At 44.7% G+C, this 111,152-nt stretch overlaps 4 protein-coding genes across 10 annotated transcripts; 1 reads left to right on the plus strand and 3 right to left on the minus strand.

Annotated features, from left to right (window-relative positions):
* Positions 1-4,852: 4,852 nt before the first annotated feature.
* Positions 4,853-13,579, minus strand: TOPORS (TOP1 binding arginine/serine rich protein, E3 ubiquitin ligase). Of its 3 annotated transcripts, none has more exons than XM_045021009.1 (2): positions 13,302-13,579; positions 4,853-8,583 (listed from the first exon to the last, which is right to left on the minus strand). In XM_045021009.1, exons 1-2 carry the CDS (start codon positions 13,485-13,487, stop codon positions 5,548-5,550), a joined length of 3,222 nt encoding a protein of 1,073 aa, XP_044876944.1. In that variant the 5' UTR covers positions 13,488-13,579; the 3' UTR covers positions 4,853-5,547. The 3 variants fall into 3 exon arrangements, with proteins under 3 accessions (XP_044876944.1, XP_044876947.1, XP_044876946.1); XM_045021012.1 differs by lacking the exon at positions 13,302-13,579 and adding an exon at positions 12,974-13,028 and having other exon boundaries at positions 4,855-8,583; XM_045021011.1 differs by lacking the exon at positions 13,302-13,579 and adding an exon at positions 12,659-12,929 and having other exon boundaries at positions 4,857-8,583.
* On the plus strand, positions 13,383-16,267 carry SMIM27 (small integral membrane protein 27). The gene is made up of 2 exons (XM_045021014.1): positions 13,383-13,908; positions 14,529-16,267. Exons 1-2 carry the CDS (start codon positions 13,774-13,776, stop codon positions 14,637-14,639), a joined length of 246 nt encoding a protein of 81 aa, XP_044876949.1. The 5' UTR covers positions 13,383-13,773; the 3' UTR covers positions 14,640-16,267.
* NDUFB6 (NADH:ubiquinone oxidoreductase subunit B6) lies at positions 16,084-18,911 on the minus strand. The gene is made up of 4 exons (XM_045021013.1): positions 18,644-18,911; positions 18,387-18,479; positions 16,641-16,685; positions 16,084-16,239 (listed from the first exon to the last, which is right to left on the minus strand). The coding sequence occupies exons 1-4, from the start codon at positions 18,821-18,823 to the stop codon at positions 16,171-16,173; spliced, it is 387 nt and encodes a 128-aa protein (XP_044876948.1). The 5' UTR covers positions 18,824-18,911; the 3' UTR covers positions 16,084-16,170.
* Positions 18,912-43,239: 24,328 nt separating this feature from the next.
* LOC123372227 (SUN domain-containing protein 3-like) lies at positions 43,240-57,068 on the minus strand. Of its 5 annotated transcripts, none has more exons than XM_045020228.1 (13): positions 56,719-57,068; positions 55,580-55,686; positions 54,487-54,582; positions 53,425-53,509; positions 52,592-52,662; positions 51,512-51,573; positions 51,105-51,145; positions 50,478-50,637; positions 48,791-48,875; positions 48,087-48,202; positions 45,445-45,612; positions 44,386-44,475; positions 43,240-43,480 (listed from the first exon to the last, which is right to left on the minus strand). In XM_045020228.1, exons 2-13 carry the CDS (start codon positions 55,665-55,667, stop codon positions 43,361-43,363), a joined length of 1,182 nt encoding a protein of 393 aa, XP_044876163.1. In that variant the 5' UTR covers positions 55,668-55,686; positions 56,719-57,068; the 3' UTR covers positions 43,240-43,360. The 5 variants fall into 5 exon arrangements, with proteins under 5 accessions (XP_044876163.1, XP_044876162.1, XP_044876161.1 ...); XM_045020227.1 differs by lacking the exon at positions 56,719-57,068 and adding an exon at positions 56,475-56,685 and having other exon boundaries at positions 51,512-51,570; XM_045020226.1 differs by lacking the exon at positions 56,719-57,068 and adding an exon at positions 56,475-56,681.
* Between the last annotated feature and the right edge of the window lie 54,084 nt (positions 57,069-111,152).

Below are 111,152 nucleotides of genomic sequence, written 5' to 3' on the forward strand. Positions count from 1 at the left end.
ACTTATACAATTATAATTTTCCTAAACTCTCTGCTATTGGAAACTATTAAGGAGACTGAAGGCATACTGAAGATACAAATGCCGACTTTCAGTAAGGGGCAGTCAGCCTCTTTTTCGGAATACGACCTACACAAAAGGTAGTATTGAGCTGTAAAGAATCAATTTGCAAAAAATTAAACACATTCCATAAATTATACCCTAGGTTGAATTTTCAAGGGGCCTCTGAAAATGCACCTAGACTTGTCACCTTTAACTTTCTAGTTCTCATGCACAGGCAAAATGGTGGAATATCTGAAACCTAAACAGGCAACTGAAATACACCGCTACCTCGATATAACGCCACCCGATATAACACAAATTTGGATATAACGCTGTTTAGCAGTGCTCCGGGGGGGGGGGGCTGTGCACTTTGGTGGATTAAAGCAAGTTCAATATAACATGGTTTCACCTATAACACAATACGATTTTTTGGCTCCCAAGGACGTTGTTATATCGAGGTAGAAGTGTATTTAAATCCAATCAACTGTTCTCACTGAGCTTCTCTTTGAAAAACCATTAAAAAGTTTCTATTACTGTTTTGCCATTTTCCTTATAAACATGCCCTACCTGAATTTTGGAGCTTAACTATCTGAAAGTAGTCTTTTAAATACCATGTGTTAAAAGAAAAGTTGTCTTATCCTTGTTTTTATTCATCTTGAAGCACGGCTTCTGTGACATCCTATAAATAGAGCATCCATAATTTGTTCTGATAATTCAGAATGACTGCTTGTCTCTCTCACTAACAGAAGATGGTCCACTAAGAGACATTCCCTCACCTGAAGTAAGCCACAAGATCACTAATACCACCAGGTAACCCAAAAAGTGCATTTCTAAGAGGGTGTGCATTTCCCGAGCTGTAAATGCACGATTTCAGTCTTAACTAAAAAAAAAATCTGATATCTGTGTTATGTTAATTTGGAAAGTTCATAAGCAAAGATATTTTCAATTCATTTGCCCATCACAACTGAATATTAAAGAAATGAATAGGGTTCACATGTTCCAGTTTATGCAGTTGATTTGTTTTCCATACATGGATAGCAGTCAATAAGATCTCTTAATAAAACTCAAAACTTATAGCACTGACAGGGTTTAAATAGTTTCCTCTTAGAAAATAAGCATCCCCCCTGCATCTCAGCACTTGTGCATCAGACGACAGTTACTCTTGGCTACACTTGCAGCTGTAGAGCGCTTTAAGTTAAACCCGCCTTCGGAGAGTGCACTAGGGAAAGCACTGCAGTCTGTCCACACTGAGAGCTGTAAGCGCACTGGTGTGGCCACATTTGCAGCTGCATTGGGAGCGGTGCATTATGGGCAGCTATCCCAGTGTTCAAGTGGCTGCAACACGCTTTTCAAATGCGGGGGGGGGTATGTGGAGTGTGACAGGGAGTGTGGGGGGGACAGAGTGTTTGTTTTGGGGTGCTGAGTGTGTCAGCAGGCTGTCTTGTAAGTTCAGACCCCCCTTTCTCCTGTCTCTCTCTCACACACTCAAAGCAAACATTAGCTGTTGGTTTTTTTCTCAGACCAGATAAACAGCTGGCACTCCAGAACAGGAGCTTTGAAAGGGCACTTCCCTTGAGTTCACAGCAAAGACAAGAGAGGCCACTTCAGTTAAGGGGATTACTTCTCGTTTACACTGGGACTGAAGTGTCCCACCCAATACAACCGCTGTTAATCCTCTGATGGAGGTGGAGTAGCAGGAGCACTCCAGCCAAGGAGTCAGAGCACTCTAGGGGTCTTGCCAGTGTGGACAGGGAGTAAGGTAGAGCGCTCTGAGAAGTTTTATTGCAGTATAACGTGCAAGTGTAGCCAAGGCCTCTATGTTTCAGTCTGCTTCTGACTCCGAATCTCTACTGAAATGCCATTGCTGCAGACATCTCATTCCTTCCCGCTTCCTTCTTGCCCTCTTCATTCGCCTCATTCTCCTACTGCATCCAACTCCAGCCCTTCATCTTCACAAAAACCAGACCTCATCCTCACCTACATCTCTGTACTTATTTCTTGCTCCCCTTCTCTTACTCTCCTACTCTTGGCTGAGTTTACTGCCCTTATCTTTGGAAACGTTTAGCTCTTGCTCTCTATCATACGCTCCTTTGGCTCCTCCTGTCAGTTTTTCTTCCAGGAAACTTCACCATTTAAAAAAAAAAAAAAAAAGTAACCCGACTTCTCAAAATCCTCCCTTACTACTACTACTACTGTTGTTTCTTGCTTTTTACTATCCTAAACTCCATTTTCTGAGGAATGCATCTTACTCCCTATTAAATCCCTATGTGACTTATGGCAGTAAGTAAATCTATCATTTAATTTAATCAGATTTATAAAATACATATAGGCACTCCCCTCCTAAGCTCTGGGCACCTTCTCCATAGGTCAATGAGAGGTGTGTATTTTAAATGATTAATGAGATCACCGGAACCAGTGTCAGTGCAAAAGGCAGTTCACTTGCTTAATACAGCTGGTGAAGGTCAGCCGCACTCATTAATTTTTTAGCATACACAGTGCACCTAGGAGCCATGATAGGACAAATTATTAGCTAAAAACCTTCACTGCTACAATCACAAGCAGTTAAAACCATTTTTAATCAGAGGTACTGACAAATCAGAGTGGATTATTCTATCACTTTAGATCTAAAAGTCATTAAGACTACTGTCACTTTTAAAAAAGATGCAGAAGGGTAATCAGAATATGAATTTATAGTAAGACTGCATTATAGTTTGACTTTTTGTAAGTGTTAATCACATTTACATCTGAAATGTTTGTACCTCTTGTTATAAGCAGCACCTAAATTACTATAACTAAAAGAAAAAGCTGTTTACTTTGTGTATTTGCTGGCACTTTGCATACTGTCAGTCAATCCCTCACATTTATGTGGGTGTTTCACAAAGCAACAAGGGAGAAATACAATAATTAGGAAAAACAGGTTAAAAATTAAAAAACCTCATGAATGGAGCAATTTCACTACAATGAAATTGGTTCATTTTTCCATGAAAAACACAAAAAAGTCTAACCTACAGGAATTTACAGAGAACTTTCATACACAGATTGTTTCAAACATTGAAAAGCAATTTCTGGATAACAGAATTTAGAAACTCATCAGCTGGGGGAGATAAATTTACAAGTCTACTTCCCTTACTGTTTTTGGTTTTTTTCCCCTCTCGGCTACAGCTTAGTGTAGCAGTTTTTTTCTTTTGTGAAGGCAGAATAATGGACTTTTAAAAATAAAACAATTGTTCTTCCACAGACACAGTGCCAGCTACTGGGCTTTAGACTTTCAACATTTATCAGTGAAAAAGGGAAAGATCCCTGCTATCTGAAATACATATATATTTCTGAGTCTGGGGGTTCTCAAACAGGGTCACGAGATTATTACGAGGGGGTTGCAAGCTGTCAGCCCCCATGCATGGCAGGGCTGCGGGCTCTCAGTCCCAGCCGGAAGGGCTCTGGGTATCAGGGCCCGACACTGACAGCCAGTGCAAGCACTCCTGGTGAGGACGCACATCACTGACAGAAGGAGCTAGTGTGGCCATACAAAACTGATTTAGTTACTGCAGTGGCTGCACATCAACATAACTTAAGTCAATTTTGTTTTGCAATATAAACATGCCCTCAGTCTGCTGTGAAAAGTGATACTGACAAAGTTTCTTTGTGCCACCCTCCCAGTATTAAACAGTAACTATTTAAAAAATAACTTTTCTGGTTATAACAATAATTTGCTAAAAATGCATTTTAGTTAATTTAAAAGCAGTGAGAAAAGGTAAATTTTAAAATAGTGTTAAATACAAAAATGTTTTTTAATTGATAAGGGGGGGGAGAAATCACTCGGAGGTTTGCTGTGTGAAAGGGATTGTCAATATAAAATGTTTGAGAACCACTGTTATAAGTAATTAAACTGCCTAAAGTGTGGCTTCTATTTCTCATTATACCTCAGTCATGTCAGAAACCCATTTAAACAATGGCAGGGTCTACAGAGAAAAAAAAATCTGATTAAGCTTGAAGTCAAGCAGCTGTCTTCAATTATATACCCAGACTGTCTTTTGATCATCTTAGAAAGGTGATGATACAGTTAAATAATAGCCCTCTAGCATTCTGCAGTTTAGGTACAGAGGAAGCAGGAGAAAAAAAACCAAAATGAACAACTAGAAAGACATTATTGGATTTGCTCTTACACACTTAAGGTATGTGCCTACACCGCAATAAAAGATCTGCGGGCACCAGGTCTCAGAGGCCAAGTCAATTGACTTGGTCTTGCAGGGCCCAGGCTGCAGGGCTAAAAACTGCAAGCATAGGTATTCAGGCTTGGGCTGGAGCCCAAGTGCTGAAACCTGGTGAGGAGGGAAGGTCTCAGAGCCCAGGCTCCAGCCTGAGCCCCAATGTCTACACTGCTATTTTTAGCCCCACAGACTGAGCACAAGTCTGCTGAGGGTATGTCTACACTACCTGCCGGATCGGTGGGCAGTGATCAATCCAGCGGGGATCAATTTATCACGTCTAGTTTAGACGCGATAAATCGATCCTTGAGCGCTCTCCCGTCGACTCCATCGCCGCGAGAGGCGCAGGCAGAGTCGATAGGGGAGCAGTAGCAGTGGACTTACCGCAGTGAAGACACATGGTAAGTCGATCTAAGTATGTTGACTTCAGCTACGTTATTCACATAGCTGAAGTTGCATAACTTAGATTGATCCTCCCCCTCCCCCTCCCCGTGTAGACCAGGGCTTAGACTCTGTGCTGGGTGTTTTTCTTTGCAGTGCATACCCTACAAGATTGAAGACGTGGAAAAAGACATGTGGAAAAAAATATGGTGATGCACAGGCATGTGGTCTGCTAAACTTGCCATTTTACATGAACAGCTCAGATCCAGATTTCTTCCTAATGGTTTTCCACGTGCAGTTTTAAGTTATATCAGACTTAAAGACAAATGATATGCTTGGAAAGTACATATTACATTGTGTTCAAAATCTGATCTAAAAATGTCTTATTGCTTTATTGGGACTCTCAAAGAATTTATGTTTACTTCAATGGCAGTCTGGTTCAACATTTGTACAGAAGGCATTGACACCTTTTTGGCAGAGGTCAAGCTAAACCATGCAGATTAAAATGATGGCAGAATTAAACATGAATTTGTTTTGTGAATTATACAATTTTTCTTTTATAAAATAAAAAGAGCAACCATCAGAAAATAGATTTTCTGACTTCAGGTGCTTTTTCTTTTCTTTTTCTTTTTTTTTTAAAAAAACAACTTAGAAAGATTCCATGGATATATTTTACACAATGTGAATACAGTATGGCTCTATGAAATTACAACTTCTAAAGGTTTATACATTTATTCTGGAAAAAAAAATTAACTTAAACTACTAGCAACATTCTGTTTTCTTGGACTTAAAAGTGCATAAATTCAAGGATTTTACACATTTCTCAGACACTTTTTTTAAAAACAGTCTTACACACACAAACCACACCAGGTGTTTTCTTTTCAGGATTTCATCGTTTTAAAACAGTTCAGTGTAAAACTTGTTACATCTTTTTTTCTGGTGAGTCAAGCCAATAGGATCTGTCAATAAGTCTCTTTGGCAGTCTTAATATCAAAGGTGGTCTCTCTGAACTCCCTACAAATGATGCTCTCGAAGAAGGCAACTGACTGGTTGATTCAGTTTGTATAGTTTCAACATTGCTCGGTAGAGTTCCCATGTCAGATGCACTACTATCATCTGCCACTGCAAGAGCCTGCTCATTTGATGTTTCCTGAAATTGGCGATCTACCTTTCCAGGGTCATCACCTAAGTCTCCCCTAGTGGTAGTAATACTGGAATCCTTGTCCAACAGTCCACTTTCATCATCTACTGTGTACTCATCCTTACAATCACTTGTTCCCAGGACAGGGGATGGAGTCTCATTTTCTCTCTCATTTAACTGGGTTGTGGTTGTCCAAGAGATACTACTGTCACACTCAGTATTTTCTTGTATTCCAGTCTCCTTATCACTATCACTGTCAATTGTAATCACAACTGGAGAAGAATGTGATGAGTTACCTGAGTGATGTCTCCTGTGTTTCTTCTTGTGCTTTTTCTTTTTCTTTTTGTGATGTCTGGTTGTGTCACTAGCTTTTCCTTCATAAATAATCTCTACACTTGGACTTCTTGTCTTTTTTTTCCTCTTTTTATGTCTAGTCCCAATGCTTGCTTGGTTGTCTAAAAGGCTGTCCTGATTTTTGTAGCAACCACTGTATTTTGACAAAGACTTCTGCAGGTCACTTCCTTTCCCTTCACAAGGGTTTGTTGCAGTCTCCTTGTGTGCATTCTCCAAGTGGCGAGTTTTGTATTTCCTTTTTCCACCAGGCTTTTCACATCTCATTCTATCAGAAGCAGTCCGAGATCTATTACTGGATCGACTCCTTGATCTGCGTCTTTCATAGTAGTAATATCTGCTTTCATTGTGACCTCTTGGATTTCGAGTATTTGTCCTTTCAGAAAAGGACTGTATTCTGTACTCTGGACTAGCTGACTGCCTTGAATAATGAGCTCTGGCCTGAGTTCTCCTCCTGTATGAGGATTCATAGCCATCTCTGTCCATGTTTCTACTGTAAAAAGTGTACTCCCACTGGTATCTACTTTGGTAATTATCTCTTACATAATAATGATCACTGTCTCTGCTCCTTGATCTTCTTCTGCTATGATCATTACTCCGGGATCTTGACCTGCTTACATCTCTAGATATAGTGCTCTCACTACTTAGAGACACTGTCTGGCTTTTTCTAGATAAACTTATGTCTCGAGGTCTTGACCTCCTTTTGTCTCTTTTGCTCCTATGTCTGCTACTATCTCTGCTTCTTGATAGTCTACTTTTTAACCTCTCTTTGCTGTGATGTTTCCTCCTGGCTCTCTGGCCATGGCTGTCTCTGTTGCGAGAGTGCTGTGAATATGATTCTGAACTCCTTGATCTCCTCCTCCTGGATAATCTGTGGCTGCACGGAGAGCACACCCTATCCCTTCTTGTAGAGGAAGAAGAGTCCTTTATAGACAAATCTTCTATTTTAGTTGTATCTTTCTCATTCTTTTTTGACTTCATCTCCTTATGTGAGGGTGAGGTGCTGCTTTTATGGCTATATTTACCATCCTTAGATATAGGAGAGCATGGCGATGAGCACCCACTAGCATCGCTGACACTAAAAACGTGAAACTGGATAGACTCTGGTTTCTTCACATCCTCGCTTTTCCCATCATCAACCGACTCCTCAGAGTCCGAGGACAGCTCAACAAGCTCTGGTGTTCTTTCAGCTAATGGCTTAACATACCCAACAATGACGCAGTTGTCTGAAGAAGAATCAGTGTCACCACCTGGGGCTGCATTATCTTTTAACTGCCCTTGCAGTTCAGTTCCATTTCTACTAGGTTCTTCATCAGAAGTTTCCGAAGTATCCAAAGGAGAAGCCACGGCAACATGAACCTGCTCTGAGCTGGAATATGATGGCCCTGGAGTTTCATCATCCCAAGGTGCCCGATCAACACCAGTTGTGGATGCATTATGATCTGGTTCTTGCGAATCTGTCTCATCTGGAGATATTGTGATAACTGATGATTCTGACTGGCTTCCTTCTTCATATGAAGGAGCAGGACAATCATAATTGGCATGCTGGTCGTATGCCTCTATGTTAAAAGGACATCGGGCAAAGCTGATGAATTCATGTAAAAAGTGGTTAGTACGATGGAGCAAAAAAGGCTTTAAGTCATCAGAAAAGGCCTGACTCTCCAAATCATATCTAGTCACATTACTCATGATGATATGCTGTACAATATTGACTAGAGATCCATGGGCACCAAACAGGACTGTTAGCTCACGCTTCAGCCATGGAACTAATCTGTGAAGACAAGCGGGGTTCCGGCGGAAAAACTCAGCTGAAATATCTCTATAACGACCACCATCTTGAATATTTCTAACACGCACACCAGAACGATACAGAGCTCTTCGGAAATTAATTATATCTTGTTCTTGAATTTGCCGCAGTGATCTACCCTCTGCACTAGCTTGTCTCCTTGATGCAAGCCGTCTAATCATCTGATGAATTCCTCCATCTCTTTGCCCTACTGGTTGACCGGATAATCCTTCAAATAATATCCCATTATCTGGAGGTGACAGTGTTCTTCGAGAAGAGGAACTCCTTCGAGGATAAGCTGATGTATGACGTTCCCTTGTTAACGTAGTACGGTAACGAAATCTCCGCCCATCAGGGCTAGCAAAAGAGCCATTCTGCAAAGGCCTGAGTACGTACTCCTTGAAATCATCTTCAGCTCTTACAGTATGGAAGATCGAATGGAAAGGCTGTTTGCAGAGTGGACATTCAGCTTTGTTTTTTGACCACTCCTGTACACAACGAAAGCAGAACCTATGCAAGCAACGATCTAAATAGGCCACATTGTCAAATCTGTCCAAGCAGATTGGACATTTAGAGTCTGGAGATGTATCTGTTGGCATTGTCTGATGCAGCTTGCTTGTGCCAGCTTTAGGTGAAAAGCTGCTATCCACCGTAAACTCCTCAGTTGTTGATGTTATGTTCTACAAAAGAAAAATGAGGCAAAGATCAATAAAAGCTTTGCTAAACTTTTCCTGATGAAAAAAAGTGATATGAAGGTGAACCAAATAAACAACTAAGCTTGTAACAGTTTTTTCTGAGAGTCGAAAATAAGGAACAAACAGCAGCAAACACTACTAACCCATTAGACCAGAAGAAATTGACATGTAACTGCTTAAGTTATTAAACTCCCCCTGCAGTCTCTCCCCCCAGAAATTTAGGAAATATTAGTGATTAAATAACATCCTAATGCAAACAGAGCAAAGGAATAACCTAAAGATACATGGGACCAGATGCTCATGTTATGTAAATTTGAGATTCTTCGTTGAAGTGGAACTACCCTGATTTACACCATCTGAGAATCTGGCCTATTAGGCAGAGAATTGCCCCAAAGTCTTTATTTTTAAGTGTAGCTCCACATCTGTGTCCCAAAACATTTTAGATCAGTACACAAGAGCAGGATGGTTTACTATCCTATAGTTTGTTCAGTGGATTTCCAAAATATACATTTTGGTTATTCATTTCTAAGCTTTGATGAGCCACAATTCCCAATAACTGGAAAAAATGAAAATCACTAATGTTAGAGTTACTCCCATTCTTTCTGACTTTCAACTTCTCCTGTCTTCATTTTAGTGTTTGTTCTTCCCATCTTAAAAAGGGCCTACTATTTTTTATTTTCCTTATCCTTTTCCAGGAGCCTCTGCAAGGTCAGCAGCCAGTTTCCCTCTGCAGTCCTTCCATGTATAAAGCAACTTCAGGGATTGATGCAGAAAAAATCTGACCGATTAGTCAATTTTATTTTGCCTAATGCTGCTATGGGAAATTGACTGGGATTGAATTATCCCCTAGTCAGTTTTACTCACAGCCAGTATTTGCATTGCTCAAGCACTACTTTGTTAGCCATTTGTTCACAGGCCACGGTGCATCTGAATGAGTGGGACAAGCGGTGGGAAAGTATGGAGAAGCATTTATGTTTGTGATTGGCCACAAATAATTTTAAGATGCCTCAAATTCTTCTATGGATAGTCAGAGGCGATCACTGTTTCAGCAACACTTCTGCACTTGATTTTTACATCATGATACACATTACGGCAGATAATGACTTCTGTTGACATCAACATATATTTATTTTGGGCAAATACTTTTAAATAAGTACATTAAATAGGTTGTGACTTACCAACTACTGCATGTACACATAGCAAATTTGTTTAAAGTAACAAAGAACTTAAGAGCTTTTGCCTTTAAAAAAGCCCCGTTTTGGTGTTGGTTTTTTTTTGTTTGTTTGTTTTTTAATACCAGTTTAAGGGTTGCAGGCTTCATAGAACAACCTTCACTAACATTCTGACATCACCAGCCAAGCAGACAACTTCATACGTAAGCTCTAGGAATTCTAAGACGCTGCCATCCTCCCAAGCTTCCTGTTTTGGGTGCAGGCTTTTATTTTTCAAATTATTATAACATTTTAGTGCAAAGGGTAAATAATTATAGTGGTTGATCTTTTCTACACTAGGGAGGGTATCATCACTTGGCTATTTCCACAAAAGATCAAGATGTTTATCATAGTTGTTAGACTTCATATAACAGTGTATTTTTTCCCCAAAAGGTGGTTAATTCTCTAGTGTCTGATCAAGCTGATCATCCTATTAATTCTACTATTATTTTTGGTCTCTATACTACTACCAGTAATCATGACCTAAGAAAGTGTATTACTGATGTAGCTAATACTATACACACAAAAACTATAGTACAATAATATTAAGGTTGCAAAGTGAAGCATTCAAAAGTTAGGAAATGCCAGAATTAATTCAGCCCCTTTGTGCATATGCATTTTGATATAGTCTTTAATTACCAGTCCAAATTCCCGATCCCCTCCAACTAACTTCCGGATCCTCATCTGATCTTAGTCTAAATTGCCCTCTCTCACAGCTCCTTGTTCCAATTTCCTTACCTAGTTTGTTTCAGTCTAACCCCTAGCTGCTTGCCCAGAAAGTTCCCATCCACCCCCACCCCTTATCCTATCTCAGTTGCCACCCTTCCCCAAACAGTCTGCTTGCCCAAATAGTGCCAGCCTCCCACTCACCACACCCCTAGGCTCCTTAACCCAACTTATACCTTCTCCCTAGGGTTGCCAACTGTCTAATCACACAAACCCAAACACCTCTGCCCCACCCCCTGCCCCTTCCGCAAGGCCACGCCCCATCCTACCCCTTCTCCAAGGCCCCACTCCAGTCCCCCCCTCTCACTCATTTTCACCAGGATGAGGCAGGAGATTGGGGTGCGGGCTATGGGCAGGAACGTAGGGCCAAGGGGTTTGGCATGTGGGAGGGGGCTCTGGGCTGAGCCTGGGGATTGGGGTGCGGACTCTAGGAAGGAGTTTGGGTGCAGGAGGGGGCTGGAGCAGGCATTTGGGGTGCGGAAGGGGGTGAGAGCTCCAGGCAGGCAGCGTTTACCTCGGGTGGCTCCTGGAAGCAGCAGCATGTCCAGCAGCGGCTCCTAGGCTCAGAGGCGTCCAGGCGGCTCTGCACACTGCCCCTGCCTGAAGGAACCACCCCCCGCAGCTCCTAGTGGCCATGGCTCCCAGTTCCCGGCCAATGGGAGTTGCAGAGTCGGCGATCAGGGTGGGGGCAGCACGCTGAGACCCCCTGGCCACAGCTCTGCCTAGAAGCCACAACATGCCAGCTGTTTCCAGGAGTGGCGCAGAGCCAGGGCAAATAGGGCACCTGCCATAGCCCCACTGCACCACCGGACTTTCAATGGTCTAAAATCTCCCGAATTGGCTTCAGAAGCCTCCGGGAGATCGAGCCCAATTCCAGGAGACTCCTGGCCAAACCTACTTCTCTCTGCCCACTCAGGACTGGTTCTTCAAACCCACCACATTTGAGTCAGGCTGCTCTTCCTCCAAATTCCTAGACACAAGCAGGGGGAGCCCTGATAGCACAGGAGTTACAATCTCCTTGCTCTCAGTCCCTGGTGTTCCAACAGCCTGCAGCAGCAATTGCAAGTGAAGTCCTACTCAGCCCCCGAGGCCCTGACTGCAGCATGCGTCTTCCAAACAATCTTCAGTTTCAGTATTTAGTTGCTAAACTCTTAAGTCTCTACTGAGCATATGTGAACAGAGACTTTTCAAAAGCTTATAACTTGTCCATATTTGAGCCTTCCCCTTCTTCGCCCAGAAACAGCAGCAGGCCCACCCATAACACCAGGGTAATCCCTTGCCAAAATTTCAAAGCATGGAAGCCCTACAGCTTCTCAACAAAAAAAAATATTTTTTATTAATGTGGGCAAAATAAGTCTTCCCTAATCTTGTTCTTAGAAACAGCTGAACCATTTTTGCTGAAATTATTTCAGCCCAATTAATCGACATTTTGCAATGTGAAAGCGGGGGGAGGGGAGGGATGATGTGTCAGGCACCCATAATTATAGATGGTTCTACCAGCTAGACCTATAATATAACTGGACAAGAACTCAGATAACAACTCAATTGATACAGGAGCCAACATATAATCCAAGTTATTTATCCACAGCTGTACAGACACAGCAATGCTCAGAGAAGTAAATTGTACTCAGAGAAGTAAATTGTACTCTGTGTCAGTAATTCAGCTGTAACAACTCTAACAGTTGGTTTTCTGACCATAAACATAACTTTAATATGTTATGCATAACAATTTGTATACAGTTCAACTGTTGCAAAAATGTGAACAGATGTACTATAAAAACAGTAAGAATTGATTTTTTTTTAACAAGACAAGCGGAGAATCAAAGTGTATACAAAGCTGTGTGCATCAACTTCATTTTTGAACACTGAAGTATCTCTCCCAGACTGAGAATTTCTAATTTGTCTATCATTGTTATATTAAGGACTGGAATGTGGCCTGCTAAGTTTTCAGGCTTTAAGTAAATGAGAAATATGAAATCTTGGACAACTGACTTGATAAGTCTCACTGTGGTCATGTACAGTTGGGCTCAGTGTTTCTATTCAGAACAGTTATTTGACCCGTTTTGAAAACAGAAGCTATGTCCAAGTGATGGGAACTCTATTACTCCGTATAGGAAGCCTACCTGGAGACAGCTGGTAACTAACAAACACTGCACATTGCTGTCAAACTCTCCCTATAGCCCATTCACCCAGTTCAACTAATCCGTCGTAGCGGCTCAGCCTAACATGAAGGTAACGAGCGGCAGGAGGCTGCAAAGTGTCTGTAAGTTCAGGCTCTCTCTACACACAGATCTACCACGAGTCGGGCAGAATCCGGCCGCACCAGGAGCGCTGGGCAGGGTGGCCGGGGTCCTCTCGGCTCAGTCTCCCCAGCTCCTGCTGAGCCGAACTCCTGTCCCTGCAAGAGCTCAGCAGGGGAGGGGCTACTGACAACTCACCTGTTGAATCACAAAGCACCCGGCGCTCAGATCCGGGCTTGTCACCGGTACCTCGCAGGAAGGTGCAAGATCTGACCCCGATGAGCTCGGGGGGGGGGAGGGGGGAGGGGGGAAGGGGAAGACACATTTCCTGAACCAGCCTAACAGATTCCTGACAGGCCCAGGCCCCCTCCCGCCTCACAGACCCGACCGCCCCAGGAGCGCCGCACGGACCCGCTGCTCTCAGTCCCCTCCGCCATTTCCCCCTGCCCGGAACGGAGACCTCCCCCGCCAAGGGCGCGGCCGCTCCCGAGTCCCGCCCGCCCGCGCGCCCGCCCGGCTCACTCACAGCGGCGCCGCTGTCCGGTGCGGGCGGTTCGCCCTCCGCGCGGGGCTGCCCCGGGTCCGCCGCTTTGAGTCTCTGACGGCGGCAGCGGGCGGGGCCCGGGCCGGGGCCCGCGCGCGGCTCTTCGCCCCCGTGACGAAGGCGGCGGCGGCGCCCCCGCTCTGTGAGGTAATTCAGCGGGTCACCCATTGAAGCCGCCTGCCCGCGGCCGGGCCCGGAGAGCGACCCGTGACCACCCGCCCGCTACACGACGAGATGGCCGGGCCCCGGGCAAGACAGTGGCCCCGCAAGGGCTGCTGGGACCGGAAAAGACGTGTTCGGAACTCCACGACTTGCGCAGCCGCCAAGCGGGCCGAACAGCGACCACGTGACCTGGACGCCATCTTGACTCCGGGCGGCATCGCCCACAGATACTTCACTACCCGCTCATACAGCTCGCTTTGCGCAGGGCAGGCGCTTCCGGGCCCAACCAAAGATGGTGGCTCGGAGCGCGCGCCCGCCTAGCTGTCTCCATGGTGATCTCCCCTTGCCGCGCCCCACCCACGCGCCGCTCCCAGCCTGCACCATGGCGCCGCTGGGCCGCCGCGCCCGGGACTGGCTTTACTCGCTGGTAGGTGCCCCCGCCGTGCCTCGGGGAGGGGCGCGCCTACACCCCCCCTCCCCGGCGCTGAGCGGGGGCGGCTGCTGTCTGCTCCCGGCGAGCCCGGCCCGGCCCGTCAGAGGCGTGCAGCAAAGCCTCCGCTCTCGGGTCCCGGCCCTGCCTCGCCGGGGGAACGGGCCGCAGCCCTGCTGGGGCAGCAGGTACCGCCCGGATGGTTCTTCCCTCTCACCCGCCTCCGCACCGCGCAAACCTAGGAGGGGTTAGGAAGCCACAGATCCAGTCTTCCTGTGAAGCACTGAAGGCCATGGCTCAGAGCCAGAAAATACCATGCTAACGCGGGCAGGGACTATGCCAATCCTGTCCCCACCATTACCCTATGTAATCAGTATTTCATTAGTGTCTGAGTTGGACACCTAAACTTTTAGGCGAGGGCTGGTAAATGATGACCATTTGCAAATAGTTTAAATATGAGACCAATATTCAATAGAGGTAAACATTTATAGTGGTAAAAAGAACAGCAGTACGCCTGTTCTTTTTGTGGATACAGACTAACAGGCTGCTACTCTGAAATTTATATTGGTAATGCACAATACCTACCTTTCCAAACATTATATATTTTCTTCTAACAGATTCTTCTCACCATTGTATTACTTTCATGGGGATATGTTATTTATGCAACACGAATAGCAGCTCGGTGGCAACTTGAGAAGGACTACCCTGATCAAATGCTGAATTTTTAAAGGAACCATTACAGATGGACAGCATCTGGATTTTCACACCTGAATACACTTAAAACCAAATTTGAGGACAGAAAAGATTATTTCCAGACTAATGGTTTGAGAAGTTATGACCTGACCACATAATTTAAGTTTAACAGTGGCAGAAGGCTTCAAGAAAAAAAAAAATCAACCTTCCTGCGCAATTAAAAGGAGCAACAGAAATACAGGCAATGCATGTTGTGTGACACTGAGTTTTCTTAATAAACAAATACAGAAAATGAGCACCAGACTAAGAAGCAGCCAAGGAAGAAATGTACACCAAGTGTATGTTCAGTTGGTTTGCTGAATGTCTTCTCTTTTACAGCCCTCTTTGCTAAATGCTACATTTTGTAATGTTTAAAACATGATACACATGTTTAAGTCCAATGATATAGCAGTAAGTAACATTATTTAAAGATGATTCAACATTTTCCTTCAGTTCACGTTAATATTATTTGGCCCTCAAATAGTTTAACTCAGCAACAACTTATCCATATCAACTCTTTCCTATTAAAATTGATTATGGTAAAGTTTTTCATTGATGGATTAAGCAAGTGTAACTACAGCAGCCTCAACTGAGTTGTGTTTAGAGGTCTGCAGATGTGTCTGGCATCTTGGCTATGCCTAGCAAAGTGCTAGTCACAAATGTTACAGTGACATAGATCACACTATCTTCTAGTGATATGGTGTGCTGACCTTCAGGAATAGTCAGGTCCAGGGTGGCTGAGGAATTCTGGAATACTGCTAGTCAATGAAGTGGACCAAGTATTTGAAATAGGGTTAGTTCCTGAAAGGAACAAGTATTCATAGAAATGTGAGTACAAATCACTATTTGTCACAGTTTGTTTCTATTTACTCATCTTATTTTGCTGTTGATTCATACAATTAAAGCTATCATGTTTTACCAAACCCTTCTCATACAGGTCATTTTGCAAAAAAGAATTGTAAGATTTTGTAGTTTATAAACTTTACAATATTGCTTGAGTGTTCAGAGTTCTGGTAGGACTTCCACAATAAATGAAACAAAGAGGATATGTATTTCTCAATAATATCTGACTTAAAAGTGGGACAGTTACTTTTCCAAAAATGCTTTCTAAATTTTACTGCACTTGTGCATTACCTGCTGTGCTGATTTTTTTTTTCTGTATCTTCCTGTTTGGTTAAATATAAATACATGACTAGAGATATATAATTGGTTGCTAAAATGGATAAAATGCAGATAATCTGATAAATGCCTGTTAAGACAAGAAGATTGTATTACTACTAGTACATTGGCCTGAAAGCCTACTACCATTTCATACAGTCAATCATGAACATTTTGTTACTATGTGAGTAACTTCCTTAACTTGCCTTGCACTAAAGAAAAGTCTGGAAATGGTCTTTGCTATTCCTGCTATACTTAGAAGGAAATAAGATAACATGAGAGTCTCCTGAAAGAAACTTTATTGTTTTATATACATATCTGGAAATATTTAACACATTTTTATAGGAACAAAGCTGGAGTTTATAACCTTCAGTTATGATTAGTAGGCTCTTCTTCCATTGGTAGGATTACTTCTCCTGTCTCTAGAATTGTGTCACCCTAATGAAATAAAAAATATTATGGTGAATATTTTGTCATGGGTCATACTACTGTCTAAAATATATAATATGCAAGTGCATAAAAGTACTGTTATTTTTATGAGACAATATGGGTGAGGCAATATCTTTTAATTGAACCAACTTCTGTTGGCGAAACAAGCTTTCAAGGGAATATTATCCATTCTGAATAAAATACTGATGCTTCTAAAGGTCTATATCACATTGTTTCCCTTAGTCAGCATTTAACATTTTTGTACCAATTGCCCAAAGTACTGAATAGTTACTTTAATTTTATTTCCTGTACCACTGCTGCCCTCACACACCAACCACTCCCTTCCCATTTGTTTTCTTTATCCATGAGGCTGACATGTTACGAGAAAATATTAAGTTTAATTAACTCACTGGGAATACTTTGCGCTTCACTTCAATAATACCATGTGGCATTTTCTGCAATAAAAAACAGATTAGTCAGGATAAGCTTTCTGAAAGATGGCTGATTAGAAAAAGCTGTTTTCCATATTGCCATACAGGTAAAGCATTGAATACAATTAATAGTAAGCAGCCCCAGCTTCTCTCCACTAGGTTACTCTTAGTTTAAAACCAGAAGTATACAGAATAAAAACACCTCAAACAGGACAAGTCTTCAAAATACTTTATAAATGAAAAGACTCTCCCTGGCTAAAGATCCACAGGCAATGGCCTAGTAAGAGTGTTCACTGAATCGTGGTGCAATGATCATGTTATTACTTCTTCAGGAGAGCAGTGAGTTTTATTCTGTCAGTGACTAGTAGAGAAGCAGGAGTGAGCAAGACCAGGGTACAAGTCAGCTACAAACAAAACACAAATCAACCTCTTAATCATCAAGGCTTATGCAGTTTGAACTAACCTTCTCTGACCAAACATATAGATGAAGCAACATAAAATTGTCCAAACAAAAGGGCGCTACTCTGCAAACATTCATTACAACATGTGGCTCTCCCTATGTGGGTTGTGGAAAAACTTGGTTTTCCCCAGAATAAACTAAATGCAACTTCATGGATTTTTCCATTCTCAATGGTCACTTTGAAATATTTAAGTAAGTATTTCCAAGTTTTCTGATGCTAAAAACGTTAGCTTTCCGAGACTGAAAATCAAGCCTAACTATTCTAGAAAAGTTAAATGGGAAATGAATAACCTTGATAGTCTCATTAAACCTAAGAGGACATATGTTACAGAACTGTCTAGAAGCCTAAAGTGAAGGATACTGAATGGAGTCATTGGTGACTAGAGAGAGGCACAGGTACTCAGTAAAATCACCCCTCACTGGATGTTGACAGAGGGAACATAAGTTATAAACTGACAGGAGCCAGAATGTTGCAGCTGAGTAGAGGATATTGCAGGTTGTGGCCTATAGGGCTATAGTGAACATGTATGTCAGGGCTACTGGCATGTGTGTTGAGGATAGGGAATGGTGGTTGGAGTGTATGTGGGATGTGAGGAGCATTCAGAGGTCTGTGTGGGGTGGGATATATATATGGGTGAGGGAGGTTTGCTGGCTAATTTACTGCAGGTGGAGGGGGGGAATTTCCTAAGTATACAGGGCCCCAAAATTCTTTAATCCAAGCCTATTCATAAGGCATTTTTTCTTATTTTAACTGTAGAATCAATACTGTAGGCAGGTGATTAACGTTCAGTGCTTAATCCCAGTGCATATATTTGCTCAGTGGGCCTATAAATAAAAAGTTTGTTTTTTTTTAAAGAAAAAATGTAAGCCTGATCAATAGTTATTAAGCAGCAAGAAACAAAACAGTTGTGTTCATCTCAAGAAGTACAGAAATTTGTTTCTTTGCATAGTGTGCCAACAAATGACACTTGTCTATTGAAGTGGAAAACCAGAAGCTCTGAAGAGTTTTCTAGTCCTGCAAGTGAAACATTTTCAACACCACTAAAGTGTACCCAGACAAAAATAAAGCAAAAGAATTCTCAGGTGCAATCACCCTTAACTTTTTACTTCATGGCAGATCACAGGGGTGTGTTTTTTGTAGTATGGGGTTTTTTTTTTAAGGAGAAAAAGTGGAAGCATTTCCAGCAAAGGGAAGTAAATAGTATTTGTATGGTGCAGCATATACCTTCTGCACCCAAATGCAACATGCAGGTTTCTATACTTACCATTACATGGTATTTGACATAGTAGTGAACAACCCAGGCAGGAATAAGTATCCTAGTTAAAGTAAATGCACAACCTCTGTACAGCTTAAAAGTCTGGAAATAAAGGTAAATGAGATTCAATGTTATTTTTCCTTACATTTTAGTATATACACCCCTCCCCCTTCAACCTTGGGGGCTAGGGGATCCCTCTGGCCAAGGCTGCCCCGGGGTGGGAAGGCCTTAGCAGGGCAGGGCAGGGGCACCCGGGCCTCGCTGACCTGCAGCCGCCAGAAGGAGCCCGGCTGCAGGAAGCGCTCCCAGAAGCTCTCCACTGGCCCGAGTTTGGTCAGGGGCAGGACGGGCTCGCGCGGACTCAGCTCCTGGTCCTTGAGCCAGCGGCGCCGCAGGACGCGCAGCTGCTGCAGCCGCAGCTTCTCGTCGGGGGTGTAGCCAGACATCGCGAGCCCCGAGCCGGCCGCGCGCCGCTTCCCAAGGGCAGGACACAGCGCACGCTCCCCACGGCTCCGGGAGAGGCGCCGTCTACGCGCTTCTCCCACGCCGGAAGCGGAGGCTCGGTGCTTCCGGTAACTGGCGTTGTCAATCACAGACGCGCCTCTGTGGGGATAGATGCGTTCCGCCCCCTGCTGCTGGGAGGCCGAATCCACAAAGGCCCGTCGGCGCCACTGCGCGCGCATGCGTAGAGCTGAAGGGGGCTGAAGACTGGTGCCTAGGTGTTGCCAACTCTCTATTTGCGGCAAACTGAACACCTAGGCCACGCCCCCTCGCCCATCACTCACTCTCCCCCTCCCTCACTCACTGTCACCCCTTGGCAGGGCTGGATTAGCAGAGGGGCTCTAGGGGCTGCACGTAAGGTGACCAGACAGCAAATGTGAAAAGTCAGGATGGGGGTGGTGGGTAATAGGAGCCTATATAAGAAAAAGACCCCAAAATTGGGGCTGTCCCTATAAAATGAGGACAGCTGGTCACCCTAGTTGCAGCCCAGAGCCTCGGGCTAAGCGGGGCCCCCCCCCACAAAAATAAATCCATAATTAAATACAATACAATGGTACCAACCTGTCACTCGCGATCAACTGGTTAGCCAGTCTATATCCAAAGATGCTCTTCCCTTTCCTCAATAGATGGATCCCATCTCTGCTGAGCAGTCCTTCTTCCCGAAACAGCATCCCGTGGGCAAGGAAGCCAAAGCCCTCCTGGCGACACCATCCTGGCAGCCAGGCTGCATCTGTCTCTGCCTGGTCCCTTACCCTTGACTGGAAGGATCAAAGAGAACACCACTTGTGCCCCCAGTTCCTTCACCCTTATTCCCAGAGCCTTGTAGTCACTTCTGATCTGCTCAGGTTCACACCTCACAGTATCATTAGTGCCACATGGATGAGCAGCCTGGGGAGTAGTTAGAGGCCTGAATGATCTTCAGCAGTCCCTCCACAGTATCTTGGATATGGGCCCTTGGCAGGCAGCATATCTCTTGGGATGTCAGAAGAGAGTCACCAACCACAACTAACCTATGTCTCTTTCTGGGAGTGGTGGCTGCGATCCCCCCAGCCTGGGAGGTACATGGCTTCTCCTCCTCCACCTTCTGGGACAATTCCTCATCGCTCATTGACAGGGCAGCATAACTGTTCTTTATCATGATGGTCAGTGGGTTGGGAGCAGGGGTGGAGCACTGCCTGCTGCCAGAAGTAACCAGGGAGCCAGTGTCCTCCCTGTGACGGAACCATATCCTCCTTTCCTGGTGGTGAGACAGAATTCCTCTCTAGCTGGATAGCTTCCTCAGCCTTGGAGGTCTCCGTATGAATACTCTCAATGAATTCCTAATGTGCATGGATGCTCCTCAGCCTAGCCACCTCCTCCTGTAGTTCTCCTACCTGCTTCCTAAGAGATTCCATCAGCAGACACCTTTCACATTGGATGGTCCCCCCAGCCTGGCTTTCTGTGGAACAATTTAATGAGGAACAATTAGCAAGTTCATGCAATAAGTGGTGGACAACTGGATTCTGACAGGAAGCCTATTCCTGTTGGGACCAGGCAGGCATCACTGGGAGTTGAGGGGGACAGTATACTCTCACACGGAAAAGTTTATCTGTGTCTGGCCTAAGGCTGTCCCACAGGTATAGTCATACTGTCTCTCTGCCCTTACACTACATTAAAATATTCTTAGACTATATTCCCCTTTTCCATAGAGGTCATACAACAGGTTACTCTTTCATAGAGTCATAGAAATGTAGGGGTTGGAAGGGACCATGAGAAGTCATCAAGTCCAGCCCCCTGTACTGAGGCAGGGCCAAGTAAACTAAGACCATCCCTGACAGCTGTTCGTCTAAGCTGTTCGTAAAAACCTCCAGTGAAGAGGATTCCATAACCTCCCTTTGCAGCTTATTCCAGAGCCTCACCAGCCTTATAGTTAGAAAGTTTTCCTAATAATTAACCTAAATCTCTCTTGCAGCAGATAAGCCCATTATTTCTTATCCTACCTTCAGTGGACATGGAGAACAATTGACTAACTCATCTTTATGACAGCCCTTAACACCTCTGAAGACTTATCAGGTCCCCCCTCAGTCTTTTTTTCTTTATTGCCTCCTGTGGGAGGAAAGGGATACGACTTCAGCCATGGATCTCTAGGCAGGAAATGCCCCAATTCCCCTTTTGTCCTTCCATTCCTAGATGATAATGTGGAAAAAACCTCTCAAATTTCAATCCTAATACAATCATGTTGCTTATTACTCTTTATTTTCATTACTGTAACCATGCTTACCTACACACACAAAGTCCACAGGGACCAGCTAACAGAACCGTTTTGCATCTCTTGTTGGCTTCAGGTCAAAGCGCACATAGACAAGATCCTGGAGATCTTTGTGAACTGCCTGTATGAGGCATAAGACTCCATGACCTTCCTAATGGCACTGACAAGCCTAGCAAAGCTTCTGCAGCAGCTGAAGATAATCAAGATATCTGCCTCCATGCAGATAATCCTGCTAGCCTGAACCTTCTTTGATGCAAATACAGAATGGGGCAGGAGCCTGGGGATTTCACCAATATGCTTAGGTCTCTCACTAGTATAAACTGCCCATTATAAGTCCATGTTACTATTATATTAAGAAGACAGTCAACTTCTCCAGCAGAGGAGGTGAAATCCCTGCAGTGGGGATGGGAGAGATGGTACAGCCCTGAGGCTGTCTGGCTTTATCTAAGAGGGTGTGCACAGAATAAAACACTGTTTTGGTTGCTATCACTGTTAATGGTGGCAACTGTAAAATTCAAAGGCAAATAGTAGCCATATAGCACTTTGATGTCAGCATCCCATAATGACTTACAGTAAACTGTAGGGCTAATGCTATAAAAATGGTCACTCTCCCCCAAAGAAACCCTATCTGATTCCAGCCCTGTTCCAAACATCCAGGGAATGGGTTAGATGAATCTCTGAAAATGAAGAATTCCAAATTCAGAGTGTGGCAGATAAAAGCCTATTCACACACTGTTAAACAGTTCCAGCAATGGGGAGGAATTAGTCTGTAAATGCAAAGGACTCGCAGTCTTTCAGGTCTCATCCAGATCCGTTCCCTTCAGGAAGACAGCAGTATAAGAATGGCTTCCTTGGAGCACTTTGGGAACTGGCTTGGATTTAAGAAGCAAAAGGCCTAGGGGACACTGATCCACCTCCAGCTGGCAAAGGTAAAAACACCTGAGTGCTCATGCTCCTGCTTTCCATGTGATGCCACCAACAGGGAGGCTGGGAGTTAGGTGGCAACCAACTGCATTTACATTATGAACATTTGATAGGAGTCAGTGCTGGGGGAAACAATTTTAGCTCTGTCCATGCATCACACACTCCCCCCTGCTCTTGGGGAAGTTCAGTCTCCTGGTATTGAAGGTCTGGGATGGTTTTGCTATTAGCATTGTAATTGATTATTTGTATTGTTGTAGCATCTAGGAGCTCTGCTCACGAACCAGGACCCCATTGTGCTGGGTGCTGTACAAACACCCGAAAGTTTCTTCCTGACCCAAAGAGCTTATAATTATTTTGTGAGATTTCTTGCAACCTGTCTCACTTTCACTGAATTAGCCCCACCTACTTTTCTTGTCGTACTTACCCTGCAGTGCAGTGTGTGTTGTATTTAGCCACAGAGTGTAAAATCTGCTCTCTCTCGAGCCCTAGAAGAGTTACCATGGTGATCATTTGAGCCTCACCTGTGTCCTTTTCTCTGGAAAGTCACAATTTGTTGCAGTGCTATCTTCAATGTCATTTCTGAACCGGATACAAGACACTGGGTGATGCAATTGTGAGAGCGATATGGAAGTCTCCAGAAATTAGAGCAAGCTGATATGGACACAGGATGAGAGCTATGTTCTCTTAGCGAAAGCCTTTTCTTGAGATAACCATCCTGCATCAGAATGAGTGGCAAATACGACATATGGTCCCAGGTTCACTAGTCTGTAATGGCAGACTTAGCACTGTGGGCCCCCATTCCAGTCCTTGCAGCAGGCTCAGTGGTTCAGGAAGCCCACCTTTTCCTCCCATTAAACTTAAGAGTTCGGCTTCACTGGGCTTTTTCGTTCTTAAATGTTTCTGAAACTAAAAAAGGGGAGATGAGCTGGATGAGCCTGATTTTCCATCACTTTGCACCTCTTTTACACCTGAGCACCGAGTGGGTGTGGGGAAATGCCAGGGCCGCCCAGAGGATTCCGGGGGCCTGGGGTCTTCGGCAGCGGGGGCCCCTTCCATTCCAGGACCCGCCGCCGAAGTGCCCCGAAGACCCGTGGCAGGGGCCCCCCCGCCGCTGAATTACCGCCGAAGCGGGACCCGCCGCCGAAGTTCAGCTCGGTCTTCGGCGGTAATTCGGCGGGGGGGGGCCCCAACCGCGGGTCTTCGGGGCACTTCGCCGGCGGGTCCCGGAATGGAAGGGCCCCCCGCCGCCGAATTACCGCCGAAGACCGGGCTGCACATCGGCGGCGGGTCCCGCTTCGGCGGTAATTTGCCAGTGGGGGGTCCTTCCGCCCTGGAGCTGAAGGACCCCCCGCCGGCGAAGACTGGGAGCGGAAGAAACTCTTGGGCCCGGCTCCGCAAGAGTTTTCCGGGCCCCCCGGAGCGAGTGAAGGACCCCACTCCAGGGGCCCCGAAAAACTCTCGTGGGGGCCCCTGTGGGGCCCGGGACCTGGGGCAAATTGCCCCTCTTGCCCCTCCCTCTGGGCGGCCCTGGGAAATGCTGCCACAACAGGATGGAGAATCAGGGCCCTTATTGCAGTGAGAAGGTACTGGGAAATACGGAAGCCATTTTAGCATTTGCAGAACTAATAAAATGGGGTTTTAACATTGGCTAAAGGAAAAATACTGAGAAAGTTGAAAGACAATGCTGTGAATAATGTTCCACTGGATATTTAAAGCTGTAGACAACACAATGGTTTCTATTTTATGAGGCAGTGGCTTCTGATGCAAAACGGATATGATCACTTACCAAATAGGCGGCTTATGAAAGATTAATTTATTGCATAACAAGTTATTAAAGATCCATCCTGTGAATTATGGGAAGCAGCACGGTCTAGCACAGGCCTTGTGAGTCATGATAATAAAGTTTTAGTCCTGATTCTGCCCCAGACTCACTGTACCTGTAGATAAAATATTTAATCTCTCTGCCTCAATGTCGTCATCGGTCAAATGGTTTTGAGACCTAGCTTCTTCAGAGGATTGCTGTGAAGCTTAGTTCTATAATGTTTGCAGAACGCTTTGAGATCTTAAGAGAGAGGTCATGTCCAGATGATCTTCAGATGGCGATACAAGGGCAACATTCTGTAATGTGCCCAAATTGATAATAATACAGCTCAATGAACAAATCCAAAACCAATTCCATTGTAAGATGACCAATATTTGATTTAGTCTTAAGTGGAGCACAGGATCTGGTCCAAGAGGTAATATAGCTGGACTGCTTGGTAATAGTCACCATAATATAATTAAATTTAACATCCATGTGGTGGGGAAAACACAGCAGCCCAACATGGTAGCATTTAATTTCAGAAAGGGAACTACACAAAATGAGGGGGTTAGTTAAACAGAAATTAAAAGGTACAGTGCCAAAAGTGAAATCCCTGCAAGCTTCATGGAAACTTTGTAAAGATACTATAATAGAGACTCAACTTAAATGTATACCCCAAATTAAAAAACGCAGTAAGAGAACCAAAAAGTGCCACCTTGACTAAACAACAAAGTGAAAGAAGCAGTGAGAGATAAAAAAAAATCCTTTAAAAAGTGGAAGTTAAATCCTAGTGAGGAAAATAGAAAGGAGCATAAACTCTGGCAAAAGAAGTGTAAAACTATAATTAGGAAGGCCAAAAAACAATTTGAAGAACAGCTAGCCAAAGAGTAAAAAAGTAATAGCAATATGTTAAAGTACATCAGAAGTTGGAAGCCTGCTAAAAAACCCATGGGGACAGTGGACGATTGAGATGCTAAAGGAGCATTCAAGGACGATAAGGCCATTGTGGAAAAACTAAATGAATTCTTTGCATCACTTTTCACGGCTGAGGATGTGAGGGAAATTTCCAAACCCGAACCATTCTTTTTAGGTGACAAATCTGAGGAACTGTCCCAGATTGAGGTGTCATTAGAGGAGGTTTTGGAACAAACTGAAAAAGTAAACAGTAATAAGTTACCAAGACCAGATGGTATTCACCCAAAAGTTCTGAAGGAACTCAAATGTGAAATTGCAGAACTACTAACTGTAGTCTGTAACCTATCATTTAAATCAGCTTCTTTACCATATGACTGGAAGATAGCTAACATTTTATAAAAGGCTCCAGAGGTAATCCTGGTAGTTACAGGCCAGTAAGCCTGACTTCAGTATCAGACAAACTGGTTGAAACTATAGTAAAGAACAAAATTGTAAGACACATAGATGAACATAATTTGTTGGGGAAGAGTCAACATGGTTTTTGTAAAGGGAAATCATGCCTCACCAATCTACTAGAATTCTTTGAGGAGGTCAACAAGCATGTGGACAAGGGGGATCCTGTGGATATAGTGTACTTAGATTTTCAGAAAGCCTTTGCCAAGGTACTTCACCAAAGGCTCTTAAGCAAAATAACCTGTCATGGGATAAGAGGGAAGGTCCTCTCTTGGGTTGATAACTGGTTAAAAGATAGGAAACAAAGGGTAGGAATAAATGGTCAGTTTTCAGAATGGAGAGAAGTAAGTAGTGGTGTCCCCCAGGGGTCTGTACTGGGACCAGTGCTATTCAACATACTCGTAAATGATCTGGAAAAGGGGATAAACGGTGAGGTGGCAAAATTTGCAGATGATACAAAACTACACAAGATAGTTAAGTCCCAGGCAGACTGTGAAGAGCTACAAAAGGATCTCACAAAACTGGGTGACTGGGCAATAAAATGGCAAATGAAATTCAATGTTGATAAATGCAAAGTAACACACATTGGAAAACATAATCCCAATTATACATATAAAATGATGAGGTCTAAATTAGCTGTTACCACTCAAGAAAGAGATCTTGGCGTCATTGTGGATAGTTCTCTGAAACCATCCACTCAATGTGCAGCAGCAGCAGTCAAAAAAGCTAACAGAATGTGGGGAATCATTGAGAAAGGGATAGATAATGAGACAGAAAATATCATATTGCTTCTATATAAATCCAAGGTATGCCCACATCTTGAATACTGTATGCAGATGTGGTCACCTCATCTCAAAAAAGTTATATTGGAATTGGAAAAGGGCAACAAAAATAATTAGGGGTCTGGAACAGCTTTCATATGAGGAGGGATTAATAAAACTGGGAGTATTCAGCTTGGAAAAGAGATGAATAAGGGGGATTATGATACAATCATGACTGGTGTGGAGAAAGTAAATAAGGAAGTGTTATTTACTCTTTCCAATAACACAAGAACTAGGGGTCACCAAATGAAATTAATAGGCAGTAGGTTTAAAAGAAACAAAAGGAAGTATTTTTTTCACACAACATACAGTCAACCTGTGGAACTCATTGCCAGAGGATGTTGTGAAAGCCAGGACTAAAACAGGGTTCAAAAAAGAACTCGATAAGTTCATGGAGGATAGATCCATCAATGACTATTAGCCAAGATGGGCAGTGATGGTGTCCCTAGCCTCTGTTTGCCAGAAACAGGGAATGGGTGACAGGGGATGGATCACTTGATGATCACCTGTTCTGTTCATTCCCTCTGGGGCACCTTGTATTGGCTACCATCAGAAGACAGGATACTGGGCTAGATGGACCTTTGGTCTGACACCGTATGGCCGTTCTTATATAATGTTGCATTTTTGGCAATGTAAACCATATTTACTTTGAAGGACTTTGGGTTCCAGTAGAAAGTGGATGTCTGGCAAATGAAACCATGGCAACACCTGCAATATTCTGGAGCATTAGGATAGTTGGTAGAATGGGGAGACTGCAGAGAGCTGCTGGTTCTTAAGCTGGAGTGTAGGTTTTTCAGTTGGAGAAGCTGGGCTTCAGTTTCTACTCGCTGTCATCAGTTTTTGTTTCAACCAATGAGGCTGGATTTGGGGCTCAGCTCAAAGACGCTGGTGCTGAAGCCCAAAAGTGAAACCAAACTCAAGATGTGTAAATATTAGTGAACTGAAACTAGTGCATTCTGCAAATCCACAGTGAGGCTCACTGAAGAGTCACTATCTGCTCATCTTCCTTGGTGCACAGATCAAACAGATGACACCACCACATTGCTTACCTCAGAAAAATTGCCCCCACTGCAATGGGGATCTTATAAAATAGGAGAAGGGTTGAATAGGCATTGAGAGGAAAGTAAAATGCTACAAACTTGCTAGGTCTTAAGCCAGGGGACTTGAGTGACCCATTTCAAAACTTAAAACAGTGAAGTCAAATGATTCTTAACTTAACACACAGACTAGATTGCCATTTGTGCCGTCATAATATTGGTCAAATATCTTTGTATAATATATACATTTGAGAGGAAGACTCGTTTATAGGTGATTCGTGAAGCCAAAATAGCTCAGCATTCACTGAGGTTTGCCTTCAACAAATAAAGTTTGACCAGCTCTAAGATCTGAGTATCTCAAGTGCACCCAGAATGATTTTATCTATAAACTGCCATAAGATGGCAAGTTGTTTCTAACCACCACACCTACGTCTCACTGTCAGCATTTGGGGTCAGCAACAGTATTGCTGTAGTTCAACAGTACTGATGAGTCAATGGGTTTGCCTCCTCCTTAGATTGGACAACTCTTACAGATTTAGCCGGGGGTCTAGGTGTATTTTTCCTCGCAGCCCTAAAAGATTGATCCACAAAATCAATGACATTTGATGAAATACCAAACAAACCCACACCTGACAGAGGCTGGCCTGCAAAGGGCAAGCGTCAGACGTGTAATCATTCTGTCTTTCCAGCACACTTTTCTGATCTGATTTGATGGCAGTTGCTCTGGTGACATCATAACAGACTTAACAGGGTGACTATTGCTGGCAGTTGGCCGTTGCTGGCTGCTGGCTTAGAGTTAGCGGAGCAGTGTGACAGTGAGTAACCCTCTTGGTTTCACAAAGGGGCGGCAGATGAATAGACCCACGTTAGATGTTATCTGGGAAAGAGACTTTACCGGCAAGGCCACGTGATACACTTAAAGCTGTGTGACCACTTTCAAAGGGGCATCAGCCAAGGGCTGACCAGCCCACCTCAAGAGTCAGGCCCTTGATTAATTCTTGGGTCAGCTAAAAATGACTTCCATCATATTAGATCCAAGAAGCAACATTTGACCAACAGTCACCCATGTAGGCCTGCAGAGGGGTGGAGCTGAGGGGCTGCAGAAATGAAGTGACTGAATCTTATATGAGGTCTGGTAGGAATAGGGTGACCAGATGTCTCGATTTTATAGGGACAGTCCCAATTTTGGGGTCTTTTTCTTATATAGGCTCCTATTACTCCCCACCCCATCCCAATTTTTCACACTTGCTGTCTGGTCACCCGAGGTAGGAAGCACCCTAACAAGTAACAGGGAGATAAGCCGCTTTTGGGAAAACTTGGGGGCCAGTGAGCTGACTGTGTCCAGAAGAGGGGGTCAGAGGCCAGGTGGTACCAGGAGGATAACGAGAGGATGTGTTGGGAGCTGCCCCAGAGTAAAAAGGACTGAGAGTACAGCCTGCAGGAGCAACCCCAGAGGCTGCACTAACAGGGAGCTGGAATGAAAGAAGCAATCCCCTAGCTGCTATGGAAATAAAATGGGATACTGGCAGCCTAAGGGGCTTTAGGGTACTGTGGGTTTTAGCCACTCCTAAAGGGGCTACATCCAGGGAGGCTGGCTAGCCCTTAAAGAGAGAGGGGCTTAGAATTAGGTTCAGGTGAGGTGAGACGCAACCTTCAGCACAAATGGGAAGTTACAGGCAAGTAGCCAACCAGTGGGTTGGTCAACACCGGGAAGTATCACAGCAGAAGCTATCACACCTGGGTGACAATGCCTGGGTGTGGGATATCAAAGGGGGCCACACCTACATACTGTCACCACAGCAAGACACCATCCAGCAGGGGGTCGAGTGTGGCTAGACATGGTGAAAGGTCTCCTAAAAGGCCTTACTTACCAGACGGAACAGCTTCTGGCTAGCAATTAAATAATCCAGTCTAGTGCACAGGTTCCCACAAGAGGGCAGCAGCTGCTTATTCCTTGAACACTTCCTTAGGTGCATTGGAAAATCATTGCAACTGTATTGTGCGACCCGTCTTTGAGACACTGCTTTTAAAAATGTCTCTGTGAGATAGGGTGACCAGACAGCAAGTGTGAAAAATCGGGACAGGGGGTGGGGGGTAATAGGAGCCAGCCTATATAAGAAAAAGAACCAAAAATCAGGACTGTCCCTATAAAAATGGGACATCTAGTCACCCTACTGTGAGATCTAATGTTTAGGTATTGCTTGTGCTCAATTATTGCTCACATGCAAAAAAAATTCTCCTTTCTTTCCCTTTGATGTATATGGTACTTGCCACAAAATGGACTGTCTGGGTGGTGGGTGCTGGGAAGTGTTGCCTGGCTGCTGGCTGAGGAGGGTTGGTGTGTGGTATGTGCGTTAGGGAGTTATCCAGCTGCTGGGTGAAAAGGAAGATGGGGTGGGGATTAGGATGCCTGGGGGATGTTGGGTGGGTAGGTTGCATGGGTGGGGGTGGGTGCGTGGGGGACAGTGGTAGAGTGGGTTGCCTGAATGCTGGGGACTTGAGCCATCAAGGTGATTGGTGGTGTAGGTGCTGGGGAGGTGCTTGACTGGAGAATGGAGGACCTTGAGAAGGAAAGGCTCCTGGATGGGATGGATTGTTTGGGGTTGATGAATGGGGAGCGTGCTGAGGGATGTTGCCTGGGAGTGTTTTGAAAATTTCACCCATAACTGCTTTGTAGGTAGTATTCTCATTCACAGGTAGGGAAGATACTTCCCTTCTACACAGGGGAATTTTTAGGTTTACTTTCATTAATATTTTAAGTGCTCTGAGATCCTCAGCTGGAATGCACCACAGAAGTTACTTAATGACAGAATTGAATAGCATATGATACAAAGCAGCTTGTGTGATTATGAAGAGAATTTATAGATCTTATTAGTGGAGTTTCCCTTTGGAGGAAGGGTATATCTGTATAATAATTTTTAGAAATGAATGAGTTTATCCTGGTAAATAGATTGCCTAGGGTCATGGGTGAGTTCAGGCCCAGTCACTAGATGCTGTAAGTTATAAAACATTTTTTTCTATAAGATGACTGTTTTGAATGCATTCTCATTTCTCTGAACCATGATTGATCCTTGATGTCTTAAGAAAAGTTCATTAATTTTTTCCAATGGTTACTGTGGGTAAAATGAATTTTGTTTTAAAGTGAAACCTGTAAACTTTATTAAGGGCTATAGAAATCAGTTAGACTGCTGATAATAAAACTACAGAAGTAAACCATTTTATTAATTCATTCACAAGTGCTATTGTGGTTCCTGTTTTCTGCTCTGGAAATTCCTCTTTATTTCCTTGCTGCTTTTCTCTTTTATTCTTTGTTCTCCATACAGCTGCTTTGAAAGGTGCGCTGGCTCATGTGGTATATTAATGTATCAGTAATGAGATGAGTGATAGGAGTTTTTGAAAAGCCCGTGTGTTCTCTTTTCTGTGATTATGAATTTGATTTGCATTAGGATGCACAGGCTCTGATGATAAAGCCCTGTAACTGACACTCAAGCTTTTCTATCCCTGTCATACGTACATCTCTGCCCCCTAACTAAACACCATCATTACTGCTATCACTACTGGTGCTCTAAAATCTCTTTCATTTAAAAGATAATGTAAGTATCTAGCTCTTGCGTACAAAAACAACTTTCAGAATGAAAGCTCAGTGTAAGATGGCAGATGAAATTCAATGTTGATAAATGCAAAGTAATGCACATTGGAAAACATAATCCCAACTATACATATAAAATGATGGGGTCTAAATTAACTGTTCCCACTCTAGAAAGAGATCTTGGAGTCATTGTGGATAATTCTCTGAAAACATCCACTCAATGTGCAGTTAAAAAAGCCAACAGACTCTTGGAAATCATTAGGAAAGGGATAGATAATAAGACAGAAAATATCATATTGCCTCTATCTAAGTTCCATGGTATGCCCACATCTTGAATATTTGGTGCAGATCTGGTCACCCCATCTCAAAAAAGATATATTGGAATTGGAAAAGGTACAGAAAGGGGCAAAAAAAATAATTAGGGGTATGGAACAACTTCCATATGAGGAGAGATTAATAAGAATAGGATTTTTCAGCTTGGAAAAGAGACAACTAAGGGGGGGATATGATAGAGGTCTATACAATCATGACTGGTATGGAGAAAGTAAATAAGGAAGTGTTATTTACTCCTTCTCATAACATAAGAACTAGGGGTCTCCAAATGAAAATAGGCAATAGGTTTAAAACAAACAAAAGGAAATATTTTTTTCACAAAATGAAAAGTCAACCTGTGGAACTCTTTGCCAGGGGATGTTGTGAAGGCCAAGACTATAACAGGGTTCAAAAAAGAACTAGATAAGTTCATGGAGGATATGTCCATCAAGGCTATTAGCTAGGATGGGCAGGGATGGTGACCCTAGCCTTTGTTTGCCAGAAGTTGGAAATGGGTGACAGGATGGATCACTTGATGATCACCTGTTCTGTTCATTCCCTCTGGGGCACCTGGCACTGGCCACCGTCGGAAGACAGAATAGTGGGCTAGATGTACCTTTTGTCTGACCCAGTACGGCCGTTCTTATGTTAACCGCTGCAATGATGGCTGCCTGAAGACTCAGGCAGCCTGGAAGAGTAACTGACAGGAATGACCTGACCCTTCATCCATGAAACATAAAGATGGCAGTTTAAATGTCAACAATATGTAAGTTTAGTGCTCTTGTGGCCAAGATGGAGTCTGTTCTGCGAGCAGCTCTGGCCAAGAGAAGGTGCACGCAGGAATGAAGCAGGGAAAGTCCCTTACCCTCCAGGCACCTGTTTCAAACCCCCGCAGAGTGAACACACACACCAGAAGAGTACAATGAATATAGGAAAGGGAAATATTTATTTACTCAGGCATGAAAGGAGAAAAACAAAAAGGGGAGAGCTAGGCGGAGCCGTAAAAGAGGGTTGCATTCAACACAAGGCCCCACAGGCCCAGTGGTACCACAGTTTGAAAGGGCAGACACTGAGCAATGTGTCTGCACAAAGAGTTTAGAAGTCATGGTCAAAGTTCCATCTGGCAGTGAGTCTTGGGTGCTCCTAGTCCTCTTCGCCGCCAGCAAACTTTCAGCATTGCTGGTGAGTTGCCTTCACCTTAGATGGGGAGACTCACAGATTTAGCCCTGGGTTTTGGGGTACCTGTTCTGGCAGTGCCAAAAGATTGACAATTACTCAAAAAACTATATTCCCCGGAGCACGGAGACAGGGTCCATGCCTGCTAACATTGGAAAAAACTGAAAAGCCGAAGGGTTTCCTTTCAGCTGAATTCACCCATCATCCCTACTTCTGTTTCTTCTATACTATTTGGAAAAAAAAATTACGCATACATATACACAGCCTAGCATACACACAGGAAAATATTGTGTCACCTATTTAGGTAAATCCCATGGTTTTTTGGGGGGGCATCTTTTTGGGCAGCATAGCCACTCTGCCCCCTTTTCTATTTAAGGTCATGTTATAGTATCAATGGCCATGATGCTCACAGGCATGGCCCCAGCATGAAGACCTGATTTTTTTGAGGCAATGTTGAGGGTCTGTGAAATACCCTCAAACCCTCAGGTTGTGCAGCTGCAACGATGGCAGGATGGTGACAATAGCAGATCTGGCTTTATCTGAAAGCTAAAAAAAGAGTGTTGAAAGTGGATTCAAAGCCCCAACAGATGAGGACTCATTGACTATCAGGTTTAATTGATAAGATGGAGCAGAGGGCATCTGTCTTAACAGCTACCACTTTTGACCCTCTATTTCCTGCCTAGTGAGTTTATGGCAGAGCAGAAAGTGTTGGTTATGACCAAAGCATTGAAAACTGCCAAATAAACGCCCCTGGTCCTGGATTTTGTTCCTGAAATGAGAACAAAACAGACATGCCAATTAGCCACATGAGAACTTCCAAAGGTTCAGAGTTCAGATTCACTCTGGATAATCACTACACCAGTTCTGGATAAAATAAGAAACCCTGTCTCTGAATCTCTGCCTAGAATTCACCTTTGATTAATTCCATGGAAGACAAGGCTACTCAGCAACTCCCAGGATTAAGCTCCCAAAGCCCCCAAATCATTTAAGATGTAGGTTACAAGTATTTATTAAATGAACCAGTCTACAGAAATAAGCGCCTGAGAGACACTATACACGCTCAGAGTATCATTATTTGTATGCATTTTTGCTGTCAGTTGTCTCCTTTCTGAAGAAGCTGAGCTGTCTCTCTCTGAACTGATGGAGCAGCACATTTGTCTTTTGAAGCGAGACTAATCTTTATGTTACTTCTAGAGATTAGTTTCATCGGCTGACTGCAACAAGGCTTGAGATTTTCCATTAACACTCAAAAGACTATATTTTAAATGAATGGTAAAGGAGTGAGCTGCACACAGGGATTTAGCCATATGCCTTCCATTAATGGAAATGCGGATTGAGCAGCTAAATCCCTGTGAACTGCACTGAAAGTTTACCCCTGAGAGTGTGGCACAAAAGCAGTAAAACTCAGTGGATTATTTAATCAAGCTCCTTTGCTCCACATTACAGAAATTAAATAAATGTTTTCCATGGGAAGCAATGTATTAACCATTGCTTCAGTATTCCAGTTGGTAGGGGTTGTACCAAGTAGGGTGACCAGATGTCCCAATTTTATAGAGATAATACCTATTTTTGGGTCTTTTTCTTATATAGGTTCCTATTACCCCCAACCCACTGTCCCGATTTTTCACATATGCTGTCTGGAGAGGGGTAACTAGTGGTGTTCCCCAAGGGTCAGTCCTAGGACCAATCCTATTCAATTTATTCATAAATGATCTGGAGAAAGGGGTAAACAGTGAGATGGCAAAGTTTGCAGATGACACTAAACTACTCAAGATAGTTAAGACCAAAGCAGATTGTGAAGAACTTCAAAAAGATCACAAAACTAAGTGATTGGGCAACAAAATGGCAAATGAAATTTAATGTGGATAAATGTAAAGTAATGCACATTGGAAAAAATAACCCCAACTATACATACAATATGATGGGGGCTAATTTAGCTACAACGAGTCAGGAAAAAGATCTTGGAGTCATTGTGGATAGTTCTCTGAAGATGTCCACGCAGTGTGCAGAGGCAGTCAAAAAAGCAAACAGGATGTTAGGAATCATTAAAAAGGGGATAGAGAATAAAACTGAGAATATATTATTGCCCTTATATAAATCCATGGTACGCCCACAGCTCGAATACAGATGTGGTCTCCTCACCTCAAAAAAGATATTCCAGCACTAGAAAAGGTTCAGAAAAGGGCAACTAAAATGATTAGGGGTTTGGAGAGGGTCCCATATGAAGAAAGATTAAAGAGGCTAGGACTCTTCAGCTTGGAAAAGAGGAGACTAAGGGGGGATATGATAGAGGTCTATAAAATCATGAGTGATGTTGAGAAAGTGGATATGGAAAAGTTATTTACTTATTCCTTATAGACTAACAGACGTTTTGCAGCATGAGCTTTCGTGGGTGAATACCCACTTCTTCGGATGCAAGAAGTGCATCCGAAGAAGTGGGTATTCACCCACGAAAGCTCATGCTGCAAAACGTCTGTTAGTCTATAAGGTGCCACAGGATTCTTTGCTGCTTCTACAGAACCAGACTAACACGGCTACCCCTCTGATACTTACTTATTCCTATAATACAAGAACTAGGGGTCACCAAATGAAATTAATAGGCAGCAGGTTTAAAACAAAAAAAAAGGAAGTTCTTTTTCACTCAGCGCACAGTCAATCTGTGGAACTCCTTACCTGAGGAGGTTGTGAAGGCTAGGACTATAACAATGTTTAAAAGGGAACTGGATAAATTCATGGTGGCTAAGTCCATTAATGGCTATTAGCCAGGATGGGTAAAGAATGATGTCCCTAGCCTCTGTTTGTCAGAGGGTGGAGATGGATGGCAGGAGAGAGATCACTTGATCATTGCCTGTTAGGTTCACTCCCTCTGGGGCACCTGGCATTGGCCACTGTCGGTAGACAGATACTGGGCTGGATGGACCTTTGGTCTGACCTGGTACGGCCGTTCTTATGTTCTTATGTTCTGGTCACCCTATTAGTACCAAGGTACAACTGGTTGTATTCTGATTTGCAGTTTGAGGTCTAGATCCCCATGGCCCTATATCCTGAAAATGTCTTGAATATTCATTAATTCCTCAAATGAAATAGGGAAGGTGTACTCTGAGGTTGACTGAATGCTGTAGTGGAAGGAGCTTGAGTGAGATTTTCAGGACTGGTATCTTGCCAGCTAGGAATCCAATAAATGAAGCGGATCCAGCACATAATTCTGTGGCTCTGTCTGTCTCCAATTGCCCTTGCTCATGACGACATTTTGGACTTAGACATGGCTTAGACATCACTTGATCTCTGATAGGCTCTTAGTCTTGACACCTTCTAAAATAATAAACACTTTTCACACGGGCATGCTTTAAAGAACATTTCCTAGGCACCTGTGGAAATAATTCACAGGCACACGGTTAGTATTTGAATCACCCTGCAAGTAAGGTTGATGTTGTATTTCTATTCAAGTTTCTTTAGTGCAAATGCCCACATCACAAAAACATCCCCACAGCTAGCACTGAGTGGCATCCTTGTTGGGAGAGGCCAAGGACTGATTGACTTGAAGATAGAACTCACTCTCCCCAGGGTCAGGACTCAAGCACATTAGCTAAGTAGATTGGGGGAAGCTGACAAAAGCCATGCAAAACTGATTTCTTGAAAAAATATAGGACTTCAGTCACTGGCCTGTGAATCTGGAGTCTTTCACTAAATTCAATTTAAACACATTAAAGAAGTTATATAACTAGGCAAAAAAACTCTTACATGGAGTGAAAACCATAAGACTCTATCACATCTGCCAAAAAACTCAGAGAATGTCTCCGTTTTCTCAAAAACACAAACATTGAGAAGCCTGGAAATTAAACAATGGACACCACAAAAATGCAGGTAATGGGATTCAAACAACCTTAACTCTTCCCTGTGTTGCCACCCAAAGAAAAAAAGAGTAGCACTCTTATCCCTCTGTCACATAGGTTCATCTCATCAGTGACCACAGAAGTGTTAATACCTTACTCCGAAACATCCAGGGGTCATGCACATCTAGCCTTCTTCATGACTAAGCACAGTTCACAGAAAAAGTGCCATCTTCTAACAATTTCAGACTGTACAGACTGCTACTAAGGGTGAAGATTTTCTCTGTTCACAAAACCCCCTATACTGACAATTATACAGGTGTCTTTTGAGCACTTTTTTGTATCTACCTATTTAGTTAGACATGAAATTATAGCATATGGAGAAAGCTAAGGTCATGTGGCATGCATAGTGTCAGAGGTTGTATACTCAAAGCAGGGAATCAACCACTTGTCACATATGAAGACTACGGCATATCCTCTCCAATATTACAGTATTTACACTTTGAATACAGAATTAATTTTCTGAGACATTGCAAATAAATCAGTTGATTAGTTTAGCACCTTGTGTAAGTCTATGTTTTTGTCCCACATTGTCTTTATAATAGAATAATTCAGAATCTTCAAGCTTATCATATAGTTATAACTCACTGTAATCTCATGCACTGGCTACATTTGAAGTCTTTTTTAGGATTTATGAGTCTTTTTTTACCATGAGTCTTCATAAATGAAAGCCTCTTCAGCAGGGGCTGACAAATAATATTCTTCTGCAGAGAATTGCCGAAAGAAATGCCCCTTTTCAAAATGGCTGACATATTAGTCTCGCTGGAATTGAAGCCATAGGTTTCCTAGTTAAGAGGCCTTCTTTCAAAATGTCCATTGTCTTCCATTGCTCCCAAATGGGAATGATGCCGTTCTGCTCTCGTGGAAGATTGTGGCCTATGACAGCACAGGGTGCAGCATTAGGACACTGAGTCCTTTGGAAAATCGCAGCCTAAGTCAATAGGAGCAGCTGGGTGATCAGCACTATTGAAGATCAGGACACTTATTTAGATGCCTAAGTCATGCTGTCTGGAGTGGCTCACATCTGAGTGTGCCAATCTCAGGACAGACTGTCAAAGCAGGGCTGGTGTCCCAAAGTGGTGATATGTTCTAGAATTAGATTTCTCCAACTCAGTGATAAGTGTGGTCTCCTACAGCACTGTAATAGTCTTACCATGGAGCCACAGACAGTTCTTTTGGGCTCTCCAGTCTATCTTGCCACTCAGGCAAGCTGGACTTAGTGACAAATAGTCACTTACACCAAAGATCACAAAATATTCTGGGTGCTTCCAGTCCCAAGAGACCAGGCACTTACCCCAGGTCAATTTGTACCTCAGATCTCACCCCAAAGACTACTCCTATAGCCAATCCTGTAATAATATAACTAAAGGTTTATTAACTAGGAAAACTAAATACGAGAGTTATTTGCAGGTTAAAGCAAGCACGTATATATTCACCAATGAGTTTCAGTCTGTGATTCAAAAGGTGATAGACATAGGAATCTGTCAGCATTGAATGTCTTTTCAGGGTTTAATCCAGGTCTTTGCTTTTTCGTTTCTTAGCTCCAGCCCTTGTAAGAGATAAAAATAGCTAGCATGAAGATTTTATTCATTTCCCTCTTCCATTGTTCAAACCAATTGGATGAGGCCTTCTGCATGTACTTCTCCATGCTGGATGAGGCAACCAACAAAGCTCTTGTCCTACAAGGGCCCATTTAATTTTTGATAGTCCTCCTAGATGGATAGGAGGGCCACTCTTCCCATCTGAGTTCACCAGTTCAGAGCAGGCATTTTTACTACTATAAAACAAAATTCTGTTTCACCTTCTACCAGGGAATACAGACATTACAAGTGAGATTAATGCATGGAGCAACTTACAAGCATTTCATGGATTTGAAACACTAAATACATTCTTATAAGACTAATGCAGGGATGGGCAAACTATGGCCCGCGGGCCGGATCCGGCCCTTCAGGGCTTTGGATCCGGCCCTTCAGGGCTTTGGATCCGGCCCGCGGGATTACCCCTGGTGGTGCTGCGGGCCCGGCGCTGCTCTCAGAAGCAGCCCCCGGGCTGGGAGGCAAAGGGCTCCATGTGCGCACGCAGAGCCCTCTGCCCCTCTCCCCCCCCAGGGGCCGCAGCACTTCCTGGAGTGGTGTGGGGACAGAGCAGGCATGCAGGGAGCCTGCCCTGGCCCTGGTGTGCGCCACTGCCACCCCGGAGCCACTTTAGGTAAGCGGCACCGGGCTGGAGCTCAAACCCCTCCTGCCCCCCGCCCCCCAACTTCCTGCCCTAAGCCCTCTGCCTGTACCTCGCACCCCTCCTGCACCCAACTCCCTGCCCTGAGCCCCTTTCTGCACTCCTGTGCATTCCAACCACCTGCCCTGAGCTCCCTGCTGCACCCTGCACCCCGTGCACCCCAACTCCCTGCCCTGAGCTCCATCCTGCACTCCGCACCCCTCCTGTACCCCAGCCCCCTTCCCTGAGCCCCCTCTTACACTCTGCACCCCTTCTCTGCCCCAATCCCTTGTCCTGAGCCCCTTCCTCCACATCCCGCACTCCACCCCCCCTGCCCTGGCCCTGCATACAATTTCCTCACCCAGATGTGGCCCTCGCCCCAAAAAGTTTGCCCACCCCTGGACTAATGCCTACTTTGAACAAAACTAACATACAGGTGAGCTAGTTTGGTTTCCAGCTATGAATTTATCAGTTTTTAGCTAACACCTACGGCCTTGGCCAGAGCTGGCTCTTGGTTTACCAGCATCACAACCTAAGTATGGAATTCAAAGCCTAACTTCAAGCATCCATTTTCACCAATCCTGGCCATAGTCTTCTCATTTTAGTGCGCACCCTCTGCTCCCGCTTCCTTTGCTAGGATTATACATGCTCCTTGCCTGAGTTACCTATGTGCGTGTGTTTAAGTGAAATTCCCAAAATACAACAGCATGATTCTCCATCCATTTTCAGAGGGGAAAAGCAAAGTGGGCCTACATTTGGTGCTACGTTGCAGCCTTTGGATTTCTTCTCCAATCACTGTAACAGGGCTAATGAATTACTTAGGTAAGTCTCACATACATCAAGGGAAGAACAGATAACCAACAGTTTAGCTGTAGCTCTCTCTCACATTAAAATCTGTATTGCAAATAAAAATTGTGTTCAGCCAGCACGAGCCTTCAGACAAAATCACCAGAGATGTCTGTTTTGCCATCCATTATGCTGATGAACTCCCGTCCCATTTTTTGTAATAATACAGTGCACCCTATTTCATATAGTATGGTTTATTTGTTCTGAAGTGTATTTTTTTTAAATGATTCTCAACTTGCTTCTGATTAGCACAGCTAAGATTTTAATGAAATGATTAATTGATTCAGCAGGGTACGCAGACACACAAACAGCTGCTTCAACAGATACAAAAGAATCTCCCTCAAATATAATCACTAACAGGAGGCAGTCCCCATGGATACGGGTTAATTATAAGGTTGATTAAAATATGAAAGGATGGCTGATTCCACAGTGCAGTAGTTGACAAAGTATTTTGTTTTAAATACAAAATTGTTAGCCAAACATAAACTATGAGCCAAATCCTGAGCTGGTATAAATCAGCAAAGATTTATTTAAGTCAATGGATTTATCTTGATTTACACCACCTGGGGATCTGGTCCCTAGTTTTCTAATTATACAGAACATCCAAAAAATTGGAACAGAATTAAAAGTAATGGAATGACACTGATTCTAAATGGCTGTTACTACTCACTGATGCCCTTGTGTCTGTTCACTTGATAAACATGAAACATATGGCTTAATATCCTATCTATTGTCTGTGCAATGCCATGTGCAAGTGACTTGTTCAGAAGAGCTGCAGAATTACAGCTCTTAAAAAATTACTGGCTTGATCATGCTATGGGGAAGAACTAGGAAGCAGAAGCTACAAGTTAGGTGGGAAAGGAGGAAAGAAGTATATTTGGTATCACATGGAGAAACAGGAGAATAAGGAAGTGAGAGGAACATAGCAAAACGAAAGATGCCATGAAGACCTAGAATTGGATAAAGGGACCAAGGGCTTTGCATCTCAGAAAGAGAGTTGCACTGTGATTACATTAAAATGGTCTTGTGGTTAAGGGAGTAGATGTGATTCAGGAGATCTGGCTTTGATGCCTGGTTTTGTCCCAGCCTCCAGGTGTGATTTAGGGCAAGCCACTCAATTTCTCTGTTTCTAATTTGTTATCTGTAAAATGGGGATGATCATGTTTCCTTCATCTAACCCTCAGTCTATCTTACCTGTTTTGCTTGTAAGCTTTCTGAAACGAGGACCGTCTTTCGTTTCTTGTACATACAGTATCTAGAACAATGGGGCCTTGGTGTCAGGGCTCCCAGACGTTACTCTCACGCTACTGTTAAGAGTAATGTATATGAATGGATAAAAGCTGTGATGCCTTGATCACAGCCCTTCAGATCATCTACACGTCCGTCTTTAACACCATAGCATGAGCCTCTGGCTCTGAGACTAGCTGCTGCAGAGTTTTTTCCCCCCAGTGTAGACATACCCACAGTGCTTTAGAAAGGAGGTAACATAATTATTTACAGATGGGGAAGCTGAATCACAGAAAGAGGGAGTGACTTTCCCAAAGTCATGTGACAAGCCAAGAATAAAACCCAGGAGTCTTGTGAATCCCAATCTCTATCCATGGAGCCCCAGTACCCTGTCCATGAGGCTACAGTGCCCCTCCAAAAAATGTTAATAATTCAAAGTGTTTCTTTTTATAAAGAATGCTTTCTGTGGCGGCTTTCAGTAAAGAGAATTTGCAAAGAGATAAAGGCCAGACAGGAAAACTTTTTCATCCACGGCAGGTGGGTAATAGATCAGTAAAATAACTGGAAAAATCTAGGGTCCCTTTGGCAGAAGATGGAGGAGATCATTATTGTGAATAACACTTTATGAGCCAGAGGACTCAGATCCCAGGAGAAGTGTACCATGATCAGTGGAACTGGCATCAGAGGGCCCATGTTCTCTGGATGGACTGTTATTGAGGGGAAGCCAGGTAAAGAGGGAATACGGGGAGTTAGGCAGATGGGCTTGCCTTCCAGCACTGGTCATGGATCTGTGCCTCAGTTTCCCCACCCTGATGATGTTCCACACAAGGCTGAGCCACTGAGGTGCTTGTGGCCCTCCAGTCAAAAGCCAGAAGTCCACGTCCCCTTCCAGGCTTAACACAAAAGTCCAACGGAAACCAAAACACATAGTCTTTCAGCCCTCGCGGAACTCAATTCTTTGTCCCTGTGGTTGCAGGGTGCTTCCTCCCTGTGCTAAACAATATCTTCCCCCTATGGCCTCTAGCTCTTTTTTAGCATCTCTTCAGGCTCCAGTGTCCATTCAGCTCTTCTGTCTCAGCAATCATTGACCCCACTGATGTAGAGCCTGAGAAGGAGAACTTTCGCCCTTACCACATGTTGCAGCCTGGGCCTCTAATTAAGTGCAATCAGCAATGCCAAGCCTCTTCCTTCTCTCAGCTCTGGGTGATTCTCTGTTCTGCCTCTATGCCCTTTCCAGGATAACCATAGCCATCTTCCTGGCAGCCCTCAGCCTTCTGCCTGCATCTCCGGCTAGACCAAAGCTAGGCCTGACTTGCACAAAGCAGCCTCCTCTAGCCTGAGGCACCAGCTTGACCTATACAGCCCCAGTCCGGTTGCATGATTTCCCCCTAGGACCATCCCTTTCAGATCCTTCCACGTGGCCATATTTACCACATTCCCTCTGCCTTAAAGGCCCAACACACCCAATGATGCCCAGGCTTGTGGCATCTGTTCTTCATTACTAGTGGTACAAGCTGTAAACCCTGCAGCCAGGCCTGCTTCCCTTGCTGCCAGTGTGTGAAGTGTGACTAACAAACGGCTCCCCACATTCACAGGGAAGCAGTTGCCCTCAGACAGCCCCAGGCATGGTAAGTGAAAATGAGGAGCCCGACGTGTGTGAGGGCGAAGGACAGAGGGGGAACCGTAGCAGGAGGGGGCACCCCAGAGTGACAGGCAGTGTTGTCGCCTTTGTAGGAAACTGTTTGCTTGGTGCTGTCATGCAAATATCCCAATGAATGCTGCTCTTGCAGGGAGGTAGCCCCGCCCCGCTCTCCTCCACACAGCGAGAACCCTCACCCTGTCCAATCGCTAGTGCCTTGAGCCTCTCAGCGCTGGCACCAAGACCTCCTGCTCACCTGCCTGTCCACTGCTGGCATGTAGCCCTGTGCGGCAGCTAAGGAGCTGCTGCTGCCCAGTAGTTGTGAAGCCTGGAAGGAAGGCAGTGGTGGGGAGGGGTTGAGTCTGGGCTAGTGGAGACACCAACCCCATCCTCTAGCTCATCACCATCTGTGTCTCCATTCCCCAGAGGAAGGGGCAGGGCTTCCCCTCGGAGGGGTCTTACTGCTTCTCTGATCCCCACTGCTGCAGGAATCAGTGATGCAGTCCTGGCGGGTGAGAGTGTGGAGCTGCAGTCTTGGTGCAACCCCAATCTCTGTCTCTCATGCTGCAACTGGTATGGGGGAAGAGCCTCCACCCCAAAGAAATCTCTGCTGGGTTGGGAGGGGGAAGGAACAATTCAGAACCACAGTGTTGTGGCAACAGCAAGCTTCTGCCTGTCCTGGCACAGCCCCCACAACCTATGATACTCCCTCGTGCACCCTGCATCTCTATTGATGGGGAGCAGATCTGCTGAGTAAGAAGGGACAGTTATACATAGTTGCTTTGAGAATCTTAAGTCACAAAGGAAGGGAGAAACTGGGAGTCTAGGAGGAAAAAATGTTTCCAAGAATGAAAAGAGTGAAGATCCACAGACTCAGCCACCATTTATCATTTGCTCAGAGAGGCACCAATAAGCTGTGCAGAGGGTGACTTTCAACTGAGATGAGCTTAGAAAGGCTGTTATTGACTTGGAGAGTTTTTTTCCTGCCTCTGCACCCTGGTCATTTACCTTCCTGGAGCGGTCAGTAATGCTCTAATGCATAGGTGCTGGAAATAGGGCTGCTGCCGCATGCCCTGGCTTGAAGTGGTTTCCATCATATAAAGGGTTTACAGTTTGGTTCAGTGGCTCTCAGCACCCCCCTATACAAACTGTTCCAGCACCTCTGCTCTTGGGTTTTTCTAGAGGATCCTGCAAGATGTAGAGCTTTTCAATGCATAAAAGCAATTGAAACTCATTTTGCCAATATTCATGACCCTACACATAGCCGATTTAAATTTTGTTTATTTCTTTAACAGAATAGAGGAGAGTCACTAGTTGACAAAAGCTGTCATTTTTAGGTGCCTTTACTTTTCTGATGGTGTTCTCACTGCATGTCTTCTTACTACAGGCCTCAGCTCTTGTCTGTCATCTTCCCATGTACCCTGACTCGATAAACACAAGTGTACTCTGGGTTGCCCCAGTTACTCAGCACATTGAATTTTATGTAAACAAAAAATTTGGAAAGTTCACTCTGAAATTAAAAAAAGTTAAGAAAAATCAAAACTTGTGTTACTTTAAACAGTTTTCTTCAGTCCCAGTTCTGTCTCTATATTAACCCTACTATTGGACCAAATTCAGCCCTGAGGTAAGAGGACAAAATTCCCATTGAAATTAATGGGAACTGTGCTGACTTATACCAGGTCTAAGCTTGTCTCAATGTATGTCAAATCAAACTCCAGAGCTCTGAAAGTCTTTAGCACCAACTATGGAAAGCTGAAATTCTCTGCTGAAATCAGCTGCGGTGCGGGCCTGGAACAACAGGAAATTTCAACTACTGCGATCGTTGCCTCTCCAGTTTTGTGTTCTTTCTTTCTTCCCTGACACCCTTTACTCCACTGCTTTGTTCAGGCTGGTACTAATGAAACCTAGGTGTTTCAAAAACCCAGCTGCCTAGCTTCTTAAGCACCTTCCCTCCATTGCTTCTGGTACAAAAGGTTGGGGAAGAGAAAGATGGCTGATTCAGGGAGAAAAGTAGAAGTAAGGAAGAACAGAGTCTAAGTTCAACTCTGATGTACACTGATGTGTTGCCTCTGAAGTTGGTGAAGATGCACCTGCTTGCTGAGTTGGCCCTACAAATATTTTGCTCCCTGCAAAGCCATTGTCTTCTGCAACTTAGAATGACTGTTGCGGGAGCAGGACTTTGCCAAAAGGGGAGAATTTAGCCAGGGGTCTCCTTTGAAAACAAGTTCACACAGGAACTGGGGGTATCATCTCTCCCTTCCCACATCCTCACACAATACAGTTCTGTTCTCCAAAAACACCATTTAACCACTTTGGAATCTCCTCTCAGAGAGAGATTTCTATATCCTCTCCTCTCCAAGACCTGGTAGGCAAACCTGTATGCATACAGTGTCATCTCACCACCCTTTAATGTACCTTCAGTTGGAAAGTTTGAATGGTCTCTTTTCCTGAGTCATACATAAAAGTTCCCAGTAGAGTTTCTTTCCCCGTTTCCTCATCCAGTCCCTAAAATCAGAGTGGGAAGACAGCTGGAAGGAATGATGATGTATTGGAATGTAAACATTCCGAGACCCCCACCATGTCCAGATGAGCCCTGGCTGGCCTGGCCGAGCCCCCACCGAGCCCCAGACTGCCCGACCGAGCTGCCCTGAGTCCTGGGCCACTGGCCCTGAGCCATCGGCCACCCCAAGTCCCCAGCTCACTGGCCACCCTGAGCCTGCCAGCTGTGTCCAGCTGCCCCGGGCCCCAGCTGGTTGGAGTCCCAGGCCCGCCCACCCGAGTCCCCATCAGCTTCAGAGGAGAAGAGGAGTGAGGGCACGAAGAGGAGCAGTGTGGGCAGGGCCACAGGGCAAAGCAGGATGCAGAAGTGGGGCCTTGGGGCAGAGCATGGGTGGGGTCACAGCCTGGGCGCCCTTCCTGCAGCGGCGCTCCAAAGGCAGCAGACCAGCAGTGTGCCTCCAGAGGGAGGTGCGCCACAACCTGTTTGGGGAGGCTTATTATACTCGCCACCCATGCTCACAGCATGAGCCCCGTGAGCTCAAGGCAGTTGACCCCAGGCCCTGAGATTTGCTGTGGTCTTTTTTTATTCAGTGTAGAAGTACCCTAAGTCTTTGCTGCAATTTCAAGTGAGCTCCCCTAAACCTATTGTGTGATGATGTTAAACTGCTGCTGCTTCCACTTAAGAGGTGGATGATGTTATCCTTCTGAATCCTTTACCAATAGCACAAGGTTGTTGTGAGGCTTAGTTATTATTTGTAAAGTCACTTTGAGATACTCAGACAAAAAGGACTATAGAAATGAACACTGTTAATAGTGATAAAATTACCACCTCATCTGAAAAATTTCCTTAAACTTGTGCATAGCTGTGAAGAGAACAGGCCTCATATCCTGTAAACAGACATACAAAGCAAGTCTCTTTTCTTGTATTTATCCACCAAAAAATTCCAGTTTAAAAAGTTAAAGGCAGATACTCACACATACAGCAAAATCCTTTGGGGCGCTAGTTACATCTCCAGAAGGAGAGATTGCTTTAGAGATGTGCTGAAGTGTAACAGCGGTTGGGTAAATTTTTTCAGGCAACTTAATTACTACCTGACCCTGAGATCCTTGGAAAGCCCAGCAGTTTCCAGGGTGAACGTCTGGCTGGAAGCAGAAACCAACTCCAATTAACACTAATGGAGTAACACATCCCACAAACAGGTGTATTCAGTGAAAAGCACAAAAATTGGTGTCTTCTGTTATTTGACTTTATGCTGGTAAATTAATACAGTTCTATCAAATCTACAAAATGTAGATTTCCTTGCCTGTCTATCACCTGAACAGAGAGCTTTAATATTTTATGACACTGAGTTCATAGATCAAACCTGAGACTTTCTTATTATTTATTATAGGGAAAATTGCCTTTCCAATAACACTTGAACTTAGTCCATCAGAGTCAATAAAGTTCCATCTTTCTATTACACATCTGCACTGGGGCCCAAGAATGATTTTTAAATCAGGCCAGAGGTGTTTGCAGTCATTCAAAGCATGGGTCTAAAGATTAAAGATCACAGGCAACAGAAAAGAACATGGTTTTCAGTGGTGTTAAGTACAAATGCCAGCAGGAAGTTGGGGCAAAGAAATAACATGCACATAAAAGGGATTTTTGTTCTGATACAGTAATTCTTCCACTACTGGGAGCAAATGGTTTCTATGAACTAAAATGCTGTAACTAGCCTGAGTGTACCCAGGAACCTGGTGAAGAAGGCTATGACATATTCAGAGTGGTACACATTGGAGGTTGCTCCCAGTGGGCCTGATTCACCCTCATAAAAACACTCATGCCATAATGTTGGGTTTACAGGAAATTACTTGATTTCTTCACCCTTCTTGGAGGAAGAAAGGGAATCGCTACTATTACTTTTTATTGATTATTTCTATTGCATTAGTGCCTAGAGACCCCAAGGACCATCAGGGGCTTGTGGTGCTAAGACACTAAGAAACGTTGCGGGAGACATGGCCCTTGCCCTAAAGATCTTACAATCTAAGGTCCCAGTCCAGTACCCATGGACGTTAATGGGAATCTTTCCAGTGACTTCAGAGGGCACTGGATCAGTTGCTAAGGAGGCAAGCAACATATGAAGGGCGAAGGAGAGAAAGACAATTAAAATGTATAGATTTTTATATGCATTAACTACACATTTATGTCCTTGGGGTTTTTAGTCTGTGTAAATAAAGAAGCAAAAACTCCACTGATGTCAGTTTTTAGAGTAGCAGCCGTGTTAGTCTGTATCCACAAAAAGAACAGGAGTACTTGTGGCTCTTTAGAGACTAACAAATTTATTTCAGCATAAGCTTTCGTGGGCTACAGCTCATTTCTTCTATGCATCCGAAGAAGTGGGCTGTAGCCCATGAAAGCTTATGCTGAAATAAATGTGTTAGTCTCTAAGGTGCCACAAGTACTCCTGTTCTTTTTACTGATGTCAGTGGGCTTCAGATCAGGCTCAAAGGCCCTCATCCACAAAGATACTTAGGTGCCTAAAACCCAGACTTAGGCAACTATGTCTTGGGTTTAGGTGCTTATGTTCCAGTTTTAGGCTTCACTGCGATCCAAAAAATTTCTGCTGAATGTTGTAGGTGCCTAATCTGACTCGGTGCCAAAGTCTTCTGGGTAAAAGTTCCATTGGCAACTATGTTTCTGCCTCTAAATATATGCACTGCTGCCTTCCTCTAGGCCACCAGACACCTATCTCACATCAAAGCCTGAGCAAGAAAGAGAGAGAGAGAGAGTACAGTGCAGTATAGTGGTTAGGGCACCAGCTGGGAGGTGGGAGACCTGGGTCCAGTCCCCCACTTCAATGACTCATTTATCCATAGCAGAACAGCTTCAACAGGAGAGATTGAGGAAGCCACACATTAGTATATCCCATATCTCAGTGGTTAGAGCACTCTTGGGAGAAGACCCCGTTCAAATTTCTTCTCTCCCCCTGCAGAGGGGCGAATTTAACCTGGGTCTCCAACATGTCAGGTTAGAGCTCTAATCACGGGGCTAAAAGTTATAAGGTGGGAACATCCTCCTCTGGCCTTTTATGTGGAGCAAGGTAGGCACCTAACTCATTCTCACAAGAAATGACTTGGGCACCTAAGCCATTTAACTCCAGGAGAGGGGTTCCCCTTGTGAATCACTAATTAGAATCAGGCACCTATCTCCAAGAGAGGGGAGGGCTTTAGGACACCCCCTCTCATCAGCATCTCCCATCGGCTAGCTTAGGAGACACCCTGCCTAGTATGATGACTTTTGTGGATCCCATTGTAAGTTGCCTATCTCTTTCTATTCATTGTATAGGAAGCCTAGGTGCCTAACTCAGGCTTTGTGGTTCACAGTGTTGTTCCTGTGACTTTTCAGGCACCTAACTTTTAGGTGCCATGGTACTGAGCGTTGCAACGCCTAATTCCCTTTGTGGGTGTGGGTTTAAATACATGTTATCTACACCCGACTGCCCCTCAACCTTTCCTTAATTAGTTGGCTAACTAATTGTAGGTCCATCACTGAAGAACAGGTTTCTTGAGACAGTTTTTGAATGAGGACATTTGAAAGTAGTATAAGAGAATACACAAAGTAGACAGATGTGCTCTACCTGTAAAATAGTATCTGGAGGGTTTGCAGAAGAAAAGAACCACGAACCAAAACAACACCCCTCTGTTCTCCCAAGTTCAAAACTCTTAGATGTTCTGTCTGTATCAATGGTGGCACCTGCAATTAAAATATGAATAGATTAAGAAAGCCCAGACCCTATGACAAGCAGTGGATTACAAGATATTTCTAATGTTACATATAGACCATCAGTCTATCCATTCTATGTTCCTCATAGCGGTATCTGAATTCCTAGGTGTCAAAGAAAAAGAGTGGCTACAATGTCTTATGGCTGGATTTATGTCACAATATGATGTAGAGAACATCCCATAATGATCTGATATGGAGATTATCATGGTATAAATGATGAATCAATATCTATAATGGGTTTATGTCACACTATTGTAAGGAAAATCAAGATCTCCCATTCACCTTGGTGAAGTGCATAAATCAGTGCAGAGAAGAATGTCTCAGATACTTTTTTAAAAGTTCATAACAACATTACCAGAGACATCATGGTCTACTGGTGATGGGAGAGGACAGGGATTCTGCTGGCTTGGGTTGTATCCCTGACTCTGCCACTGACTTCTTGTCTGAACATAGGCAAGTCAGCTTAGCACCTCTGTGTATCAGTTTCCCCAGTTTGTTAAGGAGAAATAACTATACTTATCATTGTAAAGGTGCTATATAAGAGCAGAATGCTATTACCTATGGATTTCTGAGCCCAGTCAGGCATCTGGACATGGTCCTCATAAACCTTCTTAAATGCTACATTTATCATCTCTAGCACTTGCTGAAAAAAAAGAGAAGACATAAGGTAATGAAGGGAAAGATATTTGCAAACAACATAAACACTCACAGGCACTTAAGGAGAAATACTCAGTGTCAATGAGAAAAATCACAATAAAACACACAACCGTAACTTCCATCTCAAATAAGTTTTCCCAGTAACTGTTGGAAGGATATAAACTCATTCAGCTATTGAGGCGGAGGCCACACAGTAAAGCTCTCCACTGCTGTGTCAGATACCTGGGTTTGGTTTCCACATCATTCTATTGTTCTAGAGGCCAGCTGACTATGCGAGCACCATGAGTACCATCCAGTCCCCAGAATGCGAGGAAGAGTATCTCACCACTCAGTAATGATCCAGATAGAGAGCTAAGAAGAGGCACTGATGGAGAATCTTATATACTCCTTCACTAAAGTTGGTGGCTCAGTTAAAAGTGACTTTGAGAACAGGTATCAAGGCTAAGGAATTGAAATGATCATGTCTCCATGATGGGAAGAGAGGGTTAAGTTAAAAAACAAAAACTAGCCCTTATTACTATAAGATGTATTTATACAGTGTTTCCATCCAAGGAGTTCAAAGCACTTCATAAAGACAGGGAAGTATTATCTCAGTTGTACAAATGGAACAATAAATGCATAAAAAGTTTAAGAGACATGCCCATGGTCACAAAGCAAGACAATGGCAGAGTCAGGGTGTGACAGGGTGATGATTCAGCCTTCAGTCACGCCAGCTTTCATTTAGGGGAATAAATTAATGCTGGCTGGAGGTAATCTGGACCTAATTGAGGAAGCAGAGACAGCTGTCACCTAATTAGCCTGGAGCTGTATAAAAGCCTCAGAAGGAAGCAGCCAGGGACAGGGGCAGAAAGAAAGGGAAATGGGGAGGATAGCACTTCCCTTCTGTCTGCAGACAATGAAGGGCCAACTGTATATGGTGAAACAGTGGTGGGAACAAGTCTGTAAATAAACTGCATGAGTAGTTACTAACCCCAGGGTGACTTTGTGAATCTAGCAGAGGCAGGAGCCAAAGGGGGCCCTGCCATGCTCTGCTACACAGGGACACAACACAGCTTTCCTGACTCTCAGTTCAATGCCTTAATTACTACACTCACTGCCTCTGAAATTAAGTTTGCTATCCTGTAGTGTAAGAAACACCTCATACCTCTAGCTGCAGTTTAGGATCAACTGTTTAAGGACTATGGGATTCCAGATTATACATTTCCAGGAACAAGTAGGAACCTAAACAATTTTACTGGTATAGTGCCAGCCACATGGTAATGTTCAGTGTTACACTTCCAAGACATTTTGGTGAGCAATGCCATAATTACCAAAGTTCTAGCAGATACTGTCAGAGCACAGCAGTGAGAAATCTCCAAGAGTGAGATTTCAACTCTGCTCCCAGCAAAGTCAGTGGTAAATCTCCCACTGACTTCAATGGAAGCAGTGTCAGGCCAGTGCTGAGTGTTTTGAAAATCCCATCCATAATGTTCAGGTCCATAGCAAAGACTAACAGGCCCTAATTGGCTGGGAACGGTGTGACAGGAAGCAGTGTGAGGGTATGGGGAGAGCTACAGAAAGGTCTAATTATACAATTCCAGCCTCTTACATCTCTGTTCTCTCCTGGGATGTCACTCTCCTCCAGGATTTCTTGAACAGAATGCAGGATACCCTCCATCACACCATTGATCTCTGCACGCAGATGCTGCATCTGCTCTTTAATGTGTTCTATTTCATGGACTTTTTCTTCCAATAAAGTGTGTGACTGCCTTGAAAACATGGAAAAACAGATATTACACACTATTCTGTATTCAGTGAGAACAAGAGACTGCAAATACACCCGTGCCTCTCTTTTTGCTGGTCAGATGGACAAACTTGCCCCATTCCCTCCATATTTAGGAGAATCAGTTTTCATTGATACCAGATATAATGCTGCTGTAATCTGGACAGGACCTCTGCTGCCTTTGTGCACTTGGAGTGCCGTGGTTAACCTGAGACTGCATTCCTGAGGACATCACTGTCATCACTAGGGATAGAACCTAGGACCTTCAGTTGCAAAAGCAAGAACCCCTGTACTGCTTCAGTAAAAGGAGTCACTCTATTAGCTGAGTAAGCCAGCTCTAATCCTCAGAGTGAACCAGCTACTAGGAGACATAATCATTCATATTTAGCCAGAGAGTTAGTGACACCTCCACTGAAGTAGGGAATAAATTCATTGTCAAGAAATCCCTCTTACCACAGTGACTTCAGCTCTGTTTCGTGTAGCTCTGTCGTTTCCTGTAAGAGAAAGGCAAGCAAATATACTAACCACTAATACGGTCTCAGTGGAGACTTCTCAAGGTAGGCAGGGTAGACATTCCTTCCTCTCTTTGGAGTCAGATACAATATGCCCAATGAATTGACACCAGTAATCCCAGTGCATATAGGGAGTCGCATCCTGCAGCCCCAACTTTTCCCTTATACAGTACAGGCAAAAGTCTTATTAATGTTAATGGCCATTCTGCCTGTTTGATGAAAGTGCAAAAACCACAGGAGCCTGTCACAGATGCTGTGGGTTGCAACTTTGTCTAGGAAGGCAGTTACTGAAGCTGCTTCTCATTTTGGCTCAGAGGAGGTTTCTTTCCTGTCCCAAGAGACACTTACCTGTGATGCTAGCCCCTCTGCTAATCTCCTGGACGATAGTGAGCCAACACAGTAAATACCTGCTGCAAATCACACACACAACAGAGAATTATTTCATCAAAATTTGTAATCACCACCAAGACAGGTTATCTTCTTCCAAACCCACATAACATGTTGACTACGGAGAGCTGAAGTTGGGGTGCATATAGCTCTGAAAAAACTGTGCTCCAGTCTATCAGACTTATGCCCAGTCTCAGAGATCCACATACCCATGACATGATTATTGCAACTCAATATATTTAGGAATGCTACCACACCCTCTGAGAGCTTCAACTGGTACAGAATGCAGCAGCCAGTCTTCAGGACAACACTGGTCATGGTGAACACATCTCCCCAATACTCCTCTCTCTGAATTCTCTCTCCTCTGAACAGAGTTCAGGCCTAGGTCTCTGTCCTGACATTCAAAGCCATCCCTGGGATTGGCCCTGGCTATCTGAGATTGTCTCCCCTCTCACATGTGTGACCTCCCAGAATGTTCCTCCTGAACAGTGCAATGTCATGTTGACCAATAATGGGAGGCTCCTGAGGAAGAGAGACAAAACTTTCAAAGGAGCTGGTTCTAGACGATGGAACTCACTTGCTCCCACAAGAGATATGAATGGCTAGAGTCCTCACCACATTCAGGACTAAATGTGCAATTTAGCCCTTCAACTTCACTTTCCTCACAAGAAAGGACTTCCTCACACAGAAAAAAATCTCTGCATACTACCCCCCTACTCTGTCTCCCACAACCCAACCTATCCCCATTCCTCCCCAAAACCTATCAACTAACCAACCTATTTACTCCAGCAGGATGGCAAGGAAAAGAAAGGGTGATTGTTATTTGGAAATACTAGGAGGAGCTTGGAGGTGTTTTGGGCCATGGAATTATCTAGGTAGAGAGTGAAGAAAAACACACACATAAAATAACAGAGTGAGCTCTAGCCATAAGAATCCCTAAATCAATGCAATTAGATTAATTCAGTAAGCAGGCATTTTTGTTTCTAAACTGGAAGTTGAGATTAGATCTTTATATGTCCCCTGAATTCCATGAATACTCACCATAAATGATTGGAACCAGCAACAACAGGATCTTGAAGAATTTCTTGCCATTCTGCAAGGTGATTAGGTTTCTGAAGGAGACCAAGCACAGAGTTATCACAGCATCCATACATAACCATACAGTCTTGTTCTGATATTGCATTTATTTGGGCTGGGACAAATCCAGTAAGCCCCATTGCAGGCTAATAGCACCCATTTGGGAGCGGAACTGATGTGGTTCTGCTCTGAAGTGAGGGCTTAGTTGCAGAGAGCTTGCATAGAGGTCCCTTCCTCCTGCGTTCCATAGAAGATTCTGCATGCCCTAATCTAAAATGCAGCAGAATTGGGGATAGGGTGGGGATAAGGCAAAGAGGAAGCAAGACATGGCTGATGGATCTGTGACTAGCGAAACTGGGCCAGAGAGACTGGTCAAATCATATCCATGGACTTTGAGGGAAGAAGCATCAGTCAGATGCTACTGCGGCCCTTAGGCTTCAATAGCAGCCATATACTCTATACCCTGGGCCTCACAGCACTCTCCTCTGATTAGCTCGTTTACTCAGGCTGTTTTCAGGCACTGAGATTTTGGCCAATGGCAGTTCTAGGTAGTGAGCCAGCAGAGGGACTTTGTTACTATTTGGTTTCATGAGCAGCTGCCACAGAACTGCACAGAACCTGTCCCAGTGACAATCCGAACAGTCGCCAATGTGAATCATGGACTTCTCGTTTCTAACTGGACCCACAGGCCCATTAACTCATATCCCAGTCTCTCTGGCCCAGTTTCCTATTGTGACTCCTGAATATCCATTTCCTCCACAATACACCCTTCAGAAGAATTTTACTTTCACGCTTACTTTCTGGAGATACAAGCCTTTATGAAGGCTCTTGGGAGGAAGACAAAGGCCATTATCAGAAGGCACGGGATGTTAAATACTGTTCCTGTGAAAACAAACCACAAAGCAGTTAGGGCTTGATCTAACGGACATCAAAAACTATGGGAGTTTTTCCATTGATTTCAATGGGCTTTTGATCAGCCCCTTACTTTAAATTGCTTCTACATTCGCATCTTCATTAACCCACCGATGGGACATCACACACAATATTCATTAGCACACACATACACCAGGATTTTCCTACATTATTACATTTGTTTACATTAGTGGTTCCAATCTCAGGGTCGCATAGGTGTTTTCTGGGGGTGGTGTGGGGAGCACAACTTTTTATGTGAAATAGGGAAAGTGACTTTAGCCTTTATTACTATTAATTATTATAATGTAGCCCCAAGTGTGTGCCATGCCCTTTACAGACAAATGTAAAGACAAGGTATCTGCCCAAAAAAGGCTGAAAATTTATCCTTCCAAATGTAACCTGCAGACTGAATTAGGTGAATTTAATTTACAGTACAGCATATTCTTTCATGGACTTGTAGGAAAACCGTATTTTAGAATATGTAAAAGAAACTACTGACTAGCATAATCTAACCCTAAAGTTGTTGCCTCATTTCTGCCTCCAGAGTGGAAATCAGGCTTTTCCAGTTTTCTGATTCTCACCAAAGTCAATACGGTTCTGCCCACTGATGCCAAGAACATTCCCTGACATTCTGGAATTGATTGGATTGAGTTTTCCAGAGTTGCTGTGTTACGGACAGGTAGATAGACAAAGATGCCATGGAGTTGTGTGTAGGGCATCACATCTTTGGACCAGTAAGAAAACAAACAAAATAAAAAATGCACATCAGCCTTTCTTGCCAGTGAAATTACACATCTGTTAGTTGCATCAATGCAATCCTTTGCATTCCGCTCTCCATGTCAGACTACCTGCCCTTGATGCAGCTTTTGCTTGTGAAAGCTTTCCTTACTCTTGCCACTGAGCATCAGGAATATATATTATAAGAGAAAAAGTTCCATCGTACATACGTAGCACACTCTTTTGGGGTGGCAGAGATCCACTGGATGATGAAGCATTGGTGTTGGTCTCAACCGCCAAGTAGGACATTCTGGTAAATACCTCACCTGTCAAAGAAACATCATGTCATTAGGCAGGCAACCTGTCCCAGCTTCCTTTCTATTTTCCTCCAACCATTCAGGTGGAGTCTAAGTGCTTCTGGGATCTACAATTTGTTTTCTCTGTGTCTCCCCTTCCATTGCTCTTCTCCTGTTCTCTTTCTGCTGTAACTGGTGGGTAGATGTGACCAACAAAATGCCTTGAGACTAGATTTCCTGTTCTCACGGTGGGCTGCACAGACTGCTCATACCCTATAGAATAGCACTTGCTATCTGGAGATCATTTGCTGGCCCTTAGTGGTGGTGCCTCCTTCACTGAAGAGCCTCAGCAAATGAAGATGCTGTAATGGAGGAGATTAAAGTATAGCAGGCTTCTCTAGCAACTGCTGCAGCCATAAGAGGAGGAATGAAAGGAACTCATTATCCAGTGTAAACTTAAGCATTAGAGAAAGTTTATTGTTCTGTATTTCTATGCCATGGGCTTCAGTGGGAGCTTGTCAAGACCCCATGTCTTCTGTTTGGCTCAGAGAGATATCATGAACCCTTTATTCTGTGTAGCTATCTGTTACAGTTGGCCTGTGTGATTGGGCAGTGTTTTCTGGTTATGATTAGATAATATTTTATGTGCATGTACACTCAATTACCCTGAAGAAAAGCTAAAATGCACACAGGGAGTCCAGTTATGTAAACCTTCTTGCCATGAACTTCCTGACTTCCCACTTGCATGAACAAGGGTTGCAGGATCAGGACCGCCTATATTGTAGGGAGGGATTAAGCTTGCCAGGAGTGCTAGTGTTGTGAAATGTATGTCCGCTGAACTCTTGCCTTTCTGCCTGTATTGACAGGTTTTTAAAAAACATCTGGTTTGCCAACTTTTTTCCATGGAAAGCAGGGAAAATAAAAATCCCCCTTTAGCACTAATTATAGTATTTTACACTTTCACTCCCAAAGGACCCCAGAGTGCTTTACAAACAAAAACGAAGAACTGTTCTTTAGTTGGACTTACTCTCATCTGCCTGGCGCTTCTCAGTTGTTTTTGAAGACCCTTGGCTAGAAGTGGTGAGAGTTGATTCAGCAGAGTTACTCCTAGGCATTGTCTGTGACGGTAAGTTCCTATTGAGAGAAAGAAGGGGGTAAATTACCCACCAGTTCCATTATTTAACTAGGCAATGAGGAACAGCCAGCTTTTTAGGTCACAGAGGAAACATCTGCAGCAACAACAACAAAAAGATACAGAAAAGGTACCCCCACCCACTCTCTCATGTTCCAGAATCACACTGCTGGCTCTCCCAGATGGGAGCCTCAATGAACAGCACACCCCAGTTATCCAGTTTAGAACTAGACATCCAATTTTAACTCTCCCTTGGAAGAAAACTCCTTTAAACCTGCTTCTACAATACAAATATTATTAGTTTCCCTAAATAATCACCAGTACAGAAAACATGGCCGTGTTCTCCCATGATCCAAAAAGAAAAAGGGATAAATAGAACTCTTACGAATGATAACTGGTAAGAGAAGGCTGGAGAGAAAGTGGGTGCTAATTTAAAGGTGAGTCATATCAATCTATGTCAAGTATGTTGGGTCACTGTAGAAGCAAATTATATATTTGTAAAGATTTTACCAACTGAAGTTGTCTGGTTGCCCAGCCAATTTTTAGTCATTAAACAGGAGACAGTCACCCATCTTTAGCAGCAACATCACAGTTCCTCTGATTAAAGGCTGCAGAATCCGGCTCTAAACTGGGATTGTCCCACAAAATGTGGGATTTGTGGGTCCAAAAGCTGGTGATCATTGTATTAGTTTCTAGTTTGTGCTGCGATGCCCCCAACTGAATGGTATTCATATGCATGGTGTTATTTAACTCACGCTACACCAGAAACCCCCCCTAAACACCTCTATACCTATGTGTCTGGAATCCTGACATCGCTGACCCCCTTGAATTATCACTTCTGTCGCTATCAGTTTTGTTCTCTCGAGAGGCCGTTGACAACAGTCTTGGTCTTCTCTACAGATTATTTTTTCCATTCATTACAGTGAAAGTGAAGCAAGAATTGGATGAGTACATAAATTTACAGCCCTCTTGGACTGGTATCTCAGACCCACAAAATCAATATGAGATTTTTAAAAACAACAACAAAGCCACACCTGATAGAGGCCAACAGCCAGTCAGTGACAGCCCAGTAAACGGCCTGCAGTGAGTAAATAGGATGGCAGTTGTACTGGTGACATTGTAACAGACTAACCAGGATGACAGTTGCTGGCAGTTGACAGTTGCTGGCTCAGAGTTAGGAGAGCAGTGTGACAGTGTTAAATGTTATGTGGGCAAGAGAAGTTACTGACAAGGCCATCTGATATACTTAGAGCTGTGTAACTACTTTTAAAGTGGCACCTGCCAGGTGGGCTGGGCAGTCCTTAAAGAGACAGGCCCTTGATTTAGGCAGGGATCAGCTAAAATGACTTTCATCATATAGGGAGTTAGGATTAAGAAGCATCGTTTGACCAACTGGCGGTTGTGTAGGCCTGCAGAGGGATGGAACTGAGGAGCCGGGGAAGGGAAGTGGCTGAACCTTACGTGAGGGCCGGTAAGAAGCACCCTAACAAGTGACAGGGAGATAAGCACCTGGCTCACAACAGCTCAGTGAGCCACACACTTTTCCCTGGTGGCTACATCATGTGCTCTAAAAATCCTCTTTAATTTCAGAGACAATGTAAGTCTCTAGCTCTTGGGCACAAAAACAACTTTCAGAATAAAAGCTGAGTGTAAACCGCAGCAATGAGGGCTGCCTGAGTCTTCATGCAGCCTGGAAGAGTAGCAGACAGGAGTGACCAGACCCATTCATGTAGGAAACATAATGATGGCAGTTTAAATGTCAGCCCCTATCTATTTCACTGCTAATAAAAGCATGCCAAAAGAAGAGAGGTGGTCATGCTATCAAGATCTACACAGTCCATTAAGAGTAGCATGAGAAGCACTTGGCATCAGGAGTGTGTGAAGCTCAGGTCGTGACCAGTGTTTGGGAGAATACCACTATTTTTTCCCTACTCTGGCATGCCCTGGTATATCCGTGCTTTTGTGCAGGAAAGCAGCTAAAGGGTTAATACAGTAGGTCTCACCATCCTTGGTAGTGCTGACTATATGTCATTTCCACATTATACTTAACTTCACTGTTATGACAACATGGGATTCTCTGTGCTCCCTGCACCAGCCAGATCCTTGTTCCATCCCCTTTGTACCAGCCCAAGGGTGCAAAAGGGAGAAAGAGCTGCCCAAGCTCAGGAGCTTGTAGGAGCAATCCCTGACTGGTATAAAGCAATGTATGATGGCTCCAAATTATCCTGTCCTCCATCTCCCAGACTAGCAGACTAACAAAGGATAAGAGGGAGCATGGCAGGAGTGCAGTGATCCTTGGCCAGCAGAATTAACTCAAAGGAGCAATTGCCACTGGTGTAAATCAGAGCAGTCCTGAAGCTGCTTTAACCTATGCTAGGGCAAAATAAGTCCCTGGCTCCTCTTAGAAAAGAGGGAGCACAAAGGTGGCTTTGTGGTACCACTGTTTCTAGTCTCTTGGCTTCTGATCAGCTCAGTCCGACTCAAGAATTCGGTCCATTGTATCAGAACGCACTACATCTCCCATCCAGAGAGTGAGGGAAGAAATCCAAGGAAAGGAAGAAAGAGTGAGACAGTTCTTCATAGTGAGGTGAGGGCTTGCTTTCGACTCTCCAAGCACTGGAGCAGCTGCCAGTACAAGCTCAGTAGCCATGACTGAACTGAGAGAGAAAGAGAAGAGAAGAGGCAGCATCTGAGTGTCCTGAGAAGGGCTGAGAAAGGCAGGAAAGTCCCATCCTAAAGAGCAGGCAAAAATAAAGAAGACAACAAAGAAACATAAACTCCCCTTCCCCAGGCCCAGAGTTCACATGGTGAATGGGAAAGGCTGCCCTGAGAGCTCTAAAGATGCCATTGACAGATCCACTGATGCTGGAGAGATGAGCTGTCTGTCCACCGAATCAGCCCATCAGGGAACCCTGAGTCAGAGGATGTGGAAAGCAGCTTAAAAGAAAGGCAAACAAAGACATTCAAAGAGAGAAACAAGAAAGAGCTAAAGGGAAGAGAGAGGGCAAGATTAAAGGTAAAGGAGAAGAGTGGAAAGGCCAAGCATAAACCAAAAGAGAAGGACAAGGAAGAGAGGCAAGGAAGAATCAAAGAAAAGGACAAACCTAACGCCAAGAAATAGGTCAAGTCTAAAGTCACAGGAGACAATGAAGCACAGTAGGTGATTAGACAAGTAGCTAAATGTGAGGCAGAAAAATCCTTTCAGCAGGCTCAGCGGTTCAGGTAGCCCACCTTGTCCTCCAATTAAACTTGAGAGTTTGGCTTCATAGGGCTTTTTTGCTCTTAAGTATTCCTGAAGCTAAAAAAGGGGAGATGAGCTGGAAAGCATTTAAAAAGTTGGATTCTCCATTGCCTTGCACCTTGTGTGTTCATTTACACATGAGCACCAAGTGTGTGTGAAATGCTGCCACCACAGGCTGGAGAATCAGGCCCATTATTGTAGGGAGAATTACGGGAGCCATTTTAGCATTTGCAGAACTAATAAATCTTGGGTTTAATATTGGCTAAAGGAAAAATACTGAATCCCTGTGAAATAATGCTGTGAATAATGTTCCACTGGATATGTAAAGCTGTAGTACAACGATTTCTATTGTATGATGCAGTGGCTTCGGAAGTAAAGTGGATATAATTACATACTAAATAAACAGTTCATGAAAGATTAATTTATTTGATAACAAAATATAAAAGATGCATCCTGTGACTTCTGGGAAGCAGCATGGTCTAGCACAGGCCTGGGAGTCTCAATGATAAAGTTTTAGTCCTGATTCTGCTCCAGACTCATTGTATTCCTAAATAAAATATTTAATCTCTCTGCCTCAGTGTTGTCATCTGTAAAATGGTTTTTAGACCTTGCTCCTTCAGAGGAGTGTTGTTAGGCTTAGTTTTTTAATGTTTGCAGATGTTTTGATATCTTCAGAGAGGGGTCATGTCCAGATAATCTTCAAATGGGGTTACCAGGGCAACTATGTTCTATGATACATCAAAAATTCTGACACACGATGATAGTACAGCTTTATTAACAAATCCAAAACCAATTCCATTGTATGGTGGCAAATATAATGTTGCATTGTTGGCAATGTAACCGTATTTACTTTGAAGGACTTTGGGTATCACTAAAAATATGATGTCTTTTGAAGCAGCATAACATTCTGGCAAATGTAACCGTGGCAACCTCAGGATCCTCTGGGGAGTTGGGATAGTTGGTTGAATGGGGAGACTGCAGAGAGCTGCTGGATCTTAGCAGGAGTCTAGGTTTTAGCTGGAGCAGCTGGACTTCAGTTTCTACTCGCTGTCATCAGTTTCTGTTTCAACCAATGAGGCTGGATTTGGGGCTCAGTTCAGAGATGCTGCTGCCAGGGGCGGCTCTAGGATTTGGGGCGCCCCAAGCAGGACGGCACGCCACGGGGGGCGCTCTGGCGGTCGCGGATCCTGCGGCTCCGGTGGACCTCCTGCTGACATGCCTGCGGAGGGTCCGCTGGTCCTGCGGCTCTGGTGGACCTCCCGCAGACATGCCTGCGGAGGGTCCGCTGGTCCTGCGGCTCTGGTGGATCTCCCGCAGGCATGCCTGTGGGAGGTCCACCGGAGCCGCCTGCCGCCCTCCTGTGTGACGCCACCCCAAGCACGCGCTTGGCGCGCTGGGGTCTGGAGCTGGCCCTGGCTGCTGATGAAGCCCAAAAGTGAAACCAAACTCAAGATGTGCAAATATCAGTGAACTGAAACTAGTGCATTCTGCAAATCCACAGTGAGGCTCACTGAGGAGTTGTTGCAGCGCAGGCGTGCGTGGACAGAGCTCGACCATCAATATGATTGAAAGCAAAGTCATTTTATTTCTCCCCAGCATACATCTTTATACACTTAAAGCAAGCAATCAAGCAGTTGCTAATTGGTTAATAAAATACACACAGGCAGCAGCTGTAACTTCATTGGGTAACATCATCCTAGACAGCTTTTTAATTTATTATCCTGTTATTGCCTCCCAGCAGATAAGAACGAGCCTCATCCTTGAGACTTGCATGTCAGTTTCCCACACTCTTATGCAAAACAATCCGACACTTCCCCCCTTTTCTCATAATAAAAAAAAGAAAGGCACAGCAAAACATTTTCAACTTATAGCATCACATTACTACAATCTATTACACAGCAAAACTAAAAGCAAATCTAAACACCAGCTGCCTAACTAAACCGTAACAATATCTTCCGCAGTGCCCTACTTTTACCTAAACATCCCTCCTCCAGGTAACGCAAGTGGCCCAAGGGGCCAGGAGGGTTCTGCCAATGTGCAAACACCCACAAAGCAGGTTTTCAATAAGGGCTTCCACTGCAGCAACATGGGGCAAGCAAAAGGCCGGACCCACTTCGCCGGAATCCATCTGGGACCTTGAAAACAATCTCAGCTAGGCCACCTGGCATTTGCCTCGCTCTGGCATAACAACTTTATCTCATCCCTCTGTTCTTGTAACCACGCTGCTGTAATTTTCCACCAAGGCAGCATAGGGAAGATGCAACCGGACATCTCCCCCCTATTCTTAAACACAAAAAAATTAAAAACATCCAATAAACTACACCAAACTTATAGCAGAAGGCATACAAACAAAACAAAAAAATTAATATACCTTATGCTACAAAGCTCACCTATAACCATGCAATTCATAACATACAACACCAACAACATCAAACAAAACCAAACATAAAACATAAAAATACAACAACAACAAAAAAGAATAAATTCTGCAGGATTCCCCCATACTCTATTGCACACCAAATTGTGACAAATTTCTATTACCAATCCATCCCTCATGTATCAGGTGATCAAACTGACACTGAGGGAGGGGGGGTCCTAGCAGGAAAAACACAACATAAACCACATAAACATTTTAACAACATCACAATTCTTTCTGGCCAGAAACACATATCACAAACAAACATAAAACATGAAACATAAATTTAAACTCTATAAATAATTACATGGTACATTAAATGCTATACAGCTAACACCAATTTTCTTTAATATCTAAAAAACAAAAACAAAACTACCCCTACTGGGCAATTAATCATTACTTAAAATATACCAAAACCCTATATAGCTAGCAGGCAAAACAAAAAAGAATTACTTCATCAGGTAAATCATTTACATTAATACAATTGCTTCCTAGCTTACTCCTAAAATTCAAAGCTAATCACAGCTTAAAATTTCTTACTATTAGCTTCTAATTTTAAACACTAAAAAAAAAAAAAAAACATCACCACTTATATGCCCTTAGCCTAATACAATTACAATTACATAGCACAATATACAATCTTCAACTAATGCAACAAAATATTCATGGCCAAACAATTGCAAACTAATTTCTTGCCTAAATTTATTTACAAACATTTCAAAACACCAAAAACTTTTCTCTAAGCATTTTTACAAAATTCAACCTTTATTCCCTCTGGCAACCATAGAGTTAAACTTTTAGTCTCGCTACGCCCTCAAGAGTTTTTCAGCCAGCTTTCCAAGCCTTATCTGTTGCCTGTCCGCTTGGGCCCGATCCTGTTTTCCTTTTCAAATACGCTGTCTATTATAATATAGGCCACATCTAATATCAAGCAATCTACAACGGCCAATAATCAGCACATGACACAAAATTAACAAAAAATCTAAATAGACTAACAAAGGCACTTTACATAAAAATTCTTAGGGTCACATAAATTCAAAGCCATTCTCCCAAATTACCTAAATTTATGCCTAAATAACACACAACTCCCCCCTTGAGAATACTCAACAAACCCTTTGGCTGAGTTTTCTCAAACTTGAAAAACAAAAAACAATTAAACTCTAAAAGGCTGGGGCAATTAATTCCACAATCATCCTCCCCATGAACCCGGCAGGGTTCGGTATGTAAAAGCCCTCACCCCCCAACTCAACCGGTTTACATGCTGGGGAGGGGCACTGCAAATATTTACACTTTTACTTAAACAGTGTCTAAATATATTTTTACAACTCCAGATCAGATGGTACTCCTAATATATCTGTAAGGGCAGTGGGCTATCCTGGTGCTCAAAATCACTCCGAATGGCCATCAGCTGGCCATTCAAAAATTCAAACATACTAGCTCCCACGGCAATGCTTTCTCAGCCTCAATAAAAGAAGGACATATCATTTACAATCCAATTAGGGTGGGCTATACATACTGAAGGATTTATCCAAAACACAGGGCGCAGCCTGTAGAATAAACCCCGAAATTCAATTAATACCACAGTTCCAAACATAAGTCCCACAAATTTCGTCCTGCCAGTGTGTAATTCTTTGTGTCTTCACCAGGGTCAGTTCTCAATGTCTTTTTAATCAGGAATTTCTGGACTTTGGCAACATCAACAACATAAGTGTTTTTCCTTATTTTCCACCACCGGCATGGTTCAGCTTCTACGGGGGAAATTTACCAGGACATCATCCCGTAGTAATTTTGCTTCTTTCAAAAAACAACAAAAAAAAATTCCAAATAACACAATGGGGGCTGCCAAGGGACACCTTGTCCCTTTTTCATGCTGTCCAAAAACACAATAGGACTAAAAAATTACATAGGCCAATCATCAGTAGAAAAATTCTTCTGATGTGGAGGGGTCTTTCTGCAGTAAAAATCATGGGTCCAAGCAGTCAGTCTTTTTGTAGCGTTTCTTTACCCATAAGAAAAGAAATCTAACACATTCCGGTAATACCAGGCCGAGTTTTGCAGCTCTCATTAACTTTTTTGGGCCCAGTCACGCTCTCTTTAGTCTGGGCTGTTCGCCAAGTCTTATCTTTAGCTTGCTTAGTTAACTCATGCTGTTCCTTTTCCTTCCCTGCTTGGCTTCTTTTAATCTGTGAATCCTGTGTCAGCTATTGCTGCTCATACCGGAGAAGCATAATGGTTTTCCCAGCACTGTCCCAGGCTCAAACCAGCCAGCCTTCTCCGGGCTCCTGCCAAAACAACTTACTTGCTTGTAGGTCCGAACGACCTCCGGGGCCACGGCACGAGCCTCTACCTGCGCCGTGCACTCCAACGTCTTCCCGTCCAGGGCTCGCTTCCAGCGGAGCACCTCCTCGTCCTGTGCCCGAAGGCCGGTCGGGAGGAGCCTCCACAACTCCCCCTCTCTTCTTAATAAGTAAGATAGTGCAGCAGGGGAGATTCTTTTCCCCTGTCGGTTTATAATGTACAACAAAGGCTTCTGTGTTATCTTTTCTTCAGCTGATACAGCGGTACTCACGTTAGCTGCTCTGCCCTTATCCACCGCGGCTTATAGCCGCCCTTCTCCTCCGCGGCTTGTAGCCGCCGCTTATCTCCACGACTTATAGCCGCCCCTCTCCTCCGCGGCTTATAGCCGCTCTCCTCAGGGCTCAGGTGCGTCTCTCTTTTCGGACGCTCGCGGGCTTCTCCGGCACTCCCCGCCGCAGCTCCTCCCCGCCTCTGGGCTCAGGCTCCCAGCCACTCGCCTCTGGGCTCAGGCTCCCGACACTATCATCATTCGATACGAATCACGTCGGGGTCCGGGGGCTTCCCAAGCACTCCCCACCGCGGCTCCCAGCCGCCCGCCTCTGGGCTCAGGCTCCTGGCCGTTCGCCTCTGGGCTCAGGCTCCCGACACTATCATCACTCGATACGAATCACGTCGGAATCCGGGGGCTTCTCAAGCACTCCCCGCCGCGGCTCCCAGCCTCCCGCCTCTGGGCTCAGGCTCCTGGCCGTTCGCCTCTGGGCTCAAGCTCCCGACACTATCATCACTCGATACGAGTCACGTCGGATAAGCACTCCCCGCCTCTGGGCTCAGGCTCCTGGCCGTTCGCCTCTGGGCTCAAGCTCCCGACACTATCATCACTCGATACGAGTCACGTCGGATAAGCACTCCCCGCCTCTGGGCTCAGGCTCCTGGCCGTTCGCCTCTGGGCTCAGGACTTCTCCGCCTGGGTCAGGCCACCGACACTTTCATTCGATACGAATCACGTCGGGGTCACCATTTGTTGCAGCGCAGGCGTGCGTGGACAGAGCTCGACCATCAATATGATTGAAAGCAAAGTCATTTTATTTCTCCCCAGCATACATCTTTATACACTTAAAGCAAGCAATCAAGCAGTTGCTAATTGGTTAATAAAATACACACAGGCAGCAGCTGTAACTTCATTGGGTAACATCATCCTAGACAGCTTTTTAATTTATTATCCTGTTATTGCCTCCCAGCAGATAAGAACGAGCCTCATCCTTGAGACTTGCATGTCAGTTTCCCACACTCTTATGCAAAACAATCCGACAAGGAGTCACCATCTGCTCATCTTCCTTGGTGCACAGATCAAACAGATGACACCACCACATTGCTTACCTCGAAAAATTGTCACCGCTGCAATGGGGAATCTTATAAAATAGGAGAAGGGTTGAATGGGCATTGAGAGGAAAGTAAAATGCTGCAAACTTGCTAGGTCTGAAGCCATGGGACTTAAGTGACCCATTTCAAAGCTTAAAACAGTAAAGTCAAACAATTCCTAACTTAACACACAGACTAGACTGCCATTTGTTGAGTCATAATATTGGTCAAATATCTTCGTATACCAAATACGTTTGAGAGGAAGCCTTGTTTATAAGTGATTCATGAAGCCAAAATAGCTCAGCATTCACTGAGGTTTGCCTTCAACAAATATTGTTTGACCAGCTCTAAGATCTGAGTATCTCAAGTGCACCCAGAATGATTTTATCTATAAACTGCCATAAGATGGCAAGTTGTTTCTAACCACCACACCTATGTCTCACTGTCAGCATTTGGGGTCAGCAACAGTATTGCTGTAGTTCAACAGTACTGATGAGTCAATGGGTTTGCCTCCTCCTTAGATTGGACAACTCTTACAGATTTAGCCTGGGGTCTAGGTGTATTTTTCCTCGCAGCCCTAAAAGATTGATCCACAAAATCAATGACATTTGATGAAATACCAAACAAACCCACACCTGACAGAGGCTGGCCTTCAAAGGACAAGCGTCAGACGTGTAATCATTCTGTCTTTCCAGCACACTTTTCTGATCTGAATGCAGTTGCTCTGGTGACATAAGAGACTAACTAGGATGACAGTTGCTGGCTGCTGGCTCAGAGTTAGGGGAGCAGTGTGCCAGCGAGAAACCCTCTTGGTTTCACAAAGGGGCTGCCTAGTTGAACAGACCCACATGTTAGATGTGATGTGGGAAAGAGGCTTTACTGGCAAGGCCACGTGATATACTTAAACCTGTGTAGCCACCTTTAAAGCCAAGGGCTGAGCAGCCCAGCTAGAGACAGGCCTTGACCTAGGGTTGGGTCAGCTAAAAATGACTTCCATCATATTAGGACCAAGAAGCAACATTTGACCAACAAACAGCTGTGTAGGCCTACTGAAGGGTGGCACTGAGGGGCTGGAGAAATGAAGTGACTGAACCTTACGAGAGGTCTGGTAGGAAGCACCTTCCAGATCACCCTAACAAATAACAGAGAGATAAGCTGCTTTAGGGAAAAAATGGGGGCCAGTGAGCTGACTGTGTCCAGAAGAGGGGGTCAGAGGCCAGGTGGTACCAGGAGGATAACGAGAGGATGTGTTGGGAGCTGCCCCAGAGTAAAAAGGACTGAGAGTACAGCCTGCAGGAGCAACCCCAGAGGCTGCACTAACAGGGAGCTGGAATGAAAGAAGCAATCCCCTAGCTGCTATGGAAATAAAATGGGATACTGGCAGCCTAAGGGGCATACAGTAGTGTGGGTCTTAGATACATCCAGGAGGGGCTACATCCAGGGAGGCTGGCTAGCCCTTAAAGAGAGAGGGCCTTAGAATTAGGTTCAGGTGAGGTGAGACGCAACCTTCAGCACAAATGGGAAGTTACAGGCAAGTAGCCAACCAGTGGGTTGGTCAACACCGGGAAGTATCACAGCAGAAGCTATCACACCTGGGTGACAATGCCTGGGTGTGGGATATCAAAGGGGGCCACACCTGCATACTGTCACCACAGCAAGACACCATCCAGCAGGGGGTCGAGTGTGGCTAGACATGGTGAAAGGTCTCCTAAAAGGCCTTACTTACCAGACGGAACAGCTTCTGGCTAGCAATTACATAATCCAGTCTAGTGCACAGGTTCCCACAAGAGGGCAGCAGCTGCTTATTCCTTGAACACTTCCTTAGGTGCATTGGAAAATCATTGCAACTGTATTGTGCAACCCGTTTTTGAGATCCTGCTTTTAAAAATGCCTCTGTGAGTTCTAATGTTTAGGTATTGCTCGTGCTCAATTATTGATCAAATGCAATTTTTTTCTCCTTTCTTTCCCTTTGATGTATATGGTACTTGCCACAAAGTGGACTGTCTGGGTGGTGGGTGCTGGGAAGTGTTGCCTGGCTGCTGGCTGAGGAGGGTTGGTGTGTGGTATGTGTGTTAGGGAGTTACCCAGCTGCTGGGTGAACAGGAAGATGGGGTGGGGATTAGGATGCCTGGGGGATGTTGGGTGGGTAGGTTGCATGGGTTGGGTGGGTGCGTGGGGGACAGTGGTAGAGTGGGTTGCCTGAATGCTGGGGACTTGAGCCATCAAGGTGATTGGTGGTGTAGGTGCTGGGGAGGTGCTTGACTGGAGAATGGAGGACCTTGAGAAGGAAAGGCTCCTGGATGGGATGGATTGTTTGGGGCTGATGAATGGGGAGCGTGCTGGGGGATGTTGCCTGGGAGTGTTTTGAAAATTTCACCCATAACTGCTTTGTAGGTAGTATTCCCACCTCACAGGTAGGGAAGATACTTCCCTTCTACACAGGAGAATTTTTAGGTTTACTTTCATTAATATTTTAAGTGCTCTGAGATCCTCAGCTGGAATGCACCACAGAAGTTACTTAATGACAGAATTGATTAGCATATGCTACAAAGCAGCTTGTGCGATTATGAAGAGAAGTTATAGATCTTATTAGTGGAGTTTCCCTTTGGAGGAAGGGTATATCTGTATAATAATTTTTAGAAATGAATGAGTTTATCCTGGTAAATTCACAGCCTAGTGGTCATGGGTGAGTTCAGGCCCAGTCACTAGATGCTGTAAGTTTATAAAACATTTTTTTCTTTAAAGATGAATGTTTTGAATGAATTCTTATTTCTCTGAACCATGATTGATCATTGATGTCCTCAGAAAAGTTCACTAATTTTTTCCATTGGTTACAGTGGGTAAAATGAATTTTGTTTTAAAGTCAAATCTGTAAACTTTATTAAGGGCTATAGTCATCAGTTAGTCTGCTGATAATAAAACTACAGAAGTAAACCATTTTATTAATTCATTTACAAATGCTATTGTGGCTCCTGTTTTCTGCTTTGGAAAGTCCTCTTTATTTCCTTGCTGTTTTTCTCTTTTATTCTTTGTTCTCCATACAGCTGCTTTGAAAGGTGCGCTGGCTCATGTGGTATATTAATGAATCAGTAATGAGATGAGTGATAGGAGTTTTTGAAAAGCCCGTGTGTTCTCTTTTCTGTAATTATGAATTTCATTTGCATTAGGATGCACGGGCTCTGATGATAAAGCCCTGTAACTGAAAAACTTTTCTATACCCATCCTACCTACATGCCTGCTCCCTTACTAAACACCATCACTGCTGGTGGTTACAGCATGTGCTCTAACATCTCCTCTTTCATTTAATAGATAATGTAAGTCTCTAGCTCTTGGGCACAAAAACTACTTTCAGAATGAAAGCTGAGTGTAAACTGCTGCAATGATGGCTGCCTGAATCTTCAGGCAGCCTGGAAGGGAAACTCTGACAGAGGTGACCTGACCCATTCATATATGAAAATTAATGATGGAAGATTAAATGTCAACCCCTTTCTCTTTCACTGCTAATCAAAGCATGCCAAAAGAAGAGAGGTGGTCATGCTAACAAGATCAATACAGTCTATTAGAAGTAGAGTCTCGTGAGCAGCATTTGGTACTAGGAGTGTGTGAAGCTCAGTGCTTGACAGAATACCACTATTTTTTCCTTATTCTGGCCCATTTACAAGATGCCCATCACCTTGGTATCTCAGTGTTTTTGTGCTGGAAAGCACCTAAAGAGTTAATACAGTTGTCACACTTCCTTTGGAAGTAGTGCTGATTATCTGCCATTTCCACATTATCCCTAAATAAATCACTTCACTCTGTTATAACAACATGGGATTCTCTGTACTCCTTGCCCCACAACACAATATGGAGTAAGATCCTTGGCCAGCGGAATTAACTCAAAGGAGCAATTGCCACTGGTGTAAATCAGAGCAGCCTTGAGGCTGCTCTAACTTATGCTGGGGCAAAATCTGTCCCTGGCTGCTCCTAGAAATGAGAGAGCACAAAGGTGGCTGTAAAGCACCTCTGTCTGTGATCCCTTGGCTCCTGCCCAGATCAGCCAGACCCAAGAATCCGGTCCAGAGTTTCAGAACACACTAGATGCCCCCTACAGAGAGAGAGGGAAGAAATCAAAGGAAAGAAATAAAGGAAGAAAGAGTGAGTGACAGTCCTCCCTGGAGAGGTGAGGGCTTGCTTTCCACTCTCCAAGCACTGGAGCAGCTGCCAGTACAAGCTCAGTAGCCAGAACTGAACTGAGAGAGAAAGAGAAGCAGCAGCATCTGAGTGCCCTGAGAAGGGCTGAGAAAGGGCTTAGAATCCCATCCTAAAGACCAGGCAAAAGTAAAGAAGACAGCAGAGAAACATAAACTTCCTTTCCCTAGGCCCAGAGTTCACACAGTGCATGAGAAAGGCTGTACTGAGAGCTCTATAAATGCCATTGATAGATCCACTGATGCTAGAGAGATGCTCTGTCCAAGAAAGTCTTAACAGCAAATCAGCCCATCAGGGAGCCCTTTGTCAGAGGATATGGAGAGCAGTTCAAAGAAAGGCAAACAAAGACATTCAAAGAGAAAAACAAGAAAGAGCTAAAGGGAAGAGAGAGGGCAAGATTAGAGGTAAAGGAGAAGAGTGGAAAGGCCAAGCATAAAGCCAAGAAATAGGTCAAGTCTAAAGTCACAGGAGACAATGAAGCACAGTAGGTGATTAGACAGGCAGCTAAATGTGAGGCAGAAAAATCCTTTCAGCAGGCTCAGCGGTTCAGGTAGCCCACCTTGTCCTCCAATTAAACTTGAGAGTTCGGCTTCATTGGGCTTTTTCGCTCTTAAGTATTCCTGAAGCTAAAAAAGGGGAGATGAGCTGGAAAGCATTTAAAAAGTCAGGTTCTCCATTGCCTTGCACCTTGTGTGTTCATTTACACATGAGCACCAAGTGTGTGTGAAATGCTGCCACCACAGGCTGGAGAATCAGGCCCATTATTGTGGGGAGAAGGTACTGAGAAATACAGAAGTCATTTTAGCATCTGCAGAACTAACAAAACTTGGGTTTAACATTGGCTAAAGGGAAAATGCTGAATCACTGTGAAATAATGCTGTGAATAATGTTCCACTGGATATGTAAAGCTGTAGTACAACAATTTCTATTTTATGATGCAGTGGCTTCGGAAGCAAAGTGGATATGATTACTTACTAAATAAGCAGTTTACGAAAGATTAATTAATTTGATAATAAAACATAAAAGATGACTTCTGGGAAGCAGCACGGTCTAGCACAGGTATGAGAGTCATGATGATAAGAGTTTTAGTCCTGATTCTGTCCCAGGCTCACTAGATAAAATATTTAATCTCTCTGCCTCAGTGTCTGCATGTGTAAAATTGCTTCTTCATAGGAGTGTTGTTAGGCTTAGTTCTTTAATGTTTTAAAAATGCTTTGAGATCTTGAGTGAGGGGTCATGTCCAGATAATCTTCAAATGGGGTTACCAGGGCAACTACGTTCTATGATATATCAAAAATTCTGACACATGATGATAATACAGCTTTATTAACAAATCCAAAACCAAGTCCATTATAAGATGGCAGATATAACGCTGAATTGTTGGTACCGTAAACAGTATTATTTACTTTGAAGAGCTTTGGGTACCAATAAAAAGCTGAGGTCTTTTCAAGCAGCACAACATTATGACAGTTGTAATTATGGCAACCCCAGGGATACTCTGGAGCATTGAGATACTTGGTAGAATGGGGAGACCACAAAGAGCTGCTGGCAGGGCCGGCTCTAGGTTTTTTGCCGCCCCAAGCAAAAATTTTTTTGGCTGCCCCCCCCACCCCCAGACATGAGCCCCCCCGCCCACCAGTACCCCCCACTCACACCCCCTGTTGCCCCAGCACTGGCCTCCCCCCCAAATGTGGGATCCGCTACCAGCACACTGCAGCCGAGCCCTGGCCCAGCTGCGACTCTGTCCCCATGCGGGTGGAGCTGCTGGGCAGCACGGAGCGGGAGTACTTCCAGGTGGCGGCACGGCTACGGGGTGGTGCAAAGAACACGGCCCCCTCCCTGGGCTTCGCAGCACTGCTGGTGGCCAAGGTGGATCAGTTCGTGCTCACCGCCCTCACCCTCGACATGCTGGCGGCCAAAGACCTGGAGAGCCCCCTGGACCTGCTGCTCTTCAGCCTCACGGTGCCCTGGCCCAGCCCTGGCAGGAGGGAAGGCGAGGATCTCCGGCTGCGGGGCTACCTGCTCAGCACCGACGAACCCAGTCGGCCGCTCACCTCCTCACACACTCCAGGAGCCCCTCGCCACCATCGCAGCCCGGGCTCGGCTCCAGGGGACCCCGTTTCCCTCCCTCCCCGGCTCCTCACACACACTGGGTAGGGCCGCCCAGAGGATTCAGGGCAAAGCAATTTTGGGGGCCCCTTCCATAAAAAAAAGTTGCAATACTATAGTAACATGTATTTGGAAATGTAAAAAATAACTAGTGAAAATTAATTTGTAATAATTTGAAAATACACCAAATACATTATTTAAAAACATTAAATGCTTTACTGGTCTGTCTACATTTGCAATTACAAAATGGGCTGTTGCTGGGTGATGGTGATGGTTGGTGCCAATGGGCTGTCACTGCCTAGAGGTGGTGCTGCTGTTGCCCAGGGCTGGGTGGGGAGCTGGGCTCTGGGGGGTGCCCGGCTCACAGGGGCTGGGCTCAGGACTGTGAGGAGATGGGGTCGGAGGTTGTCTGGCTCAGAGGGGCTCGCCTCAGAGCGGGGGGTCTGGGGTGGGGGGATGGAGCCGGAGGGTGCCCCCCTCAGAGCAGCTGGGCTCAGAGCTGGGGGTCAGGGCAGTGGGGGATGGGGTCGGGGGTGTCCGGATCAGAGGTGCTGGGCTCAGAGGTCGGCGTCAGGGCTGTGGGGGGACGGGGGTCAGGGAGGTGTCCGGATCAGAGGGGCTGGGCTCGGAGCTGGGGGTCAGGGCTGTGAGGGGAATGGGGTGAGGGGGGTGTCTGGATCAGAGGGGCTGGGCTCGGAGCTGGGGGTCAGGGCTGTGGGGGGAATGGGGTGAGGGGGGTGTCTGGATCAGAGGGGCTGGGCTCAGAGCTGGGGGTCAGGGCTGTGAGGGGGATGGGGCTGTGGGGGTGCCCAGGTCCTAGGGGCTGGGCTTGGAGCTGGGGGTCAGGGCTGTGAGGGGGATGGGGCCGGGGGGGTGCCCAGGTCCTAGGGGCTGGGCTTGGAACTGGGGGTCAGGGCTGGGCCTGGGGGGTAATGGGGTCAGGGGGTGCCTGACAAACACCTCCCTGAGACCCCCCCAATCCAACCCCCCTTCCCTGGCCCCTGACCGCCCCCCCCCACAGAACCTCTGCCCCCTCCCTGCCCCCGGGACTCCCTGCCCCTTAGCCAGCCCCGCCCACCCTGGCTGCTTACCCCCGGCTCACCGCGCGGCAGCCGCATGGCTCCGGACGGGGCTGAGCTCTTTCCCGCTCAGAGCCGCGTGGGGAGGGGCCGGGGCCGCGAGCTCCAGGCTCAGCTCAGCTGCCTCCGCTCGGCCCGGAGCTTGTAGCCCCGCCCCCTGACCACGCGGCTCTGAGCGGGGCGGGGCTCAGCCCCCCCCTTCCCCCCAGCCAAGCTGCTGCCGGGCTGTTTAGGCCCCGGGGAACAAGCGGAGGAGGAGCGGCCCGTCCCCTGCAGCCAGGCGGGGCCGCGCTACCGGTAAGGGGCCCCCCCCTCCCCCAAGCAGAGCCGGTAGCGCGGCCCTGCCCGGCTGCAGGGGACGGGCCGCTCCTCGGCTCGCAGCGGCATGATGAGCTGGGGCCCCAGCCTTTTGCCGCCCCCTATATTTTGCCGCCCTAGGCAGCAGCTTGTTTTGCTGGTGCCTAGAGCCGCCCCTGGCTGCTGGATCTTACCCGGAGCCTAGATTTGATTTCCACTCACTGTCATCACTTTCTGTTTCTACCAGTGAGGCTGGATTTGGGGCTCAGCTCAGAGACGTTTACAGCTTCTCTGCTCCCCCATTGCAGGAATCATCAGTGTGGAGAGGGATTCCCACCCCAAAGCTGACCTGGCCTGGGGGGAAGCTGCAGTCTTGGGGCAACCCCAGTCTCAGCCTCTCACACTGTAATTGTTATGGGGGAAGGGCTGGAGGGACTCCCACCCCAAAGCAGGCCCTGTTAGCTTAAAGGAGACAAGTGACCCTGCTGTCTGGGCACAGGGTACCACAAACAGCTGTCTCTGGGACACAAGGAAAATTCACAGTCTGTTCCTCACACGTCCCAGGCCCTGGCAGCGCAGCGGAGATACCTTGCTCTGGCGGTGGCAGGACCCTTCTGCCCAGCCACGGCCCTCCCGTTGGGGATACGACCCCCCTCCCAAGTCCAGCCTCGTGTCGGGTGGCGTCTCCCTGCACTGCGCCCTTGCTGCTAAGGGCCCCCCTCACGCTCCCCAGCTGCTCACCACACTTGGCTCCAACTCCACTTGGCCCCGGCTGCTGCTGTTCTGCCTCTGCTCAGGCTCTGTCTCTCTCCTTCGCTCCGGCCGCTTTTCCCCGGAGAGCTCCAGCTCACACGGAGGACGGGACCCTGGCTCCTGACTCCCTCATTGGCCTGCCTGCCCTGTCAATAGGGCTGACCTGGGGCATTCACCCCTTCCCATTGGCCTTGGGGACTGTCAGTCTCAGGGTCTTGATTTCTCATTGGCCCTTCCCCTTTCTTGTGGTACTGGGAGAGGGCTAACCCAACGCCCCAGTAAGTTTCAGTAAGGGGCTGTAGTGAGGCAGAGTGGCCTTCCTCTGAGCTTGATGGGGAGTACTGAAGCCCCGCCCCCTTGTTCCCTTACCAATTCCCTTGGGACTTTGCCTGCTGCACCATTGCACAGATGCAACAGATGCCTCTGGCAATGGGGGAACCAGAATACAGAGAGGGAGGAAGAGGCGAACTCCAAGCAACTGATAGTAGAGCATTGGTTGCTGGAGCAGCTTCACAGTATGCGGTGCCACTTCTGGGCTTGGGAAACCAGTGCAGATTTGGCATGAGATTGACCGACGATCAGGCCATTGGCATGCAGACGTGGGATGCCGTGGAAAAGATACCATTTCACCGGGTTTTAAAGTCTGGTAATTCTGAGGAGGTGATTGACGGCTTTGCATGCATGGGATTCCCCTACTGTACTGGGGCAACCGATGAGACTTGTATGCCTACTGTTCAGTTGCTCCCTCCCCAGCACCAGGGTTCAGAATTCATACACAGAAAGGGATGTTTCTCCACGGTGCTCCAACAGTTTGTAGACCACCATGGCAGGTTTATGGACATAAATGCTGGTGGTCTGCAAGGGTCCATGATGCTAGGATTGTTTGGAACTGATCTCTGTTTGAATTAATAGAGAAAGGACTGTTTGCCCCCCAGGGACACCGGATATTAATGGTGTAGACATTGCTCCAGTTATCCTGGGGGACCTGGCTTAACCTCTGCTTCCCTGAGTAATGAAGCCATTCACAGTCCTCTTGAACAGAAGGAAGAAACTGTCTAACTACTGCTTCCACAGCTGCAAAATGACAGTGGAGTGTGCATGTGGCTGGTTGAAAGGGAGATGGACTGTTTGTGGAATAGGTTGGAAGCAGCAGAAAAAGACACCCCAAAGGTTATAGCAGCATGTTGTGTTCTGCACAATATTTGAGAGAGAGAGAAAGAGCTTTAGTGATGGGTAGAAGACTGAGGAAAAGAGACTTGTTCAGAGGTTTGAGCAGCCCACAAGGTGTCCAATACAAAATGCAAACTGCTGGGGCAAGGTTATCAGGGATGCCTATTCTGAGTCTCAGGTCTGAAATTGGGCATCTGTTCATCCAGCTATTAACCCGTGGAGAGGAGATGGGGGAGTGGCTTTTAGTTATGAAACAACATATTTAAAATCTACTCTCTAACTACAAAGAACTTTTCCATTAAGCCAGCAGTGAAACCAAACATCAAAGTGTGACAGTGCAGGACACCATGCAAGGGGCAGGGGGGGCTTAAAGTCAGGTGAGGTATGTCTTGTCACTGCTCTGACTCTTTCGGTTCATGGGCATTCTGGTGCTTAGTGCTGAGACTGTCAAAGATACCAGGAGAGGAAGGCAGCCTGGGCCCGAAAGATCTTGTGCTCTGGGGCACTGCAGATGAAGAGCCAAGCGGGAGCCTTGCTGGGCCCGCTCAGCCTTCAGTACCCTGGATAGAGCACAGGAGAGGAGAACGCCCCCAAATCAGCCCACTTATGCCAGTGCTGGCTTTGGCGCATCTTGAAGAATTTTCTTTTTGCTGTGACTGGTGCCTGCCCCCACTCCCTGCTCCAGCCCAGGGCCTGGAACAGATCTGCAGGTGAGTGCTGAGAGCCATTTAATGCAGCTGGCTACGATGGAGGCCAGGGGACACGGCCAGTCTGGGCGCCCCCACCCTTGCAGCGTGGCTCTGTTCATCTTTGCCAGTCAATGTCTGGGGCAGGTCTGCTCTGATCACCTGAGGGGCACCTCAGAGGCTGTGGGCCGCTGGGCAGCGCTTCCCCCAGTCACTGCCTATCTATTGTTGCCCTGGTCCCAGCCACCTGTTATCCTGGATCCTCCTTGGGGGATTTTACCTCCCACCCCAAAATATTCCCTCTTGCTAATTACCCAGGCTGCGCTCTGCATCAGGAATAAAGGGCGTGAGCTGAGTTATCAGTTTTAAATAGAAACTACTGGGCACCTGAGGTTTTCATTGACTTCAACGGTGCATCAAATTATTATCAAAGATTCTGTGGTGGAGCCAGTTAGAACTGGTCACACCACAGTTACTTTTTTCACAAAACTGTCCATGAAGATGGGGTACCAATATGGATTCACTATTGTCCTTCGTGGCAAATGCCAATTTGAATGAGACTCCATCTTTGATTTGAATCCCCATAACCTTACATCAACTACAAACATAGCAAAACATTCAATAAACCATATGAAACCTTACAGAACCTTACAGTAAGCACAACCAAACATGAATTTGGGGAACATTCCCCAACATATCCCCTCCTTGACAGCTGTCACTACAAGAGGTCACTAGATGATACAAAGTGCAATGTGCTAATCAAACCAATTTGGACACGTTGCAAGGCATTACAGTTTTGCTTTTGATTCCGTTCCTTCTGAACCAGATTGTAAGGTATACAAGGTACATAATTATACAGGCATGGATGATTAATAAAATGATGATAGGATTTCCCAAAATGCTTTTGTCACCATGTACACCACTGAATATTCCCTCCCACCAATAGGCAGATGCTGTCTCAGCTTTTACTCTTCGGAGGATACGTTTAATCTGTGAGGTAGAGTGTTGTACAGTTAACATCATATCCCTGCCTTCTATTGGCGAAATGCTGCAAATGATACACCATGTCCTTGGGATGCATCAGACCTTTTAGAACTTTTAAATTAGCCCCAACATGTATTGGATCTCAATGAGAGTACAGTACATACTGAGACTGGATGGTTTCTGACTGGATGTTGTGTACAGTGACATTAATATCACAGCCAATTACCAAAAATACAGCCCAGATACACAAATTTACAGATGGATCATGCTTGATATGATCAAATGTGTTCACAGTAAAGTGTGTACAGAGACTACGGATGCACAGGCAGTGCTTGTCAACGCATACCACAGCGGAGTGGTTCAGGTGTGCTGGAAACAGTTGGTATTGACACCTTCCTTCTTGTGAATTGAAGCACACATGTGAGTCCTCGGTTACCCCACTACTGCAGGTATATCCTATTCCTTGTTGTTCAGTGCAAGCTTGTAGACTGAGAGTGAAATATTGATGGTTCTTAAGGTGTACCCACTTATTATTTTCCATTGGGATCATAGTCAAAGTGTTAACACACAGTCCAAGGGGAATCAGTGGAAAGATGGACTCTTTCTGGGCTTCCCTAAGAGTAAGCACATAGGCAATGATGGTTCTGTTGCTGTTCAGGTAAGTGAAATTAACCATTCGCCACCATTCCTGATGACCCCTTTCAAAATCTGTGGCATTGGCCCAGATGATATGCCGCATTTCAATGAGCACTATCCCATTTAGTCTGTCTCTCACTATGGACTTACCTACATTAAGTAGCCACAACTGGGCTTGCATGCATGCCAGTGCCTGGGACAGGTTAGATTGCAAAATGTCTATGATGATTTGTACATGATCCATCTCCTAAATTTGGAGCCAATGGAGAAGAGCATTGGCCAGGTCCAACTCTAGGGTGCTGATCTTGGTGAGCGATGAGGTCAGTGGACCCAATAGCGAAGCCACATCGTGCCCTGACTCACCAATCTGATTTGCTAACATTTGCTGGTCCATGGTATTCAGCACTCCTAGGCCTGCTCCTACTCCACCTAGCACCTTAGCCATCAAATCTCTTGCTTGCTTGTTGGGGGTGTTCCGGGGAATAGCGCCTCGAACCCAGGCTTCCGAACCCATAAGCAACGGTGTTATGAAACTCATACACTGGCAGTGTATGAGGGCCACAAACGGTTGCACATTCATAATTACCCTTTTCAGAGAGGATTGAGGCTCTATCATGATGCTGCAGGAAATGTCCTTTTTGATCACAAATGGCCCCACGTTGCTCATGTACGGACTGGGGGCAACAAGAACCTTGAAAGTACTAGTGATATCAAAGAGTCCTTTTGCATACCATATCCCAGAATCGTTACTGTAAACAGGCACTATAATAAAACCAAAACATATAATGCTAAAAACCTTAATGTCTGATTCTAATCTACAGAACTTTGATTTAATAGCAGCAGAAGGAGCAGAACAAAGTTTTGTGCAAGGTTGGCAGTTCAAATTGGTGAGGCAGCATTGGCTGGGAGTATGAACTCGTACACTGATTTTGGATACCTTAAAGTGCTGGGTACGAATGGCTAAAGTGACATTTATCATGCCTGGAACCATGACAGAGGGTGCCTTTCTGTGCACTAGATATATTTTGAGTAGTCCCAGTCCCGGATATCCTGGGAACACCCAACAAAAGACTGGTTATCAAACATCCAGGCACACTGGCCCTGTAGCTTGTGGATGTATTTGATTTGCCCCTTTTGTTCTATAATGTGGTAATGTACTCTATTATGGTCATTCTTTGTAAAAGCAATTAATAACACATTCCCCCTTTCTTCCTTCCAAGTAATGTAGCAATAGCCCTTGAGAACATAGCTGTAGATTGATGCTATCCCTTTAAGCACTGAGTCCGAAAGTAATTCCCATTCATCAGCTTTTACCTGGCCCTTCACTTCTGCCTGAGGAGTAAGTTCATGGTACCTGGAGGAATCCTTATTTTTCAAATCATAAACTCTGTCAGTATAATTATACTCCTTATATTCAAACACAGGTTGTTGCCATTTATATAGAGCAGATTAATTAACTAAACAAAGCCAATGTTCATTCTCCCTCACGATGATATTGCCAGTGCTGCTGTTAACAAACCACAGTTCCATAAAAAACTATGTACAGGTGAGTGGACTTCATGGACATCTTCCCTCCTGCAAAAGAGGAAGACAAAGCAGTAGTCAGAAACAAAGTTATTTTTATGGGGGTTGATTGTCATCTTTCGGTGAATCTTGGATTTCATTCCTGTCCCTCCAGTTCCTCAGCTGAGTGGAATGAAATAATTTTTGCAGTTTCTTCCATCCAGACTTGATCTCGACCAGGTAGGTGGTTGGGCTCACCTTGTTCACGATGGGTACCGGTCCTACCTACCGTGGGCTTAGGGGATGGTGCTTCTCAGAGTAGTAGTGGAACAGCACCTTGTCCCCAATGTCCCATTCCCTGTACGCAAATTAGCAATTAGTCTTTGGTCAACCTTATGAGAGGTGCTCTTAAGGTTAGCTGCCATGGCTCTTTGGACAGAGCTGATAGCATCCAGGAGATTCCAGATATAGTTGTCCATATTCACCCGGGGACGATACTCGTCTGGGAGTACCTCTCCTTGCAACTGTGGAAGCAGGGAAAGAATTAATAAGGATTTGAAGGGGATTTTAATGCATGTCAGTCAGTTAGCAAGAGTCAGGCCATACTGTAACCCTAATGATGTGAGACTTGTAGAAGCAAGGATAGTGCGAGGCGAGAGGACAAGAACTGTGTACAAAGTTATTACGACCTTGCAACAGTCTAACCAAATATGCAGGCTTGCTTTTCTTAGGAGTGAGACAAATAAGATAGCAGAAAGGCTTATGTATAAACAAAATGTATTTGTTGCTTTTTACCGTCTGTATTATTGCTAGAAATTGTCTGTAACAAAGGTATAAAGCTTGCTGTAATTGTTTACCAGTTGAGAGACCTGTCCGGGACTGGGGTGACCCTGTGTCCTATGGCACTCTCTCCCTCCATTGTAATTACTGGAGAAATAATAAAGTATTTGATTTTGCTGCACCCAAACAAAAAGCGAGAACTGAGTTTTTCTCCGACACAACCATCAGTAGTCAGGAGTCCATATTGGTCTACCAATGAGGACCTCATGGGGCATGTATCCATGTGCACCCACCATTGATCGAAGAACCATTAGGATTAGTGGAAGCTTCACATCTCAGTTATTTCCTGTGGCCTCAATCACTTTTCTTAATGTGGTCTTTAAAGTGCAGCTAGTGCACTCTATAAGTTCCGATAATTGTGGGTGCCGATGACATAAAATCACTGGCAAACTCCCAAAGCTGAACACACCTGCCCCTGGGGCCCCTGGTCAGAGTCTATTACATGTGGCAGACCAAATCTGCTAAATGCTTGCTCCAGAAGGACACAAGCGGTGGTGCTGGCGGTGCAATTTTTGGATAGGTAAGCCTCCACCCACTTGGTAAATGGGTCTACCAGGACCAGGCAGTAGATGTTACCTCTACCAGTCCGTGGTAGTGGCCCAATAAAGTCTATTTGCACCCTGTGCCATGGTCCGTCGACTGGCTGATGTAGCACCGGACCCTTTCGCACCTGGTGGTCTGGGTTGCTCTGTGCACATCTAAGGCAATTGTTGATGTGCTCCTCCACATCCTTCTGTGCACTAGGCCGCCAACCATCAGCAACCTTTGCATAGTCTTTTCAGGTTCAAAATATCCCTGCTAGTGGGCCAACTTTACCATTTCCAGCCTTAGGCATGCCGGAATCACCAGCAATGGCACCCAATCACTGTTCTGTTTAGTGACCATGATGAGGCCCAACTTGTGTTGAGAGATTTGATAAGCTCTATGTTGACCTTTCTGTAGGAGCTCCCTAATCTCTGTATCTTTTTGTTGTAATTGTCTGATGTCCAAATGGTCATGGACCTCTTCACTGAGGATGCGGCAAAGAGTCCTGTGGCACCTTATAGACTAACAGATGTATTGGAGCATGAGCTTTCATGGGTGAATACCCACTTTGTCGGATGCATCATGCTCCAATATGTCTGTTAGTATATAGGGTGCCACAGGACTCTTTGCTGCTTTTACAGATCCAGACTAACACGGCTATCCCTCCAAAACTTCACTAAGGATGTGGCTCACCTTGTCCGACTAGGTTTCTGGCCTGCTTTGCCAGCTTATCAACCCTGTTATTTAGCACCGAGACCTCCACTTGGTTCTGCCAATGAACGTGGACCTTGAAAAAGTATGTATCACCAGTGTGTTGCTCTGCCAGGTGCCAGGCATGTAGAAGGTAGCTAGAGTATGCAATGGGCCTGTTGTCTGCCGACAGCATCTCTTGCTCCTTCCACATGATCATCCAGTCTATTAGGGCATGCAGTACCCACTCTGATTCAGTGCAGATTGTTATGGTGGTGGCTGGCTCAGCTGACTCAAGAGCCGCGATCACAGCCACTGCCTCCAAGGCCTGTGCTGAATGATATCTCATTGTATCCTGAATCAAGTTGTCTGTGTTTATGTGGAGAGTAGCAAAGGCGGTGACTGGCTTGCCTTCATGATGGAAGCTGCTCCCATCTATCACCTGGATGTCAGGGTGGTACTGCTTGGCAGTCTCGTAGCAGGTTTCAAGATCAAAAGGGGACTTAATTGCAGGGATAGTAATGTCAGGCAATGAGCATTCATGATCTTGACCAGTGACACAAAGTTCAAAACAGGCCCTATAGGTGTGGATGTCTTCTCTACCTCTACGTCTCTGTTTAGCAGAAACAAAGTCCAACTGGTGAGCTGTGGGTTGCTCACCTTTTCTGAATTGGCCTGATCCGAAAGTACATACTGCACGGGAGTATGTGTGGTCTTTAATATGACAGGTGCCATCCCAATTAAAAACTCCCAATGTTGGAGGGCCCACACCAGTGCGAGAATCTCCTTTTCGCACGTGGAGATCTCCGCCCAGTCAGTACTTTCGACTTATAAGCAACTGGTTTGATTGAAGAACCTGCCTGCTGAAGCAATACAGCACTGATGTCAGTGTCTGTCATGGCAAGCTGTAGGTGGAAAGGCTTATCCACTTGGGGGTATGCCAAAGCAAAGTGCTGTCATCAGGGCTTGCTTCAGTTTAAACACGGACTGCTGTTCTTGTTCACCCCACCTCCAGGGTTGGCTTTTTCAGAGGAGCATGTATAGCAGCTTTGCAATCTCAGAGTCCCGGTGAATAAAATCTCTCGAGAATCCAACCAACCCCAAGAACGACCACAGTGTGCTGACATCCGTGGGTGCAGGTAACTTACTGATTAAGTCTATTCGTGCTGTGTCAGGCTTCCTACCTTCGGAGCCTAGCTCGACTCCCAAGTAGGTTACCTTTTGCAAGACCAGTTGGGCTTTGCTAGGATTTACTAGGAAGCCGGTGTCCTTCAGCTTTCCTAGCACCTCATCCAGTGCATCCAGAATTTCCTCACGGGTCCTCGTTGCCACAAGCACGTCATTCACATAACTCATGATGTTCTGGCGATGTGGAAGGTCTTTCTACATGCTGGCAACTATGCAGTGACAAATTGAAGACACATTATGGAATCCTTGGGCGACCCATGTGAAGGTTAGCTGTTGGTCGTTGTAAGTAAACGCAAACTTATAATCAGAATCTGAGTTGAGGGGGATTGAAAAGAATGCGTTAGAGATGTCTATAACTGAAAACCAACATGCACCAGATGTTATTAGTGACATTACCTCGGGAAACTTAGCAATCATGGGTGCAAGGCGAGGGGTAACCTGTTTTAATGCCCTGCTCTTGAGGATTCCAACAGCCTGCAAAAGGTGGAGTGGTCCTCTTCTTCTTCGAGTGCTGTCCCTGTGGGTGCTCCACTCTAGGTGTTGGTGCATCCTGGCCTGATCGGAGATTTTCAGTAGCAGTGCCTGGTCGGGACGCAGGTGCTCAGATGGTATCTCCCGTCTTGTTGGAATCTTCCTGGTGTATTTAATTTACAGTACAGCATGTTATTTCATGGACTTATAGACAGACCATATTTTAGAATGGGTAAAAAAGTATAAGTGTAAACGCCGAAAGCCCTGGCACCTCTGGGCTTGCCACATCAGGTATGAAAGTAAAAAAATTGTTTGAGCCCCAGCACCTAATTGCTTTAACTACTGGCACATCTTTCATTACAAATTAGATACTGGTTACAATTCCTCCCTCAGTTCCCCAGGGAGCAGTAGAGCTACCCTTATATTCAGGCCAGTGCCTAATCACAGAAATTGTGTCCTAAATGAACCTGGAAACCTGCCTTTCAAGATCTATAAGTTGTCCCTCCAGATCAGAGTGGTGGAGGCTCATGGACAGGGCAGCCTAATGGGGCTTGCAGTGCCACTGATGGTAATATCCGTGTTCTGTAGATAAATGAAGGAATGCAGCCTCCTACTCTGTCGATCTAAAAGAGGATTGTAAAAAGAGGAAGCTGGTGCAAGCTGGAGGGGATGGCTCCAGTGAGATATGGAGAGAGACACAGAGGTGATTCAGAATGTGCAAAAGTCTAAATATTTTGGCAGCATGCACTGACACTTAGCAAGCAGGCATGACAGCTGGCTTCCTAATAGTTTGGTTAATACTAGCAGTGTGTGGGTCCAGTGTGCCCACACGTTCAGGGCTGTATGGAATCTGAATGAGGATGATTTCACAGCTGTATCCTAGTTCCATACCCGGCCAAGCCAGAGCCCTTGGTCTGAACACCCCTGAACTTTGTAGGTGGTTGGTAATCTGGATCTGGATTCTGCAGCATGGGACTGCACCCTCCAACTCAAAACAAGGATTTGGTTGCCTTGAATTGAACTCTGCACTGAGTTTCCAAAAGGTTTTCAACCTGTCAAGTACAGATTTTTTCATCCTTCCCATCCCCCCTGATATGTTATCTTTGACAAATAAGGCAATCTCCTGGATAAACCTTACTAAATTAAGTTTAATACCCATGGTGTCCATTGTATTAAAGATGTGATTGTTTATGTGTTACTATATGTAACTTCTCTAGGATACCTGGCTAATGTAATCCTTGGGAAATAAGATCTACAAAGGACTTTTTGAAATAAGGTGAACTTTTAAAATTAAGTGGGTTTCCTAGGAAATCTCTAGGACAGTGGTCCCCAAACTGTGGGGTGCACCCCTATGGGGGTGTGGAGGAACATTCAGGGGGGCCTGGCAGGGCCCAAGCCAGCCCCCACAGGGGGCAGAGAGAGAGAGCACTGCCCTGCCCCAGCTCCCGACCCCAACTACGGCTTCACTCCTAGCCTTGGCCCCTAGTTCCTGGATGCAGCTGCAGCCCCACCCCCAACCACAGCTCCCATCTCCCAGCCCGACCATGGCCCCTGGCCCCAGCTGCATGACTGATAGCTACTCTCTGGAATGGTTTTCCAATTTTGCACCCACCTTATAGTAGCTCCATCTAGGTTGCATTTTTTTATGAGACGGTCATGTGAGACAGTATCCAAAGCTTTACTAAAGTCAAGATATACCACATCTACTGTTTCCCCCCATCCACAAGGCTTGTTACTCTGTCAAAGAAAGCTATCAGGTTGGTTTGGCATGATTTGTTCTTGACAATTCCATGCTGACTGTTACTTATCACCTTATTATCTTCCAGGGCCGCCCAGAGAATTCCGGGGGCCCGGGGTCTTCGGCGGCGGGGGGCCCTTCCGTTCCGGGACCCGCCGCCAAAGTGCCCCGAAGACCTGCGGTGGGAGCCCCCCGCCGCGGGTCTTCGGAGCACTTCAGCGGCGGGTCCCGGAACAGAAGGGGCCCCCCCGCCGCCGAAGACCGGGCTGTGCTTCGGCGGCGGCGGGTCCCGCTTCTCCCCCCCGCCCCCGGCCCATCCCCGGCCCCGGCTTCTCCCGCCCGCCCGGCCGCGGCCCCGGCCCCGGCTTCTCCCGCCCGCCCGGCCGCGGCCCCGGCTTCGCCCGCCGCCCGCCCGCCGCGGCTTTGCCCGCCCGCCCGCCAGGCCGGCAGCGGCCCCGGCCCTGGCTTCTCCCGCCCGCGGCCCCGGCCCCGGCTTCGCCCGCCCGCCCGCGGCCCCGGCTTCTCCCGCCCGGCCGCGGCCCCGGCCCCGGCTTCTCCCGCCCGCCCGCGGCCCCGGCCCCTTACCGAGCGCGTCGCCCGCGGGGCCTGAGCTCCGTCCCGCTCAGAGCCGCGTGGTGAGGGGCCGGGGCTGTGAGCTCCACGCCGAGCGGAGGCAGCTGCCCCGCCCCCTCCCCACACCGCTCTGAGCGGGGCGGGGCTCAGGCCCCGTTGGAGCTCCCAGCCCCGCCCCCTCACCACGCGGCTCGGGGCGGGGCTCAGGGGCTCGGCCGGAGTCTCGGCGCTTCATGCGCCGAGGCTCCAGGAGAGGGGCGGAGGCGGGAGCCTCCGCTCTTCTCTTGGGGGCCCCTGCGGAGCCCGGAGCCCGGGGCAAATTGCCCCCTTTGCCCCCCCCTCTGGGCGGCCCTGTTATCTTCTAGAAGTTTGCAAATTGATTGCTTAATTATTTGCTCCATTATCTTTCCGGGTACAGAAGTTAAGCTGCCTGGTTTGTAATTCCCCTGGTTGTCCTCATTTCCCTTTTTATAGATTGGCACTATAATTGCTCCTTTTCAGTCTTCTGGAATCTCTCCCGTCTTCCACGACTTTTCAAAGATAATCACTAATGGCTCAGATATCTTCTGAGTCAGCCCCTTGAGTATTCTAGGATGCATTTCATCCTGGTGACTTGAAGACATTTAACTTACTTCATTTTCAGCAGAACCCTGCCTGCTGGTCAGGTTTTGAAACCAGCTTGGTTTTCACTGAAATTTCATCACAATTGACACTTTACCACAGAATGTTTTGATTTTGACAAATGAACATTTTCTGACAGAAAAATATTCCATCCAAAAATTTCTGACCAGCTCTAAAAATTTGGTTTCTGTAATTGCTCTCATGAACAACTTTGAACCTGACCATTCAAGTGAGTGCATCTTCAATTTTTGAAGCAAAGGGAATACAAGGGACAGAAACACAGATGAGGTAAATTTGTTTAGACACTTGACCAAATAGTGGAACATTTCTGCAGTATTCTCCCAGCTTCAAGCTATACATATTGCTGTAAAAAAAAAAGTCATATAACAAAACCAGGTTGTGTCTATGTAATTGTCCTCCAGACATGACACTGATGTTCATTTTCTTTAACTAAAAATCAGAATTTTGGGGGCTGGGCTGCTTGAGTTTAACTGTTTGTCTATAAAGTTTGGCAAAACTATTTGGTGATACAGAATTGTAGGATTGTTATAAGATTGAATAAGAATTGATCTGGGGGTCATAGTGGATCATAAGCTGGGAGAGCATAATGAGTAGTGTCCCACAGGGATCAGTTCTGCATCCGGTTCTGTTCAATACCTTCATCAGTGATTTAGATAATAGTATAGAGAGTACACTTATAAAGTTTGTGGATGATACCAAGCTCGGAGGGGTTGCAAATGCTTTGGAGGATAAGATTAAAATTCAAAATGATCTGGACAAACTGGAGAAATGGTCTGAAGTAAACAGGATGACATTCAATAAGGACAAATGCAAAGTGCTCCATCTAGGAAGGAACAATCAGTTCCACACATACAAAAAGGGGAATGACTGCCTAGGAAGGAGTACTGCAGAAAGGGATCTGAGGGTCACAGTGGACCATAAGCTAAATATGAGTCAACAGTGTACTGTTGCAAAAAAAGCGAACATCATTCTGGGATGTATTAGCAGGAGTGTTGTAAGTAAGACACGAGAAGTAATTCTTCCACTCTACTCTGCGCTGATTAGGTCTCAACTGGAATATTGTGTCCATTTCTGTGCGCCACATTTCAGGAAAGATGTGGACAAATTGGAGAAAGTCCAGAGAAGAGCAACAAAAATGATTAAAGGTCTAAAAAACATGACCTATGAGGGAAGATTGAAAAAAACAGGTTTATTTAGTCTGAAAAAGAGAAGACTGAGGGGACATGATAACAATTTTCAAGTACATAAAAGGTTGTTACAAGAAGGAGGGAGAAATTTTTTTCTTCTTAACCTCTGAGGATAGGACAAGAAGCAACGGGCTTAAATTGCAGCAAGGGAGGTTTAGGCTGGACATAAGAAAAACTTCCTAACTGTCAGGGTGGTTAAGCACTGGAATAAATTGCTTATTATTCCACAACCAGGGAGGTTGTGGAATCTCCATCACTGGAGATTTTTAAGAGCAGGTTAGACAAACACCAGTCAGGAATAGTCTAGATAATACCTAGTCCTGCCAGGAGTGCAGAAGACTGGACTAGATGACCTTTTGAGGTCTCTTCCAGTCTTATGATTCTATGATTTGTTCCATTTCATAACAATTTTTGTTTGAAATTTGAGAATTCCCCTCTGAATTGCAATGCCAGTTTCTGGGCAGCTCTTCAGATTTTACATTTGCAACAGGAGTGTTGGTATTTTTATCCAATCAGGAAACAGAATCAATAACATGTGACGTATTCATCCAATTCCAACGAACTGCCACAGCTCACATGGAAACATTCTCATTGCCATCCAAGGTCTTTAGATCACTCACATACATACAAAAACTCAGAGAAAAATTCCACGGTCTACAAAGTAAAAATAAATAATCAACAAAACTGTGAGACATTATTAATTGTAGGTACTTAGGAGAAAATCCTGATATTTTCAGCAAGATTCATGAGCAGGAAAAGGGGCTAAATTTGAACATATAATTTAATATGAATTATTTTCTCAGCTACCAAGAGAAATATTGCCCATTTTCATCATCGTTATTCTAATTCTGCAAAGAATAACCTGACTTTAGTTTTAAAAAGCATAGAGAGGGGTGTTTTCCCTTCATTTTTAAAGTAACATAGCCAGAAGGGAGTGAGCTGGATAAAGCAGGTAGATCCCTGTCCCCTAAAGACAAACTCCTGGTGTCATGATGGTGAATGATCTCACTCACTTTTCAGCTCTTGACACATTCATGAAAGCACTTTTGGATGGGTGGGTAGGGTTAATTTTATGTGTAAAAATTCTTATAAAACTTAATTTTAGTAGCACTGATGTATTTTACTTTCAATATTTTTGAACATTTGTATTTCTGTGTGCATATAACAAAGATACACATTTACAGAAGTGCAGATTGGCCCACATCTATTATTATTATTTATTTATTTGTATTGCAGTAGCACTTCAGAGCCCCAGTTGTGGACCATTGTGCTAGGTGCTGTACAAACACACACAACAACAACAACAACGCTCTTGTCCCACAGAGCTTACAACATAGACCTCTACAAAGAAATGTCAGCCCATGTGAGCAAACAGGAAAGGGTGGGGCAGTTTAAAAGGGAAACATTTCATGTTTCAATTTAGTCCCAGGTTTTCATTGTTTAGGGAGATAAAAATAGAAAGTGACAGAATAAAAACAGGTAAATTATCATTGTACTGGAGTGACACAGGGTAATGATATTCAGTTAACACCTTATGGGTCTATCTGACAAAACTGCAGAGAAGGAAAGATAAGATGACAGTGAGATGCAAAAAGTGAGGAGAAAGAAGCAGGGTGGGAGGGCGATGAGCCACCAAGGAAGTCAATTTATCTGAGCGATGAGGAGCTACATTGAAGTAAACAGCAGCTTTGCCTGCCTACACTAGGGATTGCACCAGCATAACTATCACGATGCCTATAGTCAGGGAACTCCCCAGACTAGACAATGCCTTAGTAAGCCTCTATTCAGTATCTTCATCCCCATAGGGTCAATTGCAGTGGCAATGCACACACTAATATTTGCAGACCACTCAAGCCAGCTGAGAGACTCAAGTATGTGCAATATAACCTACTATTCTGTCCATGGGATCTCTCTTAATTGATCTACAGTATGGCTGCTTATAATGCAAGTATCTGGAAAGTCTAAGATCAAAGCAGCAAGATGCTGCTGGAGCACTGCCCCAACTTTTACAGCAAGATCTTTGTCCTGAAGTAAAATGACTTTCAGAAAAGAAAAACCTGTTTCATGCTCAGTACTTTAAGTCCCCACCAACACCATACATTTTATTTCTTATCCCAAACAGTTCTGGGGGGGGGGGGAAGTGAACGGTGGGAAGAGGGAAAATAGAAGTTTTGTTATAAGTGGCCCTCAGATCACACTCCAGCCTCCCAGGGAAGTGATCTGTTATTAAGCAGATCTGATGTAACTAATTATTTCAGTTGCTGTTGCCTTTTAAGGTATCAAGAACACTGTGTACCATGTGAGCAACATCTCCCAGCATCCCCATTTTGGGAATAAGCCACTTCTGCTCTTGATGCCAGCCCTGCCCTCACTTTGCCAATTTTAGCCCTATTGTGAATTGAGACCAAGAAATTAATTTGATTAGCAGAGCCTATTATCATTTCTCATTTTCACTTGAGAATGAGCATGCTAGCAAGTGATGATCGATGGGGCCAATAGTAATAATAAGATAATGACAATACTTTGCCCTTCTATAGTGTTGTTCATTTGAGGATTACAAATATTAATTTGTTAAGCCGCACAACAATCCTGTGAGGTAGATGAGGAATATATAAGGATCACTTCATGCATCACTGAAATGTACTCACCGTTGGGGGAATGGAGCAGCTGTTTAATAGCGCACTGCAGAACAAATTTAGGTTAAGAACTGAAGAACACCTTAATTAATTCAACCTTTGGGGGAATTTAGGAAAGCAGAAAGTAATTACCTGACTTCAAATTTGTCCACCGTACTGAGCAATAACCCTATTCTTGCAGAAAATATAATGACATCTTTCATCACCACAAATGATTGATTATGAAAATTTTAATCAGTAACAAAAGCACCTCAAGTGTTGGGTTGGTGCTTTTTCTATTGTTATTATACATCAATATGAATAAATGGCCAGGAACTCACTTTTCTGTTCCATTGAAACCATGATGCTGCATATTTCATACTTACGAGCTGGATCTGTAGATGGTGTAAATCAGTATAGCTCCATTGACTTCAATGGGTGAATTCAACCAGCTGAGGATCTGGCCCAAGCATGTTTACAATTTTCATATAATTTCTTAGGCCTGGTCTATAGTGGTGGGAGGGAAGCAGGGGGGAAACTGATCTAAGTTACACAACTTCAGCTATGTGACTAACGTAGCTGAAGCTGACGTTCTTCGATCGACTTACTGTGGTGTCTTCAACACGGTGAGTCGACTGGTGCTGCTCCCCTGTCAACTCTGTCTGCGCCTCTCGCTGAGCTGGAGTACAGGAGTCGATCGGAGAGCGCTTGGGGACTGATTGATCGCATCTAGACTAGACGCGATAAATCAATCTCAGCTGGATCGATCGCTGCCCGCCGATCTGGCCGGTAGTGAAGACATACCCTTAGTGTTCTTTCAAAGGGCTGAGTACTAGTCCCTTAGAGGTTTTGAGTAACCTAAGAGTAATTGGGTAAGTATCATCTGATGATTACTTGGTGGCCTATGAGTCTTGAGGTCTCAATCCAGTAGCTAATGAGCACAGATCCTCTTAAATACCATCCCTACATGTGGCACTATTTGGCACCTTTGTTGACACGCTTATTAGAAGGACCTGGGACTGAAAACTAGTTTACATACAAACTTGCACCAGTTTAAATTAAGGAGTGTTTAAATAAACTGGTGCCACTTTGTGCTTAGACTCTCTTATTAGAGTTTGAGTGGTTTATTTTGATTTAACTTAATCTGATTAAAACGCAAATGAAATAAGCTATTCTTAAACCAAAGGAAGAATGTCTACATGCAAACTTACACAAGTTCAACTAAATCAGGTTAAAAACTGATACAACTTACACCAGTACAACTTATATGTAGACAAGACCTGCTGACCTGGCACAAAGGCTAAAGTACCAATTCCACCCTAGTCCTTCCAGGTCAAGGAATATTAGTGAGACACTCTGGGGAAGCACATGGTGTTTGTTCATGCTCTGCCTATTCTTATCAACATTTCTTTGGGAGCATGGCAGTTCATTAGTAGCTTCTGATTTGGCTCTAAATGCACTTGAAGAGTTTTAAAAAATAGTTTTGAACACCAGAAAGGTCAATAATAGAAAGCCCAGCGGAGTGTGGCAAGATGTGGAGCAGCCAGGTATAAGATGGTCCTCGGTCTGATTTTGCAAGAGCCTAAGGTGAGTGGCTAAAATCTAAAATCAGCTAAAACTAGTTAGCATTTCAGGCAAAACTAAAACCTTGTTTCCAGAAGAGAGAGAGAGATGTGCTCAAGCTCAGCACTAGGACAAACAAACAGTGTTCTACGGTCCTTGTGAGCTGCCTCTGGTGTGGCCTTCATCCTATGTCGTTCTATCATATTGTTCCTCTTCAGCTGCCTGTTCATTGCTGAAGTCCATGTCATCATGATCGGGACTTTCCTCTATGTGTGTTCAAAGAAAGAGATATATTGGTGAGAATTTCTAACCTGCTTTCCACCAGACTCCGTTCACATGCTGGCAAGTAATTGATTGTTTGAGACTGAGACAAACCAAAACCACACAGGGTCACTTTTCTAGAGTTCAGAAGTGTGCAGATCAGAGTGTGTGTCTGTGTGTGGGTGAAAGGAGGTGAGGGTGGAGTTTGGGGTCTGCCCCTGTTGGAGATTGTTATTTAGCAACAAGACAGAGCCATATTCCTGTGCAGGGAACTTTTGGGCTGGGATATATCAGATGCTTGTAGTTCTAGCTTTAAGCCTCACTAGGGCAACTTATTACTGTACTTAAACTTGCTCCATCTGCACAAGCCAATTTCTGTCATTAAGTATGCTGGCATTTCCCTCACCATAGCTAGTTCCTCATTTTTCTGAGCACAGGAGCAGAACCTGACAACAATAAGGTGATATAAAACTATATGCACAAATTGCCACGGCTACCGCGGAATAATGTTGGTCGATCACATGACGTGGATTCTAGCAGGGCTATGAAATGATCCCTCATTAGAGGGCTGCCATCTGTTGAATACTTGAAATTAATAGGAATTTTAGGCTTATGTTAATGACTTCTACCACATTTTGTTTTTAACACAACTGGATACCCCATTCGTTACTTCAAATCTCAAATGCACATTTACTGGATCAAAGCTTTTAAATATGCATGATCCAGTAAACATTTCCGTGGGATGTATGCGTTAACAAAGCTGAGGACACTGTCCTAAATTGTCTCAGTGGCGGTGGGGGGCAGCTGTTACACAGCTCAGCACAGAAAGCTGATCTTGTTTCCTCTGCCGCCAGCCGGGGACTTGCCTGACCCCAGAACATTCCAGTGAAGAGGACTTTGGATTGCAGCCAAAGAAAATGAGAAGGTAATTGGCATGGAGATGCAGATCCTTTTAGGTTTTATAGAGGATGATGGAATGAATATAAACACAGAGATAGCTCTTCTCTATGCAAATATCTTGCTTTCATGAAGGACTAGGCATTTTCTCCCCAAAGCAAACCTCTGATAAGCAATTTACATTTCCCATGGTTCAAGCCACATAGAAAATTGTATGATTTATCTATGGTATGTTGGAAATATTGGGCAAAATTCTGTTCTGGCATAATGTAGTGACAATTTCCATTGACAAGATGATTGCACCTGCTTAGCCCAGGGCTGAATTTGGTCCACTGTCTCAAGAAATGGCACTACTGTCATTTTTTTCCAAGAACACAACAGTCTTGTGACATATTCCCTTTGCTAGCCTGAAGTTAAGACCAAAAAAATCCATCATACAGACAAACAGAAAGTCCTATAGAAATAAAATGGAAAAAAATAGAATGTAGAAAATTCAACTTAAGGTTCCACTTCAAAAATAAAACCCAAACATTACAAGATATGGAAATGCTCAATTAAGAGCACCCAAACAACCTTTACTCTGCCCCCTTTATTACCACAACCTTCATTGTCCAATCAGTGTGCATTTTGTTCTTAGTTTCTAGTAAGGAGAGGTGAGTGAATACTACAAGAAGTGATCCATGGATAAATGTAGCAAGTTCACTCTGTTGTTATCCTGGGGGTCATATTATGTTATTTGTGGGGGTGAGGTAAAGACAGGGCCATAGCATGATCCTGGCCCACGCCTCATCCGGGCTCACAGAACTGGCCATTGCCGGGAAGCAGGCAGCAAGTGCTCTTCCATGCACCAAAGAGGAGGAGGAGGCAGGGATTTTGCATTCACCAGCACAATCCCTCTTGCGGCATCCCTTGGGGTGGAAGAGGAAGGCAGCAGGAACCAACAATCTTTTTGGAGAATAACAGTTATGGGGGACCCTGGCCCAGAATGTCTCAGCCCAAGCCCAGACCCCATGCTCTGTGCACATCTCTGAGAGCAATTCACTTTCTCTTTTGGCCACAGTCTGAACTGCTCACAAGGTTATGGCATCCTCTCATTCCAATATCAATAACCACAAAGTGCTTAATAAACTGAACACAAGTGTCAGGAACTATGATTATAGAATGATAGAATATCAGGGTTGGAAGGGACCTCAAGAGGTCATCTAGTCCAGCTCCTTGCTCCAAGCAGGACCAATCCCCAACTAAATCATCCCAGCCAGGGCTTTGTCAAGCCTGACCTTAAAAACCTCTAAGGAAGGAGATTCCACCACCTCCCTAGGGAACCCATTCCAGTGCTTCACCACCCTCCTAGTGAAACAGTGTTTCCTAATATCCAACCCAAACCTCCCCTACTGCAACTTGAGACCATTACTCCTTGTTCTGTCATCTGCCATCACTGAGAACAGTCTAGATTCATCCTCTTTGGAACCCCCTTTCAGGTAGTTGAAAGCAGCTATCAAATCCCCTTCTCTTCTGCAGACTAAATAATCTCAGTTCCCTCAGCCTCTCCTCATAAGTCATGTGCTCCAGCCCCCTATTCATTTTTGTTGCCCTCCTCTGGACTCTTTCCAATTTTTCCACATCCTTCTTGTAGTGTGGGGCCCAAAACTGGACACAGTACTACAGGTGAGGCCTCACCAATGCCAAATTCTGGGGAATGAACATGTCCCTTGATCTGCTAGCAATGCTCCTACTTATACAGCCCAAAATGCCTTTAGCCTTCTTGGCAACAAGGGCACACTGTTGACTCATATCCAGCTTCTTGTCCACTGTAACCCCAGGTCCTTTTCTGCAGAACTGCTGCCTACCCACTTGGTCCCTAGTCTGTAGCAGTGCATGGGATTCTTCCATCCTAAGTGCAAGACTCTGCACTTGTCCTTGTTGAACCTCATCAGATTTCTTTTGGCCTAATCCTCTAATTTGTCTAGGTCCCTCTGTATCCTATCCCTACCCTCCAACATATCTACCACTCCTCCCAGTTTAGTGTCATCTGCAAACTTGCTGAGGTGCAGTCCATGCCATTCTCCAGATCATTAATGAAGATATTGAACAAAACTGGCCCCAGGACCGACCCTTGGGGCACTCCGCTTGATACCGGCTGCCAACTAGACATGGAGCCATTGATCACTACCCATTGAGCCCGATGATCTAGCCAGCTTTCTATCCACCTTATAGTCAATTCATCCAGCCCATACTTCTTTAACTTGCTGGCAAGTATACTGTGGAAGACCGTATCAAAAGCTTTGCTAAAGTCAAGGAATAACACGTCCACTGCTTTCCCTTCATCCACAGAGCCAGTTATCTCATCATAGAAGGCAATTAGGTTAGTCAGGCATGACTTCCCCTTGGTGAATCCATGCTGACTGTTCCCGATCACTTTCCTCTCCTCAAAATGCTTCAAAATTGATTCCTTGAGGACCTGCTCCATGATTTTTCCAGGGACTGAGGTGAGGCTGACTGGCCTGTAGTTCCCTGGATCCTCCTTTTTCCACTTTTTAAAGATGGGCACTACATTAGCCTTTTTCCAGTCATCCGGGACCTCCCCTGATCGCCATGAGTTTTCAAAGATAATGGCCAATGGCTCTGCAATCACCAGATATAGGAGAACATCCCAATTATCTGTGACTTATCCCTAAGAGATGCTCAGGGAGAGGACAACACTGCATAATTATGAAGAGTACAGTGTTGTATTTTTAAAGTCTTCTACAAACACATGCCTATGAGAGGCCCTGAAAAACCCTGAGGCTCAGGCACCCACTGTGCTTTGGTGGCTCACCAGCTTCCAAGGGAAGTGTGATAGATATCCTAGAGTGCAAGCATACTCTGTACTCAGGTATCATCCATCAACATCTCTTAGCACAAAAGAGGAGACAATTTATATTTCTGGATTTAAACACTAACTGGAAGCTATTCAGCATTCCGGAAAGCCTCTCTTTCATGTGGCAATAAGGCAGCTGATGCTTTTGATAGCAGAGTGGAGTACGGCTGTACTGGCCACATGCAAGGTCCCTGCTGAAGAAATTTGCCTTGAGCTCGCCTGCTGGATGCAATCAGCATGTAAATTTAGCTAAGCAGTGTGAGGTCAATAGGGTGGAGCTGAAGGAAGCCAGGACTGACTAGGCAAAGATTACAGGTTAGCCACACTGCTGTGCCACAGACTAGTTATATAAGGGTTGCTCCTAGAAAATGTCACTGAAAGGAAGGGCTTGATTTATTAGGAGGCCTTGGAGGCTTCAGGGCAAAACACAGGGAAAGGTCCTCAGGTGGTGTAAATCAGAGTCGCTCCACTGAGGTCAATGGAGCTATAACAGCTCTGGTTTTGAAAGCACATTTTGTTGCACAAGCTATTATTGACACATCTGCTAAGAATTGCATAGTATGCATTGCAGAAGAAGTTGCATTAAACCTTTGCTGTCTTATGGCTACTAGCAGTCAACTTAAAAAAAATTACTAGTCTGTGCAGCTATCCTATGCTCCATGACACCTTTAGATTGAGGAAGTGAGTCACCAGTGTCCCAAAGTCCAGCCATAAAGAAAATCATAAGTTGCTTTAAGAAATAAAAAAGAAAAAACACAGCTGTGTCCACAGACTAAAGCAGCTGCTGATGTCCATGGAGGCTGCTGACATCTGAAATAAGCCAGGCAGAACTGTTAAGTAAAAGCACCTATTTTGCCAATATACAGCAGGTGGCAAAGATCACAATGAATCCTATTCCAAGGAACCTTCACAACACAGCACTGTTACAATGGAACAAGAAAAATATTTCAGCTCATAGTGATGTGTGACTGCTAGAAAAGCAAAGGAAGGCTGGAGACGCGTAGATGCAGTAATTCCACCGTGGCTTTTGCAGCTCTAGAAAGTGAGTTTAGATCAGCAGATTTTGCATCCTAGCTCGTAGGCAACATTTCAAGAAGGAAAGTGTGGACATGTTCCTCTTTCACAACAAATGTAAACTAGCTGGACACTGACCTTTGAGGAGTCTCAGTGGGGCAGCCTTAACTCCAATATGCTTTCAGTTAAATGGTGCTTAGCAGCTAGCTGAAAACTATATAGTTAATTTGTTACTACTGCTATGGATGGATCTGTTTCCACTACAGACTTCCAATTTATGCTGTTGGTTATTCTCTCTCTCACTTCTTCAGACACTAAATTTCTCTCTCCCCTCTCTGTTCTATTATGTCAAACCTCTCTCAGCTATAGTGCTCTCTCATTATAGTTCCAGTTCTTATTTTACCTGTAAGATTCAAATATTTATTACATCCTCACTATTCAACCAAATTAATGCAAGGGGTTTCATGAAGGAGGACAGAATTTGCCCCAAGGTGTTTCCTAACTTGTGTTTGCCCACTAGTGCCAGATACTGGAGCAGACTCAATCCCACATCCAGTGACTAAACTCCCCGTGTGTGCATATCATGCTTTACCATGGCTAAGACTCAATCTAGGACTCCTGTGACTATTACCACATAATCCTAGAGGGAAATCTCTCTCGCTTTCTCTCTCTCTCTCACACACACACACACACACACACACACACTCACAGCTTCATACTTGATATTTCAAAGTTAACTTGTGGGGGAAGCAGGGTCTAATGGTGAGAACACTAGACTCAGATTAAAGAGATCTGGGATCCTTTCCTGGGTTATATTACAGACGTAATGCATGACCTTGGGCAAGTCACTTAACCACGCTGCCTGTCAGTTCCCTCAATCTGAAAAACAACAATGATAATACTTCACTCCTGCATGGGGTTGCAGTGAGACTTTATTCTTTGTTTGTCAAAGTGCTTTGAGCAGCATTTGATGTCCATGTTTGTAAATGTGCTTTGAGCTCCCCGATTGGCAGACACTATAGAAGGACAATTTGTAGGCCAGATTATGACACACATACTCAAGCTGAGGAGCACCTTGCCCTGTGAATAGCTCCATTGATTTGAATGATACTCTTCAAGCCGTAAGGTATAACTCAAGGTGAATAAAGGTATCAGAATCTAGCCTTGTAATCGTTTGCTAGAAATCATATCTTTCATTGTCACCTTCATCAGTTTTCAGAGTCCCTGGACCTGGACTAAATGACTGTATGTGAGTCAATAACATGGCACCAGGCTGAGAAGGAAGCAAGTGTTTTCCCCTGATACAATTCTAGCGCTCTAAAGCAATATCGTTTTGGCACTAAGTAGCTGAAAATTTGAAATGTCTGTTCAAGCTCCTGTGATTTCTCCCACAGATTACTGTAATTAGTCCCCTGTGAAACAAACTATTTAAAAAGCCATTGTTAATTTGTTCCAAAGTAAATGATTATCTGGAATATACACAGTATAGGTTCTTAATTAGCCTGTCATCAGCTGGGACTGTAAATGCCCATGGCAGCAAGAGCCTAATTAATTACTCATATCACCACATTGCAGCTTTTTGTCTAGCCATAGATGCTCTTCAGTCCACACAGACAGTCTGTAGTTCTCTATGGAGCAGCCTCGAGAGTAGCACACAATAGGTTTTCCTGGTCCTGCACTCAGCAGGGTTGGCTCATTATTGCTACACATACTGGGAATGAAATCCCTTCCAGGTTACCGGGTGCAAAGCAAGGATGAATTTAACTCCCTCAGTACCAGATGTGCCTGTGAAAGGCAACCCTTTGTGCTGCAACTTTGCATTTGACAACTGTTCACTGAGATGGATGGAAAATAAGAAGGCCTGGGAAGTGGGTACTCAGCAGAGGTGACTCCAGGCACCAGCACAGCAAGCGCGTGCCTGGGCGGCAAGCCATGGGGGGCGGCCTGCCGGTCGCTGAGGGCGACAGGCAGGTGGCTTTTAGTGGCGCGCCTGTGGGAGGTCCGCCGTCCTGCGGCTTTCGTGGCAATTCACCGGCGGGGACTGCCTGCCTGCCCTGCTTGGGGCAGCAAAAAACATAGAGCTGCCCCTGGTACTCAGGGTGAGCTTTAAGCACAAGCCAGTGTCTGCCTAAAGCTCCATATCCCATGCAGAATCCATAGAGTTTAAGGCTTGAAGGGACTATTAGATCATCTAGTCTGACCTGTATACCACAGGCCCTTAAATTTCAGCCAGTTACCTTTGTAATGAGTCCAATAACTAGTGTCCAACCAAAGCATGGAAAGGAAGCCAGTCTTGATCTAAAGACATCAAGAGATGGAGAATCCACCACTTCCCTTGGTAGTTTTGTCCAATGGTTAATCACCTTCACTGTTAAAAATGGTGCCTTATTTCCAATTTGAATTATCTGGTTTCAGCTTCCAGCCATTGGTTCTTGTTATGCATTTCTCCTCTAGCTTAAAGAACCCTTTAGTACCCCGTGTTCTTTCCCTGTGAGGGTTCTCATACACATAATCAAATAATGAGGGCCCTACCAAATCCACAGTCCATTCTGGTCAATTTCATACGATTTTAAAAATAGTTTTCATGATTTCATATATTTAAATCTGAAATTTCACAGTGTGGTAATTGTAGGGGTCCTGACCAAAAAGGTGTTCTGGGGGGTTGCAAGGTTATTATAGGGGGGTTGCGGTACTTCTGTGCCACTGCTGGCGGTGGTGCTGCCTTCAGAGCTGGGTGGCCAGAAAGTGGCAGCTGCTGGCTTGGAGCCCATCTCTGAAGACAGAGCTGCCGCCAGCAGCAGCACAGAAGTTAAGAATAGCATGGTATGGTACTGCCACCCTTACTTCTGCATCGCTGCCTTCAGAACTGGGCCCTCAATCAGCAGCCAGCACTCTCCAGCTGCCCAGCTCTGAAGGCAGCAGCGCAGAAGTAAGAATGGCATGGTATGGTATTGCCACTCTTACTTCTGTACTGCTGCCTCTGGGGGGGCTCTGCCTGCAGAGCTGGGCTCTTGGCCAACAGCTGCCACCCTCCAGCCACCCAGCTCTGAAGGTATCACAGAAATAAGGGTGGCAACACCCCCCACAATAACCTTGTAACCCCCCTGCAACTCCCTTTTGGGTCAGGGCACCCAATTTGAGAAACGCTGGTCTCCCCCCGTGAAATCTCTAAAGTATAAGGTAAAAGCACCCAAAAGACCAGATTTCACAGGGGGAGACCAGATTTCACTGCCCGTGACGTGTTTTTCATTGCCATGAATTTGGTAGGGCCCTACAGATAATCTCTCAATCTTTATCCTGACAAACTAAATGGATTGAGCTCACTAATGGTCTCTTTATAAGCTATTGTCTAGGCCCTTGAATAATTTTTATCCTTCTTTTAGGCACTCTCTCCAATTTTCCAACATCCTTTTAAAAACACTGACACCAGCACTGTACTCAGCATTCTAGTACCCCTCTTCCTAATGTCATATACACAGGTCAAATTACCTCCCCAATTCTACTCACGACACTCCAGTTTACACATCCCAGGCTCATGTTAGTCCCTCTTAGCCAGTGTCACACTGAAAGCTGATGTTGAGTTGCTTGTCACTGTGACAGGGTGTCTACCTCACACACACCCTGCAGGATTTAATGCAGGCCAGATGGACCAATTAGGAAGCTAATTAAGGAGGCTCAGCTGGGCAGGAATAGGCAGGGCCTATAAATCCCAGGAGCTGAAGGCAGAAGGGCTTGCTGGGAAAAGTTAGATCCTCCCAGGAGAAAGGAGGAGTGAGTAAAGACTATAGGCTGCAGTCACGGCCTGGCGAAAAGAGGAGGCTTTTAGAACTGATAGTCTCAGGAAGAAAAGGGGAATCAATAGTTGGAAGCAGCCCACGGATAGAGCAGTGAGGCCAGAGAGAGAAGGATCAGACTGCTGAGTTGAGGGTCCCTGGGCTAGACCCTGGAGAAGAGGGCAGGCCCCGGTTCCCCTACTAGCCACTGGAACATGGAGCGTGATTTGCCCTGTGATATACTCCTAGATCTTTTTTAGCATCCCTGCTTTTCAAGAGTCAATCCACCACTCTGAAAGCTTAGCAACACATGAGCTATGCCTCTCTACATCTGGCATTAGGGTGAGAGGAGGCAGCTAACAATTTCTCCCCCAGCTGCTTGCAGTCCCACAAATTGTAAGGACAGTTATGAAGATAACAGCTGTCCTGCTATAATAAAAAACTTCTCACTATCTGATGTACAGAATAGTAGATGGGGAGTGCTTTGGGTAAAAGGAGTGTTTTTTAAAGGTTTGCTTAGGGTTTGTTTCTTCTGGGGGGGAAAAAGATCAATGATAAAATTGACTGTTGTACAGCATTGTTTCAGAGTGGTAGCTGTGTTAGTCTGTATCAGCAAAACCAAGGACGAGTCCTTGTGGCACCTTAGAGACTAACATTTATATGGGCATTAGCTTTCATGGGCTAAAATCCACTTCATCAGGTGCATGGAGTGGAACATACAGCAGGGAGGTATAAATACACAGCCTATGAAAAGATGGGAGTTGCCTTACCAAGTGGGGGGTCGGTGCTAACAAGCCAATTCAATTAAGGTGGAAATGGGCTATTCTCAACAATTGACAAGAACGGGTGGAAATCACTTTTGTAGTGCTAATGAGGCCAGTGTAAACAAGGTGGCCCATTTCAAACCATTGACAAGAAGGTCAGGGGAAAATTAGTTTTTGTAGTGACCCAGCCACTCCCAGTCTTTATTCAGGCCTAATTTGATGGTGTCTAGTTTGCAAATTAATTCCAGTTCTGCAGTTTCTCGTTGGAGTCTGTTTTTGACTTTTTTTGTTGAAGAATTGCCATCATTGTGTAACCCAGAGAGGGGTGGTGTATACGGTAATGAATTATATTTTGATGAAGGTACTTTACTGTATTCATGCAATTTTTTGGCTAAAATTCTCAAATTTTATAGTTGACTGCTCTCTATATAGCAACATGGAAAATGCTACATATCCAACAACCTTCCTTCCAGCCTGAACGACCTTCAATCTAAAGTGTAGCCACAAGATGGGTTTTTTTATACCTGGATGGCAGTGCAAACTTTGATTTAGGCCTATAGCCTTTCGGGAAATTTAATCTATTAATCTGGTAGCCAGTTTTTGTATTTTACTAAGGGAAAGTGTGTAGTGAAGGCTACTGAGCAGCAGCTACATAGTCTTCTTTGAATACATGTGAACTAAATAGTTTTTCTTTTTTAATGGAGTAGAAGATTTTAAATCTTCTGGTTAGGGGATTATAGGGAATCTCATGATATAGAAGTCTGATTTGAACAGCCAGAGGCTGCATCATCTAGCAGAGGTCATGCACTGCTAAAGGTGACATCCAGAAGACTGGCTTTAGCTGTGAGATCTAGGCCAAGTGTACGAGCGCTTTGATTGTGCTGTAATTTAAACTCCTTCAAGCTGACTGCAGTTGTTCATTTTTATATTTCAACCATTTCTCCCCTTTTACATTTTAACATAACTAGAAGCTAATATAATCCTTCTGCATTCCTTCTATATGATCGTCTCTCCCCTTTCTTCAGTATCTGAACATTACATAACACACAAACACTCAGGAATGATAGTGTGTCTTGTGATAGATACCTTAGATTTTGCCAGTTGTGAGTAATGCAGTCACCCCGGACAAGCAGCAACATACACCTTACAACATACTTTTGGCATAGAATAGTTTTGGTACATCTCTCTGCATAAAGGCAACTTAAATGGAGGCTATCTAACAGCCCATTTGTTTTTCATTTCCAATAAATGATTCTTTTACTAGTAAGTATTACAGTGCAGCCAGCTTTCCTTTCTAAATTCAACAGTGATACTTGCACTTCCAGTAATAAACACAAATAACCCTTTCCTATATGGACCTGTATACAGAGACATGTATAACATAATATCGCATGACTGATTTTTCAGAGTCTTTATGGATATTGCATAATGCAATGCTTTTCTATTATTTGGCTTTTTAACAGACCTGTGGATAAGGATTTAAGAAAATCATGTTAATTTCCTACTGAGGAAACACTACATTCAAAGAGGACATACTCAGGATTAGTCCACTGTAGGCTAGTTAGATGATCTCAGAAGCATCAAGTATATTTTAGCTCCTCTAAAGTGAGAACAAGGATAGGTTTTTGCATGGGATAAGATTTTATATAGTTGCTGTGAAAAGCTAGAGTGCACATCAGCCACAGTGTGGGAAGCTTCTGAAAGTCTGAATTTCCCCTTGCATATCTGATCCTCTCCTTGTTATTCCCAGGCTTGTTTCTGTGCAGTTCTCCAAACAACCATGCCCTACCCGCATGTATATTATCCACACCAGGGAAGAAAAGAGAGGTCACAGACATCCTTATATCTTACCAAGAACAGCCTCCCAAGGCAAGGGCTGGAAGCCCTAATGTTTGAGACATTTAAAGCTAGAATAGAAAACACACGATTAAATCTCAGCTGGGCCAGGTGCCTCAGATGGTGTCAGTGTAGCTCATTTACTCCAATGGAGTTGCACCAATTTACATCAGCTGAGGATCTGGCCTACTGGAGGGAAGAATCCAGAGTTTACAGGGCAATGAACTGCATGCCAGCGGCAGTGGTGCAAGTAGAATTCATTTCTTACCAGTACACTGCTCTCATGGGAGGGACACAAGGGGGGGGGACATGTGACCTCCCCACATGACTCCCCATGTGCTCCTCCCCACCCCCTCCCCATGATCCATCCCATGTTATGAGGGGTAGGGAGGGGTTCTGTCCTCCTCCCGCTGCGGCAGAGACTTCTGAACCGCAGGGCTCTCCGGAACCACCAGCAGCTCCTCTGGCATGGCTGTACCGCCCCCAGTCCCCTCACCCCCAGCCCTTCCATGCAGCTGCATCTCCTGAGTCGTGTCTGGGGTCTGTACAGCAGCCCTGCCAGAAGACAGGGCTGGGGGAAATATAGCTGCGCCAGAGGAGCTGCACATTCTGCTCCTTTCGCCTCTGTGGTTCCTGGGAGAGCCCTTAAGTTCCAAAAGGTAATAGAAGCTTCTATAATAAGCAAGCTCTATATGTCTTTTAGAGTTAATCCTGGCCAATCACCGGGGAACTCTTGCTTATGCTTAGAAAACTTCATTCTTCAGCATTCAAGCAGCACAGAGATAATTTCTTCTTGATTGTGATTTTTATTTCCTTTCTGCAGAGTTCAAGCTGATGGGACATGTGCTTGTGCATGTTTCCTCTTCATGAATGTGGGGGGGGGAGGGAGCAATCAACAAGGTCTTTTGCCCTCTGATGTTCCACTGGTGTCGAAGGGTCTTCTTTTATGGGCAGGAGATAACACCTCTTGTGGTAAACTAGAATTACATAAGATTGGCCATACTGGGTCAGACCAATGGTCCATCTAGCCCAGTAGCCTGTCCTCCGACGGGCCAATGCCAGCTGCCTCACAGAAAATGAACAGAACAGGCAATCGCCAACTGATCCATCCTGTCGTCCACTCCAAGCTTCTGGCAAACAGAGGATAAGGACACTCAGAGCATGGTGTTGCATCCCTGCCCATCCTGGCTAATGTCCATTGATGGACCCATCCTCCATGAACATATCTAGTTCTTTTTTGAACCTTGTTATAGTTTTGGCCTTCACAGCATCCTTGGGCAAAGAGTTCCACAGGTTGAATGTGTGCTGTGTGAAGTAGTACTTCCTTTTATTTGGTTTAAACCTCCTGTCAATTTCATTGGGTGACCCCTAATTCTTGTTCTATGTAAAGGATTAAATAACATTTCCTAATTCACTTTCTCCACACTAGTCAAGATTTTATAGACCTCTATCATATCCCCCCTTAGTCGTCTCTTTTCCAAGCTGAAAAGTCCCAGTCTTTTTATACCTCCTCATGTGCAAGTTGTTCCATACCCCTAATCATTTTGTTGCCCTTCTCTGTACCTTTTCCAATCCAATATATCGTTTTGAAATGGGGTGACCAGATCTGCATACAGTATTCAAGATATAGGCATACCATAAATTTATATAAAGACGTATTTTCTGCCTTGTTACCTATCCCTTTCCTAATGGTTCCTAACATGGGAGCCATAGCTAGAAGAGCTGTGAGAAATGCATTCGAAAAGCAGACAGCAGCAGAGCTGATGACAGACACAGCTAACACAAACCAGACACACTGGAACAGTGATGAAGCAGCGCTAGCTGGGAAGATTTGACAGATACAGTCAGACAAGGTATCTCTTTGAAAACAACTTCCAAATTAACTAGGAATACAACTGCAAAGTCAGTCATGATTATGCCTCAACTGCTTCAAATTATCCTCCAGAACGAAATGAGCACGCTCCTCTTTTCGATATGTTCTATGCTTGCTCGCTTTCCCTCAGACAGACGTAAACTCATGCACTGCTGTTGCTCGTCCCTCCACTAGTACACATATTATCAGGCTACCCTCCCCCTCCACTCACACCAGTGGAACCCTCCCCTCATATGGGCACACAGTCTTCTTGTGCCCTTCCCACACAGAGAGAAAAAACAGAGACGCTCCAGGAGTGGCTCTGTCCAACTCCCACTACACAATTCTCTCACTGACAGCTGGTAATGGAGGAAAGAAAGTAGGCATTACACTGTTAACTGTTGCAAACTCATCAGAAGTACAGAAACCAGGCCTGAAGCTCTTCAGACCTCGAGGATCTGCCTTCAGATCAATGCAAGTAGCAATATCATTGTTAAAAAAAGTCTGATGAATATGGATGGCATCAGAAAGAAGATGTCTTTGCGGTGTTAAATGAAGAGAATTCTTGACTGTTTACATTAATCTAGAAGATTAGTTGAAAGCCACTGCTTTTTATTTTCTGTGTTCAGTGTGCTGCATCGGTTACACTCAATAATTCTTGCCAGCATATTCGTTTGCTTTATGCTTAATTGGTTTTGAAAGATCTGATCTTACAAAGCTTCTAAGTAAAATGAGTTATTTAGACTCTTTAAATCATAATCTTTCATATTATTGCTAATTTCCCACATCAGACAAGAAGAGAACAAACAACAATGATCCCAGAGTCACCAGACTTGGAAGTGATTAATGATTTTGGATGCCGCCATATTTGAGGACCCCACCATTTTAAATCAGGTCCCTTTAAAGGTGTCTCAGACTTGGGTCTCCAAAATCACTAGCCCTTTCTGAAAACTTAGACCAAGGCATCTTGAGCAGGGCTCCCAAAACTAAAATTAGTGACCATTTTTGAAAGTTTCAGGCTAAATTTGTAAAACTCTTTGGGATTAAATGTACTATGTAAATGCCAGATACTGCTTAATGATTCATTATTATTCTATGATAGACCTTGCATGTTATTTTCATATAATTGCTACATTTTTCTATGAATAATGCTATACAAAAATTGCCTTTTCTGTTACATGCAGTGTATGAAGGGCCAGGTGCAGACTCCTGGGGAGAAATCCTGCTCTTATTGAAGTCAATGACAAACACTCCTATTGAGTTCAATGCAGCCATGATTGAGACTTGGAGTGCAAGTTTAAGGCCAGATTCTGACACAACTCATTTGGGTAGTATCTTCTCCACAAGTAGTTCCACTGAAATCAATGAAGTCACTTGAAGAGTAAAGTATCACTCAATATTGGGGTATCAGAATCTGATTACAGTAGTGGACAACCTATTGTTAAACTTGTTCTGCACCTGTAAGCTAAGCAGGATTCAGTTGTGTACATTTTATCATTAGTTTGTTACAAGGATTTTCATCAGAAAAATACTTTAATCAGCAACGCTTCACCATGTTCTGCCTCAAGGCCACTGTGCCAGCAAACAGCTGTCACGCTCAGTTGACTTGTGATGAAGATTCAGACTGAAGGGAGCTATTAAGCTGCAAAGCCCTGAACATTTCTCCCCAGGTTGAACTCGTGAAGTGTCCGAATCAGATGAAGTCTTCAGAGACATGCCCAGGTCTCTTGAAAGAGCATAGGTGGAATTGCAAAGCCTCAGAGTCAGGCTAGAAGTCATAAACAATGCAGGTATGGGAATTTCTATGCCCTGGAACATCAGCTGAATGGGTCACTGCTTTTTCAAATGGAGGAAGAGCCTGATAGACTGAAGAACATAAGGATGGAACCTGTGTCCTTGTAATACATCAAGGGACACCAGTGAGCGCTTTCCTCTTTAGCCATGGCTGAGAAACCATGAAATAAGAGGGAATTGGAAGATGGATGCTGCAGTCTGCATTCGCCTCCAGGAATGAGATGGAGGCTACGAAGGAAAACTTTCTGAGACAAATCTTCAGCTGGTGTAAACTGGCATAGTTCCCCTGACTTCCGTTGTCCTAATCTGTGTTTGACAAAATCATCAGCCTACATACCAAATCTAGGAATAGTTTGCAACCTAGATTTCCCAACCCACAGAGAGCGCTGCAAGATCAGCCAACATGCTAAACCTCCTGATTGGACAAAGAAATGGAATTTCACCAGCACAAGGCCTATGCACCACTTAAGTCCTATCTTAAGCCTGAAATGTGAGTTTGCTAGAATAAATTTCACTCAGACTGAACTGAGTGACAAGACATGTCAAATTGTATTGATTTTGCTGACCTGAGATGGGTACCTTTAGAAGTTGGAAAGGCATATTCAGTGTTACCCATGCTAACTTTGAGTACTGTGAATTTGGCTTATGGAGTCTTGGTACTTGTGGGGGCGGTGTGAGATGCTGTATCTGGGCCCACTGCCAATTGCAGCAGAATAGCTTAAAACTTCATCTATTATAACTGTTTCTCCTCAGGGACTTGTGGAAACACATTAAGCTGAGTACAGTTGGTTTTACATGGTTTTGCCAAGTCAGCAGTATATGCGGGTTATTAATTCCATTTTCATAATATCCTAATGCGACTCAGTAGTGTCTACAATTGAAATCAGATCTGTGAAACAAAGGTTAAGATGAGGAAAAAGCACGCAGGAGAAGATAGGAAAATGTAAATAAATCCTTCACTCAACCAATATTCCTTTTCATTACATCTACTTCTTTTTCCCTGTGTACCATGAACCCAGCATACTAGTGCAGTCAAAGATATGAGCAGTGCAACATTTATAAAGAGAATATTGGTGTTCCCTGTAGACAGTTTGAATCAAATAATTAAGAAGCAGTTTGCCATTTGGTCCAGTGCACAAGTTAAACTTGAAACAGTAATGATTTGGAGTTGATTACTCTTTTCAGTTCCTCGGTGTTTCAGGAGGATTAGTGTTTACCAGAAAATGTACTTTTGCTAAAATGTATGTGTGTATTCATCTGGGAACTGCCAACAGTGCACTGTACATTATATAAGAGTATGTGGTCCCTGCCTCAAGGATTTTATAATCTAGGTTAAAAAAAAAAAAGAGGCAAATCAAACACATTATTCTGGTCCGGGCTCTTAGTACCTTGCAGGACTGACTCCTCAGAGGACTGTAAGGTCCTTGTCATCTTCAGATAGGTGTCCAAAAGCTCTTATTTTAGGTGGGTCAACTTTGGTAGACCAAAAGTAGCATCCCAAGATGGAATTTACTCAGAACACAGGCGCTAATATCCCTACCAGAGAAAAACATCTATGGGGTCTTTAATGATCACAAGTGTCAAGACCTTAGTTTTACTTCTCCAAAAGCATTTTTCTCCTAATGGCATACAGGGGCAATGCTGCACTGAACCACCAATACCATTTCCTGCAGAACTTTCTGGGTTTTCTTTGGACATCTGTCTTCCAAGCACAGACCCAGTCCAACCCTACTTAGTCTGGAAGAGCTGTCAAGATCTTAGTCTGGAAGAGCTAGATCACAGTCTGAAGTATGAACTTTTATTTCTGTAATGTCCAATTTCCATTTTTTCCTGTGGCAACAATCAATTATTTGTATTGCAGGCCAACAAGCCCCTGTAATGGTATGGGACCCCAATGTGCTAGGATTTTCACAAAAAATGAACAAAAAGACAGTCCCTACCCCAAAGAGCTTACTTTTCTTCTTAGGTGTAACCTCAAGAGTAATTTAATAAACAATCTCAGTTGCTGTCACTTGTGTGAGAGATCAGTGACTCCCTCTTCTTCCCCCCCCCCCAATTTCTAGGTTAAAAATTCTTGGATAAATTTAGCAATTTCATCAGGGGTGGCTTCTGAACAGTCTTTTGGGTCTCCCTCTCTACCCCATCTGGGAAATCTATGATCTTTATACTGTTGTCCCTTCTTTGAACTGTTTTCTGAATTAAATTTGTTCTGCTTAGTTCCATCTTTGTTCTGACACTTTCTATAAACATTTTTCTGCTAAAAGCATCCTTGTCCTCTAAAGTGGCTATTCTCTTTTCCATCTCAGTAACTCTGTCCCTTAAATTTGAAGGGTCAGTTTTGTTTGTTTCATCTTCTGACATCCTCTGCAATTCTTGCAGTATTCTGATAACATTTTTTTTCTGCTGAGATCACCAATAGTGTCTAAATTTCTGCAATGTCTTCTGCTCCTTTGATGCAGTTTTTTTCAGTTTTCCCCTTTTAAGAACCCCAGACAAGTGGGTAGATAGGATAGGATCATGGCCAAGTCGTCATTCAGAGAGAGTTTTGTTTTTCTTTATTTTAGTATTTTCTACATTAGGTGCTTTCATCTCTGACGACTATAATCGTGAAATCTTAACAGCCATTCAATATATATATTGTATATAATACTGGGCCACATTCCCAACAACTGTATTTGGATACAGCTCCATGCATAATGCATTGGCTTCAAGTCAATTGGACTGCTTACATGCTAAAAGGTAACCATGTGCTTGTTTTTTATGTCTCTCTACTGGTTTTAATGATGAAGTAAAAGTTCTGTGTAAGAGTACTATAGGATACAAACAAGTAACAAATACGTGCTTTGTACAAATGTGAGCAAAGGGATTGGGCTCTTGGTTACAGTGCCAGAGGGTCAAATCCTGTGAAAGTCCTGGTAGCAGAAGTGAAAATTAACTTACCTTGGTACATGGTGGATTCTCCATCATTCGAAGTCTATGAATGAAGACTGATGTCTTCCTAAAAGATATGCTCTAGCTCAGCCAGAAGTTACCAGCTAGCTGTAAGAACTACTGAGTGAGATTCCAGGGCCTGTGTTATGCAGGTCAGACTAGATGTTCATAATGGTCCATTCTGGATTTACAACCTATGAAAAACAAAGTCCTGAATCACTGCTTGAGTTTACCACTGCAACGCCTCCTTAGAGACAGGGGCGGCTCTATGTATTTTGCCGCCTCAAGCACAGCAGTCAGGCGGCTTTTGGCGGCGTGCCTGTGGGAGGTCCGCCGGTCCCGCACCTTCAGCGTACCTGCCACCGAATTGCCGCCGAAACTGCGGGACTGGCAGACCTCCCACAGACATGCCGCTGAAGGCAGCCTGACTGACGCCCTCACGGCGTCCGGCAAGCCGCCCCCCATGGCTTGCCACCACCCCAGGCACGTGGTTGGTGCGCTGGTGCTCGGAGCTGCCCCTGCTTAGAGATCTCATGAACCTCTCACTTGTACATCCATGTTTCCTTTAGATAAGAGAAAAGTTCTTCCCATATCATGTGAAATTCTTCTGTTTCATCAACTTTATACAGAAGATATACACATGAAGCAATGGCTGTGATATCAATACATTAGCCTTTTAAAAAAGGGACACAAAACCTTTCCAACCTCCTAAGGATTCAATCTCTTTGCACAGCCAATGACAAATTGAAGTCTATTTTTAAAAAGATTTTGTAGTTCCATATACTGAAGAAAAATCATGTAGCAAATACAGCCCAGGCTCAGCTGGTAGCTTATGAGTCAGTCCATGATAATTCTATAACATTTGACCCAGAATTTCCAACATTAAGACATTGCTAAACAATATGCACTGAATTCTTACCCTCATTCCCACTCTATCAGCACACATCAATCTCAAGTGAGCACAGAAAATTATTCCTATGATTTAAAATGGTTGGAATTTTATTTTAGAGTTTGATAGATCATAAGCACTCTTTAAAAAAAGACTCTTCATTCCACTGGTGATGCCCCTATCTTAGGTACCTGTGGATGCTCTCATCATCTATACAAATAGCTAATCTTCTGCTAAATTCTTGGCTTCAGCAGCACCTTGTGGCAATGAGTTCCATGGGTTAAGGGTGCATTGTATACAAAAAGCATGACCTTTTCTCAGTTTTAAATGTGTTGCTCTTTAATTTAATTGAATAGCCTCTTATTTTTGTATTTTGAGAAAGGGCAAATAGGAATGCATGATATACCTTCTCTGTTCCATTCATTACTTTGAAATAAGTGTTGAAGTAAGTTGTGGAAAACTTTATACCATTTATACTATTTACAGAGAACCCCTTCTCCCACACCCGCCCTGCCATAATTTCAAGCTTCTTCCTCTCTTAATTTTGGATACCCCTAGTTTGGATCTTTTTCCACACATCATCAAAATCTAGGGTCAGACTTTTGGGTGCTGGATTTGTTGAGAGCTATGGCTGCTTGACCTACTCTCACTGAAGTGTACAGCAACGATCCCAGTTAGTTGTATGGGAGCAGGATTGGGCCCTGATCAAATCAGGTATAATAATGAACTATTTTGATGGGCGCAAACCACGTGGGAGAATTTTGTAATTTATGTATGTTTCACACAAGCCTATAATCTCACTTTTGTCTACACTATATCATAGAAGATTAGGGTTGAAAGAGACCTCAGACAGTCATCTAGTCCAGCCCCCTGCTCAAAGCAGGACCAATTTCCAACTAAATCATCCCAGCCAGGGCTTTGTCAAGCCTGACCGTAAAAACCTCTAAGGATGGAGATTCCACCACCTCCCTGGGTAACCCATTCCAGTGCTTCACCACCCTCCTAGTGAAATACTGTTTCCTAATATCCAACCTAGACCTTCCCCACTGTAACTTGAGACCATTGCTCCTTGTTCTGTCATCTGACACCACGGAGAACAGCCAAGCTCCATCCTCTTTGGAGCCTCCCTTCAGGTAGTGGAAGGCTGCTATCAAATCCCCCCTCACTCTTCTCTTCTGCGGACTAAATAATCCCAGTTCCCTCAGCCTCTTCTCGTAAATCATGTGCCCCAGCCCCCTAATCATTTTTGTTGTCCTCCGCTGGACTATCTCCAATTTGTCCACATCTGTAGTAGTGAACCCCAAACAGGACGCAATTCTCCAGATGTGGCCTCACCAGTGCCGAATAGAAGGGAATAATCACTTCCATTGATCTGCTGACAATGCTCCTACTAATGCAGCCCAATATGCCGTTAGCCTTCTTGGCAACAAGGGTACACTGCCGACTCATATCCGGGTAGTGTCTAAATTTTGCTTCTTCATGCACATCTCCAAGAGCTTCCCTTTCAGCTCTACCCACACTGCATAAGTCCTAATCATCTTACACTTTGAATACCTTGATAGCCTCCTGCCTGACCTCGATACCTGAAAATCTGCCCCTGTCAATTCCATTCCAAATGCTGCTGCCACTCTCATCTTCCACCCTCGCTATGTTAACCCCTCTTCAAGTCTTCCCACTAACTCCCCCTCTTCTAATGCATCACACACAAACTTCTTGTCCTAGTCTTCAAAGACATCCACAGGTTAGGCCTGTCCTCTCTATCCTATTAGCTTAGCACTGCCAACCTTCGCTCTGCCAGTGACACTAGCCCAATCCCGCATTTGTCCACATTTCTCACAAGCACTTT

This window comes from Mauremys mutica, chromosome 6 (genome assembly GCF_020497125.1).
Source record: "Mauremys mutica isolate MM-2020 ecotype Southern chromosome 6, ASM2049712v1, whole genome shotgun sequence".
NCBI classification, from domain to species: Eukaryota; Metazoa; Chordata; order Testudines; family Geoemydidae; genus Mauremys; species Mauremys mutica.

Bases quoted from the DNA above. Each gene is read 5' to 3' on its own strand.
- LOC123372227 (XM_045020226.1), bottom strand. From the start codon at position 56,497: ATGTCAGGATTCCAGACACATAG. The intron at 52,663-53,424 runs GTAAGCGTGAAA...GGTCTCCTTCAG, and splicing joins AAGGCTTGTATCTCCAGAAA to AAACCTAATCACCTTGCAGA. The intron at 48,876-50,477 runs GTAAGAGGCTGG...CTTTTTTTTCAG, and splicing joins TCCCAGGAGAGAACAGAGAT to CAAGTGCTAGAGATGATAAA.
- TOPORS (XM_045021009.1), bottom strand. From the start codon at position 13,487: ATGGGTGACCCGCTGAATTACCTCACAGAGCGGGGGCGCCGCCGCCGC. The intron at 8,584-13,301 runs GTGAGTGAGCCG...TTTCTTTTGTAG, and splicing joins CACCGGACAGCGGCGCCGCT to AACATAACATCAACAACTGA.
- SMIM27 (XM_045021014.1), top strand. From the start codon at position 13,774: ATGGTGGCTCGGAGCGCGCGCCCGCCTAGCTGTCTCCATGGTGATCTC. The intron at 13,909-14,528 runs GTAGGTGCCCCC...TTCTTCTAACAG, and splicing joins GGGACTGGCTTTACTCGCTG to ATTCTTCTCACCATTGTATT.
- NDUFB6 (XM_045021013.1), bottom strand. From the start codon at position 18,823: ATGTCTGGCTACACCCCCGACGAGAAGCTGCGGCTGCAGCAGCTGCGC. The intron at 18,480-18,643 runs GTCAGCGAGGCC...CTTTATTTCCAG, and splicing joins GCTCCTTCTGGCGGCTGCAG to ACTTTTAAGCTGTACAGAGG. The intron at 16,686-18,386 runs GTAAGTATAGAA...TTTTTATTGCAG, and splicing joins ATGTCAAATACCATGTAATG to AAAATGCCACATGGTATTAT.